The sequence below is a fragment of the Diadema setosum genome, chromosome 2 (assembly GCF_964275005.1).
Source record: "Diadema setosum chromosome 2, eeDiaSeto1, whole genome shotgun sequence".
Taxonomy (NCBI): Eukaryota; Metazoa; Echinodermata; class Echinoidea; order Diadematoida; family Diadematidae; genus Diadema; species Diadema setosum.
The window spans coordinates 9,972,545-10,101,615 of NC_092686.1; the positions used below are offsets into that span (position 1 = coordinate 9,972,545).

The 129,071-nt window shown below is 38.6% G+C and overlaps 3 protein-coding genes across 3 annotated transcripts; 2 read left to right on the forward strand and 1 right to left on the reverse strand.

The window, feature by feature from the left end:
* The first annotated feature begins 1,622 nt into the window (after positions 1–1,622).
* On the forward strand, positions 1,623–46,147 carry LOC140238250 (histone deacetylase 11-like). Its single transcript, XM_072318189.1, has 9 exons — positions 1,623–1,757; positions 3,788–4,167; positions 11,699–11,799; positions 31,896–32,012; positions 33,665–33,944; positions 35,988–36,057; positions 39,234–39,342; positions 45,064–45,244; positions 45,993–46,147. Exons 1-9 carry the CDS (start codon positions 1,678–1,680, stop codon positions 46,145–46,147), a joined length of 1,473 nt encoding a protein of 490 aa, XP_072174290.1. The 5' UTR covers positions 1,623–1,677.
* A 6,664-nt stretch (positions 46,148–52,811) lies between these two features.
* Positions 52,812–58,327, reverse strand: LOC140239651 (RIB43A-like with coiled-coils protein 2). Its single transcript, XM_072319484.1, has 5 exons — positions 58,019–58,327; positions 56,178–56,259; positions 55,171–55,634; positions 54,374–54,768; positions 52,812–53,839 (listed from the first exon to the last, which is right to left on the reverse strand). Exons 1-5 carry the CDS (start codon positions 58,133–58,135, stop codon positions 53,758–53,760), a joined length of 1,140 nt encoding a protein of 379 aa, XP_072175585.1. The 5' UTR covers positions 58,136–58,327; the 3' UTR covers positions 52,812–53,757.
* Positions 58,328–61,789: 3,462 nt separating this feature from the next.
* LOC140238261 (cadherin-like and PC-esterase domain-containing protein 1) lies at positions 61,790–115,169 on the forward strand. Its single transcript, XM_072318200.1, has 21 exons — positions 61,790–62,174; positions 62,832–63,440; positions 66,686–66,886; positions 78,468–78,581; positions 82,822–82,857; positions 84,402–84,486; positions 86,706–86,886; positions 89,037–89,214; positions 90,300–90,484; positions 96,274–96,346; positions 97,040–97,210; positions 97,771–97,875; positions 100,192–100,594; positions 102,346–102,529; positions 103,798–103,975; positions 104,928–105,051; positions 105,853–105,989; positions 108,031–108,353; positions 108,903–108,990; positions 110,147–110,293; positions 114,981–115,169. The coding sequence occupies exons 2-21, from the start codon at positions 63,012–63,014 to the stop codon at positions 115,167–115,169; spliced, it is 3,531 nt and encodes a 1,176-aa protein (XP_072174301.1). The 5' UTR covers positions 61,790–62,174; positions 62,832–63,011.
* The last annotated feature ends 13,902 nt before the right edge of the window (positions 115,170–129,071 follow it).

Sequence of the window (129,071 nt, forward strand, 5' to 3'; positions counted from 1 at the left end):
CGTAGGAAATACACAAGCTCTGGATCCTGATCGCAAGGAAATGGTCTATCCGTGGTGAAAATAATAACACGTTTTAGCGATTTAGATTATAATATCCTCCAGGCAAAGTTATCTCTAATATGTTTATTATGTCTGACATCAACTCTTGAAGAAGTACCAGGTACATACAAAATACGATGACATTGATTTCCATCGTTTGGTAACTTCTACTTCTTGATCACCGGGTAGAGAGATTTAAAGTGGGTACCTGCATGCCGAAGCATGGGCGAACATGCTGAGAGATCCTTAGAGATAATAAGGAATTATAAAAATGAAAATAAAAAGTTTCATAACAACGAAAACAACAAAATCCCTTGGATTATATATACCAGTTTAATCATTGTATTTCCGTCCATTAGAAAATAAACCATTATGTTTTATTTATCATTAACAAATGGGCAAAATTACTGTGTATCAACGAATATCGTGACAGACAAACGGACTACTGTTCTTGTCATGTACCGATATGCGAACCCAAACCGCAAGATGGCAGTATTCACTTTTGTTGGAAGCGTCACGAGAGATTCGCCGGGCCACTACTCGCATTCAAATCTTGTTCTTTTTCATGTTACAGCGCTTGATGTCGTTGTTCTTGTTGAATCTATTTTCCCGTTGTTTTCCTCATTTTTTTTTCATTGTTCGTTTACCTCAATCAGGTCTTTTTATAATTATGAAAAGCCCCTGGGGTGATGGAGCCATGGAGATTGTATCTAGTCCGAAGATCAAGTTTGGGGTTGGGGATTTTATGGTAAAGGGAAGTTTAATGGGGCGAAGCAAAGTAGAGATGTGCAACTCAAAAACAAAATTAACAGAGATCAACAGGTCTCTGTCAAAAACTGCCCCCCCCCATGTCCCATCGCAAATACATTTCTATACTGCTTGTACGATTACATCTTCTTTGACTAGAAAGCCAAAGTTTACACATTCAATGTTGCTCAGGCCTTCATAGATCGTACATAGATTATTTACGTTAGTTCGGATCAGTTTAATTCAGTTCAGTTTAACTTCTGCATTCCATTTTCAACATAATAATAAAGTAGTTGATTTATGCGTCTGTTTCTCTTGCTAAATGTAAAGTGCTTAGAAACATTTCGGTCATAAGTGCAATATGAATTTTTCGTATTATCATTAGTATCAAAACTTAACAAAAACAGTGTCGGCATAACTGTAAGAACTATTTTCATACCTTAATACGCATGATGTAGTACAATCATTAATCACAGTGGGAAAACGTAAAAGAGAGAAAGAAAAAAAATAAGCAAAGCAATGCCAAATTGAATCTACACAAGAACAGAGGGAACCTGCACTTTGAATATTTTTTTTGAAAAAAAAAATGGATTACTTCAATATATTGGTATATCTAAAGAGTGAATAAATTTTTGCAATGCTAACCCAACTCCCCCCCCCCCCCCCCCACCACCACCACCACCACCACCTGTGACACCACCACCACCACCACTACACTGCAGTACCACTACTATGCCCCATTCTGGTTGTACCCTAGGAGCAGGCGATCGCAAGTGTGCGTACGCGTACACATAAACTGAAGGATAGAGGTGTGTACAGTATCATACTGCATGCAGAAAATACACAAAAACACGACGTCCCACTTTCCTTCCAAGATTGTAATCTGCAAATATGGCAGCAGAAGGTGCATCGCTAAGCGACGTGAGACCAGACTGCGACGGCATTATGACCGGAATCAAAGTAGATCAGAGGTAAGCAGCGTCATTTTCAGGTGATGTTGGGTTTCAAGGCTTATACATACCGTCGGAATTTGCAGGGAAAACCTTTAATGTGGTCGCGTCGTATCGCAGTTGTTGGTGCTCGAGATCAGCTGATTACCCATAGTCCCAGATGTAGTATTGTGTGTTTGTTTTGATTTGCCGTGTTTGTCATCGACTATCGTGTCGCATGTTGTAAATCTAGCTAGACTCTATGGTCTATTTGAACTTCGACTAAGTATGACGTGATCATGGCATCGTCGCGACCCTTGCTATCTTTACTCCTGCTGTGAAGAAGAGAAGCTGTGCCTTTGGAACGATCTCCCCCAACATATACTGTTCCAGTGCCAGTATGGACACCAAACCCAGCATAGTGATAAAAGGACAACAAGTTCACTTTTATAAATTTATTGTTACATGTGATGTTGATTGAGTGAATGTAGCAATATCAGAAGAACACATCAGAGAAAGTTTGAGGAAAGTCAGACAGTTCATTCAATTTCTTCTTCTTCTTCTTCTTCTTCTTCTTCTTCTTCTTCTTCTTCTTCTTCTTCTTCTTCTTCTTCTTCTTCTTCTTCTTCTTCTTCTTTTTGAAAGCCATAAGGTACCAACCCTTCTACTTGCCTTGGTGCTAGCCCTTCCTACCCTGCAACTAAAACACCTACAAGACCTAGGCAAAACTGATGATTATTTGAGTCAGTGTTGGCCGAAACATTAACTTTATTGCTCATTTTGAAATTATCACTGCAATATATTAATGCAATAAAATACAGCTATGTAAACAAGAGAAGGACTCTGAGAGCACAGACCTCCACCAAGCAGCTCATTTCCACCACTGGCACTGATCTTGTTCTTCCATAGAGATCAGTGATTTCCAATTCCACCCATACATATGCATGCTGAAAATTGCCCGATTTCCCAATATGGAAGCCTTTTGTTACACCATCAACTTCAAGCTGCGTGACGCGCCTCGCCCTAGCAGAAACTAGAGCACGCATTTTTGTGCGCATATGAAAACCACAAAAATGCGCAACTTGAACTCTCAAGTTCATTTACCCTACCTGCCAAAATATTGAAAATCCTTCATAATATCCGTAAAAATTTCCGGACCACTACTAAAATTTAATCATCTGTTCCTTGTGTCATTCTCAACCTTTCCTGCAAACTTTATCCAAATCCATTCACAACTTTTTGAGTTATTTTGCACACGGATAAACAAACAAACAAATGGTAATGAAAACATAACCCCCTCCCTTGGCGGAGGTAATGAAGAGATAATATTAAAGATTATCGCAACAACATTCAGAGCTTAAGACCTCCTCAATGTCAGCAAATGTCCACCAGGCTGTGCAGGCTTGCTCAGAACCCCTCTTTTACTTTGCACATTGAGCTACATTGTAACTACTAGTAACTCAAAGGTTGTATGGTACATTTGAAGTTTGCTTGAAGGATAAAAGAATTTATGGCAGTGAGGTTGTGTTAGAACAATATGGCTGTGGTTTGTATCATGAGTATAAGCCCGATATTAGAAATTAGTGACAAATAAATGAAACTGCCGCTAAACAATGTAGCACTCACGTGGTCCAGACCATTATTTTACTGCAGCCTCTTGATACCATTATGAAAGACAAACTGAAACTGAACAGACATGGTGATGGTTTGTGTATTATCTGCCTGTAACAGGGGCCGTAGAACATTTTTTAGGGTGGGGGCAGTGGGCTAATGAGGGTCGACAGTCAATGTACAATGTACCCCCCCCCCCCCACCTAGACTGAAAGAATCTCTGAGCACAATTCTTGGAGAGTCTTGGGAGTTTTTTCAGAGCTTTTTTCTTTTTTTGAGCGAGAAAAAAAATGGGGGGGGGGGGAGACTGAAGCCCCGATCCCTTCTGCAGCCCCAGTGTGACCCTTTGAAATGAATTTCCTTATATTCTGTATTTATGCTTTGCTTTGATGTAGTCTTACAGTTTTCATGATGACACTTCATGCTGTCAACACCTCCCCAATGTCATTGTTTTGATGCAGTGAAAAGGCGGAGACCGAATCACTGGAAGATGAGGAGCGGAAGGGTGAGAAGCGGAAAATTCTAGACGTTCAGTGCGATCAGGACGGGCAGACGTCGGCCCAGGGCGAGGAACGGCGATTAGGAGGTGGAACTGCGGCGGAAGAAATGATGGAAGGCGAGGAGGATGAAGAGGAGGAAGAAGGAGAGACTGAGCAGCCCAACACCGACAGTGATGAAGTGATAAAGGAGAGGGTGCAAAAGACAAAACTGTTCGTCCCCGTGGAGCCCCACCAGTGGCCCATTGTGTACTCTCCGGACTATAACATTAGCTTTCTCGGATTCGAGAAGCTGCACCCATTCGACTCAGGAAAGTGGGGTAAAGTGTACAACACTCTGAAAGGTGAGTTCAGTTTGAAAGGGCTATGAAACCTGTGTACATGTGGGTTGAGTGACCAGAGACTCCAACTCTCCCACTTTCGACGGGAGATCTCCCGCCGAAAGGCCATTTTCACAAAATCTCCGATTTTCCGCTTGAGATTGAATTTCTCCTGCCCTGGCTCTGTGTCTCTGGCTTGTATGGTTTGTAGATGCCAGTCAATTTCATATGCATGCATGAATAGCATCTGCATATAATGAAATGAAGTTTTATTAAGCTGCAATATATGATTTGAATCAATGAATTATTACTTTATACTTACACTAGTGCCATCGTACATTGTATGTTGAAATATAAGCCTGTGATAGCACGAGAGAGCAGCTAGAACCGTATTGACCCAAGGGCCTTCGCGCATATGAAGTTGGAATCTTCCGTTTGCTAGGGTTTCAGGTGGAAGAATCTCCAGATCAGAAGTTACTTGGGATTGGAGTCTCTGAGTGTCTGAAGCAATATTACTAGTTAACATTTGTGAAAGTTAGAGGAAAATTGCACGATCTGTTCAAAAGTTTTGAATATTTGAAGTTGTGGTGCAGCCGGCACTAGATGACAAGATTTCTACAGTTTGTGATACCACATATGAAGAATGATACCGGCATAAAGAAAATAGAAAATTCAACATATAAATTTCACTTTTCTAGCATAATGAAAGAAATCTCGACTTACCTCTTTAAGAAAGCAGGGGGAATAAGGTTACCCTTTCTTTCACTTTCATGTACATTTTAATTTTGCGAATCTTGGCTCCTCACGAAATGCGTGAAATTTTCATGGGCACAAAATTTTCTGGTTTTACCATAGTCACACAGACAGGTTTTCAAGTAATTTATGTCATGATTTCACATCTTGCAGAATTATTGTAGCATTACTGGGAGTTCGATAGTTAACATATTTGTGAAAGTTTGAGGAAAATTGTACAATATATCTGTTCAAAAGTTTTGAATATTTGAAGTTGTGGTGCAGCCGGCACTAGATGACAAGATTTCTACAGTCTGTGATACCACATACATGAAGAATGATGCTGGTATAAAGAAAATATATAGAAAATTCAACATATTTCACTTTTCTAGCATAATGAAAGAAAAATTGATTTTTAGTACCTCTTTAAGAAAACAGGGGGGATAAGGTTACCCTTAACATAGTATGTCAGTATTACAAGTCAAGGGAATATGCAGTTTTCATTAAAAAGGTAGATTTCATTGAATTTTCTTTATATTGTTCTTCATGATGTCACAAACTGTAGTGGTCTTCTCATCGATGGCTACACCAAAATTTAAAGATTCATAACTTTTGAACTAATTGTTCGATTTTCCTCAAACTTTCACTGATGTGTCAAACTTTCACTGATGTGTTCTACTGGTACTAGTATTGCTGCATTCACTCAATGCATTTGTATATTTGGGTTTCATTCCCCTTTAAGATCACCATCTCTTCCAACATGCATCTACAGTATATCATTCTATTCCTTCTCCTATCTTGAGATTTCTCAAGGTACAAGGAGATACAGGAGGTACAAGCAGAACAAATATCCTGAAACACACAAATAACATGTGTCCTTACATACAATTATATTGAGTTGTATTAGCATATTTTATGTTTGTAACTTCTCAATTTCACATACAAATACACTGTACTTGTACTGGTACATTTGCAAATATGTTTGTATAAAAAACAAAAAACAAGTGGATAAAAGGGGGAAAAGCTTCAATTTTGTTGTTATTCTTGTTTGTAAGGATTTATTTTTTTACCCCATGGAGCCCCTGACTCAAAAGCTACCTTCAAGTAAGTCTCCATTATTTGCTGCATATGAGCTTCCTTCTACATTCTATTTAATAGGCAAAGAGGAAATTGGATGTAGCGACTGTGGCATTTGGCTTTGTTGCCTGTGGGAATGAACAAATATATGGGCCAGTTTGGTGAATTTAAATGGATTAGCTAGCCCATCCGTGGAATAGCGTGCCAGTGAAGTGTAAAATAGGATAAAGTTGAGGACTAGACTGTACCAGCTGCAGCCCACGCAAGGTTGAAGATGACAGTCTGTATGTGAACGATGCCATTCTTTAACTGAATGATGCCCTGCTAAGTTTAAGTTGTTGTAAGCAAATAAAAATATCAAGCAAATGGAGGTGCATGTGGTTGATGTTTCATTGAATTCAGACTCAAAATACTGTTTTATAGACCTTGTACAACACGTATGAGTAAGGAGTTCTACATTTTCAGAAAATAATGATATCAGTTGCAGTTATATGAAACAATGAATTAGGTGATAATGTCCCTCTATCATTTGGGAAGTTTGGCATATTCTATGAGCCCTGTGTACATAAAATGTGACTTCAGAAAGGAAGCAATGCAAATACCTTCAGAGGCAATTTTTATGTTGCTTATAAACTTCTCCATAGGCCTATAATTGCTGCTTCAGTGGTTTTATGCCCACTTGTTATATTGACATGGAGTACTTGTTATTTCCTAAGCCTACTGGAGTACTACGGGATAAAACTTAAATATAAGGGAAAAGGTGGACATTTCAGTGTTACTTTTATTTCTTTTCTTTCTTTTTTTTCTTTAAATGGGAAGATATATCAGTGGAGGAGGTCTGAGTGCTGTCACAGATGAAGAATAACTCAGTCAAATTTGTAGCAATATTTTTCTGGAAAAGATTTTAACATCTCACACTAAACTTGAAACAGTTTCCTTCTGAAAAGTTTGTATCCAGGATCAGCAGTGTGTCCAAGGGGACATTTCTCCCAAGGACAACTTATCTCAGAAGAGCAGTGAAATGTAGTCGATTTTCCACAATACAAATTCATTAGTTAGGATGAAAGAAAGGACTTGAATTTGTAATGCTTGACTTGAACTTCAAGGTAAATGAATATCTGTGCAGGGGCATGTTTAGATGCTACAAATGTAGTTGAGCTGTATGTTAGGAAATTGGTAAAACTTCCACTACATTATGTACATTTGAAGATGAGCATTACAGCATAGGTTCAGAAACTCAATGAGTAACATGTATGAGTCCAAATCAGGCAGTGATGTATTTAAAAAAAAAATGGAATTGGTTAATTCTGTGTGTGTAGTCATAGGAGAAAGGGCTCTTTGATTAATCTGGAATGACTTGCAGTTTTTAATGTACACTGTATAAATTTTTTGTATGTGACTTTATATGAATAAACTTTTGTCACGTGATATCTAGAAATAATCCTTGATAATACCTTGAAAATTACTCAATGCATAAACTTATAAAAGAGTCAAATGTCAAGTAAAAATCCTCAATTCCGCAAATACCTGCACTCTGACATTTTAATCATTCATCCAATTGAACTTAGTTCTAGGAAAGTGAACTTTCAGCACATTTGTGGCAAACTTGTCATTTTTAATATTTTGCCAATTATGTGAAACTGTCATCACACATTTGCAAGACATTGTACTATAGACCTATTAGGAGAACCATGCATGATAGTGGAGGCATACCAGTCGCTGTAGCGACATTTCTAGTCATTCTTATTTCACCTCCCTTGATTTTTCCCCATCATTGCACAATATTTTCTTTTTCAGCTCTCAAATTAGAAAGCAAAAACAAAAGTTGGATGGTAATTATTGTACAACTTGACATATATGCATGTACCTGAGTGAGTGTAAGCTTGAGATACTGATTTTGTGCCTTCTACTTTAGTCAGCAACACAGAGCAATTGATGTGTTCATTAGACCATTTTAGGATTGTCGGCTGCTTGAAGTTCCAATATGAGTTGACTGCCAGTGTCACAATTAAGTAATTTGAAGCAATTACTGTCAGCAGTTGACATGAAAATGCTGTAAAATGCTGAAAGGATTTATTAAAGACATTTTGCCATATTGTATTTTAAGGAGGGACTTAGTTTAAAGAATCTAAAAGAGAGATGTACAAATAATCACATTGTGCAATTACTATCAAAGTACTTTGAACACCTGTGTGTATGATGTATGTCCAATATTTCTTAAGCACAGAAAAACCAGAGGAAAGCATTTGTTTGATTTTGATCAGTAACCTCGCCAAAGTTGGGTTGTCAGCAATTTGTCCGAAAATATTCACAGCATGAAACTTTCGCGTATTGGAGCCGAGGGCCTTTCTCACGGCCTGAAATTTTCATGAGTTGCCACCTTGGCATTCAGTGCAGTAGTGTAGACAAAAACTTTCATGTACATTTTACTTTCGCGATTCGTGGCTCCTCACGAAATGCGCAAAAATTTCATGCACACAGAATTTTCTTGTTTTACCGTGGTCACACAGACAAGTTTTCAATTAATTAATGCCATGATTTCACGTCTTGCAGAATTATCATAGCATTACTTGGAGTTGGGAATTCATCAACTTATAATTTTATATGGGATGCACAGCTGTAATTCGTGTCAGTTGCAATGCAAAATTTATCATTTTTTCATTTTGATTGAAAAAGGATGTAAACTTGTCTTTGAGCCCTCTTAAATCACTGCACATTAAAGGAGAACAGTATTCACGGCTGAAGAACACAGGTTTATTTTGAAATGTCACATGCCTTCGCTCAGTGCTTGATCACTCTCTGCATCCGTAAATTGATTTTTGTGTCAGTTACAGGTTGTCCTCACCCTGTGGCAACAAGGTTTGTGATCCTATCTGTTTATAGTATGAAGCTGCGTATGATGGAACGGAGTTCATTATCTTTCTATTCCTTGTCATGACAGCTCACTGTCTATGAGTGATCTGCCAGAGATGCAGACATATTTTGATTTACGTTTTCGAAAATTGTTGATTGAACATGTTCACCATATGAAGATGAATCCAGTCACTTTCTAGCGTTGTTTTATGAATCAATCAGTTTGTTTTGATTTGTCTGACACAGGAAAACAATTTCATTGGTATTGTGAAATTAATTTATCTGACACTCAAAAACAATTTCAGTGTAATGATTTTAATCCAGAGTCTACTGTACAATGGTATACAAATAGTGAATGGTCACGAGTGCAGTGGTACGAGATTTCGCACGAGGTGAAAGATAGAGGCGCTCTATTCAACGAGGCGAAGCCGAGTTGAATAGTGCGCCTCATCTTTCACCGAGTGCGAAATCTCGTTCCATTGCACGAGTAAAGACCATACACTATTTGATTTATACAACGTCCAAGTAGATCTTTTTGGTCTAAGTAGGCCTAGAAGTCTATAGGGCCTATATGTATGAAAAATATAGCCATACTTACATGTGGATCCACTGCGATTCTCTTTCTGGCTTGTGCAATCAGTGTCGATACAGGTCACAGCTATACTAGCGCTCGTCATACACGTACACTAGCACTACGGAGGCCTACGTACACGCATGCATGTACCGCACACGTACCTGCGCTAGCTGCATGCGATCCTCAATATGCAACACACAGTACACGCTGTACCGTACAATTTCTCGAACGGTGGAATAGAACGAAAAAATCGAACCAAATTGCACGCAAAAATAGAACCAAAATTGCACGGCGCGTTGAATGGAGTGCTTATTTAATATCAGGTCACCAAGAATCCTCCAATCAAATTACAAGGATCTACTTGGACGTTGTATAAAAGAACCATGTTCGAAAACAGATGTGGACACATGGGAGACAGATATGAGAGTTGGAGTAAACCCAAATAGTGCCGAAGTTATCACTGTTTGGATATAATATGTCAGGAAATAATCTCACGTGCAGTCTTTTGGGGACTTTGAATAGAGCTACTTTTGTAATTGGTCACATGGCTAAAGCGCCTCTTGCCAAATCTGCCTCACTTTTTCTTTTTCTTTTCAAAGTAATATTTTCATTTGGGCATGTACATGTAAATGTACATGTATATACAGTGTATGTTTGTGTGCACAGTGTGTGTCCATGTGTAGTTCGACATTGTATACTTTTGAAACAAAACAAAAAAAGAAAGAAAATGGGCATTTCATCTGCAAATTGTGATTAGACAAGTACAGTATCTTTGATTACCATTCGAGAATTGACTTGTTACCATGAGCATAACATAATGATACATCATATTGCAATGATAATTCTACTCCGGACTATACCAAGGAAACATGATCATTTGGCAGAATAAATATATACAGCGGCAAGACTGTATCTTAGTGTAAATATTTCCTGTTGAACTGCTTACAATGTATGAGGTCAGTCAAGCATTTTTATTTGCTCTTGGAGTCAAATCCTTTCCTGTTATGATATTGATATTGGATGAGTCATGTAAATGTTTTAGTCAACCAGATTAACCTAGAAACAGTTTCCTATCATGAGGCCCATGGTTTGATGTCCCTGGTAGCAGCGGTTATGCCGATAAGCCAGGCACTTCATCTTCATTGCTTACTCGGAGGGGACTTAAAGGGATCGTATAGTTTTGGTTGAGACCTAATTTCAGGTTTCTAACATTTTTTGGTGAGATAATGAGAAACCTCTTATGAAATATGAAAGAGCATGTAATTTTATGAGGAATTCAACATTTATTTGATGAAAATTGGTTTTGAAATGGCTGAGATATCCAAAAAAGAGGGATTCAAATAGAGTGTGGTACCCACACTTTATTACGATCGCTTTGTTTTACTTTGTTTTTGGATGTTTCAGTCATTCCAAACCCGATTTTCAGCAAATAAACTTTGAATTCCTCTTAAAATGGTATGCTGTGCACTATATCATTAAGTGTTTTCTTGGTATCTTGCAAAAAGTTTACAGCCCAATTCTCATCTACACCAATACAGTATCATCCCTTTTTTAAAGCTATCAGTACCATACAGTAGTTTCTTGCTAACAAGCATGTATCTGAGCCATTCCTGAAAGGCCACATAAAGATATTTAATTCAGTGATTTCAATTCAATTCAGTGATTCCGTTGAATAAGATACATACCAATAAATTAAGTTGTTTTTTTTCTTTCAAATCAATTATTCCACCATCACATGCTTTTAGAGTATACATTTTGTAATTTTTTAAAGTCAGAAAATGAATCTACACTTGCTTACACCTGCCTGCTACCCCAAAGGAAATATACATACGCTTGAAAAATAATTTACTTATTGATTGGTATATACACACAGCTCACATAGCAGATGCTAAGTGTTTCATCTGTGTATGAATATACCTCTGTATAATGAATATTATTTCTTTTGATCTGTTCTTTTCTGATCTCCATATTGATGCTGAGAACTCATATTTCCTTGGGAACCTTCAATTTCTACAAGCTGTAGCTTTTCATAGGTTTCCTTCATACAAGTGTAGAATGTGTCGTTTACCTCAGATCTGTACATGACATGTACTACTGTACCTGTACATCTGCATATTTGCAACATTTATTGCATATTTCCCTCTTGTGAGATCAATAATTTTGTCTTTATGTGTATGAAGAATATGAGAAAAACAAGTGTTTTTGCATTAGCACAATGTATTGTTTATTTTGGGGAAATATGAAAATAAAACTGATTTCAAAAATCAACTTGAAAAATTAATTGAATATGAATGGAATCATTCCTGCTTGCGTTGACAGGGGAGGGCATGATTCGGGACGAGACCACGGTCAGACCACAGGAGGCCAGCGACGATGACCTTCTCGTGGCGCACACCAAGAAATACATCAACAGTCTCAAGGTCAGTGACCATCATTATTCATCAAAATCCTTTGCTGACCTTTAATAGATGTCGGTGGACATTGCAGAAAATGCTAACAGTGTGTTGAGGATGAATTATGCATATCATAATGATGATTGTATGCAGGGGTTTTTTTCTGTTGTGTTTTTTATGCCACTCACCCAATCAACATTCAGAATGGTGATATGTTTGGGATCTATGTATTTAACAAGACAGCAATGCTTGCAGTTTGTGTGCAGTGTAGTTCATCATCATCAGAGTCATTGAAAAATAGGAATTTTGTGACAAATATTGTGTGATCCCACAGCATTCAGTGTCTCATGCAACGTAATAGAGCTAACTTTGTACAATGTATTATAAAGTCCTGTGATATCTTCCTCACTACCATAGAAGCAATGAGCACTCATAAACCATTCTTCTCTTTTTCTCAGTCTCTCTATCTCTAAGACTATTAGCGACAAGACCTTATATTTTAGATCGTGGCCAATGTATTTTTATCTTGTAATATTTTTGGGCAATTGGATTAAACCCTCGGGGGATAAGCATCCATCAGTTCTCTTCTCTGTTCTTTTTTTTTTCTTCTTCTTCTTCTTCTTCGCCGCACCCTGCCATTTTGTTATAGAGTAAAGACAGATGAGATGTTATGAGAGAATGAGATTTATTTCTCTAGACCAGTGGTGGATCCAGAGGGGGGCGCAACCTGCGCACTCCCCCTTTATGTTTTCGTTAAAAACAAAAGAAATAGAAAGGGGGGAAAAATGAAATGAAACCTGGAAGTGGCACCAAATATTACTTGGTTGCCCCCCCCCCCCCCTCCTTTACAGAATTCCTGGATCCGCCCCTGCTCTAGACCCCCATGTCAAGTTGTCAAATGCTGAGAGTCAAAATGCGCAAACCTGTTTACTGTGCTTTATCTCCAAGTTGGCAACTGCTTGCATATTGGGTATTCTGAAATGTCCCCTTTGAGCTGGGGGGGGGGGGTGTGTTACATGAATGTGGTGTAAACAGACAAATGTATGGGGATATAGGCAAAGAAAGATATGTGGTGTTTTCACAATAGAACAGGATCTTTGTTGTGAAAGCTGTCCAATTTGATGTGACAGGGAACAGTCAATAGACTTGACGTGATTATCGTCGGTATTCCCAGGCATGTCAGTATTTATGATCGTGCCATTAGTACTCCAGCTCAATACTAAAGTCTTTTTTATACATACCAAACAGTGATGATGAATAACTGTATTTCATCTTTTTGTCAAATTTGTTCAGGTGAACCTGAACTGATGGGACTAATTGTGTGGATGATTTATCTGTGTGTAACAGTATCCAACTCATAGCTCATCAGTTTGTTTGAGTCAATGATATGTCTTATTGGTAACATGACATCCTCTTGTTAGCTTGTATTGTTGTTTTGTTAGGCAGAGGTAGAGCCTCCAGCACAGGTTTGCTTGTAACATGGACCTACGTAGGTCCATGCTTGTAACAAGCTTTTACAGTCAATCACCCTTTCATATCCTGTCTCCTTCCCCAGTGTGTCTATTCAAGCGATGATGTCTTCAAGGCCATGATGTGACTGTAGAAAGATTTAAAATTAGTGTTTGGCATGGAGTGACAGATTTCTGTGGCTATCCAGGACCTCTGTCCTAATTTTCTGTCAAGGATGATTGATATTTTTTTATGTAACAAGCAAATTTCTATAGCTCAGTCGGTAGAGCACCGGTCTAGCAATCCGGAGGTCTCGGGTTCGACTCCCGATGGAATCCCATTTTCTTTGCTCACTTTTCCACTAATAATTTATATTCTTTCTGGTCAGTTTATTCTGTCTTTATTTGTTACAAACTCAAAAAGCTGCATCACTTCGGTGATCCCTCGCATTTATCCCCAAGTTGAATTATCCTTCGGGTTTATGCCAGGTTTAAGTGTGTGCGTGTGTGTCACACACAAACACACTGCTATAGCTTCTGACCACCCGAGCATTGAGAATTAAGGGTTTCTGGGATGAACACTGTACTAGGGCTTTCTATAACTCAGTCGGTAGAGCACCGGTCTAGCAATCCGGAGGTCTCGGGTTCGACTCCCTATGGAATCCCATTTTCTTTGCTCACTTTTCCACTAATAAGCAAATTATTCAAGACATTTGTTGTGTGTCAACTTTAAAGGAGCTATGTAGTGCAAATGCATGACTTGCGTTAATTCATGATGCCCTCAACATCACATAAATCAATTCGAACTCTATTTTTACTTTTTTTTCCCAATAGAATATACAATATGTAGGTATTTGCCATATATTTATATTGATTTTTCTGCTATTTTTCTTCAGGTTACTTGGATACAGTTGTACACTCACAAAAAAAGAAAGAAAACCTTCTAACCCAAGATTCTGTCGTTGGCACCATCTGTCAATCATAGCTTAAGTACTGATATGATTAAAACAAAATACATTGGAATGCTACTTTCCCTAGTCTGAACATAACTGGCATGTTTCCATATTGCTAATATGATTAAGTAAAGACATTACAGGGGAGCATGCATGTTATGCTCAGTCTAGAGGAATGTGTATTCCAAGGTCTTTTTTTCATCATAATAGTACTTTACAGTGATTGACATATGAGGTCAATGACAGAATCTTGATTTTGAAAGTTGGGTGTTGTTGTTTTTTTGTGGGTGTATCAAATTAATCTGAATAAAAATATTAAATAGAAAAATTATTCTAAAATATTTGCCACATACTTGGATATTCCTTTGGCCACATAAGTGATGATTAGGGTAATATGAATATTATATGTAGAAGTCAGTATGCATTTGCATTGTATTTTCCCTACGTGTATAAAGTTGATAGTAACCATTAGAAGAGGATGTTTATGTCATCGTATTCCTTGAAATATTAAACTCTGTTTTCTCATAAAATGAAGATAATTTGACATAAAAAGTATCCTTCCCCACATCATTGTGATATCACTGCTGCATCGTTATATAGACAAATATGCATGGAAATTAATAGTCTCAACAGGAGACCCCCCCCCCCCCCCCCCCCGACTACCTCAAACTGCCATGGTGTGTACATCATCATACACCCCTAATTAGCAGACCATACTGTCCAAAGATATTTCAGAAATTTTCTGTGCACTGGTACATACTAAACTATATGGCGATGGATTTCAGTGAAAAGGTGATAGACAATTCTACAGAGGTCCGTCAGAATAAATAATGAAAAATAAAATTTGTAAGCTTTTTGGATTGCTTAGTACTCCCCCTGTTCCAAACCATGTTACTAGATGTGACAACTCAGTTGCCAAATTAGGTTGTACCTCAATCACTTTTCACACCACTCACAGGCTGTGTGTGTGTGTGTGTGGGTGTGTGTGTGGGTGTGTGTGTGTGTGTATGTGTGTGTGTGTGTGTTCTCCTCTTTAAATGTCAGTGAAAGGAAGCAATTGACCTTTGAAGTTCGGATATGCTGCCATGCAACTGTATGATTTCAATGTACATTCCACACACTAAGACAGCAGAAATGCTGAGTAGCACAAGGGCACTAAACACGCCCTCACATGCAATCAGGTCAAACTACAGTTGTACGATGTACGCATGCTGAGGTTGCATGCAGATCACGGAAATCCACATTGCCGCACCAACACCTCCCTTCTGGCTCTCGTGGGGAACAATTTGTCAATTCCGAGCCTGCGACAGCCATCAGAATAAGGCCAGTTATTGATATTAGCGGACCAGGATTGCACACCCTCATCAAAATTTCATTACTCCCATGTAGCACAATGGGGAAGTGGTAATTTAGAGATCAATATAAACATAGGGGCTGGTGTTAGATATTTACTCCATACGCTGTGTGAATGGTCCCAGGTATGGGTGTTGGAGAGTGCTACTTTGGGAAATGCAGCGGTATCAGGTAATAATGTCATTTAAATCCTATATCATCCTGCATATCATCATCATGACACTGAAGAGCAATGATGATGAATAAAAGTACTGCTGCTGCTATTTAACGCTTCTATTTGCTATCACAACTGCCACTAGGTACTCTTACTACGACTGCCTTTAATGTTGATGATAGTGGCTGAGGCAATTGTCTTAATTTTTATGATCTAGTAGTTAAGTAATGATATAGAAATAATGATTATGAAAATTCTGATGATTGTGGTGGAATTCATATTGGAAAAAAAGGAATGGTTGATCAAAGCTACAAATGTAGGACACAATCAACAATTTTAATTTCTTGTACATCTTCTTTTAGATTTCGGGCAGATTTCATGAATATAACCAATTTCCTGTAAGCTTTCTCCAATCTGGTAAAGGTATTTAGTGAAATTCATAGGGTACCAAGCTAATGATTGCAAGATAATAGATTGATTTTTATTTTGTTGTCAATAAAATTAATTTAGCAAGAAAAAAATACAGCCTAAAATGTACATTCTTTCTAAAGTTTCCATCATACACACTGCCATTAAAGCCACTTCTCAATATTTCAGCATTTCAGTAAAAATTGAAAAGGGAAGAGTACAAATCCATCCTTTATAATTTTTGAAATTTGACAGTCTTTATTTATACCATATATCTAATATGTTGATATTCATTTCACTTTACTCCAGTGAGAACTACCTTTTGTTACATTAAAATGAAATAAATCTCCTTCTAAAATAGGTATTATAGCGCAATAAGAAACAAGAAATATCATTACATTGTATATTTTACTTTGAGTTAGGCCAGCATGTTGTAAATTTGTTTCAATTAGGAGAGTTTTTCAATCAGGATTTTTTTTTTCTTCTTTTTTTTTTTTTTTGGGGGGGGGGGGTCAATTAAAATTCCACACACTAAGACAAAGGTTAATTAATTAACCTTTAAAAGTTTTATCAGTGCAATAACATGAGTAACAGAAGGTATACATGTTCATACAAGCATTTATGTTTGAAGAGCATAGCATTTGGGGGGGGGGGGAGAAAAGTCAACCAACATCATTCACCACTGAAAAAAGCATCTAATGAAGCAACAGATACTAAAAATGTGCCAACCCTGTTCCAGGTTGAGCCAGATGCGTAAAGGTTTTTCTTGAATAATACATTACACTGTACTCTGAAGAGGTCAGTGCTGCAAGAGAAGTCCCTGAACAGTGCGGGGGAGGAGGGAGCATGATCCTGTTGCTTGGGCGAACATAAATTTGGGCGCCCGATCCTTCCCTTTGCAAATTCAGGCCGGAGGGCTTTTAACACTGGGATCACGCCGAATTCCAAATCTACCGAGCATTGATCTTGAACTATGTTGCGGCGCACAGGGGATTGAGCAAAATTTCATTTCCAGAGGCCGACGTGAGACCCTGCGTAGCTGTGAGGGGGAGCAGAAAGGGGGTGGAAGGGAAAAATATACACTTTAAATCTCTTCCTCTCTCTGCAAAACATCTACAAGGACCAAATTAAACCGTCGAGGATGAGTCCCGAGTGTACTCGGGCAGGAATCTATGGGAAATGCATGTTGTAGCAAAATCAGTCCGTCCTCAATGGGTTAAAGGGAAACTCCATCGAGATATTACGTTGCTATGTATGAAAACAAAAATCAGAGAAGTAGATCAGTGAAATTTTAGGGGAGGAAAATTAAAAATATGAATTGTAAAAGTTTAGATAGTAAAGTCACACTGGCAACTCTGTGTGATCTAGTATTGAGCAGCTCTTCATTTGGTTTGTACATAAGAATTCACCAATTTCTGGGGGGGGGGGGGGGGGGGTTTCCTAAGAAATATTTTCTTCAAATGGGTTCTTGGTATAGAATTAGAATAATAATTTTTTTGTATGTCCTCCTTAACGGATGAATTCTGTCTGTGCCTAAATACTTCAGGGAAATGAAAATTACTGAAATTTTGAGTACAAAATAATGGAGAGTTGCTTAACACCTAGATCATGCAGAGATGTCAATTTTTATCACTCCTAAACTTTGACAATTCATAACTTTGTTGTATCCATTTTTTCCCCAAAAAATAAGTTTTGGAAAGCTGTTGATGTTCAGATGTCAGAGCGGCGTGGGAGACGACAGTAGGAAGCGTTCCTCATTTGCAAACTTTGCACAGGGAGGCCTTCGGTATACAGCAACAAAATGAGAGTCAATACAGATGTAAAGTGGAGGGGGAGCCCCATCCGCCCCCACGCCGACACAGGCAGAAGACAAAACGGCAAATTGAGCTTAGACGCGATTCACACACATCACCGGTTTATTCAATGCAGCCACTTATATGGAGTGCATCTGCGGAAGTGCCTCCCCCTCCCCCCTCCTGACTGACTGTATATTTTGGTAATCATGTTTGTCACCCTGTCAAAGAGGATGAGCTAAGGACAGTGGAGATTGCCCCTCTCCCTCACCCCCACCTTGTCTGTGTAGCAAAGTGTCATCTAAGGGGCAAATTTCTCTGTGTCATGCTTTGTCCATAGCAAGGCTGGAAAATGTAGATTGTCACCCATGAGCTGCAATGACCAACAATGAGCAACATTTAACTGCTTCATTAGAGAATATGAATATGATCTATCTATTCCCCCTGTATTACACAGCATATTTTTTTAATAATAATTTACACAGTAGTTACATTCAGATGGTGACCCTCAACCTTGAGGTTAAGGATCACTGTCTGAATGTAACTAATACAATTGTGATAATGTTTAAGTTTTTAGATGCTGGTACTGTACCATTGTAATCCAAAAATTAGGTGGAGCTGTAATAAGAATACATACAGGTGTTTGCTGCTGTGCATGAAGTATACATGTATCAAAGACAACTGTGCCATCATTTAGCCTTTAAGCCACATTTTTTCAAGCAAACTGATTTCTTATGAGCCATTGCATCCATCAACTATTAAGAGTCAATTAAGCTCACCCTGCATGGAAAACAGAATTATTGATTGCAAATACTCACAAACAAGTTTGTGTCCAAGTGCTACAGTTCCAAAACATGTGAGGCCTGGTTGTGCTTACTCCATGACCAGCTGACCGAGTAATTGCTCATACTTTAAAGTTTTGCCAAACAAAGTTGTTCCTACGCACTTTACAATTAAGCCATCTGCAGATTGCTGCATCCAGAAAATTGAGTGCATAAGTGGGTGCGGTAGACGCATGATCCACAGAGGAGTGGAAACGCGCCCCAGCTAGGATCCCGTGAGGGGGTGTGTGTCGAGACTGATTTCGCATTGGCAGGGCATCGATTGTCTTATGGTTACAGGGCAATGGACACAAATTTACTCAAGCGTGCGTTCCCGCTGGGACAGGAACTAATGGTGTCCAAGCGATGTATAAAGGTTGCTGCTTTCAGGGCAGAAAGGGTTAGCGTGCATGATGCATCGGTTGGACTGTCAGTTGTAACCGTGGTGATGTTGTCATCTCAGAGGCTGAAGGGCATATAGTCTATGGACTGTCTAAAGTAGTGACTCCCTTATGCCTTCTCAACCAACAGCTCAACAATTGACAACACTGCATGTACCAGTCTTTTTGCTTATTTTCTTGTTAGATGGATGTCATTTCACTTATCCCCCCTTCAAATGTATCCTGTGTTGATTACCAATTGACACTTTATTGGGTTCTTTCTTTCACTAAAATAGTTAAGATTATAATGCATTCATAGAGAGAGAGAGAGAAAGAGATAGAGGAAGATGATTTTGGAGGCAGGTGTGATGGAATCTACAGCTGATGTGAAGTCGTTTCATTGTGTTCTTCTAATGCTGACATTTCAGTTACGCGTAGACTTGTCCGTTTTCCATAATTGATCAGAATATGCCAAGAAGTTGAGGTGAAAGGAAAAGCATGTTGGGTAATTTGTTTCATTATTTAACAGTGTTCAGTGGGGCATTCTGTCATCACCTGTAGATACACCTATTCTTGTGAAATCTATCAAGCATTTTTCAATTTCCTGGTAAATCTTCTCAGATAATCTCCCAGCCTTCTGAAATTGAACATTCATTCAGCTTTTTATTTATGTTGAGCATTGTTGCATAGATGTCACTGGTATTCCAGCTAATATTGTGTTTTTTTTTTAATCAAAGGCTACATGTACATATCAGTGACTAAAGTCATTTATGAATACAAACTATTTCAGTCCAGTTTCCAAACACATGTATTCGGGTACAGGAAAAACCCAGAACAAACAAAAAACAACAACAAGTGAGTACTTAGGAGATCTGAGGGGAAAAAAGGATCATGAAATTTAACTGAAATACATGCTTCATGTTTACTACAATGTACATGTGTATATGAATTAATAATCTGTGGGCAGTGCTACATGTATCTGTATTTTACATTTCTATTCAACACAGCTTAACTTCTTGCATAAGACATGGTAATTTCTTCCCTTTTTTGTACTCTAGTGTGCATTAAAAGGATATCACATCTCTTCCTCTCTTTTTGTGCACAGTTCAGTCACAGAGGCACACCCAAAGTGGTCAGTGACCAGGGCATTGAAGAGGGAGACAAAAAGGGGGATACTGATAGGGATAGAGAAGACAGGAAAGAATATACATGGGAAAGTAGAAAGAGATATATAGAAAGATATTGTATATGATGTGATATAATTGTGAGAGAAGAGAGGGAGATGTGGGGAAGGGGTGGAGATGTAGGAATGAAGAGAGAAGAGGAATATATATAAAGAAGAGGAAGAATGAAAGGGGAGAGAGATATGGGAATGTATATTAGAGTGAGAGAATGGAAAGATGTATAAAGGAAAGAAAGGGTAAAAATGCAAGAGAAATATAATAGCATATATATATATATAGAGAGAGAGAGATAGATGTTGAGGTATAAAGAGAGAGGGGAAGGTATGGAGATATATAGAGTGAGCAGAAAAAGAGATGTTTTGTAAGAGAGAGAAAAGTCAAATATGAGAGAGATATAGATAGAGGAGTATATATGTATATATATATATATAATTATATAAAGAGAGAGAGAGGTATGAAGGGAGAAAGGGAGCGAGATGTGAGAAAAAAGTAAAAAGAGGGGAAGATATATATTTAGGGGAGGAAGAGTGAGAGATGTTGGGAGGGAGAGAGGGAGGAATAATAAGAGAAAGAATACAACCTCCATTATTGTGGGCGCCCACCTTTTCTCCAGGATGTGATTTCCCATGAGAGACAATTGACAGATCTTCTGCCTTGTATTTGTGCGGACAAAAGCAACCTCCTGCCGGCACGATGTATAACTTTGCTCGCTGCTTTGGCAAGGAAGGTTGTCTGCCCACACATGGGCCACATTGAGAGAAATTCTAGAACTCCCTGTACCCTTTAAGAAATGCAGAATCAGGTACAGTTAACGCACATGCTCACACACACACACACACACATACATACATATACAAGCATATCTATATATATATATATATATGTATTCATACATACGCACAGACATATGTACAAGTGTACATACATTCATACTTGTACATGAACATATAAACATGTGGTGTAAGGCTGTGCCATGCACCTAAAAGTGCTCAAGCAATGAACTCGGTATTTAGTAGGGCATTCTTTATGTCCATCTCCTACAAGAGTTGCCATCCATCATTCCAAAAAGATAAGTTGTGAAAGAGAAAAGGTAGATACATTTGTTATCAGTTTGGAGGTACAAGGGTGTTCACTCCATGGAGTACATACTTTATGAATGATTTTGTAGTGTGCATCTAAAGATACACACACACACACACACACACATGCCTGTAAGATGCATTAGGTATGTTATGATAAATATTTAAACATTTCAGGATATGCTGCTGCACCATCTTTTTTCGGGGGGGGGGGGGGGGTGGGGTTGTTGTTGATATTTTAGTAGTGTGAACTGAGTAAAAATGTTTCTTGATAGTCCTTTAAAAGGAAAGAAAATACCAAATTTACATTTCAGGAGGGCATATGGATAAATTTGAAGGGCAGAATGGGATGGAGGAAATTGTTCATGTGAAGCCAGCCACTTCGTGAGCATTGACATCGATCTCTCATGACCATCTTCATCGTGGGTCATGGATTGCGTGCGGCCCGCTGCAGCTATTATCGAGCACTTGGAATATCATACATATTATGTGCATTTAAGGAGGAGAATGGGAAAATTGATTCCAATTTGAGAGATTGAGTCCTGATCATATTTAGTCTCAGGATTTGCTTGCTTTTCATTTCATAGATTCAGTTCCTCAACCAATCACATGGTGTGTCATTCTGTAAGCAATCATACAGACATTCCAATAAATTATGCTCCTCCTAAGGATTGTTCTATATCTGATGATACTCTATGTGAGTCATGTTGGTTTAATGCATGCACCAGACACACACACACACACACACATACAAGAACACATGCATGCACACATACAAACACACAGACACATATGCAAAAATGTCAAAGAAAGATGAGTTGTCAGCCCACATTGCCAAGTACTGGTTTGATCAAGCCTCAGTATGCAAGAGGTTTCTGCACCAAACATGTTCATATCTTAGGAAGATATTCAGCAGTAGGAGATTTCATATTGCCAGCTCAAATGAAACAGCCTATATGATTATGATTTATGTCTTTGCTCTCTTTTCCATAATGACAATATGAATGTTATCTTTTCTATCTATCTATTTATCTATCTATCTATCTATCTATATCTGTCTATCTATCTATCTCTGTCTATCTATCTATTTATCTATCTATCTATCTATCTATCTATCTATCTATATCTGTCTATCTATCTATCTATCTATCTATCTATCTATCTATATCTGTCTATCTATCTATCTATTTATCTATCTATCTATCTATATCTGTCTATCTATCTATCTATCTATCTATCTATCTATCTATCTATCTATATCTGTCTATCTATCTATCTATTTATCAATCTATCTAAGGGTGCTAAGTGTGGCAAAAACATAGATATTAGCACATAATGTTTATCCTTTTGGGTACTGTAAAACACTATATATTCGCGGCATGAAATTTTCACGAATTGGAGCCGACGGCCTTTTTCGCGGCATGAAATTTGCTCAAATTGCCACTGGCATTCAATGCATATACAAGTAGTGTATGCAAGAACTTCTGCATGCATTTTAATTTCACGAATCTTGGCTCTCACAAAATTCATGATATGAAAATGCACGTGAGCATTCCTTGTTTTACAGTCCTGTACAAATGGATGTATGTGTGCGTGAATAAATATCTAAATGGATATACTGGTATATACTGACTTACAAGAGAGGGAGGAAAATAAAGAGATATGATAATGTGCATGATAGATTACTATCACATAAAAACTCTACATAGCACGATGCCATTAATCTGGAGTACAATTGTACGTGCTGTATGGCAGAGATAAGTAGCCACTTTTGCAGTTCAGCCTGTAGGAAATCATCAGATTGCAATAAATAATAACTATCCAGAGCAAGCAGTGAAAAAAAAAATGCCATGTCGGTGCTAATCATGAACATCTTCAAGCACTTGAGGATTCTGTGCAGATGTGTTTGCAAGAGGTCTCCTTCTTTCCCACCGCATTAGCATCTGCTGGCACTGATCCAAGCAATGGATGCACCGGGCTTTGAAATCAGGCATAGCTTTGCAGAAGACCCCTTTCACATTCACAACTTAAAACAAATGATGTCATAATGCAAGCATGCTACTAGGCAAAAGATCAATTTCTGTGATGCACCCAATGCTTCACATATCCCAACACTTTTTGTTGCTGTCATTTCTGAATTTGTGTGTTGTGGCTGTTTGTTTATATTGCCTATGATATCTATAGCACTCGCTGTAGAATTATATATTGGAGATTGAGTGGGGTTATAAATAAGCACCTTTCTGCACCCTGCACTACACAGATATTTTGAAACTGTATCAGAGTGCTCCACTGACCAGAAATTCTAATCTTTCTCCTCTAAGTCAGTATTGCTGTACTTGTTTTTTTGTTGTTGTTTTTTGCCCAGAAAAGGGTACAAAATGAAACAAGCTGGTGAATAGTGTATTGAGTGAACAAGTACCCGATGACTATTTTGCTCTCAGCCAGAGGCAAAGTAAAGGACGAAGCTGACCTAACTGAATAAAATTCTGTTAGCACAATTCACATATTGGGTCAAAGCAGCCAAGTACCCCTGTGTATCAACCATACGGAGGTAAAGAAATGTAGCAGTTGCCATTGGTTACACCTTTTTCGCTGATATGAAAGACGACAGCGCTTCTTTGATCATGCACTAGTTTTCTTCTTCTTCTTTTCTTTATTCAATCCATTGAAAAGCAATACATGGAGAAAATCCATTTAGAGATTATACAATATACCATAACCACATGTTGTGATCTAAAGTAGACTGTGAGAGCTTTGTAATGAATATAAAGAAATTAAAATGTAAACATTTTATATTCATAGGGTTTACTGTCGGCAAGTGGAATACAGCAGAAAGACTTGTGAATTTTGGATTTCCTTTGGGGTATTTTTGCTGTGATCGATGTGAGAAAAGAAATGAGATGATTCCCTTGTTGACCAGACATACTACAGTTACAATTATGAGTTGTACTCCTACTTCACAACATACACTGTACAGTTTACTTACATGTAGATGTACAGATTTTAATTGCATACATCCTTATTCAAATAATGAATGTTTATGAGTGCAATGAACAGAATATTTCATGAGGTGAAAGATGAAGTGATCCATTCAACTCGGCTATACCTCCTTGAACGGATCAATAATTCAATCTTTCACTGAATGAAATATTCTGTCCATTGCACGAATGAAAAACAGTCATTATTTGTTTTATAACACCTAAAAATAGATCCTTGTCATTTGATGTTTTATGAATTGAGAAACAAGAGAGAATGTATGAGATCTGCATTTGAGAGAATGATGAGCACTAGAGGTTATCAGGCTGTCCATCAATATGCTTGATCGCATGCACACTGCAAACGCAAGCGTTTTTCCTACGTACATAGTGTGTGCCGGACTCTCGGCGGGCGTGCAATGGAGCAAATCACATGGATCCGAGATTACATGAAAATGGAGGGCCACAATTGCATGAATGATGATGTAATAGTAAAAAGGGACAGGTGATCAATATCAAACAACCATTCAAATGACAAGGATCTATTTAGGTGTTATGTAATATATTATATTTCTTCTCCTTCTTCTCCTGTTTCACAATACACTTCCGAATTCTCGCTATCGCCAATGACGTAAAAAACTCCTGCGCACGCTGAAGAGCTCTGTCACAGGTGCACTGTGGGATTCCTTGGTCCCTTGTTCGCTTCCGGTTGTCTCACGCGAGTCGCAGTTCCCATACGATTCAATGGAGTTCTTTATCTGCTTTTCCGTTGTTAGCCCTTTTTTTCTTGGCTATAATTCAGCTTAAAAGAGTTGAAAGTGTCTATAAGCTTTACTGATTTGCAGTCACTAGAGTCATGGTTCACTACTGCAAGGCTTCAATGTGCTGGTCACATGATGGAAAGTGAAGAAATCTTCAACAAAAAATACCTCTTTATAAAGACAGAGCGTGATGTAAGTGCATGTGCAGCCAAAACCGGGGCAAGTTTGTCCCATGAGCTATCCCATAATGCATCTAAAACGCTGCTCTGCACACGGCACCTACGTATTGGCGATACCCTTAATTACAACCTTGTAGTTGTACTAGATAGATGGTGCAATATAAATGCATAGTATTATCATTATTACTACGGCTACTACTTCTACTAATACTACTACTGCTACTACTACTACTGCTACTACTACTACTACTACTACTACTACTACTGCTGCTGCTGCTGCTGCTGCTGCTGCTGCTGCTACTACTACTACTACTACTACTACTACTACTACCGGTACTACTTCTACTACTACTCTATAAAGCATTGTTTTTTGCCACCACAGTGTAAGTGCACATATTTACTGGCAGTTCCATTTGATTTTTATATGTCTAGAGACTTTGCCATAAGAGTTTTTCCTGTTTATAATTCCTTCTGAAAATGTATCATACCTTGTGCATTAACTTCTTTAAAATGTGCTCTGTGAGAACAATGAGTGTTGTCAGCCATTGACTACGAGTGTGAATGCACAGTAATTATTTGCAAGCGTTCATGTTTAGGTTCATCTTTCATGAGTGTCCGTGCTATAATAGCAAGCTAACCATGTTTTTACTTTCTTTGCCAGCAGGTGCTGCTGTTTGTACAGTAGCAAAGTATTTGCAACCAAATTATTAAATTTAGGGCCTATTCACACACACCTGGAGAGAGAGAAAATTTTTTTTTTTTTTCAAAATTCATTTTTGCACAGCGATGCAAGAACTGATAATTCTTGTGTGTGGACACAAAACAAATTAATTTACAATCTCAAATTACTTCCTCCCCGCTCCCCCATGCAAAAATATGGTCTTTTACCTTTTCTATTTCTCATGATAATTGCCTTGTGCAATGTGTATAAACAACATGTGAAAACAGAACCAACTTTTTCTGTTTACTCTGTGATTTAACTCACCACACTAGGGGCCATATGAGTGTGCATGAGGTCCTGTTCCAATCATTGCTTAGTTCATGGATTCAAGGCTCCCTGCTTGCACCCAGGCATTCTATTTTTGTTTTTCTTTTTTTTGCGGATGTGTACACAGCAGTGAATAAAATCCATTTTTGCATCGCTGTCCAAGAATTGACCATTCTTGTGTGTGAATGGGCCGTATGTGTTATCTGATGTTCTTTGGAGGACAACATGAAAGAAGCCACCTTTTCTTTTTAACACCAACTGTAATTCACTTGACTGTTTGTGAATTGAAAATATTATGTATGCACACTGCACCATGTGAATTTAGATTGATTAGCAAGTTGTCGCCCGATTACAATAAAACTTGCAATCAGCTGGCAATACCACAAGCAATCAATTGTCTAGTCCACTTAACCAATCACAATCAAGTACCGGTATTGAAGACAGGGAGTGAATTGCTGTGTTCATTTCAAAGAGTCAATTTATTCTTATAGTATATCATGGGTTGTGACTCCTGTGATAGTCATTAATTGTCAATAATGTATGGTCTTAACTTTTTCCATGCAACGTTATTTACATTTTGTGCAGTACGGGCCCATGGTATTCAAAGGAAACCAAACCCCAAAGAGAAATGTGGATTCAGTGAAAGCAGCAACATTAGTAGAACGCATCAGTGAAAGTTTGAGGAAAATCAGACAATCGATGCAAAAGTTAAATATGAAGAGAATTCCACAAAAATTAATTTTTCATGAAAAGTACGAATTCCATCAACTTGATACTGACATATCTTAAGGGTAGTAATTATTTCCCTTGCTTTCTGAAAGCAGTTAGTCAAATGCTCTTTCATTATGCTAGAAAAGCGAAAGCATGTTGAATTTTCTTTATATTTTATTTACATTGTTGTCCACACATGACATCATAAACTCAAGTAGTCTCCTTGTCCAGTGGTTTGAACACCAAAACTTCAAAAATTCATAACTTTTGCATTGATTGTCCAATTTTCCTCAAACTTTCACTGATGTGTTCTACTAATGTTACTGCTTTCGCTCAATCCACATTTCTCTTTGGGTTTTGGTTTCCTTTAATCTCATAGTGTTTCACAAGTGCAGTGTCAACCTTCTTGATTAAAGTTAAAATGCTTATAGTTTCTCAAACATTCCTGTGGAATGTAGACAAGATGATTTTATGCTGAGAATGGTGATAAATGTTGAATGACAAGATGTGTTAGTTGCCATGGCAATGGACAGTGCATGCCTTTTTTTGAATCCCACGTTAAGCTGCAGAGAGAGACATCCTCTGTGTTCTCCGGCCTCGTGGTGCACAAAATTTGGTGTAAAACAAAAGCAAAAAAAAAACAACAACAACAACAAATGCAGTTTGCCTCACCCAATAATGCACTGCGCCTCAGGCACATGATATCACCAAACATTGCATCAACGATTTGACACACAAAAAAAAAAAAGGAGGAAAAGAAGACAGTCTGGTCTAGCATAGCATATTTTATTTATGAATCATATGTTGCCTCGTTTCATTCCCTCTGGACATGATTTTATTTTTTTTTTCTTTCCGTGGCTTCGCGTGGGTTCAACATAACTTTCATCACATCCAGGATAATATTGCAGAGGGCCTGCCCGAGGTATATCACAAAACACACAAGAGTCAAGTGTTTTCTATTCCTTATCTTCTGTTCCTCATATTGGTCTCCATCTATACATCTTTTTCATTTATTTTTCTCCTGATAGTCATACTAGATGTACTCGTTTGTTACCAATGAAATTTACCCATTTATTTATTTATATTTTTCTTTCTGTTGTAGATATACCACTTCATTTTCAGTTCATTTGAGGCAGAATCCACGAACCCATCACTCTTATAGATTAGTCACAAGTTAGTATGATTTAGCGTGCAATTGATTTCTTTACATTTATGACTTTTATTTTCAAAATATTTACCCTTTGACAACTCTAATCGTATCAGCCGTGACATTGTTAGCAGAAAATATGTATGCCACATAAGCAAAAGGTACTTGTTTTTCTCAGAGGTATTCCTGACTATACATCGGTAGATCGTAATCGGCAGTTGATTGGCGTTGGGAGGGGAGGTTAGTGGAGGTGGAAGACCAAGTAATCTGCAGGAACATTGTCTAATAGCTTTTCTCTGAGAAGCAATGTAGATGTGCAGAAGAATCAAAGACTGAAATGTGTCAGTTCCTAATTTCAAATGATGGCTTTTCAAGTCTCCGTCTTGCAAATGTGGAGTTAATCATTGTTTTTCCGCATTCAGTGACTTTTTCAAAATTGAAGCTCATAGTGCCAAGTCAAAAGAGCTTCTCAGAGTCAATATATTACATAGTGATATATCATATCCCTGTATAGGTCTGGAGTCCATGATTTAATACACAGTAATAATTTTCACCGAAATCTAATCTTGGACATCACCCCTTGTGTAACTGATTGTAATGGGAACACTAACAAATTAGGAGATGATTTATGTATTAACCAAGTGTAAAATGCACATTTCTGAAAGAGTCATAACATTCAAAACCCTCTATTTACTACACCTTCTTGCCATTCTATTCACATCTCAATGTTGTGATCTGTGAGGGTGACTGGGAATCACAATACAAATCTGATGGGGGCACTGAAATGATAATTTTATGGTGTAATGTGTTGCAACTTTGGGGAGTGCCATTATATCTGAGATCAACTTACCAGTTGTTTACAAATTGGTAGAGTTAATCACCCACACTTTATACGGTTTGGTGCTGTATTGGCTTATTTTTTTTAGGGTTTTTTTTTTCATCACAAGTTTATCTTTTATTGCCAGTGTTTCACAAGGTATTTATTTATCTTTTTTTCTTTTTTTTTTTAGCCATTTGATGTTCCTGTATATATTTATTTGCTCTGGTTGTAGAATTTTCAAGAGCATTTCAATCCCTAAATTCATAATTAGTCCCTTTAATTGGCAACATATCTTAGTGAAGATTATGGTCATTCTTTCTGTCTCATAATATTTGCCCATTTTCTTTTCCTTACTTACTTTGTGCAAATTTGATGCATCCAACCATTTCCATCACATCTTTTTCCATTGCATTAAGCATAGTGAAATTTAAAGTTGCCAATATAACAAGAACAGTTTGATAATTTCTGTTTTCTGAAATTACCCCATTGCTTGATGGAACTACTGTAAAGGATTAGAAACAAATGCAGTAGGTGCATGTTTTTCATGTAGCTACTTTCCCGAATCTTTTGATGGGCTCTCAGAATGCTTTTGGAAGATTTTCAAAATATTGAAGTATAAGGAAAAAAGTCACTTAGAAATCAATATCCTTCCCCCTTCTTTCTCTTTACCTACCCCTCCCCCTTGCTTTTATCCCCTCAGCCCCCCTCCCTTTAGCCCCTCCCCTTTCCCATACCATTACATAGCCTTGCTTTGCATTAATTAGTATTCTTTGCAGAAACATGTACAAATTCCAGGGACACTTTTTTAATTGAATAAAAGCTACTGACAACAGAAAAAAAAAACCTTCTTTATAATTCACACACGATATCTCAAGTAGGCATCTTAATTTGAATTCTTGTTCCTACATCCTGTCACTTACAATGCATTTTAGCAATTCTTAACCACTCTTTTCATTATCAGTCCAATTATCTATTCACTGGCATTTCTATTAACGATTCAAAAGGCTTTCTATTTCTCAAATTGGCTATGTGTTCATATTGGCATGAGATTTGTCATGAAAAGGTTGATTCTCTTTTTCAAGAATGATTGTAAAAAGAAAATTGATACGTTGATAATATATCTGAAAATGCTCCCTGACAAGTTTTCTGCACCAGCATCCAAGGATGCAACTTTTTTTGTTGTTGTTGATTCAGAGGAGACCTTTATGTAGACAAGTATATTGATATCAAGATTTGATATGTCTGAATGTCATTTTCATCTACTGGGATATTTTTTTTTCAAGGCTATTGACACAGAATTCATCGTGTTCTCATACAGTGTAGTCCAGGCTGTGACATTTAAATTGGTTTTAAGATATGCTCGTCATTTCCTTAACAAACTACATTCAAGCTTAAACATGGTGAATTCTTTATTCAGATACCTGTTTAACCATTTTAATGACACTGTGTGGGCTTTTGTGGTTTGTTGATCAATTCCCAAGGGAGGTAGCAAGGTGTACTGGTATTACAAATATATAGAGAAACCTTGTTATAATGAGCTTGCTTGGAATGAAGTACCACTTTGAACAAGATGATTTTGGCAATCCCGATTTTCCATTACTGTAAAACCAGAAATCTTTGTGTGCACTTCAGTTTTGCGAATTTCACGAGAGCCAAGATTCGCATAATTTAGAATGCATGCAAAAGTCTTTGTCTACACTCTACACATCGAATGCCGGGGGGCAATTCGTGAAAATTTCATACTGCAAGAAAGGCGTTCGGCTCCAATTCGCGAAAATTTCATGCCATGAAATGTTCTTGCTTTACAGTACTTTAGTTAGCTGGTCTCTCTTTAGTACGTTTACAATGAGGTGCTGGTTATAACGAGTTCAAATCGATGGCCCTGGCAATCTCATAATGACGTTTCCCTCTACAATACAAAACATATGCAACGTGGCAAGCGTTCCATCATACTGGCATTGTGTGGTATATTGTGTGAACTTCTACAGGCCCTCCGCAAATCTTGAGTTCTCCTTTGGGTTCAGCTTTCAGCTTTTCAGTTTTGCCACGCTCTGGGTTTGTGCATGTCGCCACACTAGTGTTCCTTTTCTGCATGTTTCTTAGTCTTTAGAAGTTACTCCATGCATGTTGGAAACCTTTTTTTTTTTCATGCAAGGAATTTGGTAGTGTCATTTCTACAGCATACTTTGATTTTGTTTATATGTGTATAGGTTTGTGTGTGTGAATGTGTGTGGGGGATATAGTTTTGTGTGCCTACTCCCATTTTGAATATTGTTAGGGAAATTTCAGAAATACTCCTGATTATAACACATTCTCTGTGCAGTACATTGTGCACACTTTTACTCTCTTTTTTTTTTGTTGGCAATAATCAAGTTTTTATGTCCTAATCATATCCTAAAGAAAACATGATATCATAGGGAGTGGAAAATTTGCTGGGTGTGCCTCGCATTCCCTCAATATGTAAGAAATGACTGCCAGTATTTATTATCAACACACTTTGTCTGGTAGTTGGGTTACCTGTTTCTTAAAGCCACTCTGTACCATTTGCAGATGAGAAAAAAAAAACAGCTTTAGTGCTCCAAAACAGTTTTTAAGTGAGAGTTTGGGATAGAAACAACCAATGCAAAAATGTTAATCAGTATAATCAATGTTCAAAATGTAAACAATAGTCTTATCAAAATCGTTTCTAGAATAAACCATTGACAGCTATGTTTTTTTTCATTGAGAAAATAAGTGATATTATATCCTTATGTTTGTGGCTTTATTGCAAATGTTTTATGTGGTAGGATGTTTAGTGATACAACTGAACTATACATATGCATCAAATTTGATCGCTCCCAATGGTAAACAGTGGCTTTAAGTGAGGAATTATCATGGTTATTGTGGAGGCAAGCTTCTAAAAATGATCGCCACTCTCATTTTTCTTTTCTTTTTTTTTTTTCATGTTTGTTGCATTTGCTGCTTTATAGTGGAGTATATCAGTAGCTGGAATCACTGAGGTGCCCCCGGTGGCTTTCCTACCAAACTTCATTGTCCAGAGAAAGGTCCTCAGGCCCCTGAGGCTACAGACAGGTGGAACCATCTTGGTAAGAAATCCTCATTCTTTCCCTTACCACCATCTCTCCCCTCTCTCCCTGCATCTCTCTCACTCTTTCTCCCCCAAATATATTTTTCTATCCTCTAAATTTACCTCCACATCTATCTATCTATCTATCTATCTATCTATCTATCTATCTATCTATCTATCTATCTATCTATCTATCTATTTCTCTATATACTCTCTATCATATCTCTCTCACATTTTCACTCTTTATCTTTATCTCCTTTATACATTTTTTTCCTCTCACTCTATATGTCCCCATACCTCCTCTCTCTCTCTCTCTCTCCCTATATCTCTCACGTTTTCCCCCTAGCATATCTATCCTCTCACTTTACCTCTACATCTATCTATCTCTCTCCTTCTCTATACTCCTCTGTTATATTTCTCTCACATTTTCACCCTTTCTCTCCTTTATACATCTTTCCTTCCACTCATTCTATATATCCCCATATCTCCCTCTCTTGCTCCCTCTCTCCCTCTCTCCTCTCTCTCTCCATCTCTCTCTCTCTCTCTCTCTCTCTCTGTCTATTTGTAGTTCTCTCCCTCTCTTACTTTCTCACTCTCTCCTTTTCACTCTCTTTACTGTGAAACCTGTGAAACCAGAAATTTTCGTGATTTGGAACCGACAGTATTTCACCGGCTGAGAACCAGAAAGGCTTTTAATATCGTAATTTTGGGGTATTGAGTTATTGGTATCATGTTGTAGAGCTTGATCTGCTCTATATTATGGTGTCAATTTCAGATTATTTTCATTTTCAGTTAATGTTACAAATCAAAACCACATGGACGCTATTTTACATGTATTTGGAACAATGCTTATAAAGTTACCCACTTTGATTATATAAGCTCTTTATTTTGAATGAAAATCAATTGTTTCGTTTTTATTCGTGCTCAAATCTCAGAACACGGGTTGAGAAAATTTCTGATTTTACAATATCTGTCAATTATCTTTAGATTTAGAGGGCAAGTTGCCCTAAGCACACATGTATGGATTGAGTAAATGCAGAAAAACTTGTGAAATGCATTGATCAGTGAAAATTTTGAGGAAAATCAGACGGTCCCTTCCGTGAAGTTATGAATTTTTAAAGTTTCGGTTATTTCTGTGTACTGTCTTTTAGAGACAGGGACTGATAGGAAATTTGTGATATCACTGTAGGAGGGCAATATGAACAAAATACAGGGTAATTTCACAGGAAGTTAAATTTTCTATGATATCAAAAGAGCCCCTGTGAAATACCTCTGGCGATGCTTGGCAAAGGAAGATGGCAGCCCATGACCTACTACCTCCAGGAATGGCTTTGACTACTAAACATAACAGTGTCAGAATTTCGGAGCTTTGGTATTTGTTCCGAGTTTGTCATGTCACTGCTGGCAACCAGGGATAGCCTGGTGGTAGTGTCGCTGCCGGAAAAGCAGTAGATGACAGGTTTGAGTCCCATGTCTCCTTTTTTCGACATGTTTTCCGACGTGTTTATTAAATTACAGAGCAGCAGTTGCGGTCTCACAAATTTCATTTGTAGAGGGAGACAAATTTAAGAAAATTCACACCTCAGGCAGGAATCTTGTTGGTTCCATGCAATATCGATGCAAATTTCAGAAACTCGTAGGTACATGTAAATGGCTTCATGACCATTCTAGGCAGCCAAGCTGGCCATGGAGCGGGGCTGGGCCATCAACATCGGGGGCGGGTTCCACCACTGCTCCAGCAAGCGGGGCGGGGGCTTCTGCGCCTACGCCGACATCACCCTGGCCCTGCGCTTCCTCTTCACCCTGGGCCTCGTCCACAAGGCCATGATCCTTGACCTCGATGCCCACCAGGGCAACGGCCACGAGCGTGACTTCATGCAGCAGCGGGACTCTGTCTACATCCTGGACGTGTACAACAGGCACATATATCCCCGGGATGGCTACGCAAAACGTGAGTTTTCGTGCGAGATGGCATCTTCAAAAGGTGAAACGTAGTTCTCAGAAGGGCTCCAAATTCATCTTCCACCATTTGGAAATTTGCTTGCAGTAAATCAAAGGGGTCTACAAAGAAACTTGTCTGGCTGACACGATTTATCAGGATGATAAGTGTTTTGGCGTATTTCAAGGTCAAAAATATGAAATGATTTTGATTGGAGTACATGAATGTTATTCCTGAAGCGCCATCTCTGTTCAGTAATGGATAGGTAGAATGTTACGAGATGATCGATCGTGCCCTAGCAGTAGTTTTTCCAAGCAAGCTGCCTTAGACTCACTCTTGTGTGGAATGTTGATGGATACTGCTATGACCAGATTTGTAATCGATTATGAAACATTGCGTAGCAGCCATGATCTGTTCCGTGTGTCAACTTTGTAGAAAAGCACTGTGATGTGAAGGATGCAAGCATTTTCTTGATTATCACACGGATTTTGGTTGTCGTGGCATTGCGATCACAGAGAAAAATCATTAATATTTGGCACAGAGAAAACATAAATGTCTCTTCACCATACAGCGAGAGGGCCTTGACAAAAGGCTAATGAGCTGTGTGAGTAGAATATTTGGCAATGGACTCCCTCTATCAAAATGCGAGCTAGATACAGAATTTGCAATGCAATGTGTCCTCATGTAATACGGACTTGAGATGGCAAAACATTGTATATGAAAATTGACTTCGTCACATATTTCAGTTTGTTTTAGTGTAATCTCACTCTGAAACAAATCTTGAAATCAGAAGGCAGTCCATGACTGAGATATGACACCCCCTCCCAGTAGGAACTGTTATAATTTTGTTGGCAAAACAACGTAAGTGGCGATACACTTGCCCTTCTCGTCACGTGTCGTACATGAACTTGGCAAAACAACGTATCTACAGGATCTGCGTGAAATACGTTGTTTTACCAGTAATTACACGTAATAGGCTGTGCGCCGTGCACAGACTGCAGAACTGCATGTAGATACACTGTTTTGCCATCTCATGGCAAAACAGTGTATCATAAAAACACACACTGACCATGTGCTATGCTTTACACATGTACATTCAAGTGACAGTTACATAGAAATGAGATATTGTCAATATGATGTGCTCTCTGTTAATTGATGAAATCATCTGAAAGGAATCTCCAGAATTCTATGTTACACACGTGTTGTTCAGCATGTATTCTGCACCACTGGCCAGTTGCCTCTTTTGGCTTGCTCTCTTTCTTTACCGATGAGTACAGACTTTCTAACACCAGCTATCCATGATGAGTCAATAGGCACGGTCAGACTTGCAAAAGATCGAAAAGTTTAAGATCGCGAATTTTGGACCATTGGTACGCACGCAAGAAAGAGGGCGCCGTCCGACGGCTAGTGATTATGACGTAACAATGCACATCTGTACATGACAATGGCCTCGCACTTCGGAGACACCACCCGCAAACAAATCGAGAAGTTTCGCGGGAAGTTTTCGGTCACACCGGCAAAACTTCGAGATCTTAAAGATCGCGATCTTAAACTTCTCGATCTTTTGCCAGTCTGACCGCGCCTAGTGGGTTTAATGTTGACATATTTTATCCAAACCATCATAGTGATGATTATTCCAAAGCAAATGTTAAACGGATGGTATAGTTTTGGTTGAGATGGGGATTCAAATTTCAACTTTTTGTAAAATGATTAGATTTTTGCCAGATGATTATAAAACACATAAAGAATGAAAGAGCATACAATTCTAAGAGGAATTCAAAGTTTATTTGATGAAAATTGGTTTTGAAATGTCTGGGATAGCCACAAAGGAAAACAAAGTGGTTTTAATAAAAGGTGGGTTCTGCATTTTTATTAGGACCTCTTTGTTTGTTGAAATGTCAACCATTTCAAAACCAATTTTCATCAAATAAATTTTGATGGTCTTTACAGTGCAAGCTATGTCAGGAATTGTTTGGCTTTACTATCATAAATTGCCTGATTCTACTTGCGGGATTTTATGTAGCAATATAAAATATGTGTTTGTTCTGTGCACAGGTGGCATCAGCAGAAAAGTAGAAGTGAATTATTTCATCGCAGATGAAGAGTACATGACTTTAGTGGCAAGGTGAGTAGACTTCTCATCATTCAAAATGCAGATGTTAAATGGGCATTTGCCCCAAACATATTTGGATTCGTTGAATACAAAGATATAAGTAGAACACATAACGGTAAGTGAAATGTGAGGAAAATTTAACAATGTGTTAAAACCTAAAACCTTAAAGCTTTCAAGTTTTGATGAAATGCAATATAGCAGTATTGCAAAATGAAAAATATTATGTGTCAAAATTAGTGCAGGCAACAAGAAAGCAAAACAGCTGGTCCGTCAAAGAATCAAACAAAATAGATTGCAAAAAGACAAACAGGGAAATTACAACATAGGGCATCGATTGTGAACAAGTCTTGCTTGGAATTCAATGCAGCTACATAAGGCAAGAATGTAGCTTGAAATTGCAAAATTCATTGCTTGGTTATGAATAATAGCAGAATACATGCAAGGCACAATGATTAGATCTAATCAAATTTGCAGTAGGTTCATAGAGATTGTGAAGACTATGTGCTGATGGCATATCAAACCAATGTAACATCTATGAAATGATGAATTCTTATCCCACTTATCAAACTGTACTCCCAACATTTTAACACTTCCAGAATCTTATCATTTATGCAAAAGTATCAAAAATGTATAAGAATACATCAGAGAGCAGCAGTATAGATTTTTGAGAGACCGTGGGGATGGGATTTAAGCCGAAGCATACATTGCCTTCATTAACAGCCAAAGCACTCCCATATGACAAGGTGCTATTAGATGCTGGGGAACGCACTTCACAAGTGCCAAGTGCGCAGGCTAGTGGAATATTTCAGGGGTTAATCACCGAAACGTGGTGGGAATCGAAGATGAGCCATTTGGGGACTCCGATTTGTTCATGCACTCACAGGCAAAAATACCTCGACAATTGACATTCACTTGTCAAACACAACAACTTGAGGATCGACGAACAAGAATACACACACACACACACGCACACGCACACACACACACTCTCATGCTCATACACAAATGCTCTCAAATGCTTGCACACACACACACACACTCATGCATGTGACACACAGATTTGTCTGTGTTGTTCATGTAATGTGCTGAGCTCATGAGTCCACACACATGCACACACATACACACACATACAGACACCAGCATTTATATGAATCATGTCTATATGAATATGTCCGCAGATCTTTAAACACACATGCTGACATACATAAAGAGGTTCGGATGGTACCAGCAGAGGAATTTGCAAGCTTTAGTGGGGCCTAGCAGCATGACAAGCAAAACGTCTGTCATTAAAGGGAAGGATTAGAAGCAGAGAGGGGAAAAATTACTTTGGTCTATATAAAAATGGATGAATACTCGGTAGTAATGGAGCAATAGATCCCCAGTCATGACTGTGCATCTGCAAATGGCCGGAGTAAAAAAAAAAAAAAGGGCTGTCGGCATTATTTTCATCAGGTATGCTCAAAGTAAGCCCTCAGTGCAGCATAGATGAGAATTGTCACGGGATTTGGGTTACCTCAGACCGTTTTTTTTTTTTCCGTCTCCTCTGTGAAGTGAGAGTGTGTAAATACTGTCAGAGCATCTCGGCAAGATTCATGGATGCAAATCCTCATGGGGCCCATTGGCTGACAAGCTGCTCCATCTGTCTCTCTCTCTCTGCCTGTTTGTCAATCTGTCCGTCTGTCTCTTCATCTGTCTACCCATCTATTTTTCTTTTTATATGTCTGCCTATATATCTATCCATCTATCTATTTATCTCTGTCTATCTATCTGCCTATCTATCTATCTATCTATCTATCTATCCATCTATCTATCCATCTTTCTGTCTATTCATCAATCTATCCATCTGTCTATCCATCTATCTTTCTATCTATCTATCTATCTATCTATCTATGTCTTTATTTATATCTATATTTATTAGCTATATATCTATCTCTCATTCTGGACCAGGTTCTGCCCATTTCTATTATGTCACCTTCTTTGTTTTCTCTCATCTCTCTCACACACACACCTTCTTAATCTCTCTTGTTATTTACTCTTTATTCTCTTTATGTTTTGGCATCACTGGCTTTCTCTTTCTATCTTTATCTATCTATCTATCTATCTATCTATCTATCTATCTCTCCATCTATCTATCTTTCCATCTCTGTATCTTTCTGTTCATCTATCTATCAGTCCATCCTTTCACCCATCCATCTATCTATCTCTCTATCTATCTATCTATCTACCTATCTACCTGTCTATCTATCTATCTATATATCTATCTATCTATCTATCTATCTATCTATCTATCTATCTATCTATCTATCTATCTATCTCATTCATAAGTCGTGGCTGTCTGCAGTTTGTTGCAATAGCCTAGAACAAGAGTGTGATGTGCCAGGCAGGGAAAATTCATATGGGACAGCAAATCATGGATGATATATTAAACACCCCATTATGTTGATAGAAAGAAAATCTCATTGACCACATTCAATCTTATGCATGTTCTCCTATATAGTGTGTGTTCATTGTGTTTCATGTTTGATGTCAGATGCAATGAATTCATACACCATTTTTTAATATTTTTGCAAGTATGTATTTCAGTCACTTATTGAAGCAAATTAAATTATATGGCTTTGTTTAGCCTTGGAAGTGTGCCAGGAAGAAAATATTTTGCAATGAACACAGAACACTTTGAAAATATTTTAATGTAGCTTTTGGATAAGTATTCAGTGTATCTAACATGGTAGGAAGCAAATTTAATTTTGATACTCACCTTCATATTGCCAAATTGTCATTCTAAAGGGAGATGTAAAGAGTTATATATATATATATATATATATATATATATATATATATATATATATATATATTTATTTATTTATATATATATATATATCACTTGATGAGATCACTTCCCTAAACACTATACCTATGTTGTGCTTTATCATTATGTTGAATGCAAGTTTGTTTCATGTGTTTGACATACATTGTAACATATGATGTGAGCATTGTAAGCTTTGAACTATGTCGCAATTCTGTAAACTATCAAATCAGTTGAATTAATAATGGAATGTTGCTAAGATTTATTCATTGTAACAGGAAGCAAGTATTGGCAGACTGGTGGAGAATATTAATTGCTTCTACTTCTATAGAATTGAATTAATTTATCAAACTGGAAATGCGTTCTGTTTTCTTCCCTAATGCAGTAACCTAGAAGCTGCACTGAATGAATTTGTACCAGACATCCTGATATACAATGCAGGAACAGATTCCCTGGAAGGTGACCCATTGGGGGCGCTCTCCATTTCAGCACAGGTAAGTTCAAAAGACAAGAAGAAGAAAAAAAAAACCCCAGGCATACACATTGTACAATAAGCACTATGAGAAGCCACAGGGTCAAATTCTTTTCTTGTGTTTCAGAGAAGTAATTCAAACGAGATATGAAACTCGTCAGACTGACGAGTTAGGTGATACGCTTGGGGTTATCAGATGTCGGTCATCTGTGATCGACAAAGAAAAGAATGTGATATAGACACCTTGAAGTTATAATTGAGTTTGCATGCAAAACCGTTTCCCTAACCTCTCGGCCACGGGACATCCACGGAAATGGTAAGGCAAAAAAGAAATGTATAGATATTACAGGGAGAAAAGTCAATGCCCACTCAACCAACGTGGCCGCGTGAACATGTATTGCATTGCTAGACGGAAATGCGGCCTTGTAACTACTGATGTCGCTATGCCATTTCTGGCAACTTGGGAAAAATACGTGCCGTAAACATAAAACCTATAATCGGCTGGTTTTGATACCTTGCCTTTAATCACAATTTTCAGTGTGATGACGTCATCAAAGTACAAAACAATGATGTGGTCTTGAAAGACAATTGTTCAAAGTACAACACCTTCGTCGTCGTCATTACATATTATGATCAGTTTGACAAAGTCAGCCTGCAAAATTTTGCAGCAGTCGAAGCAATATGGTCTCCAACACAAAAAAGAGGGATATGGTGTGTGTGTGTGTCTGTGTGTGTGTATAGGTGCGTTTATATACGAATGTGATTTCTACATGGACGATATATGTAATACAAAATTGAAGAAAAAAAAAGTAAAATAGCTAAGTAATTTGTTTCGTGATCTTGTGGGGTTCGAACCCGCACGTGTGCAACCTCACGTCTCTGAGACGTCGCCTTTAACCACTCGGCCATACGTCTCGACAAGGAAAAAAAGAGGAACGTAAACTTATGTATGTGAAAGATGAATCAGGAATCGTTTTGTCCACATTCCATTCTCATTTTCAGTTTTAAACTGCAAAATTGTCAAACTAATAAGGAGATTTCAAAGAATAACATGCATGATTACTGCAGCTTATTGTCTCAGTTACCACACACTTAAGTTACAGAGGAAATGGAGCAAAATCATCTGAGATAAAGGTGCTTAAACGTTGTCAAGTTAATGCACATAAAAAAAAAAATCACCTCCCATAGAGATAACACGTAAACTTGTCTGATTTTGAGTCTTTACCTTTAATAACAATTTGAAGTATGATGGTAAGTCTTCTTGAACCAAGAGTGTGGAACGCAAGCTTCTACGTGAAAGATGAATCATGACGATCACCCGTGACCGACACATCTTCAAAGGGATCAGTATAGAAGTGGAAGCCCTCGTGCCAAGCATATTGTCTCAGCAATTCCAAAGCAATGATACCCTTACATTTATGCATACCATAATTTCCCTCTGAAATCAATGGTAGGTATATTCATGTACAATTGCTTGCCTTGTCCATAAACTTTGCTTTACAAACTTTCAGTGAAACGTGTCATAACATAATTCTGTAACTCCATTAGCAGGGATTGACTTCATAAAGAAAGATATATCAAATTGAACGCTTAGCGCGTATAACTAAGGGGGATTTTAGCCTGATGCTCTGTTCTTCACTGCTCAGATACCAACAACACTCATTACCTACGGCTACGTATAGAGAAACAGCCATGACGAAAATAAGTTATTCCTTTTCTTTGGCAGATAGACACACAACCCCTTTAAACCACACTATAATTGACATGGAGGGACATGAAAAAGTTCATTACTACTACTGAACAGTGATGCCTTCTACTCATGTGGCACAAGATACCTCTATAGCAACATAAAACCTGTCTACAACTCCGTTATTGCGTCAAACAATAACATCCTGGAATTTCAAAGAGATGAGCGAGACGCCATACACCTGGCCTAGAGTTAATTCATTCAGTTGCCATTCCTGCTCCAGTTGAGTTATGCAAATTATTTTCCGACCTGTCTTGTGACAATATAACAGGAACAAACGTAGAGAAAAGGAAAGGGAAAAGGAAAGGTGGCAAGCGGGGCACTGTACCAAGGGCAATTTAAACAATACGTATGATAAATGAAGCAAATCCAACCTAGAGCCTCCGACAAAAAAAAAGAGGAACTTGAGCGACTGTGTGTCGTGGGGTAGTATAATTGATAAGATAATACGATAAATGACATCGATCGGAATAAAGCTGAACTGCCAAAAGAAACACAAAGAAAGAGAGAGAAAAAAATGATAGCGTCCTGCGGGTCTCGAACATCTCGTCCTAAGGTAGTGCATAATGACCATGCAGCGCGCTAAGTGACTATAAAGCCACACGGCTGTACCGAAGATTGGATGTGAAATTTATCTTTAATCTTTTATATATATATATATATATATATATATATATATATATATATATATATATATTTATCTTAAATATTTATACCATATACAACATGAAAAAGTTCATTACTACTACTAAACAGTGATGCTTTCCATTCATGTGGCACAAGATACCTCTATAACAACATATAACCTGTCTACAACTTCGTTATTGGGTCAAACAATAACAACCTGAAATTTCAAAGAGATGAGCGAGACGCCATACACCTGGACTAGAGTTAATCAATTCAGCTCCCATTCCTGCAAGTTATTTAAACATACATGTTCCTACCTATCCTGTTACAGTATAACAATAACCAATGAAGAGAAAAGGAAAGAGCAAACGAAAGGTGGCAAGCGGGACACTGTAACAAGGGGCAATTTACAACATTAAGTGTGACAAAATTAATGAAGCAAACCCAATCTCCAAACTCCAATACAAAACAAGGGAAATAGAGCAGCCGTGTTCACGGGTTACGTACACTTGATAAAGTAATACGATAAATGACATCGGAGTAAAGCTGAACTGCCGAAAAAAAAAGAGAAAAAAAAAGAAAGAACGGATAAAAGTCCTGCGGGAGTCGAACCTCTCGCCTTCCGGTATGGCGTTATGAACAACCAGCGCGCTAACCGATTATGCCACATGGCTGTCCTGAAGATCGAGTGCGAAACTTAAATCTAAATACTATCGTGACAGTGTTGACTTGTGATGGCGCTATTCAACTTCCCACAAGTGGCAGCGTGGATTCGATCAATATACAGTTGCAAAGAAAAATTGGGAATCGTTCCGTACAGATTGCATTCTCATTTTCAGTTTTAAATTGCAAAATTGTCAACCTGATGAGGAGATTTGAAAACATAAAATGCATGATTACTAAAGCTTGTTGTCTCAGCTACAACATATTTATGTTTCAGAGGAAATGGAGTAAAATCAGATGAGGTAAAGGTGCTTAAACGTTGTCAAGTCAATGCATGGTTTAAAAAAAAATCACCTCCCATAGACATAACACGTAAACTTGTCTGATTTTGAGTCTTTACCTTTAATCACAATTTCTAGTATGATGACGTCATCATATTTCAAAACCATCACATGGCCTTGAAAGGCAAATGTTCAAAGTGCAACATATCTGAATTTGGGGTAATATTGAGCTTAAACAACAGAGATACGAGCAAATGAATGTCAGAAACAGTACCTCAAAAAAATCAATTCCACTTTTTTGATTTAAAATGACGATATGATGACGTCATCGCGTATTCCTGGCAATACTGATACTTGGAATGTTACTTACAATTCATATACTTTTGTAATATGCAATAGAAATATAGGGTCAACGGACGATTTAAAGAGCTATGGCGAAATAAACAAAGACATGTTTTTTCACTATATTTGCAGAAAGACGCGCACGCGGAATTTCAACTTTGACGCCAGTGCATTCCTTTGTTATAGGTCGTAATCGATCGGAAATCAATGGATATTATTACTCAAAGTATCAGGAATCCAAATCAGTCAAAAAAATTGCATTTTCATATTGCTTACGGGCTCTGCGCGCGAAATTGCGCGGACGGACGCGCACGCGAGAAAATGTTTGAAACGCTTAAAATTGTCTGAAACTTCGAGATTTCCCATTGGGAAGTCGTTTTGAGCCTTTTAAAATTTTGACGCGCGCTTACGCGCGCGTAATGATGACCTGTGTAACTAGCGTTAAAAAGTAAGATAGAGCGTGACCTGAACTTCATGTCCACCGAAAATGATACAGAAATGACATCTAGTTATGAAGTTATGATCGATCATGTGACAAGGTCCGAAAATCACAAAATGGCGCCTAGATGACGTCATAGATATGTAACTGTCATGAAAACCTTATTGTGGCTAGATTTTGTCATGAGACATGTTGACTGAAAATGTCATGTTATTTCGTAATGTCATTCTTGAGATATTGACGACACAAAATTGTCCAGAAAGAAAGAAGAATAAAAAAAAATAAAGAGAGATTTTGACAATCACAATAGGTGATACGCTGATAGCGTATCACCTAACAAGAAACAGTGAACAAACAATGCAATGAATATCTTTCTTGAATAAACGTCCTAACATTTGATAGTACCAATTCTTTGCCAATTTGATGATTTAGTGATGTATTATTTTAATGTCTAACTCTAGATTTTCAATCAACTATTGTATATTGTCAATATTTATATATTTGTTTAAGAAATAAAAAAAAAAATGTTGGATCTTTATTCAGGTGTTTTTGCTTATAAAAAAAAGAAATAGAATAAAAACAAAATGAAACATAAGCATCAGATATACATCAAGAGAGTCAGAAAAAATACCAAAACATAGAATTTCTTTAGTCCCATACTATCTGGATTTCCTGCAACCACCCTTTGTGAAATTCACACAACCACCTGTGGTTTTCTTTGCATATTTGTGTGTGTGTCTGAGTGTGTTCAGCATGGGGTGTTGGAGTGTGAAAATGAGCATGTATCTTTGCTTGCCTGGCTGATGTAATTCCTGTATCATCCTGCTCTGTAAGTCAATCTCCATGAGTACATGTTCAATTTGTCTGATGAACTCAGGCAAGGTGGTGTGAAATTTGCTTCAGTTTGTTTCCTTCATTGAGTAGAGACTGGCATTACCAGAAACCTCCAGATGCTATGGGGTGTAAGATGACCAGTCTCCTTTTTTTGTGGGGGGGGGGGGGATGGGGAAGGGTGAGGGGTTGGATTAAAGAGAAACTGACAACTGTTAAGCTGAAGGCTCAGTGTGCTATTGGGATTATACATCATCTGGCATCCGGCAAGTGTTGCGTGTCATCTAACATCCATCATGTGCAAACTTTTTACATTTTCAGCTTATTCTTACAAACCCCATGTTGGATTTTCATCAAATTGGGCAGGTAGCATCCCTAGGGGGATAGAATCTCACTTTTTTTTTTTTTAACGAGCACCAAAACCCCCAAATTAAGGAATCTTTAAAAGTTGCCTTCTCTACTACCAGAAGTGATAAAGCTAAGTTAGTGCTATGAGTAAGTAGGCCTACATTGGTTAATGACATTTTATCCAGGGATGCCCCAGTTGGGGCAGAATGAGGGGGGGGGGGGGGGGGGACCAAAGTGGAGGCCAGATTTCACATTTTCATCTTCTTCATGAAAACACATTGTCAAATTTGTTACCTAACCTGGCAGGTATTATAACCCTGTCCCCCAGGAGGCACCCCAAAGCCCTCAAAGTTTGCTATGTTGTAAGTAATAGTCTGCAACAATACATGGAAAGTGAACCTGCGATGCTCAGGTGGCCGCAAGACCCACTGGGTCTCTGACTTTATTTGATTCTGATTTTTACAGGGTATCATGAAGAGAGACATGATGGTGTTCGAGTTTGCTCGGGACCGGAAGAAGCCGATCCCGATCCTGATGGTGACGTCCGGCGGCTACCAGCGCAACAACGCCGAGATCATCGCCGCCTCCATCAGGAACCTGTGGAGGAGAAAGCTGGTCACGTGTCCAGAAGCGGAAGAATTCCAAGGTGAGTTAGAGCAGCAGTTTGTGTGATCCAATCGCCATCAAAACCTCCAGGATTTTGGGCTTTCATTGAAAGGCTTTCATTTAAAGGGGAGTTCAGTGAAAAATTTGATCGAAATTGGATTACAAGTGAGTAAGTTACAAAATTTAAAGATTCATAAATGTTTACACAGTAGATCTTGAACAGATGATATGAATATTTGAATGAGTGAGCTGATGATGTCATCACCGTACAATTTGTCATTAATTATGTACAACAAAAAAAAAGACAAAATTCCAATCTTCTGCTAAAGAGGTGTAAAGCATACTGTTATTCCTGGCAGAATAATTTCAAAATAATGATCAGTTAGATGATGACATGACATTTACTCTTGCAACAGTTGCTCTGGTCTTATTTTCTCTAATGACCTAGGGTCAAGATTGTGATAGGATTTTAGGGGTTTTTCTATGTGAGGATTAGGATTAGGGTTAGGGTTATGTTTGTGGGTAGAATTTATGTTTGGTTTAGCTAGCGTTCAGATATTACATAGGAGCAATTCTCGCAGGAGCAAATGTCATGGAACCCAGTTACATACAATAAGATTTGAGACTGGGGCATAATTGCATTTGAACAAAAAAATATAACACCAAACCACTGGAATGCAATTTGTAGGACTTTAAGGCCTACAGACGCTCATAGCATGTGGCATAGACATGTACAAACATGTCAATGGTAGTAATGAAAATAAGTACGTTTATCGTTGTCGTTGCAGCCAAAATGGCACCCGTGTCCACAACACCTTCCAGCCAGCAACCCTCAACGAGTCAAGCAGGAGCAACGACGCCCTCAACGACGGAAGAGACCAATGCGAATGAGACCAGCCAGGGGAGGGGTTTCTTCAGCTCGTTACGATCTTTATGCAAATGATGTCACCTTTCGGCGTGCAGTAGTTACACATGATATATCAGTACTGTGGAGATTGTATAATCGCTTTATATTCATGTTATTTCGTTCACAGAAGAAAGAAAAACGTACTTATAGTGGTCAGCAGATAGTAGGCATGTAGCAGCTTTTTACTTGTATGTATGATATACACAGATATAAGTATCTGAGGTAGATATTCTGTAACGAATCACATTTTATAATGCTTTATTGTGTGAAGCAACACCAGGGGACCAAATTTTGTGGGACTCATGGACATGAAAAATTTGTGTGATCATTGTGATTGTTAGCAGCAGGGTTCCATGTCTTAAAATTGACAGTTAGGCAGGTAACCAACAGCAAGCAAACCAGTTGCCAGCACTTTTCAGGCAAAACTAATATCTTGAGTGATTTCCACACTAGATCTGCTTGACTGCTGCATTTTTATGTTACAGGACCCTGGTTGTTCAGCATGTGTTTGGTTGTCAGACAGGTTGGCAGTCAAATTGTTGTGTTGGGTACTTTGCCTAGCTTGCCGTGTGTGCTTCGATAAATGTGGAGGAATAAGAAATGTACTTGGGGCAGTGAATCGTGTGTAACAATGCTCAGATGAAGGGCATTCTTTTATGCAAGGTTATTATTCACATGCAGTGTATGTTGTTTGCAGTGTGAAGAATTTGCTTTGTGCAAAGGTACCATTCATTCATGCTGCTATTATTGTGAAAACAAATATTACTGTTCTATACGCGTACCCTTTTGAGTGGAACTTTTGAAAAACAAAACACATACGCAAAGCATCCTCTTTTTGTAGAACTGTTTGACTTTTTCTTATTGAATGATTTTACAACAGTCCTTTTGTCGATGCAGTTTGGCTTAATTAAGGCATTTTGGATTTGTTCGTCTCACTGACTGAAAATACAGGTGGGACTAAGGGATCCAAATGGCCTCTGATGTTGGCCCAAATCACATTTGTTATAGCAAGACTCTCTTGTGACAAGTGACTTTGCCTCCATTGTTCCAGTTACGAAACTTGGGTCAAAGATGCACTTTGAGAGATCTTCCCATCATAAAGTACCAAAGTGTGATGTCATGGCCATTCATCGTCATGGAAACTGGTTCTAAACAACCTCAACTGGCACAAGCATTTATGCTAGCACCTGGTTCCAGCCCAAGCTGTGACAAAAGACTGTGACATCATCACTTTGATACTCTATAGTGCAGTCATGTGCTGAGGGCAAAGGTTATTTCAGGTCGCACGTTTAAGCTGACCTCCAGGCTCTCCTTTGACTGATAACTTGTAATTGTGGATTCAAATGTGACAAAATGTGGATCAGAGACAAACTTTGGGATCTCCATGTTATGGTGCTGGCCAAAGCCACTTACAAAGGGCAAAGATTGGTTTGATGTCATATAGTAGAATTTACTCGTAAGATAATCTCATCTTTATCCTGTTCACAACTCTTCTTTGCAGTAACCAATTGCAATCAAACTGGGATAGTATGTGTAATGTGTTTTTAAAACAAAATCATTACAGAACAAGTTCACCTCTGTTTATGTTTCTGTCCATGTCCCTAGCTTGATGTCTGTCAACTTTGGGGCGCTTTAATGCCCATTTATTGTTTTGCATATAACTCTTCTTTGCTATTTATCATTTACCACCAAACCCACTTCATGAGAGCATTGCATGAACTTGCATGTTAAGGATGTGCAAGTGAGTTTTCATGCTTAGCTAGATAGGATGAATGTCACATGTTTTTGATTTCATGGAATCAAAATATAAGATAGTTTTACCTATGTAACAAGCAAAAAGTTATCTTTTTTTTTTTTTCATTGTCATGCAACTTTCACATGGCATGAAGTGCGGAAAATTTTCCACATCGCAAAAATGTCCATTTTTACAGTATGATACTGGTAAAGGACACATGACAATGTCAAAGGTTATGTGAGGTCAATGATATTTTGCGCTTGAAACTCACTCAGTTATGTTTCTTGTCTTCAGCAGTACAATTTACTAATGAGCCCTTTTCACACCTGTTTACATACATTGCTGTAAATTTTGGTTTCATTCATCCATTTTACATTCAAGTGTGCATTCCACATTGTCCCAAGTGGGCAAGACACAATCTAGCAATTGTTTTGTTTTGTTTGGTCATGTGATTCTGAAGTAACATAGAGTGACCTGGAATGTCAAAATAATCCCATGTTAAGAACAATGTACAGTCTGAAGTATTGTAGTGTTAAAAAACAAAAAACAAAAAGAAACCTCACAATAAGATGCTGCCACAAGATTCTACCTGAACTTTTCACACTTTGTCGATGATGTGTATGTCATTCTTGTAATTGTTTTTTTTTTTTCTGTGATTGGGGGATGAATTCTTCGTCCATATTGTAGGAGGGTACCTGTGGAAATAAAGCATGTATCAATTGCATCAGTGCCAAGGTGCAAATGTAGCTCCCATACCGCACTGTATTAAATGTCAATGTAGTGAACTTGTACTAAGTCAGCGTATGTAACGATAAAACATGTATTTTTACCAAGTGCAATGCATTTTTCATTCTTCTTTAGCCTTTAGCTGTAAAAGAGTGCTGTTTTTCCTTGTGCAATGTCAGCTTCACCAAATTTTTAGGTATCATATCACATTTTTAACTCCTTTTGGAATGACATGTCTATAAGTATTCTTTTACAGAGGTTATAAGTCCTTAAAGGGGGCACCACCTTGGTATAAATGCACTCAAGTCGCACCATGGCAAATTTAGGTTACAAACTGGTCCTGCAAAAACACAACTCTTTGTATTAATCTGAAAATGTCAGAAAAGAATTCAGAATCTTTTTTTTTTCTTTTCCTTTCTGCATTTTAATGAAGCATTCAATCATTTAATGCTGTAATATTATTAGCACTCTAGGAGTCAGATTTGTTATGCTTAGGAGGATGATGATGGTGATAAAATGTTCATCTGGTTTGACATCTTCATGCAGTGTTGACATTCTTGTGTGTTAATTTATATTTCATTAAACCGGTTGCTTTTTACATTTTTATTTATCGTAATAAGACACATTCTTGAGAGTAAAAGGTCATACATGGAAATTTTGGCAGTAGATGACCGTCCACCAAGCAAATTTAGAGCAACTACCATTGAGTTCAATTGAATTTCTCAATCAGTTTCTGTGTACAGTGTAGCCAATTATATTTCTGCCACATTGTTGCAGATTCACGTTCAACATTATTGTGAATTCAGGGGACTGAGTTTATGTGCAGAGTGTTTGTAATAATAAGGTAGATTGATGGCAACCTCATGCATTTCTTTGTTCTCAAGGACTTTGTATGTGAGTAAGGATTTTCTGTTTTTGTTTTTGTTTTTGTTTGGACAATCTTCTAAATATCTTTGTTCACAACCTCAAGGAGGACTGACCAATTCAGTTCTGGACCTCTTGAGAAGTAAAGAATTATATTTTTAAAGTTGGAATACGGCTTCCCATATTATGTTATGATATTCATACAGAAAGCACTTCTTTATTCTAATGGATTATAGTATTATTGAATGGCTAATTAGCAGGGGTGGTATTCTGAGGTCGTAATTAAGTCTGTAATTAACTTCGTGATTAAGTCGTGAAGTTAATAGGCCCTTAATCATGGGCAAAATCGGTATTCTGAGGACGTAATTAAGGTATGATTAAGTCCCCTGTAATTATCTTAGGTCCCTCCCATCTAATTGTTATTCCATCCAATCAGACGCGTTGTTAGAAGCCAAAATGATGACTATACGCGCAAATATGCCCTCAATGCGCGCTCCTCCACGCCCCCTGTAATTACAACCCAAGAGCTCCGTGCGCACACTCCGGTATTTGATTACAACCCCTCTACGCACGCGAAGATCTCAACCTCTTTGCTCACATAAAATGACAAAATTCCTCGAAGATCGGCTTTATTTCTTTTTTTTTTCTATGAATTCTATGGATACCATGATAACAAGATTCAACCGCTCCTCGGTTACCGAAGACGGTAAGCATCGTTGTGGCAGAGAAAACGCGACGTAATGCTTGATATCGGAGTAGTTAATGACACTCTTTGGTATCATTAAGTTTTTCATTAACTTTCAAACTTAATTACACCCTCAGAATACCGATTCGTAATTAACTCTGTGATTAAGTCCTCTCAGAGGTGCGCGCGCATTGATACGCGCAAACGCGTAGGTCCTTCCCGCCAAAACGCTTGTTGCTATGGTAGTTAATATAACCCCTATTTAATCATGCTCTCAGAATACCAATTCGGTAATTAAGTGCTAATCAGACACTTAATAAGCTCTCAGAATACGGCCCCAGTCAATTAAGCTATTATTTCCCTCATGGATTGAGTCTGCTTTAGCCAATAACCATTCATTGGTGAAGCACTTCTATGGCATTCAGTCTCAACAGTGTCTTTGAAGGACATCAGCATTGTTTGACACCATTTCGGATCTTTTTCCCTTGTTCAACAATGATGGCAATAGTGCTGCTCAATGTGGACTAGCATGAAGTGCATTTTGTGGTCAGATTATTGTGCAATTCATTAAAAGAAATAATAATAAATAAATACTGCCTTATTTAAAAGAGAAAAAAAAAATGAATTCTCCAGCAGTCAGACATGTCATTTTGTATGCCACCTAAAGAATTTTGTTTCAGTAATATATTTTATCATTTATGACACCAAATGTATTATGCTAGTGTATTATTTTGCTTTCTTCTTTTCTTAAAACTCATTGAAGTACACCGTTGTAAGCTATGACTAGCCATGTGTTTATCTGCCACATCTGCTACGTGCATCTATTAGACGTACAAATTAGTGACTTTTATTTAAAGAAAGATCTATTTATTTCTATTCTATTCCATTTCTGTTTTGATCGTGAACTGCATTTGCATCTCCAAACACAAAATTATATGTGCATGAAATATGTATTACAGGTATAGTAAATGCTGCCTGAAGGCACATAGGCAGAGTAAATGTGGATTGATTTGTGTCAATTATATCAACACTTGTATCTTTCAGGTTCTTTGAGAGGAGAGAAAAAAGATGCAATAAACTATGTAAATCAAAAATTGTTTTTACACATGTGTATACTGGCTCTTATTTATGAATCTATTTTAACACAGTAGAATCAGTTTTGGGACATTTGGAAGCATCAATACTCAACTTGTAGAAAAGTTCATAGTAACGCCGTATGTATATAGTCCCAAGTGGACCGTTGGTTAGCCTTTCAAGGACTACTATGTACATATACATGGTGTTACTGCATACCCTTCTTCCTCATTTACATCACCATATAAACTTTCAAACAACACAATACTTACAGGTGCATGGTCCCCAGTGTTTTAGTCAAATGCGTACGCAGGCGCACGGCGCCAGTTTCCTATAGAGACCTACGCTATCGACTCCTCTTTAGCGCTTACGCTTTGGCCCACTTTCCCCGAGTCCGAAGAAGTCCGATCCACTGTAGTCAGTGGTCCGATCACAGTTCGGCTCATGATTCGGCTGAGGGGGATGACAGCTTTAGCAAACTTCTTTTGTGATGTCATAATAACAAGCACATATGCACGCACCCTGGCATTACTACAGACTGCGCGATGCGCAGAGAAGACAACGAAGGCAAAGTTTCTTAGCAACACCTACGCACTTTACTCTTGATGACAGCTCAACTTCGGTAATCTTCGTATCAAATGCTAACGGTGATTGGCAGTATCATCAACAGCGCCCTCTACACTACCGGGACTATGCCCCTTTAACTTTTCATCTTATATGTGTGTAAATCCCATGTGATTTGTTGAAAATGTGATTTATTTGGACCGTTTGTGTTTTGCCGACTCTCATGTGAGCAGTGATTGAGCAAATGCTTGTTCTAGAGAGCTAGATATTCTGCATTGTTGATTTAGGGGACACTTTGTGTCCAGTATCTTGTCTCAAACTGGGATAAATTGAGGCAGAGACAAAGACAAGGAGAGGGAAAAAGTAAACCTACAGCCAGAAATAGTGATTCAGTTTATTTTTCCTGGAACATATCTTTGATATTTCTATTTTACTTAGGAAGCATGCAATAGAAGTTGTGTTGTACATGAAGGGCAGACACATAAGCAAGCTTCCAAAGTACATCTTGATCGTATCACATCGCTATATCCAATCCCAAAGACACACAAATGTGCATGCACAACACCATCACCCAAGAGCACAAAACACTCTCACACCACAGACAGACATAAACAGGACTAAACCCTGGGGTCTCTTGGAGTCCAAAATTATTTTTTAATTATTTGAGACCCGTTTCATAAAACTTGTCAGAGACAACTGCCACATTTCTATGACAAATTTGCTCTTAGCTAATCAGATGCAAGGATTTCAGTGGCTTATTACAACTATGACAACTTGTCACTGATAACAAGTTTTATGAAATGGGGCCCTGATGAACAAGGCAAAATTGTTTGACCACAGGCAGCTTCTGTTGTGCCTAAAAAGCCATGGATGGGTAGTTGGCCTAGCAGTAAGGCCACGAGCTTTGTGCAAACACTCAGACACATACAGAGACACAAATCATGCACATTTTACGTCGGTCATTACAAACTACAGACATTTGCCAACATGAACTTAAAAGTTTGTACAAACGCAGCAAAGATATGACACTGCACATGCTGTACGAAACATGCTCCAGTTTTTCTCATTTTTATTTCATAAATGTTTCATACAATTACACTTCTGTATAATATTTACACGATATGCACATGCTATATCCTGATCCAACAATCGCGCTCTGAGTTAAATCATGGGCGCTTTAATTTGGTTGACGAGACACTTTCTGACACGAGTGTCAAACATTAGTCAACCATGCCCTTTCACTTTTTGTTCCCTAAGAAATGCTATTTTTCACATAAGTCTTTGAAGAAAACTCTCCTGCTATACAGCAGATGAGAGGTGAACCCTGCAACATTCTTAAAGTTAAATTTTGCTCCTGCTTATAAATCAAAATTCATCAAGTGACTACAGAGACATGGACTCATCTTCACATCAATTTTCACCCTTGCAGCAAGCTGAGTACATCAACAATACAAACTACAAGTTGTAAATGCTTTATCTGCAAAGGAATAGGCCTCAAAAACTCTAAATTTGCTTGCCTTTTATTCTCCCTGAATCTTACATGAAATATAAGATGATGATGAAGCCCAAAAAATCTATATTCTTAGGTATAAATGATTCATTTAACTTGAATACAAATAAATACATAACATCACAGTATATTTCACCCTTTACAACATGAAACAAGTTTGCATCAGTCGCCTCCCTTGGCTTGTCCCTCATTGTAAGAAGACGAGTTGGTAATGACCTGACTGAAAAGTTTCATCCCGTGCGACAAGTCTGTATGCTTTTTCCATCCACCTTGCTTGTACTCAAACGCACATGTTGCACCACGCTCAAGCAGAAATAATCACGCAAGCCTTGGACACAGCGTGTCCATTAACGTCTCGGGATGTATCACAGAGGAACACTGAATTCTGGGTGTAGCGTTCACTGGCCATTCAATGGTGATCCATGACACAGTATGTTACTATGTAGGCGACTCAATAAATTCAGGCGGGGCGCGAGTTTGTGCAACTTCTATCGACTCGTCTTGTTGAACTGTTGGAAGTAGGCCGCCGTCGGGGGGTTGGTGTAGACTTCTTTGTCGAGGAATTCATTTCTGAGAAATCAAGGGAAGACAAATGGGAAAATTGAAGATTTATGTATTAAATTGTACGCTTCGCACATAAAACAACAGAGAACGAGTCTCATTGAAACAAACCAGTAATATTGATGGAATGTTGGTTGTTTTTATTTAGATCCATCATCATCTATTACTAATGTGAGAGTTTACTAGTTCACCCAGGAAAGGGTAGATTAAAGCTTTGGACACTGACATCTTAGGTTTATCTTAAGAAAGTTTTGGCAGTTTTGCCTTCTCAATGTAGGTTGTTCCAATCTGATTAATGCACAAAGCAACAAAAATGCATGCATGAAGTTTTATCACAACACTACAATCTCTGCGAGGTATGCACATATTCCAAAAAATATCACAACCTAGCTTCAACAGTGAAATGATGACCCACTGGAAGTAGCACCATCTGGCTTTTGAGTTGTCGCCACAATGTAGTGTAGCTCTAGTATTATGCATTTTGCACAGTGCAATTGAAGTGCTAATGTTGTAAAAACTGGAGTACTAGTTTCCCCAACTTACTGTGCCTTCTGCTCCGCTGAAAGCCTGGAGTTGGCTTCCAACTGCTGCCGCTCCAACTGCTTGCGCAGCCTTTCCTGCTCCCGGTCCATCAGGATGCCGGCCCGCGCGTCCGCCAGCCTCTGGTCGTTCCATTCCTGCTCGCGCTGCGCCTCGTCCTCCTTGATGCGCTGCTTCTCCTGCCGCTGCAGCTCCTGGGTGCGTCGGATGTCGGCCACCTGCTCGGGGGACATGCCCTTCCAGCGGTCGGTGATGACGCGGTGGGGGCCAAAGGCGCTGCTGGCCACATCCGGGTTCTCCGTCAGCATGTCGCTGTTGATCTGGTTGGCGAGCTCAGTGAAGTTGTCGTCAAGATCTTGTTCGCTTCTCAGGCGGTTCTTTTCTGCTTGCTCATCAGCCTGATGAATTTGAGAGTACACACAAACAAAAAGGTTTTTTTTTAGAGATGAGTAACCTGATAGGTCAATCACATACATGACAGTCATTTTACCAACCCTGAGTATACAAGGTCACCATCCTTCATCCCGCTGCTTCAATGGTTATACAAATATGTCAATAGAAGTCACAGTTCACATATACTTCAAAATTGCAAATATCTAAGGCATTGCTTGATTTGCATACAACCAGAAATTTATTCAACAAAAGGGCAAACAGGAAAAATTCCTTTGGCCACCATGTTTCAATACTGGTTAAATCAGGATGCTCTATCAAATACTAGTATCTGTACATGAGAACATAGGATCTATCCCGCATTTAATTAACAGACCATCACAAGCCATGAGTGAACTGCATTCACTCACCAGTGATTTGTTGTAGTCCCTTGTCGCCTCATTGATGGCCCTCCTGCAGGCCTCCTCTGCTGCCTGCAGCTCGCAGGCCCTCTGGTCCATCTCCTGCCGGTGGAGGTCGTAGAGGCGGTCGGCCTCCTCCTGCCTCTTCTTGTTCAGCGCCTTCTCCTTGGCCTGCTTCATCGTCCACTCCCGCATCTGTTCCTCCATCAGCTTCTTCCGCTCCTTGCCGCCGAGGTCCTCCCCGTCGAACTTCTGGATGCTGGATGGGCCGCATCGCGGGTCGTCGTCCGACACCCGGGCGGGCTTGTCCTTCTTCTTGGCCTCGGGGTCATAGAGGTCCCACTCCCGGCGGCCCTCGGGCTGCTGGTGCAAGTCCCGGAACTCGTTCAGGGCCTTGTTGAGGTTGCGCATGTCCTGCTCTTGCCTCCTCTGGAGCAGCTCCGCAATTTTGTCATTGCGGATCATATCAGCGGCTGCACAAACATGGGCAAAGATGGTAAACAAGGTTGGTATGGCTCTTGCTTTTTAGTAACATTTGGATATCTGCATCATTGATAATACTGTAAAGCTAAGCGTTTCATATAATGTGACAGCTCAATTGATTATTCTTTCCACAAAATGTCACTAATATTGTATGAGACACACAACCTTATTTTACAACACATTTCGATAAACTGCAAAATTAATCAAACACAAAGTATTTCCTTTGTGCACAAATTGATCTCTTCTTTTTTTTTTTCAAGGTTACTGTACACGCATGTATCATTATTTATTACAGCCTCATAAGGACATATGATAACTCAAATACATTTACTCAATATTGAAATCCAAATTTGAAATCATAACAAGAGTCCCAGCAAAGAGAAACATTTACAAGTCAGGTAAGCTTTAAGTAACATAACCACTGAAGCATGGAAATTGGCAAAAGACTGAAATGTGCACTGATATTTATCAGATACACCTTTCTACACTCTAATATTCAGTACACTTAGTTTACAGTTGGGTAATTCCCTCACCAAATGACTCATGTCTCTCTTTCTCTCTCTGCTCCTGTAGATCCCTGTCATGAGCTTGTTCTTTGAGTGACTGGACATCAACCTGTGGCGGGAAATTTTTGAAATGAGACAAATTGAGGTTAGCATGGTGGAAATATCAGCATACATGTAAGTACCTGCCAGATGTTCGACAAATTGTAGGTCCCAAAAATCTAGTGTACACTTTGTGCAAGTGCATCACACTACCAGACATTTTTAGCATTATTTTTTTTTTTTTTTTTGCACAAGATCTAGAACTTGTAGAAGCTAGTACATGTGTATTGTACCTACGTTGTAGCTCCTACTAGATTTCTAATAAATTGTGATATTGTAAATAACACGTTACAAAAATCAGACTTTTCTACAGATTTTTACTTAGATCTACAAAACTTGTGTAGGGTCTACCTTCAGTCTGAAACTTGGCTGAATAATTAATTGAGCATCATCAAGCTTTCTTCAGTTAAATCAGTGAATCAATTAATATTTGATTTTACCACTGGTTGACATCATTTTCTCAGCAGACTAAACTGGTGGTATCCAATTGCAGAAAATGAACACACACTTTGGCAAATGTGAGCAACAAATGAATTACTGAATGAAAATATATTTTTGAGAGTTTCTAGACCTATCTATTTTAGCATATTGTGTAGACTCTTAAGATAGATGATTGGCAAATTGAGACCCGAATGTAGACATTTTCCATCCAAGTCAAGATTCCCAAAGTTTATTCTATATGCCATGATTTTTAATTAGAAGGACAGTTGTCTAACCAGAGATTCAAGTTTATATAACAGTAAGAATAGATCTACTCAGTCTCTCATTCATTATGATCACCAAGAAATTAAAATAAAAGGGAGAGCATGAAAGAGCTGTCACACTTAGTACATCTACATGCACTTTTGAGACTCCTACAGAGAGTAGTCCTACAACTACGGTGTAACATTAACGTTACAAATACATTCACAACACAACTTAAACATTTATTATTAAAAATGTTACTGTTAGATAGACCGCATAGACTATAGAACCCTATATCATGGTAGGTATCCAACAGTAACAACACATCGACACTGTACATTGAAAAAGACACCCCTTTATTTATAGCATTGTGCGAGCAAAACGAACATTCACGCACGAGACTACGTGCAGTCATTCTGCATTCTTCACTGGGAATATGAAGATGTCCAAATATTACTGAAAAACCTGATAATTAACAAGATCTACAGCAAAACAATGATACCGTAGATTATAAATGCACATTGGAAAAGCATTACATGCATTTAACACATATTGTCAAGACAGGGTAGGGGTGTCAGTCTCAAAATTACGCCGTACGGTGTAACAGAGTGCGTCAAAATAATAAACACCCCACACGTTCAAAGCAGTTATCTTGGAGTGTGTAGAACACCGCGAAACGCATTTTTAATGCACGCTTGTGAATTCAAGAGTAGGCTAAGTAGGTTCTAGAGTCGCTATCCTGTTTTAGCGTTACAGTAGACCATTTCTTTATGGTCCAAGTATGTGTCCTGATGTGAGTAAAACTTCAAGCAAATTGTGAGACATTTTAAGTTTCTATTGACAGAAAAACGTCGATGTATTGGCATTGCAGACACCCAACCACAGTATTTACACAACCACACTGAGTTAATAGAACGTCTAACGTTAGACTCTATTCTAAATCAGTTAGTGTTCTACATTCTGTTCGCCATACATCAGATACATAGAGTGGTCTAACTGGGCAGTCGACAGTCAGTCCCATCACTGATCACGTCTAACATATCGTCTAGTTAGTTATTAGTAACATAGAACCCCATGCAACTTACGCCAATCGTGCGGACTTTTGCGTTGAAAATCCTGCTCTGCCTTTCCAACTCCAAATTCCGTCGGCGCTCGATGGCAGCCTGTTCCTTCAAATCGATGGGAAGATCAAGTTTATACATTTTGTGATTTTATTTTGTTGCTAGCTACGTTTCTTAGACTGATATATTAATGTGGCGCGACGACTTGCTGTACGAGAAGTGTTCTTGCTGGGAAACCGGCGAGTATTTACCTCGTTCGCTCGGTGATGATCTATATTATATTGTGTGTAGCCGTACTGTACTTACGATCTACGAGTCGTCATGTGTGTGAGTCGAGTGTGTGTGACACTGTGCAAAGCTGTTGTCAAGGTACAAGGCACGTAAACAAATGCGTTCAGCTCGCTCAGCATGATAGTATGAAAACCGGTGCGGCATTGGATATCGCTAGTTGCTTTGACTTCTTTAAACCAATGAACAACAGTCTTTTATTTCACGGATACGTGACGTAGAGTAATGAGATTTTAACCTTACATTTCGGCATCGTAGATGGCGTCGCAGTGCAAATCATTTTTAATCAAAGAGATTTTTCTCACTAACTGTATAATCTCACTGCCTATAATCATCACAATGTCTTTGTCCTTAATGTATTCGTTTCATTTATTGATTTAAAGCAGCAAGTGAAGAGTTTTATCGCAAAACGAGCTTACTCCATTCTTAAGTTGAGATGTTTGTGATTAAAGATGCTAAAAAAGCAAAGGAAATAATAAGAAAATACAGGATATTTTTGATTGCGATACAATGACAATGTATGTATCACATACATTCAAGGAGGCATGGCACCAAAAAGCGCAGCTTCCATCGGGTAATCGTATAATGAGTACAGTGCAAGTACAGATTTAGGCCTATAATAACGCAAAATGATAATGATAATAATAATTAACCCATACACACATACATACACATACACACACACACACACACACACACAAGAAATAAAAGAAAGCACATTGCAATTTGTGATAAGAAGTGTTTTCAAGGTAAGTTCATTGACCTTTTGACCTATTATTATGATCTTGTCCAACTTGACCAATATTCGAACTTCACCGGCATCTTTAGGTGATATAGCTACATGTGATGTAAATTTGGTGGTCATTAGATCAAAGCTTTGTTAAAAAGCTATTGAGAGTAGGGCCTAGACCCCATTGTGGACATAATCGTACATGCAGTGTTTTGTATATCTGTAAAGTTCATTGACCATTTGACATTGTCGGACTGCACCCATATTCAAACATGATTGGCATTTTTAGATTATGTAGGTCCCTATACCTGCAATGTGAGTTTAGTGGTCATAACTCAGAGTGGCTGCGGAAAGTTAAAGAGAATACATCAAATTGTTGACGACGACGATGACGAAAGAAAAGTGACGTCTATTATGTCTCTCTTCCGGGAGAGGCAAAAAAAAAATGAAAAGAGAATGAAACTAAACTTGATATTTCATGAATAACGTAACACATTATGACTAAGGGGCCTAATATTATAAGGGCAATACATCCCCTCCTGCTTTCTGAAGGAAATGAGTCATTTTAAGGTTAGCTTTAAAAAATGAAGGGGGAGAAGGAAGTGTCGTAGAAGGAGGCGGAGGGGAAAGAAGAAGAGAAGGTAGAAGCAATTAAAAAAATATATATATCATGATAATGAAGAGTATATAAATAAGGTTGAATTTGTTTTGTCCTCTTCCATGATCAGTTCGCTATAGCAGAATTATCCCAAAGATTCATCATATAGGGAATGAGAATGGTTTTAAAGAAAGGACAATGATTACAAACAAAAACAAAATAATGAGCTTTAAAAGTAAGTTGCACCTTGCCCATAATCAAAATGTTGATGTCTTTGTGTTCCCATACATGATTAAATGAAATTAGTGATACAACCGATGCATTATTGAGGTCCTTTCCGCCTGAATTAAGTATTTAAAGGCATTTTTTGTTTGTTTTTTGTTTACTGTTTTTGTTTGTTTATTTTCATTTTAATTTAATTCAGTTGTATTCAAAGTTTATTTCATTTTTGCTCATGAACTATCGGTTACCATAGAGAATTCATAAAATCAACCTCGCAGCCCAACGCAGCAAACTTAATGAAACACATAACGAAAAGGAAACGCAAATCATGTTATAATGTATTTTTATACCACTCGGGGAGTTGGGAGATTATACTAGTACACTGTAGTATTATCCACATCGAATGTGTATCGTTTACAGACGACTTTTGATTTTGGTTTTATGCAGATGATAGCTCGAGTAAAAGTAGGCTACTTGAGAAGTTACAAAATGAATCCTTTCAAGACATCTCATGCCCTTCTGAAATCACTTTGTACCTATGCCACGTTTTATAAGAGTTGTTACTGGAAACATGTAGGCCTATACTTAAAAATCTGCATTCGTTAAAACACACTGGCTCCCCGCCACTGTTTTGTTTTGTTTTGTTGTTGTTGTTGTTGTTGTTTTTTACACAACACAAAAAATTACATACATAGGGTGTAACCACTTTGGCCCCATCCCCCACTTTTTTCCCCCGGAAGTGGCGGCAGAAAAAAAAAAAAAAAAAAAAAGAATTGCCGATTGCCAGTAGTAACAGAGCGATTTTTTTTTCTTTTTTTTTTTCAGCCGAGGAAAACTTAAAGTGGGAGGGCGGGTAAAACCCGGGAGTGGAATAAGAGAAAGTTGCATTGACGACTTTTTTTTCCTTCTTTCTTTTTGTTTGTTTTGTTTTGCTTTTGTTGTTTTTTCTTTGGGCTTGTTAGCTGATGAAAAACCCGCGAGTGGCCCCAGAAATATAAACTGCCCCCCCCCCCCGTTCTTGCCTTGTCATAGTCCTTGTTTTTTTTTCCTGTTTGTTTCGCCTGACGTCATGATATCAAAAAAATTCATACATGGAGTCCTTGACGGATCTTGAGACGCCCTCATCTTCTAGAGTAATTCACAAAATTTACAAGTTATGCTTCTCTTGTGAATTCCTCTTTTCCATATAGAGTTATACAAAATGAAATATTGTATTGCTTGTCTTGTCTATATTTTAATCTAAAAACAGAGTTGATATCATTACAATTGTATCTGTTTTGTTGAAACTTATGTGCCAAGTTCAAAGTCCCTTATAATATTATAAACTCATGTAGGCCTAAGCGTTATGTGTATTGCTTTGTATTACTTTATGTGGAAATAGAATCACTTGAATTGAATATCACGGGGATCTTTACTGCCATATAGGCCTTATCGTAAACAGATTTGTCATAAGTCTTGAATAGAGATTATGATGATTGATGAGTACAAATTTCTAACGTGACATAAATTCATTGAATTAAAAGTTACACAAAATTGACGTCTTCAAACTCGTCATCTTTGTTAATTTTTCATTACCTATATACCAACTACCAGTACTGTAGGCCCTGTACTTTCTTGCTGTTATTGCGTGTGTACTAGTTATGTGGTTGCATGGGATCGGGAGAATTCAGTGGGAGCGACCAGTGCGAATAATACACCGTCAATTCACCAACAGAGGGAGGCCTACAATGTAAACACGATCGAGCGTACCAATGCTGTAAGCTTTTTCTACACTCACTGACCAATAATCCCCGCCGCGAGGACTCTCGACTGTGACTGCTCCGAAGCCGCCGCCGCCGTTCAAGCGATCATGGCTTGTTACTGTTGCCGTTTAGTACAGAGCAAGCTGCAGCAGGAAATGAGCAACAGTGTGAAGTGCAGAAGAGTACACATCATCTGCTTGCCAAAATTTTTCTCTTATCGGATTCACCTTCGTCCAGTGAAATCCAAACGGTCACACGAGGCGATGTGAGCAGAGATTATCATACTGGATATTTCGCCATAAATTTACGTCCTGGAAAGTCTCTCTACTTCAAAGTTCTAGGTAGGATATAGAACTGCATTTAACCGCGATCCGTTTCTGTCAGTGGCCGCAGCCTTCGGCGTGAAGGTACTCTCACTAGCGCGAGAACTGCGGCTGCCCCTGCTGCAGCTGCCCGCTATATTAAAACCGACGACACTCCTCGTATCCTACGCACGACGGTGGTTGAGTTTTGGAAGCCTTTGATCGTGAGGTGGCTTCTTCTGGCAGTGACAGCTAATAGAACTAGAAGGCGCAGTGGTGGAACTCCCATTATGAAAAGGTGAACATCTGTTAGATCAACAATCTATTTACACATTCAGACGTGCTCATGTTTTTCATTACCCGGTACCGTTTTCCAATGTTTTGTTTTTGTTTTTGTGGTCTTTTTCTATGTCATCAGCTTTAACTTGATTGTAGCCTACTGCTTCAAAGTACTGGTAGACCTCTACTTGTGAAATTAAGTGCTTGGTATATAATTTTATAAATTTAAAGGTCAATAACTGATATCTTCAATGACAGTAACTGCCTTACAAAGAAAGCTTTACTTGTGAGATGCAATGAAAGTCTCAAGTTTCTTTGTGTTGAAGTTTTTCTTTTTGCCCCCAACAACAAATCTTGGTCTGTTGCAGTGATCGAGGTTAAAAGCTTACCATATGATCACATCATGGGAGATTTTATGTGACTGCCAAAAAGGAAAACAAAATGCTATTTTGTTGTTGTTGTCATCATTGGTTTTTTTATCAATACTAACTAGAAACTTTCTAAACTTGCAAATGCTACGGATTAGCTCACTTAGAACTCCATACAGTGAAACAGTGTCAGTTGGTGTAACTATCTTATGCATAAGACTTTCATGTACACAATTATCCAATATTGTTCAAGCATTCCTCGAAATGATGTTCAGATTTTGGCTCTCTTCTTCCTCCGTCCCCTGTAGGTGTTCAATTCCTTAGCGTGTAGTCTGTAGACGACGTTATCACCACCCAAGAACTGGACTTGATGCAGAAGGGGAAAGTTCTACATTTGCCGTTAGGGCACACCCACGAGTCATAGCGCGCGCTGGTGTCATTCAAGCTGCTAGCTGCAAAGTTCCAGGATAATGTGACCACGCACAGTCATGATGCACCACTGTGCGGGTCGTCTCCTGCGCCGACACGCCCGCAACATCCTCCTCTTCGTCGCCATGGTCACCATCATCTCCCTATGCCTGTCTTGCGCTGGCTCGCCATGGAAACTGGACGTGAGGAGAAAAGCGGTGGTTGTCGTGGAGACAAACCCATTGAAATACGACCGCGATTGGGGCGGGGACATTGTCGGGAGGTTAACAGATGAAGACAGGAAGGGTGCGAAGGAGGAGGATGAGAAAGCGTCGGGAGCTTACAGGAACATCCTGGAAGGGGTTGACTACAATGCCATGGATGCAGTAAGGAGCAATGATGAAGAGGGGAAGGCGATCGGAGTGCATCAGGAAACTGCAGAAGAAAATGATAGTGGAGCAAGGAAAGATGACTTGCAGAGAAGTCAATTGTACAATCGCCTCAAAGAGGTAATTCAGTTCGTTATTATGTTAGAATCCCTGTCTAGGATGGATCCCATAACTTCAAATCTGATAAATCTGTAGTTATTCCCACATTGACCCACCAGTCAGTACAATTTATGAATTTTCACAATATAAAATAATTAGAATCCGCTTTTTAAATATCAAAGAGCATTGAATTCTAGAGGAATTCAAAGTGTATTTGACAAAACTTGATATGGGAATGACTGAGATACATTCCAAGAACAAATTTTTAAAAAGTGATCCTAATAAAAGGCAGGTCCCACCTTTTATCATTATTGCTTTGTTTTGGTTTTATATCTCAGCCATTTCAAAACCAATTTTCATTAAATAAACTTTGAATTTCACTTGGAATAGGGCCTGTATACTCCTTCATATTTCATAAAAGGTTTCTCATAATCTCACAAACAGTTGAACACCTTACGCCCCATCTCAACCAGAACTATCATCCCCTTAATGGTATAAGCAGGCTGAAGACTGTTATATTAACCGTACAGAGTATTCTGCTGCAGAATAAACAACAGTGTCTTCTAGTAAAATTATGCACAGTGAAAATGTTTACTCGGCTAGAACCCCCTGAATCAGCAAAAACTTGTCAGCCAAGAGTCTCTCAGCCAGTTTGGATGTGTTTGACACTCTTAAGTGGTAGAAAGACACAGGCCCTGAACATCAGACCAGGAAGTCCCCTGAAATCCACTAAAGCCCATTCCCTCAACCACCCTGCCCTACCCCACCCCACCCCATCCCCAAGTTTTATGAGTCATTGCCAGGGGGTGCAGAGCACTGGTCCTAAATGCATCCCATGTTGACAGAATGCTCCCCTGGCACCTATTTTCCCTCCCTCTCTCTCTCTCTCTCTTCAGTAAGTCGACAACTTTCACCCCCTTCTGATGGTCCGCTCCATCATTCCAACACAATGATGCCTCTGTCTAGAGGTCGAGCTCATCTTCAAGCACACCCAAGAAAAAAGGGTTGCCATTTAGGCCCCACTCTTTCCTGCAAATCCAAACAAATACTTTCCACCACTCATTTTCTGTTATAGTATAAGCACAGAAATTCCATTATAAGAAAATGCTTGGTGACCTGAAAGTTTTCCATAAAGCTCTTGTGAATGTTTAGGCATTTTGTCCTGATTGGAGGGGGAGGGGTGAATATGGAGTGGTAAGAGACAGAAATGTTAGTATTTCATTGCGCCTCTGTGATGAAATGCATTTAGCAAAGTAGTTTCCCATTTGAAGTTATTTTTAGTCTGGTGTACCAGTAGACTCTGTGATGTGGCAGTACATTACCTTTTTGATTTAAAAAAAAAAGAGACTATTATATGCTATTGTTTTTTTCCTAGTGATATAATATGCATTTGGTTTGAAATGTATCAGAAAATTTACACAAGATATGAAAACTTTCCAAATATCTTTGATACTGTTCAACACAAAAGACCTGCCATCTTGTGTAATGTCTGAGATAATTGAATGCAGCCAGTAGCACTTGTGATAACAACTTAAAATATATGACAACTTGTATGGGGAATGTGTAGTTTTCTCTGTGATCTGTGTTTAATACACACATCCAAAATTGATGCTAAAACCCTTGATGTTACTGCAGTTTCTTTTTCTAACCTTTCAATGTATGTCTTGATTTGAATGCTTTTTGTGTGTGTTTACATATAAATAAAATGAAATACCCAACAACATTTTTAAGTGTTTTTGTAACATTTTTATAAACTTTGTACTGCCTTTATGGGGATATTGTTTGGAATAAAAGTAGATATGTTGCAACTGATTCATCAAATTTTAATCTTAGGTAGCAAACAGAAGATAAATGCTACAAATTCTACTAAATCATACCATCAAACAAAGTGTCTGATTGTCTCTACAAAGTGTAGGTACCTCCTCATGCTTAGTTGTGCTGTATGCCTTATTGACTTGATACACAAAATGACCGGAAATGACCAAAATTTGATGCTTAGTTTTATATTCATGAATTGATTTGATTTTCTACTGTCTGTTAAGACTGTATGTGAACATAATACCCTCAATATATCAGGACTTGCTCAGGCAGGAATTTTTCTAAAGACAATTTGTACTTGTACGTAGGTTCATGTACAAATCGTGTAAAAAAAAAAAAAATAAAGAAAAATATCTGTTGACTTTTATACAGTCGAGACGAGAATCGCTGCATTTGTTAACATCCACCATAATACCTCAGTTACATACAAAAAGACAAAATCAGTCCCATATCAGTAGCACAATGGGTAAGACTTGCAGAGTATACTGTATTTGCTCATGAACAAGAAGCTGAATGAATATACACGTATGAGACAAATGAATGGAGTCATATTCCTTGCGTGTCATATTTCTCAAATAACCTGTGATGGTATTTGAACAACTATGCTCTTCAAAGGTGGGGGGGGGGGGGGGGAGTTGAGTCATAGCATGAATATAATTGGGCAGTTTATATGAATTTGACCCCTTAGTACAAGAGGGTCAAAGTCCCAATGAGTTTTTTTTGTTTTTTTTATGCGTCTAATGCTCCAATTGAGAATGGTATTATTTCAGGTTCATCAGTCCACAGATATATCTGTCTGACATGCTTTTAGCACTGAGTTTCCAGATGGCTTGCTCAGAAGAAAGACAATTCCTTGTTTCTCATCTCAAAATGCCTCAGGGGATCCTGTACTGTACTTGTAAACATGCTGTTTCAAACACCCCATTTTTTTCTTTTGGATTTTATGCTGTTTCACAAATATTCTTGACTTCATATTTTAGGCAGGCTGTGCATCCTCGCACCTGAGAATGAAAAATTGGGGCTGTTGTTGTCATAGTTTTTCATCTTGTACAAGCACATGTGTATTCTGTGTTCTGAGATTCTTAATGTGTAGCTGATAACATGTGATAACATGTGTGTGGATGCATAGGAGTGAGAGTGTGTTGCTTTGAGTGTATTAGATCATTTTAAGTATTAGTACATTTGTGAGCATGAACAAGATGCATGATAAATGTACTTTTTCTCCATGTATGTGCTTTGAAGTGATGCATTTAGACTGTCCCAAGTACTTCATTTGATGTGTAAGGATCAAATGAAATCATGAACTATGTATCACAGTTTGAGTTGTTGCAGAGTTTATTTTAAAGTTGTTATGGACTTAACGCTGCATCAATTAGCTTGAAGAGAATTTCCCTCTGTGCTTCGAGTTCCTGACAAGTTGAATATGATTTTTTATCTTTTCTCAACAGCTGGAAGATGCTACTCTGAAGAGATTCCAGGATGCAGCCAAGGTTGCCGTGGTGAGGGGAGAGGAGGACCTCATCCGGCGAGACCTCCCGCTCTACCGACAGGCCTTGGAGGGGCTCGGCTTCCAGATGAAGGTGGAGAAGATGGAGGAGGAGGCAGAAGAGGAGGAGGAGGATGAAGAGGGAGTCGAGGAAGCTGAAGCAGTCGGTAAGAGCAGAAGCTTTTAATCAGTGGCAGCAGACATTGTGTGACGATGCCAATAAGTGCTAATCTGTTGATGAAGGTCGCTTGGGTGATCGTGATCGCCTGTTATTCTCATCTCCTTTTTGAATTTTGCATTTCTCCTTGTCCATTCAGAGTGATTATTTTCATTTGAGGAATTTAGGCTGTACTGATAAGTTGAATTCTATATCTCTGCATACTGTATGCTGCACTGCATGCAATAATTCGATGGTTTGATGGTTATATCACAAGTTAGAGTGCAAAAAAAAACCCCAAAACAAGACGTATTTACTAGAAAAATACAAGCAAATGCACAATGTAACTGTTACCCTCATCTTGTTTTGATTTTTTTTTTTTTTTTTTGGGAGGGGTCTGTCATTTCTTCTAGGTCAAGGACATTTACACGCAATGACATGTATAAGTTCGGCAATGTTGAAGTTGTGTCTTTCATTACTTCTTTTGAGCTCACCTGAGCCGAAGGCTCAAGTGAGCTATTGCGATCGCTCTTCATCCGGCGTCCGCCGTTCGTCGTCCGTTGTCTGTCGTCCGTAGTCTGTCGTCCGTCGTGCGTAAACTTTTTACATTAATTTTCATCTTCTTCTTGAGAACCCCTTGACTGATTTTCACCAAACTTGGCAGGTAGCATCCCTAGGGGGATAGGATCTCAGTTTGTTCAAGTGGGTACCATACCCCACCTGGGGGGCCCCCAGAGGGGCCCAGACCCCCCCCCCCCAAAAAAAAAAAAAAAAAAAAAATAATAATAATAAATAAATAAATAAAAATTAAGGAATCTTAAAAAATCTTCTTCTCTAGAACTAGAAGTGATAGAGCTAAGTTAATACTATGAGTTAGTACATTGATGACTGTAGTTTCAAGTTTGTTCATGGCGGAATCAGGGGTGCCCTCCTTGGGACCCAGGGAGGGGGTGGGGAGGGGTCCTAATGGGGCCTAAATTGTACATTTTCATCATTTTCTTGAAAATGGCAATATGAATTTTCACCAAACTTGGCAGGTAACATCCCTAGGGGGATAGAATCTCAATTCCAGCAAACGGGCACCATGCCCCACCTGAGGGGCCCCAGGGGTCCCCCCCCCCCCCTCCCCGTAAGAAATCTTTACAGATTTTCTCTAGAACCAGAAAAATGATTAAGCTAAGTTAATACAATGTATCAGTATATTGATGACTGTTGTTTCAAGTTTGTTCATGGGAGAATTAGGGGTGCCCCCCCCCCCCCCCGGTACCCAAGGAAGTGGGATGGGATGGGGGCGGGGTCCAAACGCAGGCCTAAATTTTCATCTTCTTGCTGAAAACAACATAATGGATTTTCACTTAACTTGGCAAGTAGCATTCCGAGGGGGATAAGATCTCAAAGTGTTTGAATAGGCACCATGCTTTCCTTTGGGGCCCCAGGGGGTCCAAACCTCCTAAATTAATGAACATCAATAATATTTTTCTCTAGAATCAAAAGTGATAGGGCTTTAAAGTTGTTGGGGTTTTTTTCAAACTGCATAATCCAACATTCTATAAAGTACAGTGTACTTGGCAGGCATTTTTACCAGTGTGATAGAATATGTAAATGGACACCATGCCCCCAGCTCTCAAAGCTACCCCCAACATAAGTTTCCGATGTTCTCAGGTAAGAGTCTGCAAGAATGCATGGAAGGTGAACTTGCGATACTCAGGTGAGCGCGAGACCCCCAGGTCTCTTGTTTCTTCTAGTACTGGACTAAGTTGTCACATTACACATGGCAACCAGTCATTTTTGACTTTTATGCTCAGAAGAGATGATTTATATCATGTTAGATGCTGGAAATCAGAAAAAAAAAAAGATCAACTGAAATTGAGCAAGACTAGAAATGTATGGGAACAGAAATGATCAAGTTCTTTAATGACAAATCTTTCACATGGTTTCCAGGGAGGAACCTCAAAATAACCATCATTGCGGCTTGGTCATGCATTTATCATTTAAAATGCAAAGCATGCTTATTTGTTGTCTTAAAGGTTTAAGGTTTAAACTACGAGAATTATTTGTTAATATGACATCCTTCTCCTATCTCACAACTTTACTTTTACACACATCTTAGGATCAGCATCCCTTTATGTCTTTGGTAGCAAATCTATTAAACACACACACACACACACACACAAATATGGTGTTCTTTGAAACTTAAACTGAAGCTTTGATCTCTATTCTGGCTAGCTTCTCTATCCCCCATCCCAGTAGTGTTTGAATCATAAAGGTACAGTGAAAGAAAGAAATCATCAAGTGGCTGTGTGAGTGGAATGCTGAGATTTCTGCAGCTGGGCAGTTGCTGTCAGAATCAGATTTCTTTCAGCGTTTGAAGTTATGTGGTCATTTTTAAGATATTCAGTATTTTGGGTCGAGTTCACTGGAAAATTCCCAAGGTGACATTTACAGTGTACAAGGTTTGGGTCAAATTTCATAAGAGATGAGTGCTATAGTATCCAAAACAAGAATAATTTGACAGCTATGATTTATCATACTGATCAGGAAGTGGATTGGATACAGTAAATTCAAAATTTTAAGAAATAGACCCAACTTCCAATGCAGTGAAGGGGAGCAATTGTTTGAGGAGGGGAGGGGGTTGTTTCTGTTTTATGGGGTTGAGGGTTTATTTGATTTTTCTATTTCAAACCTAATTTATCAGCATTTAGACGTACGGATGGATGGATCATGGAGATGGATTGAAAGATAGATGTATGGATGGATGGCTTAGTGGAAAAAAGAGAAAAGAAAAGAGAAGATGAACTGTAAATGTGATTGATAGTTAGAATGAACAAAAACAAGGGAAGAAAAAGGGAGGAGAACTAGAAAAAAGAAGTGCAGGTATATGGATGGGTCCATTTTGAGATGAAGAGAGATTAAGGTACACATGTGTAATAGAAGAACTGAATAGAAAGAAGTATAAGTAGATATGATGGATGAATAGAAAAGAAGGAAGAAAGGAGAGAGGAAGAAAGATTGAATGATACCAAGAGAAAACAGTCAACATGGATTCAGTGTTGCAGTGGCCATCACTTACATCTCTGATTTTCTTCTCCTGTGTGTCACAACTATGAGTGGTAATAGTCTGTTATAAAATGAGCTTTAGAATCTCTGTAATCTGATTGGTCAGTTATCATGCATTGATTTTTACTAATCCACCACTGCCGTTTATAGTGTTGCAGGTGTACCGGACACATGATGGGGAAAAAGGTTGTACAGTTAAACTCGCATAAGTCGATCTTCTCGGGACTGAGCAAAACACATCGACTTAGGCGAGTTTCGACTTGTGCGTAAGTCGAAAAAAATCGACTTACAGTTACACCACGCATACACGTGTATAATGTACATGTATGTTGTCTACTTTGGAGCTGAGAGCTGGAGCGGTGTGCCCGATATTTGCCCTTCAGCAAGACGCTTTATCCACATTGAATATTACCGTTATTCATTTCCAAAATTAAGAGCAAACATCTGACATTTATTCTAGCATCTTATGGAGCCGATTGTTACCGCTGTTCATTTCCAAAACTGAAGGCAAACATCGGGCTTTTTTGTTGTTATTGGCACGGCGTGCGTTTTTGGTGACCCCGGTCGCATATTAACCATTCGCGAAATCGTGATACGATTCGCGAAAAGACTCCGCTAAGTATATAAGGCATATACATCGCAGCGGCTACACTCGGCAGAGGCGATACGTCGTCCTTTCACCAGGTCTGGGTAACGGAAACCAAAATCTCGCGTGAGTTCTTGCGTTACTATCGTTAATGTCAACGAAACATCGTTAATTTGCGCTTGGGATCGTTACTCATCATTACTACAAACGTTAATTTTCCCGATCGTTAGTTTGCGTTAATAACGATTCAGGTGAAACCGCTTACGTAAATGAAACGTTAATGTTTTTAACGCAAAGTTTCTTTTGGTATATACTGTATGTAAACAAAACCTGCGTCTCAAGATTTTGACAATGATTTATTACACAATAAAATCTTATTCGACTTAGGCAAGGTGAGTTCAATGGTTTTTCCGTGAAAGTGTTCTTGGAATTTCATCGACTTAGGCAAGTATTCGACTTAAAAAATTCGACTTGTGAGTGAATTAATACACGTAAGTCAATGGGGAAAAATCGGGACTTTTTAAAATCTTCGACTTACGCGATTATTCGACATATGCGACGTCGACTTAGGCGAGTTTAACTGTATTTTGTGAATTTACAGGCCCATTTTATAACCCGAATGATGGACAGGCCTATTTTGTGGATCAGTTAGAATTGGATGCTCTCGTTCAACTAAGGAACAGTCTAAAACCCACTCGCTACACTCGTGGGTTTAAACAGTTCCAAAGTTAAACTCCTGCATCCAATTCTCAGCGAGCCACTCTGTCCTGTGCATCATTTGTATAATTGTTTTGCTTAGCAGTCTACAGTGGAGTTTTGTAATGGTGAGTCTGTCATCACCTCTGGTAACTATGGACCTAGGAGTTTTTAGTGGTACTCTGAAGAAGTGGTTTTGAAAGGGTCATATGGGCCAAGGTCATGCACTTTTCGGGGAAAGGATGCCTGACTCCAAATGTTTGGGTGCCCAAAGCTCAAGGAGAGTTATCTGCTGAAGTTTTCAGGAAGAATGGTTATGCTCTGTGATGCTTTTGTCCTATGTTTGATCCTACATTTATGATGGATGTTTTCTTTCTTTGGCTGTTACTCCCATTATGTACATGTTTTTTCAGTTACAAAACAAATCTTGATTCTACAGTAAATTGATTAGTATTCAGTTATTAGTATATGCTGTTGTTTTCTTCCATACAATGTACACTTGTACCATGTTAAAATATGTTTTTTATCATGCAATACATTTCACCTTGATCCCATACTGCTCATGACTTTCGCTTCTCTGTCACGTTGGCAGTGCTTTCACCAATCTCAACACAAACAGTGAAAGTTTGTGAACTCTTGGGATGGTTGAATTGTGAATCTCAGCAGATGTATTTGCCGCATGCCTAGCCTGCATAGCAGATAATTCTCAAGCAAAGCTTACAGACCAAGAGTGAGGACCCAATGAATGGATCATACCTGAAAAGTGATACGAGGCGGTCCCCGCAAAGGAGTTTTGTTGTTGGTGCAGATGGATAGGGAAATAAAAAGATGACTCTGGCAACCGGCAGAGAAAGAAGAGTGGTTTAAGCCTCCCTCGTCGTAGAGCGAAACCTGCTTCATTGTGAAACTTTTTCATGTGTTGGCAAGTTGTTCGTGACTGAAATGAGTATTGGCATTGGGAAGCATGTTCACTATCCCTAAACATGTGACACAATGACTTTGAGAATTCATCATCAAGTGCAAACACCGGTCTTTCTGTCAACTAAATTACTTTAATACATGTTGCTGTAGTCACTCGGGTGGTATTGTAAAAAGGTGCCCATTCATGTCTGTACACTTGAACCAATTACCGACACAGAACTTTCAAAAGTTCAAGTCTTGCTCTTGTTTGCAAAGATTAAAGGTGAACCAAGCCTTGGGGTATGTGACGGAGAGAGACGGTGAGAAACTTGCACTAGAAGGTTACCTTGCTGTCATCATGGACCTACCACACATGGACATACATCGCTCGTTTATTAATTCAAACACCTGTTTCTGTGAAAAGCATCACAATAACATTTTAAAAATGCTTTCCTGCTTTGATCTCATCGTGCATCACCAACAGCCAGCCTGGAGTAAAAACAAGATGGCGCTTTGAGATATCTAGAAACTGCATGCACAGAAGATAATAACTCTCTTAAATCAAGAAAATTGCATGTGCAGTTGTAGTATACATTGGAAAAGCATTACTCAGTTGATTTCATTTGCAAAATGCACATACTTTACGATAGAAAGCAAGTATTTTGGCAGGTTGGTTGTAATTGTGACCGTGCACCTCAAAACGAACATAAAGTCCCACACACTGATTTTGCATGAGGACTGAAAATAAGTGAAATGGGTCAACCTAGCCAAACTTGACTTTTTCATATTTTCTGAAAGAGTGGGTCTTCTTTTACATTATGCTAAACTTTGGTATCATAAGACGGGCAGGAAAGTGTGTTTTATTAGCAGTTTATCTCGAACATTTTTGGTAGAATAGTGTGATTAGGTGTGTCTTTAGAATCCCTTTTTCATTTCTGAAAAACCTTGTCCACACTCTTCACTTTCAACTCTAATAACTTTTGAAAGGATAGTGCTACTGCTTTGAAAGTTGGCATTAATTATGGACAGAATGTGTTAATGAGGCATGCTTAATTTCAGTTTAATCTGATAATCCCTTCATTGTTGTTACTCTGGTGGTTTACTTCCTGTTTTTTGTCCCATTCATCGCACAGCCAGCAAGGTTTGGTGAAGATTAAGCGCTTGAATAGACACTGTACTTCAGAGCCTCTTTTCTCAGTTCACACTTTTCCTGAGTTTGTGCCCTTTTCCAACATTTAGATAGATTAGGAGAGTCCATTTCATTTGAGTTATACATCATTTTAAAGCTTAAAGTCTGCTATTTCAGAATATGGTCTTAACTAAAAATTCATGTCTGGCGATTTTTTGTTTGTTTTGAGGCGCAGGGTCACAATTTGTAATCTAACTTTTTCCCATTTTCCCCACATTCTTTCAAAGTAAACATGGACAGTAATGGTAGACGACATGTATGTCTTATTATCAAGCAATGTTACATGCGCATCTACAAGCGTCCACTTCTGTAATTGCTAATTTTGTGACACAATATTTGTCATGATTTGAGGTTTGCTGCTCCCCATCATTGTCAATTTTCCAAGGGCAGTTAAGTCTGAAAAGGCACCTCCGCGAAATAATAAAACTAAAATGAGGGAAACGTTTCTTTTGTCAGTGACGATGAATGATTATACCATCGTCAATGTCCAAACATCTGAATGCACTCATCAAGATGCACAGATGGCGGCAATGCAGGTCGGATGAAAGAAAGACCTCCGTTCATAGTCCATGATCCCTCCATTCAAAATGTATAAATGTACCAAGGCAATTTTGTGTTTTGATATTTGTAGATGTTATGTTTTGATATGGAAATAAATGAATGAATGAATGAATGAATGAATGAATGTGTGTAGTAGGTCCATGCTGTCATGCTTCAGCAAGTATTTAATATACCACTGATACCTGTTCACATTTTTTCACAATTACATGTGGGTATTAAATAGTACCATTCCTCCATTTCACATGAAAATGGACAAGCTGAATTGATATCCATTCTGAACTTGTAGAAGATCTATTGTTCATGCCTTGTGTACACAGCTTTGCAGAAGCCTATATACTTGGTAGCTTAGAAAGGGAATGTTGATGTGGAGTTGATGAAGTACAATGTATGTTTTACAAGATGGATACGTTGTGGCCCACATGAAACACACTCTTTTAAAGGGATCTCTGGTCTTTATCAGTGGAGGGGAGGGGGATAGCAGCTGATAGTCGACCAATTAAAGTTCCAGCCATCAGTGCAAGCAGCTGTTTCAGCCAGAAGGCCCATGTTCTCAGGTTGACAGATGACATTAACATGTCCTGGCGTTTTGATTAGCCTGGCAACGACTTAAGGAGCATTTACTCTGCATAGAACTGAAATGGAAAAACCCAGAGTTTTTTGATGTACTATTCACACTACCAGAACAACCACAAACTTTCATTTTTTTCCCAGAAAAAGCACATTATGCATGGAAAAAAAAAATCATTTTTGGGTGTTTTTTTTTTGTGGTAAGTACACTGAAGTGCGCGTGCACAACTTGCTGCTGTCTTTGAATGGATGTCAATGATTTATGTGATTCTTATATAGAGATCAGTGGTGTAGGCAGAAAATCTTCCATATCCAGAGTGGATGTCATGTGACTAAAAACCAGGAAAAAAGCTGGCATTTGGAGTGGCAAGTCACGATTTTCTAAGTTCATTGCTTTAAGAAATGAGCAAATGCTTTCAAAACTTACTTTTGATAACTGCTCACAGCTTTAAAGTACTATTATGATTTTAGAGTACATGTATATCTTTTCCTAGGTCTGTGATTTCTCAAGATTTTAACTTATGCTTGAATATGAAAATAAGCTAAATGTATGTAGGGGGCCTACATACAGTTTATAGCTTACAAATTTGCACCGACCCTTTTTCTGTTCCTCCTCCTCAATTCTCTCTCTTTTTCTCTCCTCCCTGCGTCCTCCTGTAGTGGCTACCATCTGTAAGATAACTTATCACGGGATGCGGGAAATTCCAACTCTTGTGTAGGATGAGCGTGGGTGTATCACTGAAGCAGTTTGAGGCCTCCGTCTTGGCAGTCGGTTCTTTTCACCATGTTTACAGCTCATGTTCACACTCCCAGCTAGATCCCTGGAATCGCTGAGGATCTGTTAAAGCTAAAACATTGTTCTCAGAAGGGCTCAAAATTCATCTTCCACCATTCGGAATTAGCTTGCAATACATTGAAAGGGTCTACCAAGAAACTTGCCTGGCTGATGTGATTTGCCAGGATGATGAGCTGTTTTGGAGCATTTTGGGATGAGATGCGTCAAATGATTTCAAACGTGGTACAGGCTTTTATTCCTGAAGCGCCCTCCCCATTCAGCATTGGGTTGGAATGTTACTAGTATGTGATGATCGAATCGTGCCCTAGCAGTAGTATTTGATAACATGCAGCCTAGCAAGCTGCTGCATGCGATTCACTCTCGTGTGATGGATACTGCTACTGCTCGATTAATTGTAATTGATTTAATTGATTAAGTCACCAGAAAGAGGACCTTCAGAGACCAATCTGAATTTCTAAATTTATTAGTGAGGGCCATTGAAAAAGGCTAGTAAACTTGAAGCATGTTCTGTTTACATCATTGGCGTAATAACCTGTCGCATTGTCCCTCACATTCAAAATATTGTGCACAACATAACTTCTGTTGCCATACCATACGATTCATGACAATATAGGTCTATGCACCTTGTTACAAACGACACTCATGACTCACAAGTTTGGCAGTTGCATGTTGTAACCTTTGCATACTTGTAATAGATGTAACTTCAGTGTTTGATTATAAATGCCAAAAGTTAAGTACTGTAAATGTCTGCATGGAGCCCTGAAACACTCTTTAGGACTGAAGTAATACTGTCCCACTTATCATCAGGACAGTGTATGAACATGAGACAGTTGTGTTTCAAGAGCTGTATCTGCCCAATGAGTAACTCAGGGTCCCTCTCATGCCCTTTCAGTTGGAATGTGGTGCATACATGCTCATTTGTAAATTATCTCTACAATTTACATAGAAATATATGTACAAATTGATGGGCCTCAAACTGATGTTGGCATACAGTGTATATGTCAGTTTCCTAGTGAGAATCTTGAGCCATTGGTGTTATAATTAAAACTTTAGAACAAAATTTACATCATCATATTTCTGTTTTCAGAAGAAAGTATGTTTATATTTCAGTAGAGTATTGCCTCAGTTCTGGTGCAAAATATTCATATTGAGTTTTTGTTATACATTACAACTTTTCATTCAAGTCTCTTTTGCAGTAAAGAGCTAGATTTTGGACCTGTGTTGTGTTGTGGGGGTCTGGTCATGAGACAAGTTGGATGATATTTTTACCATTTGTTTGTGTACCTACCTCATGATAGCGTGCACACGTATGTCGGAATCACTAAAAGATGATATTCAGTGTTGCCACTTCTTTGTATTCCCGTCAGACTAATGTGATGAAGAAATACTGTATATGCCATATATTTCGCAAGTCTAAATTTTCGCGAAACAGGAATTCCTGACAATTTCGCGAGTGGTTAAATTTGCGATCGTGGACTCCTGTACTGAATGGAGAAGTGTTCACGTGTACGTCACATTCACATCGGGATCAGAGTCAATATTTTCTTGTGTCTTTAACTTCGTGAATAGCATCTGACTCGCGAAATTCACACAAAAAAAAAACCTCACAAAATATTCGGCATATACAGTACTTATCTGATGACTATACATGTAGTAAAAGGCCATTGGATGCACAAAGCCATGCATTTGTCAAAGCCATGCATTTGTTGTTATTATGCATGCCATCTCGTTTATGGTATGTGCTGCTATGACTATTGTGACATTGATTATCAGGTTTTGGATGGAGGCCTAATTACCAGTCAGTCTGCAAATTCAAAGTAAACTCACAAATTTAGTGTTAGACTTTGTTTCAGGCTCGCCTTTTTTAAAATCATGATGCACGTACTGGCTACATGTAAGTGCATTTCTCGGACAAATAAATATCCCAAAGCAGGTCAATCAGTTTATCTGAAAATAAGAAGAAGAAATGTCATTGTAGTGCTTGCTTATACCATCAAGAAATGTAGAATTTCATAGAGTAATATCTGTAATATGAATTGACAAGCAAGTATAGTGTTTGGCGAGACTTATTTTCAATCATCTTTTGCATGAGAATTCAGTATGAAAGCAAGATCTGACTTTAGTGTAAGGGGACACTCCTCTTTTAGACTCTTGGACACATATAATTTTGAAACATAAAATTTGTGTCCCCTCGGTACCCCTCAAGAAGTGCATAATAATGGTCAGTATACAGTCAAATACTGGTCAAGGACAGATACGGAGCTTGGATTGTTTATTCGTAGTAAAATTGACAAAAGGATGTGACGCTGTCAACTGTCAGCTGGTGGCAAGGGGTGTGCTTGAGGATGTTGTGAAAGCTGTCAACTTATATTCCCACATTCCTTGCTCTTTTGATGGAGCCTCAAAATATTTGCTTGGTAGCCTAAGAATATTTACCTTGTATTTGGTAGGAAAATTGTTTAAAAAGAGTATCCGTTCAATTAATACAAAAACAAAATTCCATGTAATTGAAATACACAAATTGAAATACACACACACACACACACATACACACACACATTATTATTATCATTATCATTAATATTATTATTATCATCATTAATATTATTATTATCATTGTTATTATTTGTTTAATATGCAAGTAAAAATGTTTTGACATTAAAATGCAGACATGTCAGACAGGTATTACAGATTGTATAGGCCTACCCATGATAAGTATGACAGAAAGAAATGATAATTTCAATCAGTGCCCCTGTCAAAATTGTGTTATCATGAGGCAGTTTTTCTTTTCTTCTCTTTATTCACATCATTGGATGTTTTTTTTTTCCACCTTCTGTAAACTCCTGTTTGTTTGCATTGTTTTGTATTCGCTCCAAATGTTAGGCTTCCATTTATTATACAGTGAGCTAATATGACCTTTGCTTGGGGTACATTTGTCATTTGTATTCAGTCAATCAACAGGACAAAGAATCACTTAAGTTGCATTAAATTTTACCAATTTATCTCTCATGGATAAAGTTATCAATTCTGACTCCACCGGGGAAACTGCATGGACATTGTTTTGTCAATTACACATTTTTTTTTGAATTATTTTTGCTTAATAATTGCTATTTTGTTTGATATCTTGTAGCCACCTAACATGTATCTATAGATACTTTATCAGTGATTCTGTGGTAGAGATTAAACATAATTTTTTCATCTTTGACTCGCAGCGAGGAATGGTTCTGGGCCGCAGGAGCAGAGGGAGTGGGAGGGCTGGCTTCTCCTCCTGTGCCTGACCTTTGGTGATGCGGACGAGACGGGATGCCTGCAGAAGTCATCGCTACGGCGACTGACCGATCCGCAGAAGGTAGGCCTCCCTCCCTCCTAGTAGCATTTTTTTGTTTTCTCATCACCCTCACTAAGTTGCCATTAACTCTTCCAGTTGGCAAAGATATCACTGAGGTTATCACTGTCCTTGATTGGGTGCAGATGACCAAATTTCTAAACATCTTGATCGGTGGAATGCCAGGCAGGCTATTTAAAGAGTGAATGCTATCTTTCCCCCCCCCCCCCCCCCTTCGTTCTTTTTTTTTTCTCCCCTGTCAGATTTCAAATGGTTCACTGACATTTTAATTAAGAGCAGGAGATTCCATCAACTATTGGTGTTTGTTTCCATTTTAGGTGATGTTTTTGTCCCGATGTATATTTTCATCTCCTGTCTGTTGAGCGTTTGAACCTATCTGTAACCTGCAGCTCATCCCCAACCCCCAACCCCCCACCCCCCAAAAAGAGAAAGTGATAGTAATGAAAAAAAAACACACACACATTCACACATTTACACACAGAAAGAAACAGACAAACAAACAAAAATAAAAACACCCCACAGTGTTTGGAATAGATCTGTAATTTTTGGAGTGATATGTGTACTGATTTTGTGCCAGTGCATTTGTATTGTATGTAAAGAATACAGTCTTTTTTTCTTTTTTTTTTGGTCATTTTCGTATAAATGCAAACTGGGTACTTCAGTATAAAGAATTGATCGTAAACAATACATGTAGCTTCTTGATTTGGCCTTTTGTGATCAGTTAATTTTGTAGATGTGTCGGTCATTCGCTATGATTGATTCAGAAAAGCCACTGTGATGCATACATGTATGAATGGCTCAGAGGAGAGTGAACATGTAAATGGGAACTGTACAACACTCAGTGGTATTTCATTCTTTCTAAGAAAAGATAAGTGTTGGGCTAAGTCTTATTCTCTGTACCTTTCTGGAGGATCGAGGTCAAATACTAGTATTGTTTTTGCATTTTTTGATGTTGAAGAAATACATGTATATGCAGTGTGTTTATTCTGTTTATTTTTCCCCAAAATATTGTATTATTGTGTGAGCACAGATTGCCGTAATTTTTCATAGTAATTAGTAGAGGGTGGCACAAAGAATAAAGTACAACTTTCAAAATTCATAATTTTTCCCACAGACTTCCCCCATGCTTGCACTGTTTTCCTGCACTCACTGAATACATGCGTGTCAATGTTTGGGGGAACTTCCCTCTTTTCAGCTTATACCTAGAAATAAGCAAGGAGCTGATGGAGTGCTTCCTGAGTGCAGTTCAGCTAGAATCTTCAGACTAGATTTTATGGATATTGAGTTCTTGTGAAAGCAGTTATACACTGGAGAACCATAAAGATAATCTGGAAGTGGGGGTGGTCTTGAAATCTAGTTTACACCAGTTCTCCAGCGAGGAGGTACAACTGTACGCTGTAGTACACTAGCCCACATTGCCTTTGTTCAGCCTTCAAACTTCCATCCCATTGTGCTGGTAGAACTGAGCCCTGATTATTGGCCCTAGATTCTTTATCTGATTCATTTTGTGTGGTCTCTATCTTGATACAGCTAGATTACTTTCTTTCAAATAATGTATGTATCGTCCTGATCCCCACCCACCCCTTCCTATTCATACTTTATAGTCCTGTTCACATGCACACCAAATTTGATACTTTTCAAAAATCGATATTTTTTTTTTTGTGACGTGATTAAAAAAAAGTTTTTTCATGTGTGTGGACAAAAAAAAAAAAATTAATTCTTTTGTTTCCCACCTCGAAGCAAAAATCAGTCCATCGTTATTATTTTGTTTTGTTTTCAAACCCACAACCAATATTGCCTAGCGCAGTGTGTGTAAATGGTATACCACACACATACACACATACACACACACACACACATACACACACACACACACACACACACACACACACACAAACTTTTTAATCCCATGAACCAGCTCGCCACATTAGATCCACACAATGTGTCTTCTGGGGTCATACTCTGAGTCTGATCAGTGTGAAGGCATAGATTCAAAATGCTTGCTTACATTCGGGTGATTTTTTTTTTTTTTTTTTTTTTTTTTTTTGCGGGGGGGGGGGGGGGGGGGTGGGGGGGGGGCTATATGTGAATGGTGGCAGATGAATTTGATTTTTGCATAGCAGTGTAGAAACTGATAACTCTTTTGTCTGAACGGGCCTTACAAGGGGTCAATGCACAGAGCTGTTTTGTGCTCTCTCTGACCCCATGCAAAGTTTTTGCCAAAAAAACTCATCTGCATGGCAAATTCATCAAAGCTATCATGTCTGTTAAAAGCACCCCCTCCCCCCCCCCCAATAAAAAAAAAAAAAAAAGAAAGAAACATTCTTGAAAATCACATTTTGTATTATTATCATTTTGGCCTCTGGAATTCTGATTCACTCTGTAGCTTGTGTTGCAGCTTCATTTCTCCATCATGACAAATTTTTCACTTGGTTGTTTATGTGTTGTTCAAAGTGTTGGCTTGTGTGGACTTTTTGTGTGTTTGCAGTAAATATTGACAGGCGATTTCATTATGCAGTAGATATCAGTAATGACAGTTAAGCCAACATGGTATACTAATTACTATATAGTGCAGCATTTGTAGAAATCAAAAACACTGCTATGAATAATGAATCATAGTGGGTCTGTGTGTGCTAGACTACATCAGAGTGATCAACAATTTCTGCTAGACTATACTGGACTTATCAAACCGTACATCTCAAATTCTGATGATGCAACTTATTTCATGAACAGTCATTGTCATCAATCTTACTTTTCATGTTCAATGAACTTCTCATGCAGACTTTTTCAGCCCCATGAATACCTGATTTTTGTGCGTTTTTATCTCTTGATCAGGCAGACTAGAATGAGCCAAGGAATACTGAGTTTCATGTGTCACTCTCTATTCCATGTTTATGTTGACTTTGCTGGAATAGAGTAATATCAAACAGAGGAGTAATTAAGGGTTTTTGTGTTTTTATTTGTTTTTTATTTTGTTTTGCTTTTTAAATCAAAATTAAGGTCCACAAGCATGGTTCTTCTTGTGGCAAAATTGTTCTGGATGGTTCAGTATAAATTTCTGATTCATCCTCTATATCACTTGCAAGCAAAGTGTAGATAATAAAAACAACTGCTTTTATGTAGTCTTTGTCTTGCTTTTTAATTCAGTTTTAGTAAATGAAACTGATAAGGGTATGACTTTGCATACTTGTCCTCCTTCACAAAAATCATTCATGTCAGAGATCAATTCGTCAAAGTTTGTCATCTTTACAACCAGTTTTTCTTGTTTTTCTTGCGATAGCCTATTTACCCGAAATTGTTTTTGTTGTTGTTGTTGTTGTTGTTGTGATAGCCTGTTTACCTGAATTGATGTTTACTGATGCTCGGTGATATCTTTATTCATATGAAATGATGATGCGATAAAAAATGATGTGATGAAACTTTGCAATAATTCCTCTGGCAGCTTGCCCCATAGATACAGATTAAAGGAGGCACAAGGGAACTCTTTCTACCTCCAGAAAGTTGTTAAGGAAAAAGGAAGGGAGTTACAGGAAGAAAAACACAGGCTTGTTTAATTTTCTGGTGAAACAATGCATGTCTGTGTTTCATCATTTTTGCGGTGTTCACAATTTTGAACAGCATCCAGTCTCCCCAGCTTTCTTTTTGTTTTGTTTATGTAACCCAAAGAGGGCAGCCAAAGCAAACAGCAAGAGGGAGTGAAGTGGAAATTAGGAAATTTATCAAGTACATTGTATATATGGACCTTCTTGTTAAACTAGCAGAATTAATGTCACTACACTTTGGTTTTCATTTTTCTCACTACTGTAAAGGCTGTTATTTTCATGTAAGATTTTATTTTATTTTATTTTTATTTTTTTTGCGTATGAAGAGGTCACAGATATTGTGATGTGATGTTGTTTTCATGATGTGACACCGAGGCTGTTGTAAGTGCATGCCACAGTACTGTTCATGGCAATATTTTCATGTGTTGTAAATTCGCAGCCCAACAGTGATTCACAAAATTTATGATGGAAAATCATGGCATTGCATTGATCAGTAACAAAGACACACTATGCAAAACTATCTTGAAATCTCAAAGTTAAAATGCAACACTGCTGAAATGTCCATAGCTTGAATCATACTTTATGTCATATTTATTTTTATTTGTCAACGTCCAACTGTTGATGAAAGTCAGTGTACATTTCTATTTTCATTTCTCATCTTGTTTTTGTTCCATTAACATTTCTCCTTGACGTTTTCTCAGCACCCCTCAAAAATGATGCAAAAAAGGATATTCATTGTAAGTCATTTCTAAATGCGTAAATACTTTGCTTTCAAGTAACAAAATGTTTGTGTTTGCAGCTTTGTTGTGAAGCTCAGCTACCTCTTTCTTGTTTCTTTTTTTTTTTTTTGAAAGCTTATCAATGGTGTGAAAGACGTCTTCTGTATTTCTGTGTTATCATTCCTCTTCCAACTTTGCTTTCATACTCAAATTTCATCCCATTAATATCTGACCAAGTTTAATTTTTATGTAATTTCTCTCATGCAATCTCTCCATTTGACATTGAATATTTTGTGTTTGTTTTTGTTTGTTAGTCAATAACTCATGAAAAGATTTTTTTCTGTCTTTTTTTTTTCTCTCAATAGAAGTTTGGCTTTTTTTTTTTTTTTGACAATGTTGATTTTGGTGATATTCTGTCTTCATGTAACTGTTGTGTGCTGTGTATTGCAAAAAAAAAAATACTATGTAGGCCTACATTGTCTTAAATCTCATGGGTATAATTATCCACTCACTTTCTGTTCTGTAAAGACGGTAAACTTCTTTAATTGGGTTAAAAGGGTTATTTCTTCTGCTTTCATCATTTGTTGTGCAAACAATACAATGTCCCAGAAATCATTTACCTGTGGTTTCCTAAGTATCTTTTCATTATAATCTTCATGGACTCTATGAGGTATTTGTGTGGTTTTATAAATTTGCTTTCCCTGTCCGTGTAATCATGTAATTCTCCCTTTTTACTCCTTAATTTCCATTTTCAGTCATTCATCTCATTCCTGCCTATCAAATGATGATCCCATGCTTGATGGAAGGCACTGTGCATTTTCCTTTAAAAACAAACAAACAACAACAACAGAAAACTTCATGCTGTACTGTAATAATAAATGCTACTCAAACACACTGTATTTAGGTGTTTCCATGACAGTCAATTATCATTCATCATAGTGCCTGATACTGACAGGTGATGTTTCTCTTCTTCTTGAAGAAAAAAATGATTTTTAAATTTTTTTTTATCTTTTACTTTGTCATCCAAAGACAAGCACGCATGGAATCATCCTTTGGATCATCTGTAGGTTTTCTTTTCTTTGTCGTTATGTGTAAATTAATGATGTGACTTATAATATTGCCTTATTTTAGAGCTGTTATTCATGTCTTCTCTGTGACAGTCAAAACAAAATTATCTGTTGTGTGTTCTCTTGTTTGAACTTTTCTTGATGTTTGCGCAGATTTTGGTGGTAAAGACATTCACCAAGTATTTTCTGCATGTAAGGCATAGGTTGTATACTTCTACTGTTTGTTGGTATTTGTTTTTGAAATCTCTCTATTTTATGTGAAATGCAAAAAGTCCACACAGAAGACAGGCTTACTCTCTAAAACTTTCACAAATGTTTGTCATTATTGTTTGTGTTTTATTTATGATGTGTGTGTGTGTGTGTGTGTGATTTTGTTTTTTTGTTTTTGTTTTTGTATAGGTATTCTTGAAAGTCTCAGGAAATTGGTGAAGAGTTATTGAATATGCACACCCTTGGAATCCTAGTAATTTTTGTAATTCCTCTGCTTTCTTTCAGATCAACAGAATCCCTGGACTAAGAAACGTCTTGTGGCGCAAGGACGCCTTCTGTTACACCATGAATGAAGCCAGGCGGATTCTGAGTAAGGATGGAGAAATGAGATTAAAAAACACATCAATCTAATTTTGCACCTCCTTTAGCCTAATATTTTGTTTTGCTTTTTCATATTGGTTGAACAGTGCAAGGATTTATTTTTGTGTTTCAGAAGTTTAATTCTTTCTTTTCTTTTTTTTTTTTTGCACAAATCACATCATGTTGTTTTGAACATTTTGATCTTGTGTAGTACAAATCAGTTTATCAACAGAATTGAAATTATGGGCATACCTACGGATGTTGTTCCTCACAACAAAAACAGCCTATCCCATACGCTTGCCTAACATAATAATCAACAATGCATACATTGCAGACTGGATTCCAAGCAGTACAAAAGTTTAAAGCCGTTACCCAGCACTTCATCATGTAGTGCAAATATCCATGAGTTTGAAGACGTGAGAACTAACCTACTGTGGGGGGAGGGGTGGTCTCTAATAGCAATACACTTCCATTAGAGTGCTTGAAATAATGGCTCTTGAAATAAAAAATTTATCATGTAAGTTATGATCATGATTGACATTTACCTCATGGATGTTACTTCATTAATATTTGTGTAGAAATTAGCACAAAGACATCTTAAGCTCTATGCCACAGTCAATTATGTTAACTTTCAAGATGTAAACTTTGTTTTTATAGCTAATGGCTACTAATGATTAAAACCACAATCCAAAGAAAATATAGAAAGCTGCTGGGGGGGGGGGGGGGGACTTTGAATCCGATTACTTCATGCTAAATTAGTCCAAATTCACATCAGAGTGTCATTCTACCTGCAGAATGAATATGTGCTTGCATTTAGAAATCCAAGCGTGATGTCAGCATTATACTAGTCTAGTCCTGGACCCTTTTTATCTATTCTTTTTTCGCTGACTATACGCGTTGAGCTGAGTAATGGCGCGATCCTGAGAACTGCTGCACCGAGAAAAACTGCTCTTCTCATAATGCGAAAAAAGATTTGATAAAAAGGGTCCAAAACTAGACTAGCATTGTACATGAGTGGATTGTGTGGAAGACTGAAGACTCTTTCTTTTCAAACTGTGTATCTTCATGGTGTGCTACTCAAACGAAAGTCACCTCAAAACGAAAGTTGCCTGAGTGCAGGCTTGGTGAAGAAAGCTGTGAGATTAGCTTTATCTCCGCACAAGCAAACATTTGAGTCACTCTAATGAGCTAGGGATGATGTTGGAGTTTATTTGTGAAGGCTTAGCAGCAGCTCACTGTAAAAACTGTGATGCCATGCTGTTTTCCCCTGTCACTTCTGCAGTAGCTTTCCCCTTGAGATTCCAAGATAGCTTGTTATTCCATGAAGGACAACGTGTGATTTGAGTAATTGGGGTTGAGATGGACAAGGCAAAAGGGGCTTCTTCTTCTCCTCCTCCTCCTCCTCCTCCTCCTCCTCCTTCTTCTTCTTCTTCTTCTTCTACTACTTCTTCTTCTTCACCTTCTTTTGTGATTGTAATGTACATGTATCCATGATGCTCCTTTCATTTGTGCATGAACAAAAAAAAAAAATCCCTTTATGTGTAGTTGTTGAAGGATATACACTGTTTATGACTCACGTCATATTTGAGGATACTGTGTGATTATTTATGTATCTTCTGCTGCTCAAATGCTGACTGATGTGCAGCGCATTGACTGTTTTCCTTTTGTCATCTGTAACTACACTCAATTCTCAGATTTGGTGAGACAAATTAGCATACAATTTATCTATGGCTGTTTTATTACAGCATAATCAGTTTTACAGTAATTGTAATGTGGTGGTTGTGAATATTTTTGATGATATTGCTGAAAATCAGAAATTGTAAAGCAATGCTATACACAGAATAAATCAAATCAAATCAAATCAAATAAAAAAGAATATTTACAATAATTCCATGAGCCACAAGCTGAAGTCATTATCAGCCTCCTTCTGCTTCGGATCTATCTCCCATACTAGATCTATATTTTCTAAAGAAATAGAATCAAAAAGATCAGTTATTGGAATCTCCAAGTACTGAGAGTTCCTCCTCTTTGAAATTAAATAGGCATTGAAATGTCTTCAGAAAATGAAAACAAGATCAGATGAATTGCAAAGGTTGTACTAGGTCCTGAATAGTTTGGACACAAGGTGAGCATTCACAGTTTTTGAATTTATTCAGCAAACTGGCCTACTACTTGATGCTTCCCTATTTTTTACTTTTCACTTCTTTTCTCCCCCCCCCCCCCTTGTAGCTCTGAGGAGAAGTCAGCTGGCTCCGCTGTGCTGGGTGATGCCTGCCCAGTACGAGGACTTCCTAGCAACGGCCGACGCCCTGGGGACCGACGTGAGGTGGGTGTTCAAGTCCCCCAGCCCCGAAGGTTGCATCCAGGTTCTCCAGCCTACCAGAGAGAGGGACTATGCCAGGGTCATGCAGTGAGTAAACTTTGACCCTTTAGCTAGCCATCATATACTTTGTTTGTACCAGGCTGGTGATGTATTTTTGTTGTTATGTTTATTGTCATCATCATTACCTCTGCCAAGGAGGTTATGTTTTTGCCTGTGTGGGTTTGTTTGTTTGTCTGTGTTTTTGATGTGGTTTGGCTTGCTTTTGTGTGGTTCATTTCTGCATGCAAACAAATACAAATTCAAACTCAAATTCCAAATATAGAAACAATGACAAATACAATGATTAGAATTTTAACAAAACATTACCGCACTACACAAACACAGACAATATTATCTTACAATATACATATACGAAACATGTAGGTAAGGCCCCCCCCCCAAAAAAAAAATTGTTGCATTGGCGTAACATGAGATTTTCAAATAGGGTCTGTCGGGCGGATTTTTTTTTTTTTTTTTTTTTTTTTTGCTACCTGCATTTTACGTGTAAAACTCATGCTCAGCTCAGTAAACAGTTACAACTGCTGCACCGAATGTGCTGTGTTCATCTATTCTACAAATCATTTATGAGGCCGATATTACTGGAATTATACCCCTTCACAGAATTTAAAGATGTTGAAATCCCTATCCTGAATGTTTTCACTTCATATATTACTATTTTGACTTAGATAAGATAGATGCAAATTAACCCATATGTACGATCTTTTCATCGCACACGGCGATCTCTATTACAGTCCCACATATACAGATTCGTGTAAGTTCTCCACACAAGAAACCTATGGCAAAACTGTGCACAATACATCGCAGTCTGAATGCTACGTATACACTGAATCTTGTTAGAGTACGTGTCTGTGTTGGAAACAGATGACGTACTGATCAAGGAAGGCTTATGCGAGGCGCTAGATCTCTCCCTCGTACATCCGATATCCCCAGAGCCGTTTCCACTTCCGGGTTTGTGCGATCGCGATCGCAATCAACAAGATATTTGATATCGATAGCAAAAAAAAAATAATAAAAAAACATGGGGTCGGCGGAATTTTTAGGGTCGGGCGGGTTACGCCAATGCAACAATTTTTTTTTTTTTGCCTAAGGGTATAAAAAGTATATAATTGATATTTTTTCAGTATAGAAAGAGATAATTGAATGCAGGAGACTGCCATCATTAGCAGACAGGGTTGAAATGGATGGAGCCTTGAAATGATGGGGTCTGCAAAAGAACTCCATAAGTCATTAATGAATTTGGAGGAAATTTTCCGGAAAAGTTGATAATGACTCAAGAAAGAGATGATTAAATTTTGGTAGTGATTCGATCTGATACTGTCTAGATCCAGGAATTTTCTGAGTTTTTTTGAAGGATTCTTTATTTGTGGAACTGTAATATAAGTTGGAAATAACAATAAGGGTGGAATTGAGGTGCTTTTTGGAGGTCTGTGCTCTCCAAGTGCTTTTCTATTTGTTATTGTTTCCTCGCATTTTTATCTTTCATTTATTTTCCATCAAGGCTTTTGTTTTTCCTTCACTCAGCATCTTCCGATCATTGTGTCAGGATTTAAGTTCCATCCCAGATGCGATATGACAGACAACAGACATCAGCCTGATCCGTGCTGTTACATCTTAGGACAGAGAACTTTGGCCCTTCTCTAGTCTGCCCAAAAGATGCAAATCTCTGAAAAAAACACAAGAACAGAGAAATTTAGTGACGCACTGAATTCCAGTGTAGTTATATTATCATTATATTCACAATAGTTCTCAGCAGGCTTTTTCAGTCACTAGTTTGGCTAAGAAACAAGTCCATTTGTAGATTTTGCCTGCAGTGCTTTTGTAGAAAAGGCAGCATTTTTTGTCATGGCCCATCACTTTCTTCACAAAAAATAAGTCATATCAGCTAAACTGTTACATTTGCTTTTTTCTTTGTTTTGGTTTTTAGACTGCATACACAGATACACACATAAGGAGATCCGGAAAATCTGACAAGGGTTTTTTTTTTTTCTTTCTTTCTTTCTTTTTTTTTTTTTTTACAATGACATTTTTCTTGTGGATGAAAAACCCTAACAGATGTTTTTCTTCTTGGACCAGCATACTGGTTTCTAATTTTAAAAAAAGACAGAACCAGAATGTGCATGTAGCACATTTATTCATAAAACACTCATTTTTTTCTTCCTTTTTTTTCCCCCTACCAGATATCGCAGTCAAAGAGCGGTGGTGCAGCAATATTTCCCCAACCCACTGCTTATCTTCGGCTCCCCAGTCAACATCCGGGCCTACGTACTGGTGACGGGCCTGAATCCCCTCAGGGCCTACATTCACTCCCAGGGCCTGGTCTTCTTCCGGCAGGACTACCAGAAGGGCTTCAAAAAGGTCAGAGGTCAACCATGGTCATGGCAAAAACAGATTTGTCTTGTGTTTTTGTATTCTTATCAGACATTTTCTTCTATGCGTGATTGGTAGAAGTCCGTACTGTTATTGAAGGTATCCGCAATTTCTGTAGCCTTTGATAAAGACCTTGTGGCTGAGGTTTATTTTCCACATTGCACATGTTAATTGAGACTAGTTGCGCAACAAAGGGGTGGAGGTGTGGGAGAGTGCTATCAGCCATTTTGTTGCCTGTTCACCCCTTGCCTCACCATTCTTCACCTTGACAAGGAAGCCTTGAGTAAGTGGAGCAGTGTGGAATGTTAACGTAAAGCCAGAAGGCTTGACTGAAGACTACTTTTAATTTGCAGAACCTCCTATCCATGAATAGCATAATTACACTTATTGTATACTGCATTAACAACCTGTCTCCTTGTGCTGCTATACTATGTTGGAAATATCCATGGACTTTCCTTTCATTTTCAGAGAAAGGGCTCATAAGGACTGCTGCTACTATGTGTCATTGCAGAACAACCTACTTTATTTTCTTTGCTTAGTTTAATACATCATTTGGTGATCATATCAATATGAAAATTGATAGTTATCTATCACCATTGCTAAATACTGTGACATATTTCTCTGCTTGAGTTATCAGTGCTTGCCTTCCTCCATTTGTTACCCACAATGTTCTGCAAATGAGGATTATGACCTTTGACAGGTAATGTCACCAAGACTGCTAGCTGAGAAACCTACAGAACAATTGGCATGCTGTTCATGTGTCATATATCCAGTATATCTACACTGTAGGGTTTTTTCACAGTATATAGCTTTTAATATGTGAAGTTATGACATTATGTTTGACTTTCCACAACAATAATACACGTGAAAATCTTTGTTCAAAGAGCATTGCGAAATCTACTTTTTGCCTATGTGTGCATATTTCAGCAAACTTGACAAGTGCTTACTTTAAAGGTCTCAATATTTTGCTGCCTTTTTAAACTTCACTTCTCATCCTATAAAAGATATGGTTCCCTTTTGCGTTTGTGCCACAAGCTGCTCTGTAAATAATTTCCTGATTTGATCTCATCCAGATCCCAAGCAGGACTTGGGACCTGGACCAGTTCCGGCACCACCTGGTCCACAGCTTTGGGGCCCGGGTCGCTGCAATGGCATTTCGCAACATGGAGACGGTGATTGTGGAGACGCTGCTGGTGGCAGAGCCCTCGCTTGTTGCGGACTTCTCGCAGTTCACCCACCCCTGGGAAGATCCTTACAGGTGATGCCTCCCTCTATTCCACTGGTTAACCCTTTCTGTGCCAGGAACTTTTATACACAGTGTGTGCACTACTATTGGGTTCTCTGTGCCAATCAATACTCAAAGCATACAAAGGCTTAAACTTGAGTGTTAAAGGCAGCTGGTCGTCGCAGGCGATTCGCAGCTCAGTAGAAAAGCACGACAAGCTGCTCCTCCCGTTATTGTACCCCCGTACGTACCGAATGCCGAACACGACGCTACGCAGCGCACCAGCGAAAACCAGATGGGGCACGAGCGCCGTGCGAGCTGTCCACTGTAATTTCAACATGGACGCCCGAATACCTACCGAATGGGGCCGAATGGGTGCATGCACAAAACCGCACAACAGCCATGCGCATGAAAATCTCTCCCAGTCCGCGACACAAGTAGTGAGAGCTGTCGGGTGTACGTACGTACGTATCTGGCTCCAGTCTCTGTTTATATGCACTATGGTGCCAATTTCAGCAATCTAAGCAATAATATTTCAAAATGTCTGAAAATATTATATAACAATATCATGAATTATTCATATATTACGTTGTTTAATATTTGGTATTTATAAATATGCTTTGATGAAGAAATATTAAAACTCTAAGCTTCATGTATAGCAAGTTGCAATGCATATGGCCATATGGCAGGTTGTTATGATCTCATCGTGCAATGTTGTCTGCTGCGTCAGCTGCATGTGTTATACGTACAGCTTACAGTACGTTGGGCCGGATCGTAACATAGCAAAGTTGATAGAAAGTCGTCGGTACCGGTATGTCAATATCAATATTGTGTGTGGTATGCGTGTACTGTTTGCAATAAAAAGTGCTGTACTGTTTCGGCTTAGCCTTGGCTTTGGTTTAGTAATGAAACCTCACAATGGAGATCAAACAGCCGTCCAACTCGAGGCAACGTATCTACTTGTTTGACGCTATCGACGAGTGGAGAACGCAGAGAGATGTGTTCTTAGCTGGAGGACAAGTAAGAGACCAGAGGGGGAAGCTTCAGTGTCAGCGTGCCGATGAAAAATTTACTTTCCACTTGCTGGAGTTGCATGAACAGTTTTGCAGGAATTTTTATTTAGAATGTGCAAATTCGTGTTACGACATGCACGGTGGAATTGTGTTGCCACGGCTTACGCCAATCAAGCAACCCCAGCTGGCCAAGTCAACAACTTCAAGGAATCCAGATCCAGATGATGTGTAAGTAGAAGTCTACACATGAATCAATGATTGAAGTGGTATGACTTTTTCTAATCTAGTATCTGTAACTTTAGGGCATTTGCGTTTGATCGACAAGTAGGCCTATTTTTCTATGTATAATTCCGCGAAAAACTTCTCTAAGTTCTCATTTATGTCAAATTATGATAATGCCATAATTGAAATGACATTTGCTGGGTCAGTTTAATGTCATTAGTCCCATTAAATGAGAAGTTTTTCATATCAATCATGTTATGCAAATTCCCCAAGAATATGATTTAGGATTTGCAAATAAATTTTTAAAAAATGAATAGATCTATCGCAAGCTCCATCATACATGTTATGATGTAGTCTAACCCAATAGATCTGGTAGAACTCTAACGTTTAAACAGGGGAACTATAGGTTCAAAGATGATAGATCTAGGCCTAACAATGATAGATTCTAGTTTAGGCCTAGCCCGACCAGACGCTGTTAATACGCTACGCGAATACCGCGCTACGTATGTACAGCGGCGACTGGGCTGTGTATAGTTAGTTTAGGCCCTACTTCGACTTGAAGGTATGTCGGTTGGTGCACGGCCCCCTTCTGCCACGGCCACAGGTACACTGTGCAGTGCAACTGTGGCCGTTGGCCCTGCACGGGCACAGTCGCTTCCCCGTCCTGAATTTACACACGCCAGGGCAAGTATGGTTGGACCTAGGCCTACTACTAATCAACCGCCTAATGTTTATCTGCTTGATAAGAATATTTAACACTGAAATTCACGTAAAAAAAACTTGACCTACGTGATTGAGAAAATCCAGCTCTATCAAATGCCGTTGTTCTGTTTTCGATTCGAAGTTTCAGTGCAAAAATATCGCCGACAAACTTGCGTGGCCTCGTTTCAGCTCCCCGCGGTAAAATGTTTTTGCATTGACAATGCACGCAAACCGAGTTGTATTGAACACCGTGTTGTACAAAGCTTTTTAGAAGCCTTTTAGAAACTTCCATAGACATTACATTGTGCTGTCATTACGATTCGGTGAAAATATTCATTCGAAATTTTGTCCTTGATTAAAACCATTAATGAACAATGAATTATCGCGTTTTCCCACACCATCCTCATCTACATTCAAAGCCAATCCATTTTTATGTGCTTTGCGGGCAGAGAAGTGCGTAGTAAGTGTTCAGTGCGCGAATTATACGCGCTCGGTTTCAATAAGGGTGGTCGATATGTAGTAGGGCTACCATACAAGACACAGGGTCTCCGACCCAATCGTCCGCGTTCAGAATGGACAACTCGGCGGTAATATCCGCTACCCATGACGATGTGTCATCGTCCATGATGGCCACCCTACCTATATATAATCTGATCTGACGATTACAGTGTAGTTAACGAGTGACGACGATCGACGGTGCGATGAAGAGAAGGCGTACACTGTAGTCGTACGAAGTATAGGCAGCTAGTTACTATGCGCTCATGCGAACATTGCATCACACAGTACATACAGTATACCATACATTCAATTCACATTACACAAAACGTATGGTACTCCCCGCGCTCAGATCAATCAAGCGAGCAAACGAGATACTATAGCGCGATACATTGCTTTAGGGATGTCTTGCGCACACACACATTTCGCTTCGTAGCAACTTCGGAAGCGAGTTTACGTGCTGCCGCCTGCGGCTGAAATATGTCCATGTATCCTCGCGACTGGGTGTCTTTAAACTCGAGTGTTACACTCAAAGCATACAAAGGCTTAAACTTGAGTGTTAAACTCGAGTGTTACACTCAAAGCATACAAAGGCTTAAACTTGAGTGTTAAACTCGAGTGTTACACTCCAAGCATACAAAAGCTTAAACTTGAGTGTTAAACTCGAGTGTTACACTCAAAGCATACAAAGGCTTAAACTTGAGTGTTAAACTCAAGTGAGTTGGCTCAGTCGGTAGCGCGTCTGCCTCACGATCACGCGGCCCGGGTTCGAACCCGAGTCTGGACTGAGCAATGTTGTGTGTAAGCATACCGTCCCCTCTAACAAGAGGCAAAACACTCTGTCCCTCGGATAGGACATAAAATGGAGGTCTCGTGTATGAGAGAGTCACAACTCATGCATGTAAAAGATCCCGCTTCATTCATCCATCGCAAAGAGCAGGGTGTTTAACCTGGTGAAGTGGTCCCCCCTCACATTCAACTGGACCCCATGGAAGACCAGCTTAAACGTAGCTGAATATAGGCTATCCAGCCATCTTCTTAGATGGAAATGAACAAACAAACAAACTTGAGTGTTACACTCAAAGCATACAAATTAGGCTTGAACTTGAGTGTTAAACTCCAGTGTTACACTCAAAGCATACAAAGGCTTAAACTTGAGTGTTAAACTCAAGTGTTACACTCAAAGCATACAAAGGCTTAAAGAGAAACTCCACCCCATATCATTTTACTGACTTATTCAAAACAAACTAAGTAAAAGTTTAACCTTTCTTAGAATATGACAAAAATGATAAAGGTTTTCATATCTTATGCATTAGAAATTGTATGAATACTGCAAGTGTTCACTTGAAAACATGTAAATGGTGTCAAATCCTGTGATTATCATATTTTTGTCTAAGTTTGAGAAAATTATATACAGTCATGCTGGTTTGATTTAACTCTTGTCATAGATGTCAACATGGACATTTATCATAGTGGAATTTTCCTTTAAGTGCTTCCAGGCTCTGATTTATATCCCCCCCCCCCCACTGTTTGCACATTCCCAGACGTAAAACATCTTTGTTTCAGCAAACCATCCCTTACACTGGCCCTAAACTGTGGAATAGAGTGACAAGTAGTCATATCAATCCTGAACTGTTTTTTTTTTTTTCATTAAGACTTTGGCTATTGTTGTTTATCTTTACATGTATTGTTCGGTATGCCCTATACAAGTTGTACTCATTGGTGCCACGCCTCCTTCAATGTAGATAAATTGTTAATGTATATACATTTTCATTGTAAACATGTTATCTTTTAGGAAATAATGTTACTTAGATTAAATTGAATTCTTTGATCCATCTAATATTGTATTCATCTGCAACTATATGAACTCATTTGAAATTAGTTGAACTCATGAAGGAGAAGCCAGGTGCAATGTGGTTCCGCTATTAATTTGGGAGCGTTATTCTTTTACGAGGCCTGTTTATGGATTCTACACCAGAATTAGCCTAGATGGATCTGATATTAGACTGTGAGATCTGTGCTTTTGCGATCAATGGTTCTAAAAAATGTAGATCAAGTGAAACAACCAGTGGTAGTTTAATACGGGGTTATCTGTTTGCAGTAGAAATGTAATGTTTTCATCATTACACTGTCTACTGTTCAGTGTTACCAGTCGCAGACCTGAATGTCAATATTTACAAGAGTTTTTGAGTCCGGATATAAAATGATACTTTGGAGCTGTGGTAGATATCTGCTCTTTGATCCCAATGATAAGAGATAGATTCATCATTTAGCACTGCTGACATGGTTATCAAAATGTCATTCATTGCATATCAATATATAACACCAATCCATGCTAAAGGTGTGTTTAGTCAAAGACAGACAATCTTGGTGATAAACAGTTTTTCCTGCCATATTTTCGTGGTCGTTGGCAGTGTTTATTAGCTTGATAGATGATTGTTTTCCTAACAGTGAGATAAGATTTTTCAGAGGAAACAATTTAAAGGGCGACTTCCCACCAAGTTTAAGTTTACTTTAATTTTTTTGTGAATAAATAAAAATCAACCAAAATAGGATAAAGATTCCATAAAAGTTGGTCATAAGATTTTTTTTTTCAGAAAACACTGATGATAGTAGCAACAACATAATATGCAAATTGGAGGATATTGATGATGTCATTGCTGCATAACTCTCCTGTTTTCTTGCACAAAAACTTCATAAAATAAAGACAAAACCTTTCATCTTTTGCATCAAATCAATGTAATCTAAATTTCAACTTGGCAGTGATGGCTTTATGTGAGGACACACAATGTAGTTGCTGAATTATTGACCTAAAAATATGAATTCTATACTTTTTTTAGGCAAACCAATGAGAGATCTGTTAGGGGATGACTTTATCACCTTTGTTTAATTGCATGCATGGTAGTGACCAACATCAATTTTTGTGAAAACACATCAGATTTTGAAATCTCATAATTTTCTTATTTTTATGTGTTATTGTGAAAGAACTGGTACCACAGTGTTTATCTGGTTTTATTCTACTGTTGACTTCAGTCTGGTATGGAAGTCCTCTTTTAAGCTCATCACAAAATTCCTCTGAGTCATAGGATAGGATCTAGCTTTAATATTGTCACTTCTAAGCACAAACAAGTTGCAATATGGTATGTGTGCCATGCTTCAGTTCATGTGGTCCTGAAATAATCACCTATCATATTTCCCCATGACATTCGACCTCATTGTTCAAATATGTATCAGGCAAAACAGTAGTCTATGGTAAGTGCTATAACAGCCACTCATATGATGACTCATATGATGTTTTGACTGTAATGACAAGTTGATCTGGTACTCAAGCAACATCCCATCATATTTTCCCCACGACCCCTGACCTCTTGTATGACATCACGTCTGTAGGTGCGAGCACTGCTTCCAGCTGCTGGGATTCGACATAATATTCAACTCAACGTTGCATCCCATCGTTGTGGAGGTAATACTACATTCTGCGTAGACAGATGAGGGGTGCCATGTCTTCCTAATTCTGCACACTGTATCGTGACAAGAGAATATGAGGCCATACTGATTTGGGGATTATTTTCTGCCTAAGTTGATCCATGAGATGAATGGTGAACACAAGCATCTCCAAGATTAGGCTTTAGGATCTCCCTGATTTTGAGATGTGTGAATGTTGGCAGCCCCTTGTACATGAATTTTGATGAATGCATACAACATCTGACGTAAGGACAAAATTCAAATCATTTCTGTACCCGTAGGAAAGCATGCACATGATTCAATGTGTACTGGACAGGTTAAGTTGCCAGTTAAAAATAGGACATAGGAACTCTACAGATTCAGTTGCCAATTTAGTGATCAGCCATGTTTGCATGTTTTTATACATTCAACCCATTATGTTTACAGAGAAGGCAGCTGTGCTACAACCAAATTTGGAAGATATTCTCGACTAATTTCTCTGTTTTGCTTTGGTTCTTATGTAGATGATTGCAGTAGCTGTAATTGTTTTGTGAAATATGTTCCAGAAATCATAACAATAACAAAGAAATGAAAGCTAATGTACGAGAGGATATTCAAACACTTGTAATGTTGTCCCTCAGCCTTCCCTATCAATGTCAATGAAACATTCCAAACCAATAAAAAAATAAATATTTGTAACCTTTGGATACAGGTGACTGGACAGCCGCACCTCCAGCCCAATAATGCCGACCAGCAGTGGGCAGGCACCAACATCAAGCAAACGACTGTAAAGGAGTCTATGGCCATGATGTTCTCAACGAGGAGAGTGGCTGGGGAGGTGGCAGACGCTTTGGCAAGCATCGGGCCAGGAGTAGGAATTGAGGTAAAAAGCCTTTCCTCTAGATTAACTCTTTCATGCCTGCGAGTGATATATTTGCATACAGTACCAATAGGATTTGAGGAAGGTGGTCTGAAGAGTGTTCCGTCAGTATCTAATCAGCCTGGAGACGAAGTGGCAACCTGGTGGTGACTCAAGTCTCCGCTGGTAGCGAAGTCATCTCCTCAACGTCTCTACGATGTCTCACAGAAACTAGCCGGGTCTCCAGGGAGTCAGAGGAAAATCAAACATGTGCAATTTTTGGGGCGACTTTTTCTAGTCTCCAGCTGGTCTCGGGAGACATCTCCACAATGTCACATGTTGAAAGTTTTGTTAAAAATTGTCCTGTCATGCAGTAGATTAGTTAAATATCTATAAAATCAAACATGTAAGGTATTTAATGTCTGCTGTTTCAATGATGTTGATCAGCAACTTCATACATGCTATTTAATTGCTATCAATATTTCACAAATGATTTCATCTCATTCATTTTATTTCATTAAAAACAAAAATGAAATGAAATGAATGTGCTAAAGTGCAATGCCTGATATTTTTTGTTTTTTCAGGGATTAAACTGTAAGAATGCAGAAGGCCCTTGTCTGAGCGAAGCTGATCTGGGGTTCCTGATGTCAGCCAGGAGGGAAAGTCACAGCATGGGCAGTTTCAGACAGGTATGGCAATAGATTAATGTCGATCACGCTGTCATGTGTGACACGTTTGCAGTGTCACATTGTGAGAGTCCCAAGATAGACTTACCGTCTTCCTTCTTGGTAGCTCAAACAAGAACTGAGCAAGCTTAAAGGGATGGTAAAGTTTTGGTTGAGACCTGGCTTCAGGTTTCTAACTTTTTGTGAGATAATGAGAAACCTCTTATGAAGTATGAAAGAGCATGCAATTCCAAGAGGAATTCAATGTTTATTTGATGAAAATTGGTTGTGAAATGGCTGAGATATCCCAAACAGATCAATCCTACTAAAAGGTGGGACCCACATTTATTGGGATTGCTTTGTTTTACTTTGTTTTTGAATATCTTAGCTATTTCAAAACCGATTTTCATCATATAAACTTTGAACTCCTCGTAGAATGGTATGTTCTGTAACATTTCATAGGTGGTGTCTCAGTATCTTGCAAAAAGTTTAAAACTTGATCCTCATCTCCACCAATACTATACCATCCCTTTAACCATAGTTCCAGGCACTGAGTAGCTGCTCACAGGGTCAACGTTCCAGAGTAGATTGACTGCCCATCATCAGGATGATGTCTGTCTATGATAGTCAGTCTGCTCCGAAACAGTTTTTTTTTTATTTTTCCGTCTGTATTGAAAAAAAAAAGTATGACAAAAGTGGGGGTCTACTGGTGTTGTACCATGTAGGGATCATATGAAAAGACACAGACATTCCAGATGACTCTGCAGCAATCAAATTGTGCTAGTTCCATTTCTGTTTTTGTTTTGTTTTTATCAGAAAATTTTGAAATCCTGTTAAATATATTATTTTGGAATTAGGTGGAGCAACTGTTCCTTGAATTGAATTTGTCATTACCAGCAGCTGTTGAATTAAGTATTTTAGCATAATGAATTTATAGGATTTCAAATGCAGAGTGCATAGTTTTTATGTTCCTGTACCACCAAGGCATATCTGGCTTGCAAAGAGAGAGAGAGAGAGAGAGAGATTTAGAGTATAAGATCTGTGCATCTGTTTATAGCAGGTGCAAAGCTTGGCAGATGCTTTTTTGTGATCAGCTGCCATTTACAGCACTTGAACAGCTTGCATGGCTTAATCACAAAAGTACTTTTACAAATAAAAAAGGGGGTCCTGTGCTATGAACAAGAAAACATAAAAGCAGTGTCAGTGAACCTTTTCTCAGTCAAGCAGACTTTTTAACCATTGTGCTGTTTGTGCATTGAATAGTTAGCTCCTTTTTATCCCATGTACTGTGACACACTTTGTCTTTCATTCATATTGCTTTGTAAGTACCTACATAACCAGGAAATAAACAAAATTGTTGGAGAACTACGGTAAAAGGAAATCTGTACTTTTGAGAAAGATTTATCATGAGATGATTGAAATTACTCAATGTGACCCGCCACAACAAAAGGATCCTGAAGTCGCTGACGACTGAGCCGAGAAAATTGAGTTTGAAGTCAGATCATCAAAATCGGTCAAAACGATCGGATTTCTGTTTTTGGCATAATTTTGTAGTCTATTGTCTATCATCTGCCAAATTTCGAAGCTAAATGACCAAAGAAAAGGCAAGAAATTAATGTTTTTCTGGGCCATGATTTTCCGACTTTCAACGGAACAGAAACGTGTCCAAAGATTTGGATTTGGCGCCGCAGATAGACTCTGCCCCTCGCAACGAGGGAGTGATCTTGTTGGTCAGTGCGCGGCACCCTGGTTACTGATTGGTCATGCGTAGACCGCTGGTGAGAAGCTTGAATGAACACCACAGAGGTTGCTTTTAGCAGACCTATTGTCAAGAGGTGAAAACTGTCTAACTTCCCCTTGATCACGATTGCGTCGGAAGGAAAACTTTGAAGGCGGTTTTCTCGAAATGCTGATTTCCTAGACCACTCGACATGGTCTCATTAAATCACCAATATCTCCACAACCGAGTACTTTTATGTGTCGTGTTGTATACGAAATAAAGTGGAAGAGTAAGGGAATAATGTCATGTCATTTTCAGAAAATTGTCCTCCCCCGACTTTCGGATCCTTTTTTGTTGTAGTGGGTCACAGTGGGTCCATCCATCCCCTTCTCATTTCCACAAAATTTTTATGAGTGTCTAGTCTTAGGCAGGTAGTGGAGAGTAAAGCAATGGGGAATTAAAGCAGTTGTGATTTAAAAACTTGTAGGGCAGGGGATAGTTCTTACTACACCATGACACAACATTGTACTACACTGTATTAGACTCGCTGTGTGTTTCAACTTTAAATTTTAAAGGTGTGATTGATTTGCCAATTGATATTCTTACCACCCACCCCCCAGCTCTATCCATGTGAAGACATCGAGAAATACACCCCTCTACTCCATGACTTGGAGCACTTCACTGCATCCCACCTCGGCTTCAGACATGCCATGCCCAGTGGACGTCGCCATGGAAACCATCCCCCTTCCCAGAATTCCAAGCCTGTCAAACATTCCACAAAGGACATGCACCCGATAATCATTGCCACTGAGCAGTTTTATGCCAAGAAGGAGAGAGAGAAGTTGTGGAGCTCCAACCCGGTTGAAGCACCGGGGGAGAGAGTTGCTGTAGAGAGAGAAGTCTTGTCACCAAACAGGATGACTGGTGTGAATGATCGCCATGACAACAGTCTCATCAAAAACATCTTTGGCTTGGGTCCCCCCGAGAGACATGGCAACTTGAAGAGACTTAGCTGCAGTGAGGGTGAGATTCAGTAGAGTTTCATGTGTGTCGTAACAGATGATTCTCACTTGCTGTTTTTGGAGTTTTAGTGTCGCCATCACTGGATGAGAAAACTGCAACATCTTGTGATGTCACGCAAGGACAAGGATATAAAGAAAATACAAAGAAATTTTAATATGTTTTCACTTATAGCTTCTGACTTACATCCCTCAGAAAGCAGGGGGAATAATATCGCCCTTAACCCGTTGAGGACAGACTGATTTCGCTACAACACGCATTTCCCATAGACACCTGCCCGAGTATACTCGAGACTCGTCCTCAACGGGTTAACGTACAACTGTATGTCATTATTGAAGCTGGACTATTCTAATTGTAACACTTGCTGTATGTGAAACTGAATGCAGTCAAGTCTGTGTATAGCAGCCACTCGTGAGAAACATGAATGGTAGTCCTTTAAATAGGTGGCCACTACAAGCATGTTTGTTACTAATGACATCTTATCAAGTCATAAATCAGAAATGAATGAGCTTGAAAAGCAGTTTCTTTCATTTACACTCGCTCAATAACTTTGTTGGCCCTGAACAAAAACAAAGCAAGAATACAGCCTGTAATATGACGTGAAGTAACCCCAGTAAACAGCATGTTAACTGGTACACCATTAGACAGGACTGCATCCAGAGTCTTATAATTATGGCCACTATACACAGTTTAATATTGCCTATGGCAGATAATTTTGATTGGTGGCCGCTGGCTGCATTAAAGAAGCGGTCATCGTTTACAAGATTTTAGCACAAGTCATTCCTCTCCAAAAACAACCAATGTAAGCAAGTAGAATGAATATGACAACTTGCTGAAGGTGATTGCCTAATACTGACTGTTGAACAAAAGAATCAGATGTGGGAATGCAGTGAATGAACACATCTGAATGAGAAAAGAATGAAGGTGAAGAGAGAAATAGAGTAGTGGTCAATGAGAATTGGCAGAAATAGAGTAGTGGTCAATGAGAATTGGTGACAACCTACATACCTATAAAACGGAACTGAAGTAAATACCAAACCAGAACTGGAAAGGAGTCGATGAAAAGGGAACTCCAAATGTCAACTTAGCTGTCTTGCACCATTATAGACCATTGCAGGGTGCTACATTACTTCTTTTGAGCACTTTTCAGGTCGGACAAGCAGATTTTCATAGTGTTGCAAAACACTTTCCCAAACATGAATTTTGCTTGCCCAGAAAGAAAGTCCAAAAGAAAATGAATGCTTGTAAGTCAAGCCCTTAATAAAACACAATCATATGAATGAACAGCATATATGTTGATTCGCAGGCTTGAATACATTGGAATAACAGACTTGGTCTGATCGAGTGTAGATGTTGCATTGCATTGGGGTTTCTTCACATAAATGTTGGAAAGTTGCTAAAATGAAATTAGCGTGCATTGCATCACTAAACAGTGGTCATTATTGGGCTTCTGTATGGTTGATTTCACAGTTTGGTATGGGGGAAAATGTAAAAAAAAAGATGGTTTCAAACTCTTTGCTTGCCCAATTACGGCAAGTATTTTTTTTTTTTTTTTTGGTCATTGTTCCATGACACTTGCCCGACTTTGATTTTCTCTTGCCTCAGGCAATGAGGCAAGTGCTTATGTTGCACCTGGCAGGTGGTCGCTATTTTACACAGGTTTGTCACACAGGTTTGACTCTTCTTATGCACCATGCCACTCCTCCCTTAAACCCTGATTTTACGACCTCCTCTACCACCTACCACCACCACAGACAGGGACACCGTGCCTTACTTGGCGTCGCTCAGCACCTTCCCAGCTCTGAACCTGACCTTTGAACCCGGGACCACAGAGTACCATTCCTCGGTGCCCTACGGTCAGGTGGTGCTGCAGGTCGGGGCGTTCGCGAGGAGCTGTGACTGCGAGGCCAGGCTGGAGGACAAGTACGGTGTCTCCAGGTGGGTGGGCAGGATGTGATCTGAGGACTCAGAACAGTCCAGAGCTGGGAGGGAATGTATATCTAGTGCTTAAACCATCAGGTCCTTGAATAACTTTTGGCAGCAGAAATTATTTCCTTTCATTTCATCTCGGTTTTATTTTCGTATTTCTCCTTGAAAAATACATCAAATATAGCAAAATGAAATGACACATGATAGCCAGCTGGGATGCACAGTAGCATATGTCAAACATAATATATAACATGGTGGTCAATCTGTAAAAGTTTGAATCTGAGTATAGATGCTAAAGAAATATGATGGAACCTAATTAAAAGCAAGTTTATCAATTTGTCCTCATCAAATTGCACTTTAAATAATTTCACTCTTTATTCAATATTGGTTAAAGATAAATTAGATGTATCAAAGTCTTAAAATCGTAACAGAATTAGAAGGGGAAAAAGGCAATTTGATACAGGCACAGTAATTTTTATGTTCTATAATGTGTTTCCAAGTTGAGGATCAGTTGCAGATGTAGTGATTTTTGAAGCTCTTGATAACCCTGCATTTAAAAGAAAAATCAACCTATAAAAAATTTTCTATGACTGAAATAGGACTCAAATGAAAGAGGAGTGTTTATTCCATTGTACTTTATTCAACACTAACCATGAAAGCTAAGAAAATGCTGCATCATACCCTGGAAATGTAGTTTCTGGGATGTGATGGGTTAAAGCACAATCCTGCACCATGTTTGAGCTGGCTTTGTAGTTAGAGTAGAATCAGCAACACAGAATGGTAGTGGTAGAGGAGCCATCAATATTGAATCTAAGACAAGAAAGTCATGCAATTTCAAAGAATCTTGATATCTTTTAGGAAAATAGTGATGTTAATAGCAAGTTAAGTATCTATGCAATTAGATGAGGATGTGGTTTATTGACTTTTCAATGAGAACTTTAGTGTGTTGAACCAAGAACTTTGTTGATAGAGCTGTGCATTGTTTACTGCTTTGTAATGAGCCCCCAGTTTTTTTTTTTTTTTTTCTTTCAGTGGACAGTATGACACCAAGGGTTGGATGTTTTAGCAGAACCCGTAGTATAGTTACGCTAAAAGTTTAAATCCAGAGAGCACTTGTCTGGTACAGTTTTACCACGGTTAAAAATGGTGTTTTGTGTGTGATTATCAATGGTCTTAGATCAGGCATGAGCCATTTTTAAAAAAGTCATATAACAGTGATTCTTTGTATAAGACTCTTTAATGTGATTGTCTCTTTCGTCTGTGTCTTCTCCCAACAGACCAGCAAATTTCACTCTCGGTCTTGGCCACAATCGCATTAACATTCTTGTTGTCGACATGACGCATTCGGAGCCCTGGGTCCTAAACACATACACCCTTCACATCCACCGTGCACCAAGGAGTAACCCATCTTTGCTCGCCACTGACCAGGAGCATGAAGTCTGCACTCTTGTTCAGGTAAACAGCATCCTGCAGTATAATTAAACCAAGGAGGTTCTAGAGAATGGAGTCACAACCGTCTTATTTCCTTTGCTAGATGTTCGAAGCCGCCGCTCAAAAATATTTGAAGCATGTGCAAAACAGGAGCTGCCACGCAGATAGATGACAGTTACTCGACTGGACATATGCGGGCACAAATCTGATATATCTATCAATAAAGAATTATACTTGAAGATTATTCCATATTAGTTTCATTTGTGGAAACTAAGCGGAAAAGTGATAAAACCAGCTTTCCAGGATGGTACAGTTTTAAACATTTTCACATGATACAGCTCAGATTTACACTTTTGCACAAATTTCTGGACGGAAATGTCTTTTGTTTTACATGCTTTATTATTAATTGAAATTTCATTTCATTTAATAAATAGATAAGCAAAATATGGCCAAACTTATGATAACGTTCAAAATTAATCTTCAGAATGCTGAGCAAGACGGCGGCAAGGAACATCGATCATCAAAGGCACAAGTGCACCTGTGGAATTCCTTTGTACATTAATAGAAATCTGACAACTGTTTGAATAAATCACAGCCAGTTGGAACTCCAGTGTATAAAACCTCCTTGATTAAACACTGTTCTAGTTGGCTGTTATGTAGAATTAAATCAAATGAAACGTGTATGGTATGGATTTCATTGAAAATGTACATAAAATGAGTGAGTTCTACACCCAAACAGAAATGTTTGCTAAATTTTCGTATGTGGCATTGAACAGGTGATAAAGATTTTTGATTGTGCATAATTCATCTACCAATATATGCGGACTATAGTTGCCATTTGCCAAGAAGCAACCTGATATTTTCAATTTGCATTCATCACATTGTCTATGTTGACTCGCATACAGCTGTAGATTAAAACAAAACAACAACAATTAGCATCATTTCATTGACTTTCATTTCAAATATTCCTTTCCAGGATTGTGAGCTTAAATTCCTGCCCACCTACAGCTGCGGACTCCAAAAGCTTCATGGCATTAGATGGGGAGAGGTCGTATCCAAGGCAACCAGTCTTCCACTATGCCACAATGGCTTTGCTCCAGGTGAGTATTAGCCCGTTGAGGACTGACTGATTTTGCTACAAGAGGCATTTCCATAGACCCCTACCCGAGTATACTCGGGACTCGTCCTCAACGGGTTAATGAGTCAATCACAACTTTCCTCTTTTATGTATATAACCTCAAATCATATTTTACTCACTTTTCTCTACCCATGGAATGATTTGTGGTTTCCTGAACCACCCTACTCAAGATGATTTTATGTAGACTTTTACTTAGTGATGACCATACCCTTTGCAAGAGGTGTCACACAATTATGTCTTGCACACACGGTAGTGAGGTATTGCCTTGAGTGTAGCACTCCTGTGTTCAGTGTTGACACAAGATTATACATCAAGACTGTGATTGAACGTTACCTGTAGGCCCTACACTTGAAGACCATCCTCTGTGTAAAGTTTCATGTGGTGTTTATACTGACTATGTAGTTGTTTGAATACATACTGTAAAAGTGGAAATTTTTGTGGTGTTGAAATATTCACACATTTTACACAACCAGAAACTAACGCAAAAATAAAAGCATGCAAATATTTTTGCTTGCCATATGTTCCAATAATTGATGTCTTGATTCCGCGGAATTAAAACACGCAAAACTTCTCTTACCCAGCCGAGCGCAAAAGATTAGTCGCATGAAAATACCCACTTTTACAGTATCAGAATTGCTATTCTCAATGAAGAGAGCAAGGAGACAAATGCATTCTGTGTCAGTAGTGTTCTCAAAATGTTGTAAGGAATATACTCCATTATGATTTCTTGCAAAGAGGAAGTATTTTTCTCGTTCTTTGGCAGGTCAGTGGCTGGTGCCGTGTGCCCAGTGCTCGGACAATGAGTCATGTGACTGGGAGAGAGCAAGATGGCAGCCACACGGCTGTCGTCATGGAGAACTGACTGGGTCAGAGGTCAGGCAGTGCCTGGCTGGCAAGAAGGTAAGCTGTCAGAAGGTAACTCTGACATTTTTATTCTTAGTCCCATACTATACACATGTATGTGGTGTTATGTTTGCTTTATAATGAGTGATCACAGTCAAGACACTCAAATTTTTAGTCCCATCCTATACACATATGTGGTGTTAGCTTTACTTTATAATGAGTGAACAACACTGTGTCAGTTTTTATTAACTTCCCATGAGATTTTGGCTGCTGCATTCATTGAATTTGTTTCACAATATGTAATGATACTCATTTTTGTTTCAAATGCTTTTATTTATTTTTCAGTCAATGAAAACATAATACACAACAAAGTAACATACATACTGCAAAATGATTTAAAATAGTTTAAAAGAGAATGTGCAATGAAATAGAAATTTAGAGCTTGCCTTCTTCTGGGGCAAACCGTGGACAAGTGAAAAAAAAAAAAAAAAAAAACACTTCTCTTGCTCCAAGGAAATGTGTGGTTAGTGTTACTGTAATTTAAGAATCTTCAATTATAGGCAAACTTACAAACAGCTAACTAGGGAAATGTAATCCGTAGAAACCTAAGAATCATTCAGAGCTTTTGCCACTAACTGTTATACTAATGATATTTGAAAAGCTGTGTAAAACTGATTTGTCCAGTCTTGATGCAAAGGCTGAATACCAAGCTGTTGTATTCATGCATTTTTCCTTGAAATTTAGAACTTCACTGCCCTGTGAAATTACATAAGAATATGTTGGAGAAGCTTATACAGACCCAGGGCAAGTTTTAAGGTCATATTTCATCTGCTGATGTAGAATTCCATGATTTTATTGTCCCCGCCGAACGAGTTCGAGCAGGGGACTATGAAACGGGCTCCGTACGTGTGTGTCCGTGTGTCCGTCTGTCCGTGTGTGTCCGTGTGTGATCAAAATCTTCAATTTGCCACTTCTCTGTCATTTATGAGCCAATTTTGATTCTGTTCGCTTTATATGATAGCACTACATGGGAGCTTTCAAACTTCTACACAGAATTTCAGTTGTGACCTTTGACCTTGACCTTTGACCTATATTGTACATTTTGCTATAAAATGCTACTCCTTCGCCATTTCTAACCCGATTTCGATTCCGTTTGCTTTATGTGATGGCACTAGGTGACGGCTTCAAAACTTGTACACAGAATTTTGACCTTTGACTTCTTTGACCTTTGACCTTGATTTTTGACCCATATTGTACATTGGCTACAAAATGCTACTCCTTCGCCATTTCTAACCCGATTTCGATTCCGTTTGCTTTATGTGATGGCACTAGGTGAGGGCTTCAAAAATTGTACACAGAATTTTGACCTTTGACTTCTTTGACCTTTGACCTTGATTTTTGACCTATATTGTACATTTTGCTACAAAATGCTACTTTGCCATTTCTAACCCGATTTCGATTCCGTTTGCTTTATGTGATGGCACTAGGTGAGGGCTTCAAAACTTGTACACAGAATTTTGACCTTTGACTTCTTTGACCTTTGACCTTGATTTTTGACCCATATTGTACATTGGCTACAAAATGCTACTCCTTCGCCATTTCTAACCCGATTTCGATTCCATTTGCTTTATGTGATGGCACTAGGTGAGGGCTTCAAAATTTCTACACAGAATTATGACCTTTGACCTTGATTTTTGACTTGTATTGTACATTTTGCTACAAAATGCTACTCCTTTGCCATTTCTAACCCGATTTCGATTCAGTTTGCTTTATTTGATGGCACTAGGTGAGGGCTTCAAAACTTCTACACAGAATTTTGACCTTTGACTTCTCTGACCTTTGACCTTGATTTTTGACCTACATTTTATGGTACATTGGCTACAAAATGCTACTCCTTCGCCATTTCTAACCCGATTTCAATTCCGTTTGCTTTATGTGATGGCACTAGGTGAGGGCTTCAAAATTTCTACACAGAATTTTGACCTTTGACCTTGATTTTTGACCTATATTGTACATTTTGCTACAAAATGCTACTTCTGGCGGGGACATATATTACGCACCGCGTAATTTCCACATTTCCCTGTTCATTTACTAATAGCTTTTGTTCCTGGGAGATTCGACGAATCGAGGCATGATGTACTACCTGATGGAGCGGGTGAACGGCTCCCTCTACGAGTGGGACAAGACACATGACACCAAGCACTACATCAACCTCAACGGCGGCCGCACCTCGGCCAGTTTCTCCTACTACCCCCAGTTCTGGCTGCCGGCCGCCCACAGACCCCTGTTCGACCACGCCCTCTACCAGCTGGTATCGGATGTGGGCCCCCTGGGTAATGGCTCACAAACGGTCCTGGTGGTGGGCGGGGTCCACTGGTTGGCGCTGCATCACCTCACGGTATTGGAGCAGGCCCTGAACAGGTGAGGGAAGCGATGAAGTCACACGCGGGATGGATTACTGCATACGCCATATGTTTTGCAAGGTTTTTATTTTCGGGAATTTTGTGAGTCAGAATCTATTTGTGCATTTCAAAACATGTGAAAATATCAGTGCTGATCCTGACATGAATACGATGTGGACCGGTACATCTCTCCATCCATTGCTGTACTCCACAATCGCAAATTTAACCACTTGCGAAATTGTCAGTAAGTCCCAATTCATAAGACTAGCTAAATATATCCATGTACACTAGTAGCTAAAAAAAATCACTACCACTTGGAAAGTGTATAAGAAGCAAAGATTTAACAGGAGAATTAAAGTGAAAGGTTGTGTATAGTTTTGTATTTTGTTATAATGGCATTCTATATATCTCTGTGTTTATGTATTCCTACCAATCCATAATGACATTCTGTATATATCTCTGTGTTTATATATTTCATCCAATATCTAATGACATTCTATATATCTCTGTGTTTGCATATTTCTACCAATCTATGAATCTACTATCTCTCTCTATTATGTGTTTGCAGACTTGGGCTGAACCGGGCCCAGGTGATAGTGAAAGGTCTAGGGGCAGGCTTCCATCAGCCAGTGGATGGCATTCACTGCTTGACCCAGGTCAGTTTATCAAGGGACAGCTGTGTGCTTCATTTCAGGTCATCGCATTCTGGTCACCAGTCTTGATACTGGTATATTTAATACAGCTTTTTGGAGGCCAGGAGAATAAATTGCTAGATGTAGTTGCATCGATTAAGGACTTGATCACTGTGATCCTAGTGAAGACAGTATCACCTGGCTAATTTTAACCCTTAAAAATATTAATGAATAAAGGTGTAGATTTATAAATGTATAAATGAAAAGAAAAATAAGTACAGGAATGAATTCATGAATAAGTAAATGAATTAGGAATATTTTTTTTTTAAATGAAGAAAATTATTTTTGTCAATAAAAATCAATTTGATAATATGAATTAAAGATTGTGTAACAAAAGCATTTACAATTTCACGCAAGTACCAATGCCTGCATCAGGAGTAGATAATATACGTGTTGATTGTTTATGCTTTACTTGCATCTACGAGATCCATTTGAATAATATCAGAACCTGTCTTATTTGACACTCTTGAGTGGTCAAGTCAGTGTAATCCCTTCAAAATTTCATCTGATTTTTCCTCTAATAATCAAAGTTTCAAAATGTCTGTAGATGCAATACTTCATTGCTCTTTTTACGAATGTTTGTATCGTGAAACTTTTGTACGAGCAAAAAAAAAAAAAAAAGTTTAATGCAGTGAATTACATTACCATATTTGGAATGTGGTTTTCCACATGATTTAACCCATCAAGTCATAGAACCCACATTTCTGTGATATGGTGCTCTGTGTTTTATCCTAATCTTTACTATTCATTGTTTGCATACAGTCATATTAGGTAGAATAAACAACTTCTCTTTTATTTTAGCCCTAGTTTGGTCATGTACCCATTTTTATTTTGGATGCAGGATTATTGAAAGCCTTTAAGTCTATAACTGATCCTGCAATTGGCAACACATTGTAGCAGAGTAAAAGTTGTTTTTTTCCTATGCAAAATGAATGAATATAGCCAGTCCCATCTTATCTTTCACTTATAGACATGTAGGATATGTAGCAAACTTCAGAGTTGCCAATTTGAAGAAGATAAAGTGATGATTTTTGCAGTAAAATCATCTCAGTACTTGATGTTAATTGTTCTAATCATACATTGATCTTCCCAATCCCTTCTTCTTGACTGCACTGTATAGATGGAGCAGAAGAAGGTGTTCCTTCACAACCAGGGCCTCGGGGAGCGGGCCGTCCGGTCAGGCTTCGGGTTTGTTGACACGTTCAACATGACCATGGCCAGATACAGGGACTTCTTGGAGGGCAAGTGTGCCTGCCACTTTCACAAGGTGAGACAGGAAAATGACAAACAAATAAACGAGATGGCTACTCCCTGTCACATGATTTTGAAAAAAGCAGCATAGTGCTATAACAGTTTTGCAGATTTCAGTTATTAGCAAAGAATCTTGACGCGCATGCATTCAGTGTTATGCGGGAGTTTACTGTATGTCTCATCCACAAACTCTTATCAGTTAATTGGATGTGCATTTATTCTTTTCTGAAAGCCCTTTTGACCAATGAAGACTCATGAAAAATCCAGAGATGAATATGGCCTTCACACCCTCATATAATCTGTTTTCTGATCCAGTGTGTACGACAACGCTTTGACATTTTGTTTTCTCTGTTACGTTGATCCCATGAATATATTCTGTGTTCAAATGTTAAATTTATGTTTGTTTTTAAATGTGCATTTCAATTAAATGATATAGACCAATTTCCAGCTCATAAGGCAAGTTCAAATATTGAAGACCAACTTTATTATTTTTTTTTTTTAAGATTTGCCTTATTTTGTTTTACTTGGCAATGTTATAGGCTGGTATGGGAATAGACATGGCTGCAATTTGTAGTCAGTGCAGCCAGGCAAAGCTGTAAGATGATCTATGGTTGTAGTGTGCCCATTAGCCAATAGTATTATTTGTAACCTGCAGAAAAAGAAAAAGAAATGTTTGATCCAGATTACTGAGGTAATAACATCATATAGACAAAAGAGTTTCCATGTTGTGTGTATGTGTCTGTGTGTGTGTGTGGGGGGGGGGGGGGGGGTATTCCACAAGATTGTGATCCACTTTCACATATATCCGGCAAGATATGAAATGAGCATATGACTGATGAGTCATTTGTAATCACGTCATCAATAGCAGCACACCCTCAAGGGTTATGTTTTTGCATTTTGCAACTTTCAAGGGGAACATCCGTGTACCCTTCATTGCAAATATTTCTCCATCTGGCCAGCCCTGAATGTTTTATTGGACCAGATATTTGAAGCATCGTACAAATCCTTGGAAAATATGTTCAGTGGTATAGTAAATGCATCTGTAGCTTGTGCTAGACAGGTAGTTGGGTTCACTGCATCAAGCATAGGGCAGACTACCTTCATGATACAATGATATTGATAAATCACTCGCATATCTGTATACTTCATCTGCAATCAGAATAGGTAGCACTTAGAACATTTGCTGGAATGAAGTGGTATGTTGTTAAAAGATGGTATGCTATCTACTTCTTGTTCACAATATTGGTTTAAAGGTAGGGAATCCCATTTGCATGCCTTAAATGAAGAGTTGTATAAATACAGTGGTATGTTGAAGAGAGTATCATTTTAGAAACTCCCATAAAGTATTGAAAGTGGAAGGTAACATTTAGTACATTTTTATTGACCGTTAGATTTTGAATTGAATATTTTTCGGGGCTCACCGTAAATTCCAGTACATTACTAGGCTACCTTTGCAGACCCATGCACTGCATGTGTGTCCATCATGTATATCTTGTGAAGAAAGTTCATCAAAACTTACAAACATTTCTATATACATTCTTGCCACACACACTATATGTTATTACATCAGCTCTTATACTTTTAGATTTGTGTTTATAGATAAAAAAATACAGAAGACTGCAACAAAAAGGCGTAAGTGTGGCTGACACACAGAACTACTGAGTAGTTGAGTTTTGTGCATTATTCAAATTGTAGATAACTGTTGACTTCCAAATTTCTCAGCAGTGGCCTAAACAAGTCCCCTGAGGTTCATATTTAATGTTTTGCTGCATTTTGGGAGGTCTGTAAAAGGTATCCCCTACCTTTAAAGGTTGATTAGTGAGTGTGCTTTCAAGAACGGTGATGAACACACTTACATGGCGTCATGTAAGTTATTGTCCAAGCATGAAATCCACTGGCCATTTCAGTAGCATTTCAAGAATAATTTGAAATTCATCATGACTTTTTTTTAAAGGGGTGATAAACCATTGCTGTCATAAAGTGTACTAGAAAACAGACATGTACTAGGCTTTCCTTTAAATATTTCTTGTCGGAATTAGATCATTTTAAAAAATCCACAATGCGGTTCTATTAAAGAATGTGCATCTTTTGAAATAAATATTACCAGAAAAAAAAAAAGAAAATGGGCAAATATGACAACCACAACCTATTATGATGTTGGATAACTTGATGTGTTGATTGTGGAAAAAATAGTATGTATGGGTTTTGGTGGTCAAAAATTGGCCTGGTTCCACAGAACTTCATCACATAGAAAGTGGAATGGTCAGTGGTAATCTTCCATACAACCAATGAGATGAAAAGACATCTGTACCTTGACTAATCTGTCATAAGTTTGTTTGTTTGTTTGTTTGTTTGTTGTTGGTTTTTTGTTGTTGTTGTTGGTTTGTTTTGTTTTGTTTGTTTGTTTTTTTTTTGGGGGGGGGGGTAATAGATAATGACCCTTGTGGTTCACCAATTATTCAATTCAAATCAGATTTTATTTCCAGTATCATATTTTTTTTGGGGGGTGTGGTAAATAATCAATAAATTACAACAAATCAATAAGTTGTGTAATGTAAAATATATGAACATACATCTGAAGGCAGAAAAGGAAAATGAGCAAGTGCGTAATTTATATGCAACTCTTTGTTAAAAATCATTGTGCTACTGGAAAATAAAATCCCACTCAAAAGATGACAAGTAGTGGTCTGTTAACCCTTTGAGGACAGTTTAATTTTGCTACAACATGCATTTCCCATAGACACCTGCCCGAGTATACTCGGGACTCGTCCTCAACAGGTTAACCAGTATCAAACAAGTACATTGAGTAGGGGAAGGAGAAAGAGAAATAGAATTAGAACTGGAGGAAGAAAAAGGAGGAGAACAACACAAAAAAGAGGGAAGAGAAGAAGATGATTTTGTTCCTGCATATGTATTTTTGCTTGAAAAAAAAAACAAACTGAAATCCACATTCCTATGTAGTTACAAAAATAACTGACAAATGAACTTGTCTGTCATTGGTAGGCAACTGTGACTCATAGAACTGTGTATTCCGTCCCGTCGTCTTGGGAGAGACTCTCGGTTTTGGCATCCCATTAGCATCCGCAAAATATTCACTGACGTCGTAACAATTGCAGATGAGCAGAACAAATCCGGGGCAAATTTTTGCGAAATTCAATCTGCCTTGACTTTTGGGGAAGGAATGATAACAATTTTGTTTGTGTCTGTGTCTGCCCCTCCGTGAAGCTTCGATGAGAGCTGACGGAGAAGAGTTTGGAGACGGGAAATGGAGTGCATCTTTCAGCACCGTGTAGTTTGGGAATCAGATTCGTTTCGTCTTTGCTCCTATGATAGAACCAGCCTCCACCTTTCTCATCTCTCTCTCTTGCTTTCTGTCCCTCCCCTCTCCCTTACTCTCTCCCACTCATCCTCCTACCCCTCCCACCATCCCTATCTCTTTCTCCCTCTCTCCCTTCCTGAAGCCCCATTTTAACCCGTTGAGGACGAGTCCCCAGTATACTCAGGCAGGGGTCTATGGGAAACATGTGTTGTAGCAAAATCCTTTAAGTCCTCAATGGGTTAACAGAGCCTTTCAAACTATAATTACTGCAATTACATCTGGATAACATCAGGGTTATCTTTTCTTCACCCTGCCTGTTAAAACAGTCCCCTGCAAAATGCTGCTTGGACATTGTCCTGGTAACTTTTGCCAAATTCTACCCTAGCATTACTCTGACATTACCACGACACTTACCCTGGCAATCCTTCTGTTAAAATGCCGTTGCGGTAACATTTCGTTCCTTTAGAGGAATTTTGTCATCCGAACGTTGTTGTGATGTTGCCACAGTAAGGTCTGTTAAAACAGGGCTTGAGGCTCACTTGCCTTCACTCTCATTCTCCCATTTTCTCTCTCCTTCACCCTCCCTACCTCCCAACTTCACTCTCCCTCACCCCCCTTCTCTCTCCATCTCTCTCTCTCTCTTTCCCTTTCTCTCTGCCCCTCTCTGTTTTTCATATTTGTCAGAAACTGTTCCTTTTTATGTCAGTGTTACTGATTCCTGACACATATGCAAACAGTACTCATTCTATGCCTTCTGTCAGCAGGTGGATTATAGGAGCTGGTTTCAGAGCTTTGATATGTAGAGAAGGGGGAGGGGGAAAACTGCCATTGTTTTGCGTAACCGAACAAGACCGAATTCTTTATGAGAGAAATGCAAGTGGAGATTTGAAACAATAAATAATTTACAGGTGGTGAATTCAAATCATTGTTGAAATGTTTGATACATTGTATATTGGCACAAGAGAAGAATTTGTGATATTGACATTGACAGCATTGTTGCACTGCATGAAAAAATATTTTGGGAGCATTAAAGAAGCAGATGAATGAAGCTCCATAGGGAGATGATTATATCAAGGTTAAAACTCTTGCTGAAATGCATGGAAGAGAAAAAAAAAGATGTGATGAAAGGTGATGTATGTTTCTTATACTAGTAGTTTGTATTGAACATTTTCTGTAAAAAGAGGGAAGCTGGTTTGTTCATGCTGTGTGTGTATGTGTGTGGTGGGTGTTAGTGTTAAAAATTAACTTATCAGACAAATTAAGTTGATGTTTACTTATACATTTTCCAATTTGTGATAGGAGGGTGCCGACATTTTAGTGCACTGTACGTAACAAATCAAATTACCAAGAACCCCTCAATGTGTGTTCTTGACTTGATTCACAGGTGAAGGAGGTTGGCATCATTCCACCAGGAGAGGGCAGTGTTCCCGGTCGGCAGGCCACCAACATGTCTGGCGAGGTCAAGGATCGCGGGATTGACGGGTTGGACCGTAGGTATCATGTGACAGGAGGGATCAACGCCATCTACTCGGAGATTCTCCTCGGCCAGATTTGCGGGAGGGACAGCAGATGACAGGGTCGGCGCTGAAGAGGAGGGAGGGTTGGGATGAGGATTAACAAGGGGGTGGGTAGCTTTGGTGAGGGTGCAATATTTGTTGGTAGGGGTAAAGGATTGGATGGGATGGGGATGGAAATGGGAGGATGGGAAAGGGTGGGTCATGGTTACCAGAGAAACAGTCTTAAAAGAGGTTTAATTAAACCATGGCTTTGGAGTGCCACTTTGGTAATTTATGGTGAATGCAGAGATCATGAAGTGCCTTCAGTGTAGCCGGCAACTTTTGAATCATGAAACGAAATTCACAATCTCACCAAGAAAAGTGCATTTCAGTATGATAGTGTCTTTTGAATAACTTTGTTGTGATCATAAAGCCTATTTTCACTCAATAAGTTTTCAAGTGGCTCTTTCTTCTGTCTTACTATGGACCAATCTGTAATGTAGAGAAACCTCCTTAAGCATCTTGACCAAAGTTGTTTTCATTAATGGGTAACAATTCTAACAACAGATCTTCACATACTCGTGTTATGTTGTCATTGAAAGGGGTAAGAATCTTCCACTTTTATCGCTTATTAAATTGTGATTATGGTAGTACAGTATTGATAAATGCATAGGAATAAACCTCTCACAGAGGCAAAAATCTGAATTTTCTCTATTGTATGAAATGAGTTATGCAAAGAGTTTGATTGCATATACAGATAAACACCATTTTCATTTTTTTTTTCGAGGAAAGTTATCAAATAGAGAAAAATGTAATCTTTTCAATGATGCTACACTCATTACATAACAGGAAATATTTCATAAAATAGTATCAAATTTTCACATATATCTGTTTTTCAGCAGATTCAGTCTCAAATATCTGATTCAAAGGTGATAAAGATGGATTTATCAGTTTTGTTGTATTTAAACTTTTCATTTGCTTCTCATTAGGTCAATTCTAGCAACAGAGAGTGTTGCACATACTTGCTCAGTTGCTTTCAGACTGATGTTTGGAAAAAAAGAGTAAAAGAACAGAAAGACTGTTGACACAGAAAGAAAGCAAGTGATATTCTGTGTTTTTATTTTTGCCAGTTTTTTTTTTTTTTTTTTTTTTATTCAGTGGTCTTTCTGTTATTTTCCTTCAGTCAGTATGTTCTGATGTCTTATGTAAACTTGACTTATGCAGTATTATGCAAGAGTGTGTCGGTAAATTACAATGTCATACTTTGCATTAGAAGAAAAAAAAAAAGAGCTGCACATTTTTTTGTAGAAGGCAGCTGATGTATTTTGTCTCATTATCAATGATTTAGTATGCATGTAGTTGATCCTGTCGTGCAATACCAAGAGGCGAGACAAAGAGGCCTTTACAGCTGTGAGTTGTGATAATCATAGTGTCACACAATGGAACCTTGATTATGTCCTGTGGGATGAATTTTTTTTTTTAATCTTGCAAGGACACATATTTTCAAAGGAGTATCACAAAGGCTAGATCAAAGATTACTTTACAGTACAATAATGATGTGACCACGAAGTGAGGTGTTTTCTCCAAGGTCATTGAACTCACAATTATGCCCATTTCATGTTTGACCATTGACCAATGAAGTATTGTGATCTGAATTTTTGTGATTTGAATTTTTGATGTCCAGTTGGTGATATTTGTGTTATGTATGTGTGCCAGTCTTCACAGAGGTGGTCCTTCTGTTAAGATGCACTTCTGTTCAAACTGTCATTACAATTTGCCATCATTTTGTACAGTGTATGTGTGTCTATCTGTCTGTGTGCATGTGTGTGTATATCAGTGACTGATATCTGTGTGACTGGTGAAATTCTAAATTGACGTGCCAAAATTTGAGTAATCTGTTTGCCAACTTTATCAGGGCTTAAGGATGCCTCTCTCAATGCTGTGTAGAGATATCAATATCACAGAAATTTGTGTGTGTGTGTGGGGGGGGGGGGGGGGGGGGTTGTGACATGGGGATATAATGGAAGTCCAATAATCGATTTGAAAAGAAAAAGGAGAAATGCAAAAACTTTAATGCTTTCTGTGCCGAACATACTGCTGCAAGATGAAACTGATGTGTGAAACTATCCATATGCATTTAAAGTGAAAATAGTGTTCACTCGAGACAAATTATTAGTTTGAATAAATACACAGTACTTGCTGCATGCTACAACGACTAGAACCAGCACTGGCTGTCTGGCAAAAGCTCGGTGGTCTAGTGGATAAAACACCTGTCTGATGATCGGGAGGTCATGGGTTTGAATCCTGCCCGAGTATGTATGCCCTTGATTTTTATTGTGGCTACTACGAAACACTGATTAATTCGGTGCTTATTTACGTCGATGTAGGGCAATTTGTCAATCAGTTGCTGTATTTGTCCCATTGTCGAAATCATATGCACACATAAATTATGTTTTAGGATGTCCTTGTTTTGATTAAAATGGGCAAAATGAGAACTTTGCTATATTTTGGCAAAGTGGTTTCCCAGAATACATCCAGGCGCTAAGACATTTCCTTATTTGTTGTTATATGATTTAAAGGCTAACCTCATTTAATTTTAATGATATTTTCCAATGTGAATCACTGATGAAGTTTTTAACTGATCTTGCTGATAGTGAGTTATCTTGAAAATCTGGAGTGAGATGAAGACCTTGTACTCTTAGTTCACTGGTCTCATATTATTTCCTTCATTATCATTCACGTGTACCACATTCAAAATTGCTCTATGAGGGTTTAGATAAATGCCAGGGTAGATTGAAGCGTGTTGTCATGGCAACCACATCTCTTGATGCGATCTCCACTGGGGTCAACCAGTACGAATAACCTCTCTAAACATTCAGAACGCTTGATGAAAATGGCAAGTTTGTTCGTGGCCTAGCGGAGCAAAATTCTCATTATTTTCCACCGATTGATACCGTTGATAGATAATGATACTTGTGTGCTGCTGCTCGGAGGCTATTCACGGAGGGAGCACAGAAAGTAGGCCTTAATTTGGATTACCCCGATAATGGGAATTCATTTAAGATCATAAACAGATTATCCAAGAGCCTATGGATATATTTTAATTCTGTCGCATTTCTTTTTCTTTTCCATCGAAACCTCCAGGCAAGGCAAAATAATACGTGCTCCAAATTGCAGCTGAATAATCGCGCTTATCTGGAAATTTCATTCCTCTCCAATCCGCTCCCTCAACCCCGATGTATCCCGCGTTCATCCCTAGCAGTCCGCAAAATGCTCATTTTCGTTGTCCGCTAACAGAGGGCGGGATTATGGGAAATATTTTCCAGGCCACACCAGAAATGCAACGTGGAAACTTTTAAGCCTTCGTGATAGCTTATCAAATATGCGAGGAAATTTTCGATGAGAGAGAGAAAAAAAAAATCAGATTTTATTTCCCGTCCGTCCGTCTGTCTTTCTGTCTCAGTTCTTCAGTCAATCTCCCCATCTCGATACATTCATCTTCTCTCGTAGTCACACACGTCGTTTATCACACAACTTCTTTTCCTCCTTTTTTCTCTTCCAAGTTCTTGCTGTTTTTCCCCTCTCCCAATCCTTTGTTTCTTTTCGTGTATCTTTCTGCATTCTCTCCTCTTCTCATTCCCGATTACACCTGTCTGTTTGTTCGTCATCTTCTTCCCCTTTCCCTCCCCTTCCCTTCCTCTTCTCTTTCCCACCTCCCCTGGCCAGTCTTGTGATACGTTGTCCCGAGTCTTTCATCAGACCACGTCTCAGAACTCGAACAGGAAATATCCCAAATTGCACTTTGATCCGATGAATGACATCTTACGATCCTGGGTGCATCATTCTCTGCTCAATTCCCTTACTTTTTTTTTTCCTTTTGCAACATTCGCTGACTTTTCCCTCTGTCACTGCTCTATAAATTTCAACAACTTTTCCAGAAAAAAAAAGAAAGAAAAGGAAACGAAAACGTGATCGTAAAAGAAAGCGCCTGTCTGTCTGGCGGTCTTCAAAATGTTTGAAGTTTTATACACCCCTCCCCCTCCAAACAATAACAACAACAAACAAACAAACAAATTAACAAAAATACAAAAATATAGTGAGAAAAAAAAAAACGTTTGTTCCTTTAGATCCTTCCATTCTGCTGAATAATTTCCGGTTGTCATTTTGCCCTCGTAATCTTTGTAACTCACTGTTTATTGTCCCATTATTGTGTTTCGTTATATTTCCACTTAATTGTCTCCCCCCGTTTGTAGTCACCCTGTACCTCCCCTCCTATTCCATTGTAGCACAAACCATTCATTACCTTTTATCCGTTGTGCTACCAATGTGATTAGGCATACGAGGGGAAAGTAGATGCATTTCAGGGCGCTCATCACCATGAACAAGCACACAACGACAGGGGCGGATCCAGGAATTCTGTGAAGGGGGGGGGGGTGCAACTAATATTTCTGGTGCCACTTCCGGGTTTCATTTCATTTTTTTTTCCCCTTTTGTTTTTTAGGAAAAATAAAGGGGGCTTGCGCCGGTTGCGCCCCCTCTGGATCCGCCACTGCAACGAGATCGAATGTTTCTTTGGTTGTGCAAACTAAAAGTTGCTTTAATGTACAATTCTCCCTCTGCTGAATGTCACTATTCTGTTGAAATTACGGACATTGTTGCTGCATGGGGAATTTCTTGATTTATATTTTTTTTCCCTTTCGTATCATTCCCATTTCCAGGGCCAAATCTGGGTCAGGTTATCCGTTCGCAATCCACGAAGATAGATGCGATTTCACGTAGCCTTAGGGCGAAGGGTCGTATTTCTGTTAGGCTCGAGTAAGTCGTTCAAACTCTCCTTTCTTTCTTTTTGTTTTTTCACTTTATTTGAAATGATTCCAGTACGTGTGCATAATTCCATTGTTTGGGTTTTTTTCCCCTTTGTCTACCTTTATCAGCGGAGGAAAGCCCAAACAGCCGCTCTGTCTCTTCAACCTGTCATCTACGTCTTTTCTTCTTTCAAGATGTCAATTATATATACTTCAGAATCGTGTTTTCCATGACAAAGAATGTTACTACTCCATCATCTTTTGCTCACTTCATGCAAAGCCACAAGTAGTATGTTTCGTCCGTTGAAAGAAATTCACTTTTGTTTAACTCATATATACATCATTGTTTTTGCATCAAACGTTTTTTCAAAATTTTGTTTATGAATGAGTGGTATTGAGGTACTGTGTGACATAATGATTTATCAATATCGGAAAAAGATTTCCTTACTTCTTTGTAGATGAGACCCTTATGATATACGTTGTAATACCTTCCATGCTCGCGTGTTTCTGTTTACAAGCGTGAGTGCGGTTATTGTAAAAAGGATTGGTTTTCGGGGGGGGGGGGGGGTAGGAAGACGTGCTTTAAGAAGTACATTACTCTAACATCTTAACAGTCTCGGACATCATAATCATGATTTGATACTGATTGTCGGCCGCTCGCGTTGTAAAGAACACATAACATCTTGGCGTTCAATTTGTTTTCTGTACGTGACATTACTAAGACACGTTTATATTATGGACTGTCATTTGTCATTACCCGAAGTGTATGAAGTAAACCATGCGAATTCAGCTGGTATTAAGAAGGAAAGCCACGTTATAAATCAATTGCCGACTGCTTCACGATTTGGTACACTCGTGGCTGATCAAATTTGTCACATGCCATTCTACGAAATGACGTTGATTTGTATCGGGTTTTGTACTTGGGTGGCATCTAAAAGAGGGCGCCCTTCTTGGTGGGTTGATCAACGAATACACGTACTTGTAGTTATTATTTTGGTCCAAACACAATAGTGCAAGTGAAACCATGGATGTTTAATTGTGCTTGTGTGCTGAACATGCTACTTTTGTAGGTCCACTAGTCAATACAATACATGGGATTGTATTACAATACAATACGTGGGATGTGCATGGGATGTGCATATTATTAAGTTGGACTGTAGATTTGTTACCATAGTAGCAATTGCATAAAATTTGTTATCTACGGTATTTTTGTGTCATATTATGTTCAAATTAAAATCTTGCCAATCTAAAACCACACCCTTCAGGTAACATCATGCATTTATGTATACCAAGTATCCGATTCCGAATTTATGGCTTTAATCATGTTGACATTGTCGTTACATCAAGACTGATGTAATACCTTGAATTAAATTATTGTGTTTGTTTATTTTTTATTGTATTAATGATGGATAAGTTGACAGTTGAGGTTCCGCACATTAATAAATGATTAGGGATTCTTTCGACAATACCGGTCAACGTATTTGATGTTCAACGCTATTCATCAGGGCGTACTGTCCTTAGCATCAATATCCATACAGTATAGTAAAAACCTCAGTATTGAAACTTTGCTCGAAAATCATAACGAGTATCAAAATATAACTTGTTATGCATTAGCCATTAAATATGTAACTTACAAGAAATTAAAAGAAAAAAAAAGGTCAAAGGAAAAAAACTGACATTAATATGGCTCTTGAAAGAGCCAAAATAGCGTTATGTTACATCACTGTGAACCTGTGCAAATGTCACGGCACATAATGTGGTGACTTTCTAGCGTATCTTTCCCCACTGCACACGGGATTGAGATTCGTAATGTTCTACGGGGATTACCAGTAGCTCGAAGGCAAAAGGGGTCAAGAAACTACAACCCGTAGAAATCAAGCTCCTTACTTCGACGCCGTTTAGTCATCGATGGAGTATATTTCATATTCTTTCGCAAATATCTGCCTGTTGATGGTGATTGAAGTGAATCGTAATTGGTTCAATTTATTGGATGCCTTACCAAGTACACTCGTCATTCACAAAATCAGCACTTTCATTTGAGTGTGTCGTATGTTCTCTCATGTACTAATTACGTGCAGAGATGAGTGAATTTATTATTATGTATGACAAGTCATCAATAAACTGACACATTTTCTAGTAATGATTCTCGTACTCTCCGTTTGTTTTGTTTTTTCCGTCAGTGTTCTTGATTTGACTTAACTCTCTTTGAAACCGGCTAGAGAACAGTTTACAAACTAATGTCCGTTCTGACATGATTGTATATTTTCATGGTTGTCACATGGCTGGTTTCATTTGTTTGTATGTTTGTTTGTTTGCTTGTTTTTCATGTCTCCGTCCGAAAGGGGGCGCCGAAGGTATATTTTCGGATCGTTCGTCAGTCTGTTCACCAAGATCTTGTTGGCATGAATTACAGAAAACCCCTTCATTAAATGTTTTTAACACTTTGCCCAGGTATGCTACACGGGTTTTAAGTGCACTGACCAGATTATAGGCTAAGTCTCTCCATGCCAAAGGTCTACTACCACTGAACTCTGGGTAGAAATAAGAATATGTAATGTAAAGGAAGAAAGGAAATGAACGACATTTTGGTCAAGTGGTAGAGATGACAGATCAAGCCATAAGTTCAGATGTCTCCATGCATAGGTTAAAATGTCATTACCTCATCTTTAGCCAGGAACTTCACTAGGAACGGTAATTTTGTTCGGACAGAAATACATAAGAACATACAGTTTCTCAAAGGGGTTAAAGGTCATTCCTCAAGCACAATATTCAATATAACAATGCTTGGTGCGAAGTGATCGCGTATGAGAAAGCGGAGGTGCGCGTGCTTTCGACGACGCGCTGTAGCCGAATTGCTCCAATATTGTCTGTTTTGTTTCAACATTTTCAAACTTTCATGTTCGAAGATAGGAATCGTCGCATATTAGATTATTTCATTTGGTTGGGAACATTTTGTGGGGAATTTTATTAATACGATCAAAGAAAATGTATTTAAGGACGTCTCCAACAGAAGAGCGAGACAAGCGGCCGTCAAACAGAATAACTTTGAGCCACACCGCACGCCATTCTTGCACCCTGCATGAGACAAGATACAAAGTCAGCTTGTGTCAATCATGCAAACGATTGACTGACCCCTTAATGTGCGTTTTGAAACTGTTTCCGTTTTTCAAAGCAACCGAGCACTCGCCAGCCATCAGGTTTAATCGCCTTTGATGTTAGGGAACACATTTTCGCGAACTGGCCCCTTGCTTGGATGTTCAAACTTGGGCCATGTTTTTCGCGCCATGTGGGCCGGCTTCGTGCCGTCTGTTGTCTCTTGCAACCTGCTGCGCGCGCAGTTGCACACAAAACGCGCGCTAATTCGCCGCCACCACCACGGCACTTCCAATCCGCCATCCCCCGTCCATATCTATACTAGAAAGCCTTGCAATATCACAAAGAAAAAGATACCGAGGAGGGGAAAAAAATTACCTCCTTTCGATAGAATGGGTGTTGGGTTCCAGCAGATCGAGTCAGAAAACAAACACACGGGGCGTCGGGAACTTTGCCGAAACATGTATCTTTACTAAACTGTGCCGGTGTCTTTTATTCAATTTCCACCCTCGCAAAACCGCTTACCCGCCAGGTCCTTTGCGACTCAAAGGAGCAAGAGACAGAGAGCGGGGGGGGGGGGGGGGGGGGGGGGGGTGGATAGAAGAAAAAAATGATTGGAATAAACCGAGAAGGACAAATAGATCTTGTGAATTTTGGCAATGTAGCGGATCACAATATCATGGCCACGATAATGCTCTTTGGTATACCCTCCAGCTAAGCTGCTGCCAGACTCGCATAGAAGGTCGTGCGCTCCATGAGAACCGGGGAGTTAATCGACAAAGTTGTGGAAAAAAAAAAAAACCAGTGTGTTACAGCTCGGCGTATCAACATCGCTCTAGGTCAGGCGTTTTTCTTCTCCCCTTTTACAAATTGAATCCTTTGTGTGAGCAGGGGGGAAAAATCGACTTTCAATGAGTTTCGTGAATAGCGATAGGAAATTGGTCATCGCCAGACTGAATGGTCCAGAGAGGCGGCGATGTTTGTTCTTGTCAGTACCACTTGAGTTATAAGACGAGTTCCAGATGATTTCGACAACATTGAAAGTTCACTCACGGACGTGGTGTGAACATTAATGCTGAATGCTGACATGAAAAGGATTACCCTTATGCTACGTACAAAACGATCAACGTCCATTCACTTGAGTCCTTTCTGATACTTTTTTTTTTCATTTCATCTAAACTGATTTTGTTTTTTGGTTGTTGTTTTTTGTCGGTTGGTTTGTCTCTAAATATAATTGAAAGTGATTATTGATTTGTAGTAGGGTCATTCGGTTACAGAAATGCATGAACGTTGCGATGAATTTACCTGCAGACTTCAATTTCTCTTAGGACGGATCTTGGGGGAGAATGTACAGAATTCATTTTTTACAGTTCTAGACTTGCACTATTAGTTCTGAAACTACTTGATAAACCAAACTGGAGAATCCAACAAGTCGTATTACTGTAAATCCAATTCAAGAAGCGTTATTGGAAGATCATCCGCGTCGGCAAAGAAGACTCAGTTCTTCCGTACACCTCGAAACAAAACAGATTTTTTTTTTTTACCCTTCCACACTAACCAATCCTTGAAACAATCACGTGGTTTTGTTTTTCACCATGTCCTCTTCAGTATATGCCGCTTTTCCCTGAATACATGTAGTTTTTATAAAGACATCGCAGACAAGCTACACCAACGCCACCCTTTCGAAACTAGACACACCTGCCTTGCATTTTAGGGTGGGTTTGTTTTTCTCCAAAGTGTTAATTGGGTTCAAAATGTGTGACGGTCGTGTCTCAAAAATGGATGATAAATAAAAAACGTGACTAGAAAAGCCAGCTATCGTCTCGTCACGCTCAAGTATTCCTAGTAAATTGTTATCTACTTTGAAGAAAGGGGAGATCCGCTCAGCTAGGCTGCTAATTGTTCCCGTCACGCACCAGTGGATATATTGTTACCTTCTTGGAACAATATTTTTCTCAATATTTAGTAATATTAAAAAAAAAACAGGATCTTGAATGTTTAGTTTTTTTCTCTATGTTATGTTGTTGCGTGTAGCTGATAGTCACGTGCAGTAGGTTACAATCTGAATGGCTTAGTGATTAGTCTTTTGTCTCTCGTATTCATTCAATCATTATTTATTTATTGTCATTATTTATGTATTTATTTATTTATTTATTCATTTTTTGTCATTATTTATGTATGTATTTATTTATTTATTTATCTATTTATTTATTTATTTATTTATTTATATATTTATCTATTTATTTATAAAATGCTTTAAGCTGGACGAGCATTGGAAGAATTGTGTACTTGATTACTAGTTACTACGTATAGGACCGTGGTCTCAAGCAGTTTTCATCCTTCCCTGCCATGTGTAATAATGTCCCAAAGATTTTTAAGATACATGTTTGAATGAGATTAGCCGCCCACGCTATATCAATTGGAAGGATCAAGAGCAGCCGAGGATACAATCCTGATCGATGAACAGGCTCTGACCTACAGCATCGTTCCAGAAAAGTAAAGTAAAGTGAAAGTGAAATGAAATGCATAGTCGCCTGGGCAAACAGTATTTATTTCATATATACGCTGGCAAAACATTAACAATCATCACACCTTTCCAAATTGTTTATGGGTTTGGTGATGATTATCTTTAATGCAATGTGGATTTACATTCCTTATTTCCATCTTGTGTATGGCGGCGTTAACATTTTCTTCCGATGTGAATCGTTCCTCAGATATCTGTTCTTTTTTCTGTTTCTTTTTTTTTTTGGGGGGGGGGGTGGTGGAAGGGGTGGGGGAGGCTGCTGACGCTCATGTATTCCTTCTACCAAAAGAGGGGTGATGAATACAAACGCATCCTGCAAACACGGTTTGTCCTCGCAATATATACTATACAGTATTTCTCTAAGGGCAAGATCTATGACGTCAGGATACGTGTATACACTAAACTGACTGTCAGCGTGTTTCATCTCTTATTTGATGAGATTTGGTCCATTCGAGTCAAAATTCAGTGTCTCAGTATACATTGTGCAGTTGTAATGATGCCATCACATTCACGTCTGATTGCTGATGTGGATTATAATCACATTTTTCTCTCGAGCAAACATGTTTTGATCTCGGGGTAAAAAAAGGCACAACATTTTGCTAAGGTTCAAGCTTATCCGCGCAATCTTCATGCATTCACTCGCGAGTTTTCTCTGCCCGGACCTCCCGGTGTTCACACCTGCAGCAGAGGGGGTCTCACTCGTAGCAGAAAAAAAAAAGAACAGAAAAGAAAAGAGAAGAAAAAATGTTCCGCTTTTGTCGGGCCAGAAATCTCTCCTTTTTTTTTTTCAAAATTGAATTGAAAGGGAAAATATGTCAACTGTTGCAACCTCACAATTTTATTAGCACCATTTAGGATCATTTTGAAAATGAAGAATCGGACTAGGCATTTGCCGGAGGAGTTCCATGGAGCGTTCTGACATAATATACCCAGGTACTTTTTGCTGTTGTTGAATAATCGTGAGAAATTATGCGCCTTGGTAGTGGATTGGTGCTGCAAGCATGCATTTCCTGTCACGTCGCAGTGGCCCACTTTCATTTTCTTCCGCCTAGATGTCATTAATCACTTAAATGTGATAGAAAATTGCCACTGCCAAAACATCGCGCTTTATCCGTCTGTGACACGGCAGAGTGCGATGTGTCGTCTGCTCAATGGTGTCTGTACAGCGCGCGTTTTTCTTACTGTTCTTTTAGGCTTGAAGGACAAGTCCACCCTCGTATACATGTGGATTGAGTGAATACAGCTATATTAGTAGAACACATCAGTGAAAGTTTTGGGGAAATCAAACGATTCGTTCAAATGTTAATTATGAAGTATCTGCGTAGTCATTGCTGGATGAAAAGACTACTATGAAGTCACATGCGTAGAACGATATCAGGAAAATATAAAGAGAATTTCACAAAAATTTTATTTTTGGAAAAAAAAAATGCGCATTTCCTCGACTTGTCGCTTCCCCTGCCTTCTGAAAGGGGCAAGTCAAGTGTTCTTTTGTTATGCGGAAAGAAATGAAAATATGTTGAATTTTATTCATATTTCCTTTATATCGTTCTACACATGTGACATCTCAAGCTGTAGTAATAATAAGTGTCCTTTAAAGACGTATAGTGTCATTGCTTGCAGATTCGTTACGTTTACCAGCGTCACGCACTCGATGACGTCACTAGAATATTAGCGTCATTATTGAAATTCACTTTAACTCATCCACCTTGTGTATTCCACAAAGTTTCAACCAATTCAATCCACTGCTTTTTCTGACGCGCCTGGACACGCACACACACAATCTAAAGAAGAAAACTAATTTCCTTGTACAGCAGGTATGACACCTCTTGTTCTGTCGGGAAAACCTTGCGAAGAGACCCGGGAGGCTTTAGCATCAACACCGAACAGCCGACAATACTCTTTGTCAATATATACATGTATATGTAACTGGTTACAGCTCGTTATTCCGAAGGTTCGTTATTCCGAAGGCTCTTTAGTTCGAAGATTCGTTATTCCGAAGGTTTGTTATTCCGAATTTCATTTTCGGATCAACGAATCTCCGGAATAACGAACCTTCGGAATAACGCCACAAATGTTAGGATTAACGAACTCTTTAATTCATTTTCGGATTAACGAACCTCTAGGTATAGGGAATTTGCTTGTTTCGGATTAACGAACCTTCGGAATAACGAACCTTCGGAATAGCGAACCTTCGGAATAACGAACAGCACCCATGTAACTATATGCTACAACTGGTCAAACTTTAGGAGGAATCTTGAACTGAAACGGAGCTTTCATTCATCTCAACAGTGATTCTAATTATGGAGGCATAGACGTGACCGCGATTGACGAGTGAGCAGGGATACAAAAAGAAGACTCTGAATTCTGATTTCCATACACGAGTAGATGAGGCTCATTAGTCCAAAGGTATGACGGTAAAGGTAGTTCACCTGGGACACGGAAACACTGATCCTTAGAATGTGTCTCACCTAAATACACATAGACCTCTCCAAAAGTCTGGCTCTATAACACGATTCTCATAATTGCAGAAAGGCAGTTATATAATAACAGCAACGGAATGGCTCGTATGTTTTGATCCCACACTCATTTTGTAGTCACTTGACTGTATATAGCGTGAAGCTGATAGCTGATAATCATACAGAAGACTTCCAGGTATTATAATGAAAGGAGACTTTTGTCAAGACGGAGATTAGAAAAAAAAACACCAAAAAAATTATCGTATAGTAATATTGATGTTCCTTGGCAGTTTGAATTCCTTTGTATCGTCAGTGCCTTGTTGCCATCTCTTAATGTCATTAAACTGAATTCGTCTAGATATTTTGACATAGTTATTTGCGTTCAACCCATACAAGAGAAGCAACGCAAAATAGAAGATAATTATGTTAATTATACAATATTGTAATGATTATGTTATAATGACTTAAAATCGGATGTTCTTCCGTCGTTACCTTCGCTATATACAGGACAGGAAGTAATGATTGTAAAAGATTGAAAAGCTGTGTGCTCCACTTGACTTATTGGTCTTTACAACTTCCCCTGCCCTACCCCTCTTCATCCAGCAGCGAGGGTAAACATCAAAGATTGATAATCATAACCATGACCAGGTAAATACTGCCTTTGTGCTCGTCATTGTGTAACGCTCTTTTGTTGGGCCCGCATCAAACAGATAATTCCCCCCGATGTTTCCATGGCTTTTCACGTCCTGAGACAATGGCTGTGGTCTGGTGGACTAGAAACAAAAGAAGAGGGGCAGGAAGGGGGCATGAGAAAGCTCCCATCTTTTTGTCGATTGATCTATTGGAGGACCCCGTGTTTCCCAGAGTTCACCTTTTGAAAATGGTTGCGCAAGGAGCGGAAAGGTTTAATGAGTTCGTCTCATTGTGCGACATAAAGACGCGCTTCGAGTCAATTGTCACGAAGCAAGCACCTCTTTAACCCAAGCTGACTTGGACGCACTTGTTTCCCAGCGGATCGTTACAGCGCTGATAAAACAGCATTGGGGTGTACAAAGAATGCACAAAGAAGACGGTATTCTTTATATCTCACAGTAGATAGTA

Excerpts from the sequence above, each read along its gene's own strand:
- LOC140238250 (XM_072318189.1), top strand. The coding sequence starts at position 1,678 with ATGGCAGCAGAAGGTGCATCGCTAAGCGACGTGAGACCAGACTGCGAC. Across the intron at positions 1,758-3,787 it reads GGAATCAAAGTAGATCAGAG|TGAAAAGGCGGAGACCGAAT; the intron begins GTAAGCAGCGTC and ends GTTTTGATGCAG. Across the intron at positions 32,013-33,664 it reads AGACAGGTGGAACCATCTTG|GCAGCCAAGCTGGCCATGGA; the intron begins GTAAGAAATCCT and ends TGACCATTCTAG.
- LOC140239651 (XM_072319484.1), bottom strand. The coding sequence starts at position 58,135 with ATGTATAAACTTGATCTTCCCATCGATTTGAAGGAACAGGCTGCCATC. Across the intron at positions 56,260-58,018 it reads CAAAAGTCCGCACGATTGGC|GTTGATGTCCAGTCACTCAA; the intron begins GTAAGTTGCATG and ends TTCCCGCCACAG. Across the intron at positions 53,840-54,373 it reads TCAGCGGAGCAGAAGGCACA|AAATGAATTCCTCGACAAAG; the intron begins GTAAGTTGGGGA and ends TTGATTTCTCAG.
- LOC140238261 (XM_072318200.1), top strand. The coding sequence starts at position 63,012 with ATGATGCACCACTGTGCGGGTCGTCTCCTGCGCCGACACGCCCGCAAC. Across the intron at positions 102,530-103,797 it reads GACAAGTACGGTGTCTCCAG|ACCAGCAAATTTCACTCTCG; the intron begins GTGGGTGGGCAG and ends TTCTCCCAACAG. Across the intron at positions 105,990-108,030 it reads AGTGCCTGGCTGGCAAGAAG|CTTTTGTTCCTGGGAGATTC; the intron begins GTAAGCTGTCAG and ends ATTTACTAATAG.